We start from the raw sequence: 122,680 nt of genomic DNA, 5'->3' as shown, positions 1-122,680 counted from the left end.
ACAGCGCAAAGGTAGATCAAGACTCATCAGACTGATTGATGATTTGAATACTTCCCCCAGTCAAATGTAAGAAGACAAATACAGAAATAATCAGATGAGAGATACTTTATTTAAAACACAAACACTCGTTTTTGTGTAGCTGAGGCTAATATAGTTCATAGACTAGCAACAACATAAGAGTAACATAATGTAATGAACGTAATTTTAACTGCAGCATTATATGTCGTAAATAATAATGGTCTTATTCGCTGCACATTATTGAACACAATAAAACATTAAGGCTAATTTAGCCTTATATATGCAGCATAGTGCGTGAGCATAATATGTCGTCAATAATCATGGGCTTATATTCGACATGTTTCTATTATGTGGCATTTACTGTACAGTTAAAGGAGGTTTCATACTTTTTAAATAAGGTGATAATGCAAAGTTGTATTTCCTGCATCAACATTTCAAATGTACAAACAGCAGACTGCCCTCCTTGTAGAATAGCTCTCAAATGTGAATTTATTTAGCCTATTTGTAGTCTGTGGGGCTTGTAGAATTTATATGCTTATAGACATACTGACTCAAAGATGTCTCAAAGAAGATCCGGATCTGTTTAGTGAGTGACTCAGAAAGACTCAGGTCCGTAAAAGGGTCAGAGTTTGACATCTCTACTCCAAATTAATGGAGTGGCAGACCAGCAACTGTGTGATGCAAAGTAAAATTGCTGTTTTTGTCAAAGGAGTCTGGCCTCTTTGGAGAGAGCACTAAAACTGTTTCAGTTTCCCATCAGAAAGGGCTGTCTGATAGGGTAAAGGCAAAGAAGCGAAAACATCACCTAAACTGATATGGACTGTATAGAAATAAATGAGACTACTGACTAATCTAACCTATGCCTGTACATAGAACACTAAAAAGTCTAAAAATGCACTGAAAATTAAAATAAAGACCTGCATCTGATACATTTTTCATCATGTGTGTGGTACAGAACAGTCTGTGCTGTCAGCCACAAAGATGTGACACTGTCCAAACTGAGCTCTCTATATTTTCTCTCCTAAAACTGAGCTGTCTTTGCTCTCTAAGCTGTCTCTCTGATACTCGATGCCCTACCACGCTGTTGTAACATTTAAACCGAACATTCTGCAAACATCACTGCAGCAAGTCCCACAGGCTGTATGCAAGAATTAAGGGTACAGTTTACTCTCATTCAAGCTAAAAAGTAGGCATACGACAAAAATCATCCCAATAAGATGACTCTTGATTCTCTAAATAATTTGCAGATGCATTACATTTGGCTTGTGTGCACTAGCAAAGACTTTAAATGGGTGGAGTCCATTGTCTAACCCAAAGTCATCTTCCAGTCTAGAAGACCCATTTAAATATCATACAATTAGTTCAGTCAAACATGACCTTTCATGCTAGCTCAATGCCATGGAACATTTCAGCATGATCACTCTGTAAACACAAAATGAATTTCATAAACATTGGAGCAGCATGTTTTCGGTCTGTTAAATTATTTAGATGTTGGGCCAATGTTTACCATTTTGCATCATTACAGTAATTGCCTAGAAGTCACGAATGTGGTGATCGTCTTGAACCGAATACTTTTGCAAGCTTTTAGACGCAAATGAAATTCACTTGCCATCAAAGAGCGTCTCATCATCAAAGATGTTGTGTATTGAAAGAGAGATGAGTGTCTCGATTAAAAATGTAAGGGTCAGGCGGTAGAATAGAGTAGTGGAGTCGTTTTTTGTGTTACTGCATGTAGCACTCAAGTACAGCCAAACAAGAGGGCTGGTTGAGAAAGAGATGACACACACAATAACCCATGCATGTGTAAATATACTGTTGTGACACTTTTCAGACAGATTTACTTACTGTACACGTGGTTTCTCTTTTTTTCTTGATCCTTGTGATTATTAATGTGGAGAATGCAGACATTAACATTTGGGCCTTGGAGCCTTGAAAATGAATCATTTATGAAAGGATCAACAAAGTACTAGTTGGGTTGAAGACAGAATGAAAGAGTAACAAAACTGAGTTAATATTGCTGGAGTTTCTCTTGACTTCTTGACATTACCTGGTCTGTGGATCTTTTTCACTGGAAGCAAGAGAACTAGTTATATCTATTCAACAAAATGTGGAAAGAAAGTGAGTGGAATAATAAAGAGGACTGGAAGATTTATCTGCAGATTCTTATTAGCTGCTGATAAATGATCATACATCCTCACTTTTCCTCTTTACGGAAACTACTACAAAAAAATTTCCAAGATGGATAATGGCTCGATTGGCACAAATTAACACACAATTCAGACATCAGCAGGTTGTATTTTATGGTCTCAACTTTCCATTTTACAGGGTAAGGCTTTTGTTATGTGCGTGTCATTCTCTCAATTGTTGATTTTGCTCGTACTCAGCCCCAGCCCTTCTGTTCCTGAAGATGAATTGACACAAATATACAGTCTCACTTTTAAAAAAGACTGATTCACTTCCTTAAACAACTGGACATTGTAGTTTTGAGGTCAAACAGAGATTTGTTTACTTGTTTTTAGCTGTTTTGTCACTAATCAGGTGTTAGCTTAATACTAAACAGCATTTTTGCAGATTTATATGGTGGCTGTAGGCTAAGCTCCTGAGCCCTTCCTCAATGGCAGTAACTGAGAGTATTGTAGACGTTGTAACATGTTTAACGGAAGGTAATCATTGTCATCAGTACAGTTTCATAAATAAGTGATGAAACCTGGCAGCACACGATAGTTTAATCCAGAGGTTTGTGTGGAAGAGATAATAATAATAGATTTTATTTATTTATGAGAGTTCCAGAGGGAGGGGGCAGCTACAGAGAAGGGTCTGTCGTTCCAGGTTCGGTGCTTGGTCCTGGGTGGTGGAGTCAGTAGGTTAGCATCAGATGAACAGAGGCTGCGGAATGGATTGTGGTGATGGAGCAAGTCAGTGAGGTAGGAAGGGGCCTGGTTATAGAGGGCTTTGTGTGTGAGGAGGAGGATTTTGAACTGAATGCGCTGTGGAACTGGGAACCAGGGGAGGTTCTGGAGTGATGTGGTCACGGGTGCAGGTGTGGGTGGGCAGACGTGCAGCGGACTTTTGGATGTACTGTAGTTTATTTAGAGTTTTTTGGACGGTGTTCCGTATAGGATACTGTTGCAGTAATCGATTCTGGAGGTGATGAAGATGAATGCAGCAGAGAAGGAGAGTGATGGGCGGAGTCCGGCAATGTATGAATGAAATGAGCATGCTAATGTCAGACATGTCTGTCATGTCATATCATGTCATGTCATGTCATGTCATGACATGTCAGTTAACAGACTGGGACATGGACATGGATTTATTTCACCTTATCAGCACCTTTAAGCCCACAGTTTATTTAGACTTTATCTTCAGCTGCATGCTATGCAATACTGTTTACTTTGACATTACTACTGAATTTATACTGTATACTACTCTTACTAATAGTTCATATTTCTGTGCATTTATATTTATTTACAGTGTTATATGTCGTAATATATATTGGTGTAATGTATATGTCTTAAATTCAGCTTTTTCCCGTCTGTAAATTGTTGTTATGTGTCATAGTACTACTTACTTTCTTTCTATTTTTCTTTGAATTTCTCTTTGTTTAGATATATCTACATTCTAATATGGGGCCAACTTTAATGTAACCCAGGACCGCCCAGGGCGCAAATGTGGCCAGGACCGGCGCTGGTCCATCCAATAGTAGTTGATACATTGTGCACAAAGCCAAATATGGACTTGTATATGCAGTAAATATAGAACATTTCTGGTCTAGTGACAACTCAAAGTGCTTTTACATTCACACATTAACCCACAGTCATACACTGATGGCCGACAGTGCCATGCAAGCTGTGCAAAATTTAGTAATTTAGCAACCATATTGGTTCTGTGTTGAATAATTTTCATCACAGCCTGCAGGAGCAAACTGGGGTTCAATGTCTTGCTCAAGGACAATTGGACAGTATTGTGGAACCTAACCAACGACGACATTACTGGACAATCCGCTCTACCACCTGAGCCACTTCCAGCAGGAGACATCATCTGGTTACGATAAATCTCTGTACAAAATTTCAGCTGAATCTATCAAGTAAGTGTTGAGATATTTTAATCTGGACCAAAATAGTGGACCAGCCAACAGACCTGCATTGCCATCTGTGGAACCATGCAGCTATAATGGTGTGCAAGATCTTCACACAGGTGAATTGCACCTTTGTTTGGATAAAGAGAGCGTATGAAATGTAAATTTCATCTCATTAATGCTTGGTTGTAATGTAAACACTGTATACGGTAAAAGAAAATATGTGATAAAAAAATAAATACATTGTGATCTAACTTTGATGCCAGCATTTATAACAGCTTAGGGATGATATAAAATATAAAAACAATTCTATACATTTAATTTACTCATACTTAGATATAAGTTTTTAAATTACTTAAAAACCATGAGCATATTCCTCTGTTTGCCTTGTTCTCAGTGTTTCAATGTCATTTAAATCTATATTCAGCACACCATTTCTACCATTTCACAATCACAAAATGGTCTACAGAACAGGTATAATGACATAAATTATTAACATTTAGGGATTTATCTGAATCATACTGAGTGCTCAATTATTGTAAGGGTAAATGCTTAAAAAGTGACCCCTTATAACACATTATTATAATACAATACTAATGCTCCTTCAATATTTGCATGAGATGCCAACATCATTCAGAAAGTGCACACATAGCCAAGAGAAAGGGTGTGCATAAAATACTTAAAATGCATTTTTACATATAAGATTATATTCATTATTCCATATGTTTCCGAAATGGCAGAAAACGGATTTAATCTACCACTAAGAGAACATTTTGATAGATGTATACATTGAAGCACTTCATCAACTGTCTGCCCAATTTCAAATGAATTTGTCCTTCACTTTATGCAACACAAAATACCTGGCTCCTTTCTTCCTCTGGCTTCGTTCTGTCTTTTAGAAGTTTTTGAAAAGAGAAAATTCCCTTTTATTACAAGGCAAACAGTTGTTGGTGTCCTTTATCAAACAGCTCTTTGAAGAGAAAAAGAGAGAGAGAGCCATGCAGACATTTAACCTTTTTATATAGTCTTACAATTGGGACTGTCAAGGCCTTTCATTTGTGAAGTTCCTGTGGAAAAATCAGGGAGCTTGGACTCATTACATCTACCGGTACAGTATATTTATATTTCAGCTCCAATCAAAGCTAGCCAATATGCCATCCCTATGTATTTTCTCCTCTGAGCCCTGCCTCCCCACTATAATTTCCACCGACATTTTGTGTGCAAATGCAGTAATAGACACATTTATCACATCAAAAGGGATTCAATTTTCTTTTCAATCATCCACCGGTATGAATAGCACCACATCCTCTGTGGCCAACAATGAGGGGCCATTACCGTGAGCCAAAGGATGGCTTCGCCTTCTCTATGCATTCAAGGGGAAAGTGTGTCAAACTGTTTGCCAACGTTTGTTCTAGGCAAATGGAGACTGCTTTCAGACAGGTTAGTATCCAATTTTATTGTCAGACAAATGTCATTTTTGTTTGGGGCCGCGGTAATCATTGGGCTCAGACACCGGTGTTCCTCGACGGTAAAGCCGGCAGTTAGTCCATTTAATACTCTAACTCTCATGTCAGTAGCAGATTGCCAAGTCCAGACATGACACCCGCTGTCTCTTCATTATGTGAAGAGGGTGACATGAAGGATTCAGGCCTCAGCCCTCGGGGAGGGGTTGGGAGGCTAATTACCAAGGACATTGTTGATCTACATGAGGAAAGAAAATACTTTGCAACTGCAATTAATTGTTCCCTCGCACTGACACATCAATTGACGCGGATGGCAGATTTTATGTGCAGTGACACGTGTCATGTCTTCTCACGGAGAAGCTGCAGGAGTGATGTGTGTGGAAATACTGTACGTCATTTAACTGATTATTACTGCTGCACTTCGGCCCCAAACATAACTGCAGTCTGTGGTAACTAAAAAGTCACTTCAGTTAATACTTATCTCCAGTTTACTAAAATTAAATATTATTTTTCACACAACTGCATAGTTTTCATCTTAAGATTTTTATTCTTTTTTGGCTTTTTTTAATTTTTTTTGAATGACATGCGGGAAAGAGCCACAGGTCGGATTCGAACTCTGGGCCGCCACGGCAGGAACTGAGTCTCTGTACATGGGGCGGCTGCTAACTGAGCTAAACAACACCCCATAGTTTTAATCTTGAGAAATAAGTTTTGGGTTTAGTTTGTGGCCAACATCCTAATATATTTATAAACAGAACATATTACATACAATTCAACAGCCTCAGGATGATGACAGGTATTGAAAATTTATCAGAAATATCCGAAAATAGGAATTCAAGAGATCGGCTAAAGGAAATTTCAGGGTGTATCTATAACTCACTAATTTATAAATCTATGCACACAAGCAATATGTGTTTTTGAATCAACTAACTAATGAGGTTCTAAATATTTTTTGCCTCTACTTGACTTTTTGTGTCCCTTAATTTGTTTTTTACTCTTCTTATTTTTAACTCTTGTATAGACAGTGGAAAAAAAATCCAACTTTAAGTTTGTGCCTGTGTAAGGTTCATCAGGGTAACTGAGATCACGAAGAGTTATCTTTCAAAAGAGGGCTGACTGGGGTGTTAATGTTTCAGAGAATTCAGTGTTTTATTTGGTTTGGGCTGATTATTTGCTTGCTTACGCTTGTGTATTGCTGGAAGGTTACTTTCCGCTTCATTTCATCCCCTCTGCCATGAAGTAAAGATCATGATATTTATAATATTAATATTATTATATTCTGAATTTCAGTCACACTGAACATAAAAGTTCAGGTTGTACATCTTTTTCCAAACTACTGCTTTTAAATAATGTAGCAAACAAGTGAATAAATGATCTCTGATTCTTTGAAGGATTAAGACCCCTGAATGCTTCCAAACCATTACTCTTGTTGACTTAATTCTATCAAATAAAGCATTTAAGGATCAAACCCTTGCCAGTGTCGGCACCAACACGGTCTTATGCAGAAAACGTCTCTGCTGTGTTTTCTGTCATCTCCTGCCACAGCTTATACACGCTCCCTCGCTGCCAAACCACCCGAGCCACAGCTGATGAGGTCATCCGTGTAGCCAGCACTGCACGGGCCCTGAAAGCCCTGCTTAATCTGATATCATTGGCAGGGAGACGCTTAACCAGCTCCATCTCTCACCACACTTTTTTGGGGTATTCACCATCCAACAATGCTGTCTTGTCTTAGCCTGCGTGGATTCTTAGGAGCCACTCGTAAAGCTAAACCGTACTCAGTTTATATGTTTGAAGCCTATGGAGAGCTTGTGCTTGTGATGCTGTTTGCGAGGAGCAGTGCCGACGGTTGGGACACAGTTTATAGACCATGGCGGCACGGCGGTAACACTGAAACGATCTCGAAATGAAGAACGAGCCACGAAACCACGTCAGCACATGAGGCAGAGGTAGCCCATTTACTTTTATGTTAAGCAGAGTGTGTTCTAGTTGTGGTCTGGCTACTGAATTATTTTGGAAGCTGAGGAAATGAACAATCATTCTCTGGATTGAGACTCTCCAAACTGAAGAGAGAGAGAAAAAAAACATGTCTTATTAATGACAGATTGAAAATAATAAATAATGCAGTGTAAAGATGCTGTGCAGTGATTTATTTGATGGCCTCATGTATTTCACAGGCCAAACTGAGCTGACGGCAGCTGTGGATAAGATTTAAAATACAGTACAGCTCAAGTATCCAGTCACATATGTTCACGTTCTTGTCTTTCTCCATTAAATATGTATTGCATAGGCTTGGGTCTCTGACCTTGTCTTTGGAGAGAGCTCGCATCATTTCATCTTGGAATAAAAAGAGAGACTACCAGCAATTATAGCATGTTAATTACATATTCACTTTCATCTGCTAGGAAATCACACAGATCTGCCCTCAATGCTGCTGTTGGGTGTCTTTTGATGGGGGGAAGAAAGCGCTGTACTGTATTTGAAAAACATCTGTCAAGTGCCCTGTCTAGTTAATATCTAGTTCTTACCTGTTTTTGGTTACAAGTGCGCCTCTAGTTTAATCTTTGAGAGACGAGGTAGGGGGAAGAAAGCTTGGAGTTATGATACCTGAAATAAGTGGGGAATACTTAGAGGATTTAGTGCTAACAGACCAAAGATAGTCTGTCGTCATCTTGTTTTAAACATATCGAAGGCTATAACATCTGCGAGGGAAAATGGGTTACTTGGAAAACACACAGAGTAACTCTCTTCCCCTCTTAATGAAAGACCCTTTATTCTGTCTACAAGCGTCTCTAATAGAAAAGGCCAGAGCAGCGCTCAGTTCAGCGGCTGTTGTAATTTCTCCTGTCAGGGTACGTGAGGAGGAGGCTTGACAAACACTCACCCCTCTTTATCCCACGCACACCCCCACCCCCACACCCTTGTCTGTGTGTCTGACAGCGATTTACATAGAGATGGTAATGTCGCTGCCATGTTAGATCGGAGGGCAGCGGCGTGGAAACGGTGCGGTCGAAGGAGGCAGCAGCTTCAGTGCTCTGCCGAGCAGCTGCGGTCAAGAACAGAGACTTTTTTACTGGGATAAATGGAATAAGTCTGTGTGTACCTACAGAGCAAGAGAGGGGAAAACAGACTAGAAAATAAAACAAGCACCAGTTAAGTTATAAGTTTTTAAATGACTTAGTTAAGTGTACCCAATAAAATATGTTGAACTCTCGATGGAACTGTTATTCGGTTTTCTAAAAGGTGTTTTTTTGCAAGAGAAGAAAACAATATTTTTGCATGTATATATATATATTATATATATATATATATATATATAATATATATATATATATATATATATATATATATATATATATATATATACGACAGCTGTGAAGATGGTCAAAACATTCAGACATTTATCTCCTTTGTACCATCTAAGCTCTCAGACTTTCCTCACAGCAGCTGCTGAAGGCCTTTTCGTTTCTGTACTGTATGTAATGTTTAAAAGGCTGTTCAGTCACGTCATGGTGCAACTCTGTGCTATCGCTGAGAATTCATTTAAAAGTTTATATCTCAACTAATTTGTAACAGAACATGTGTTTTTTTTAAATAAACAAAATGCTGGCCTGAGGCATGTTTTTATCAACACAGTGAAATGTTTTAATAAACATATCTGCAAAGTTGCTAAATATTAACTGCCAACATATTTCATTTGTTTTCCTACACTATCTGCACTCCCAATAAAATTTTGGCTCGTAGCAACTAAATCATGATTAACACTTTTAAGGGTCATGTTTAGACACTTGAAGCCCTGGTTTACTTTGGGTAAGATCGAGGTCTTGGTTCAGTATTAATAAAAGTGAAAAGTGACAGTGGTGGTATGTTTCCGTCAAACCATAATCATTCCCTAACCTTAGACAAAACTTTACTCCAGATGTGAATGACAGTCTGGGGTGACAAAGTCCTGCATTTTGGATGTCTACCCTGATCCCACACTATGACCTGCAATACCAGGATGACATCAGAATGAAATATGAAGAATTATGAATCATAAACACAAGTTATTAATGATCCAAAAATTACTTTTTCCGGTTTTCTGGTAAACTTTAAACAAAAGCAATAAAATCCTCTCTAATATACAGACAAACACGTGTTTTATCAGTCACTTATTATGTTAGTAGCTGAGTGGGATTGAGAGTCACACAGCACCTCACAAACACAGCGAGTCTCTCACATCTGACACAGACAGACACACATCCACGTTCAAACATACACTCAAGAGGGCAAACTCAATCAGCCGCACACCTTAATGTTTAACCAGGCATGTCACTTTAGGACACAGGAGGTTACATACATGAGACAATCTCTATATTTACTTTTCTGCTCCGAGAAATGTTGCAGGAATCAATTCAGCTCTATTTGTTTTTATTAGTAACCAAATAAAATTGTAATTTAAAAAAGATGTTTGAAACCAGAAAGCTGCTATAACACTCATATAACATATGGGCATTTTTAGCAGCTGGCATTTCCTCACATCCAGCACAGAGTTGAAGAAAAAAAAAGAAAGAAAACGTCACACAACATGTCACTCAAAAGACCAAAAACTGCAGCTGCCAATCCAAAACAGTGTCAAACATTCTCAGCCATGTTAGACATATAAAACCTAAAGGCTGCAGATACTCAGGCTGTTACATGATATACTCCGTCATAACTGTGGACACAGACAGTTAACGCATGCGGCCCAGCGGTTTGCTACTGTCTGCAGTTACAGGCAGCGCTACAGAAAAAACAAATACAATTCTGCAAGCCTGATCGTCTGCAGGAGAAACGATCTCTCCACAAGTCCTCTGAGACGCTGGATGGAGAAAGGAAAGAGGAGCCTTTGTGTGTGTGTGTGTGTGTGTACAGGAGGTTTTGGGTGGACTGCAGGACCTAAATGGAGAAGGCGTGCTGCGGTGGCCTGATAATGGCAAGGGGCGCTCAGAGGAGCAGAGAGGGGAAAGTGTGTGTGTGTGCGTGTGTGTGTGTGTGTGTGTGTGTGTGTGTGTATGTGTGTGTATGTAGGATTATGGAACAGATGAGTGTGTTAACAGGGGTTAAGTGAGGCTGTTCTGTAGATGCCTGATGGTTTTTAAAAGAGACAATGGAAAAATGTTTCATTTAAATTATCTGAGCAGATTGTGTGTGTGTGTGTGTGTGTGTGTGTGTGTGTGTGTGTGTGTGTGTGTGTGTGTGTGGACACTTACATGTAGCATGTGCAGGAACAACAGAACGTGTGGCTGTCCATGTTTGTCTTTTCTTTTTACACATGTGTATGCATGTGCTGGTGCTCTCATACATGTACTTGTGATAACCAATTTGAGATTTAATGGGACTGAGGACATTTTGGTCTGGCTTCACTTTTTTTAAAGAGATGTTCAAGTGTTTTAAGAGTTTTACATACCAAGAAAGAAGAAGACTGATAGCTAGCAAACAGCCTATTAATGGAAACATTGCAGGGTTCAAAATATATAAATGTTTTTGTTTGTTTGTTTGTTTGTTTGTTTGGTTTTTGAGAAATATTCACTGAGCATGCTGCTTTATGTGGGTAACTCGTGAGCCCAGCTTTATTTGTGCAGAACTTTAAACACGACACAGTACAGTAGATTCATAAAACAAAAGACAGCAATAAATAAATGAATAAAACATACAGGCTGTACACACACACACAACCAACTCCAGTTTATGGGGTTGAAGTCGTGGCACCACACCACCTGTCTTAATCTCTGTAAAGATTTTGGCATCAGAAACAGAACCTGGTGGTATTGACCTTTGGAGCGGGTTTAATTGCACACAGACAAACAGTCTGAGTCAAGAGCAAATGAGGCGGATCACATCGGCTGAAATGTAATCTCAGAGCCCATCAGCTATCGTCTGGTGACGATTTAGCTTTTAAAAAATTGTATCTGTATTTATATTCAGAGATTTGTTCATATAAATCAATCAGAATGTGTCTTTCTCATCATTCTTGCTGAGTTGCTGATCAAACTGCAGAGGACGTCTTGGCCCAGATATCCGTTATCCGCTTTCCAGATTTCCACTGGCTACACCGGAAATCCCAAAGCATTGTGCTGTCGCCCATAGAGAATAAATCATGATCAGATTATATGTTTTGAGTCTGTTGCTATGTAAATGATTTTTTTATTTATGCTAACGTCCGCTTGTGTTAGTTTGTGCTCTTGTTATCACTGATGCATATGTTGTCTGCTCTGACTTGTATGTATTTTGTTTACACTGTGCATGAATGACAGTCATGAGAATAAGAAATGAAATTTCTTTCCCAGTTGGCATTGGTGAGTGAGAGTCTGGGTACACCCTGGAGCTCAAAATACAAATAAAAAAATCTGTCTGCTTTGACAAAATAAATCAAATCAAATTAGTTTAAGAATAATAAGTTTTAGAATAAGTTAGGATTAATCCTGAGTTAAGCTGTACAGATTTTTTTTCTTTTTAAACATACAAACTTCAAACTGGACAAAACTTCCATTGTTCCCACAATTACCAATTCTTGTCAAGTCAAAATAAAACCTTAATTCTCCAAAAGGAAACAATATTGTTTGCCTCAAAGCCAATAGTGTACCGGGCCGCCACAGCTGGATCAACTATTGAAACGAAACACAGAGAAACTTGGATTACTACAAATTCATGGGGAGAGTGGCGACGTACACTGCTCAGGGCTCTGTTACTCCACTATCTCTTCACACAGCACACACAGTATATATATTATATATATAATATGTGTGTTGTGTGTGTGTGTGTGTGTGTGTGTGTGTGTGTGTGTGTGTAATCTTTAAGTAGCTCCAGTGACATCTCTACATCATGTAATTTGAATTACGTTCACTGTATTGAGGTGACAGCAAAAACATAACAAATGGTCAAATAAAATCAAAACTATTTGGAGATAACTAACTATATCACAGATATGTGAGAAATTGTTTATTTGTAATTTAGGTAATAAATCTTGAAAACATCAGCACAAGAGTAGAGAGGAAGAGTTTAGTTTGAAGTTTAAGCTAAATTTAAATTCTAAATTTAGAGACTAGAATCAATTATGTGAGTGAGTGTCCTCATAAGTTTAGAGGTGCAAATGTGTGTTCGTGGGTGTTACACAAGTTGTTTAAGGCAGTTTTTCTCCACTGGAATCGTCCTAGTCCCTAAAGAGCAGCTCTCTCTCTCTCTCTCTCTCTCTCTCTCTCTCTCTCTCTCTCACACACACACACACACACACACACACACACACACACACACACGCACTAAAATGCAAAAATACAGACTTAATAAAAACACCCTTTGAAACTAACAAGACTGTGGTTTTTCAAATTTTAATCACCACATTTCATTAATTCATTCCTTTTTTTTCCCCACAAACACGCTGCTCTCTGTCCATTGAGCTACTGCACACCACGCATCGAGAGCTACTGTGTTTTAGTGAGAGAAAAAGATTCAGAATGGTAATTTCTGTAATGTAATTTTTCTGTCACTGAAAATTAATCACTATTGTATTTTACTTTACAGCATGAAAAATAAATTGCATCCCTGAATATGCTGAACATTTCAAGGCCACGCGTCTTGGGTGGACAAAAAGGAGCTGTTTGAGCATCGACATGGAGCATTTATTTGAGTCAATTCTGACCCATACAGGGCGACCTCCCGCTGTCCTGCCTCATACAAACAAATTAAGGTGCACTCAGGCAGCAATGAACAAATTCCTGGCAGTCCATCAGGAATTCTGTTGAACACAAAGAAAAAGCGTGTTTTGTTTTACCTGGTCTTGAAAGTTTATTGTACACGATATACAGCTTGCCTTGCTTTAATGGTAGGTAGCACAAATCAGCACATGGATGGTCCATTTAAAGTGATATTATGCAAGTTCAAAATATTGAATGGTGTCTCTGTCATTCCTACTCTGTGCCCTTAGCACCTGTTATTGCATTGTGTGCCTTGGGTTGCCGAGTAAAACCGCCCATGAAAAGTGCACAAAGCTTTATAACACTACATTAAACATCAACAACTGTCACTGATTTTCATGAAACTGGTGCTATGTCTTCACACAGCAAACACTTTCGCTCCAGCAGCTTCCTCTGCCACCATTTATGCAATTCCAGTGACCCTCTTCTGCTAAGCAGCCAAAATGGCAACTGTGCCAGCACTCCACACTCAACTTTTCGGCCATCATGAGTGCACCAGTGTGAGTATAGAAGTACACAGCATGGATCATATTTTATGGAGAGAAAATGTTTTTCTGATTCCCTCTGATGTCCTGTCTGTGACTGCTCAGCCTGAACTCTTGGTGATTTACGCACTAGCTAAATAGTGACTGAAATAATAAATAATTGTATGGGGTCTACATATAACGGAAAGTATGTAGATTAACTGGTAGAAAAGGTGTTATATAAGCAATGATACACCTCAATGTATTTTGATAACATTATAAAGAATTTTGCCAGACAGTTGCAGGCAATAGATAAGAAGTCAAAGGTACAAAAAAACAAAAACAAAAAAAACAACTTACAACTCCCAAGATCCATTTTGCAAAAAACATCCACCAAGATCCACCAAGCTTAAACTTGTTGCCCGGTTGCACCACTATCCTCATGTCGAAGCTATATGAAGACTTGGTAAAACACCAGGTCACATCAAACTCACTTCACTCTGGAATTCTGGGTCAGTTTTGCATGAACTCTGCAATAATGTATAGTGTTTTGTTCCCAACAGCAATATAACGTGATCCAAATTTCAACATTGACTGGCTTTCTCTTCATAGCAAAGGCTCCTATGTTTCAGTGTTGAGGAACGTTGAGGAAATCATCACAAATACATAAATAAATAAATGGACAATAGTAAAACACCTGCAAACAGTAGCTTCTCACGGTTTGCACCTCTATGTGCCTTGCTTACTGTCAGGTGTGTAGAGATGAGTAAAATAGGGTAAGATGTACTGCTCTGTGAAGGTTCCATGTGAAGACATAAGTTATGATACATTCAGTGTTACTCAACAAAATACATTGGGTGAATTCTTGAGCTCATGCTAAAAAGTATTTAATTTCCTTCCTCGTAAAACAAAATTGTTCACTGGGTTAAAGTGTTCTTCTTCACTGCCTTTGCTGGTGTAGTCCTGCATATACATAAACTAACCTTGCTAGGCAGCTGAACACCTCATGAAAGATCACAAGATCTTTGCTCCAAATCAGCATCCTATGAAGTAGTAGCGTGTAGCATGAGTTAATGCTAAGTGTGTGCCTGATGATGTGTTTGCAGGAAAACAATAATGGTGGCTGTTTAGGAGTTTAGTGCACCAACAGCACTGAAGGCTTTTCTCGATGGAAAAGATGATTTCGCTCTTCTCCTGAATGGCTTTGGTAAGAGTTTGACCACGTTATATGTTTTGTTGATCTGATTGGTTGACAGATGATTATAAACAGATGTTTCATCCAGTCACTAGGTTTGTTGTTTCTGGCACAATCAGGTTACCAGAGACCCATTAAGAGAAGAAACAGCTCCATAACACCACTAGAGGTTTGAAACTCAGCAAGGAACCTTCAGTCAAAAGTGTTAACTGTCATAAACCCATCTGGTCACTCAATGAACATTAGATAAATGTACAAAATGTCACTAAAGGTTTATATCCTAATCACATGTATTTTTAGTGAGAATGATAGGAAATCTCTAGTTATTCAGCAAATGGTCGCTTTTACTGCATAATGTTTAATTACTATTTAAGCGGCGTTCCGACAGGGACAGACAAACTGGACGCTGGAGGGATTTTTCAATTCATTTCAGTAGGGGTCGTGTGTTTCCACAAAGGCAGCCAAAAACATTGATGCCGTCTGGGAAAGAAGTTGAGCCAGATTCAACTTTTAGGGCCCAACGTCACGGTCGGCCGCCAATCAGACACTCGGTCGAACCTCCACAGACAGCCTGAACTAAACTCTGATCATCTACCTGTGTGTGTTCTCACTTTGTTTATTTCATGTACCAGCTTCTAAATATGAGTCCGACTCAGCAATTTACACCGCAAAATATAATGACACGAAGAAGTTTAATTTGATTTGTGTCCGATGATTAGACAGCGAGAGAGAGAGAGAGACCACCACCACACTCCCACCACCGGTTGCCGGGTTCTCTATCCCTGTCTGAACGTGGCCTTATTGTAATGCAGTATCAAGGCTCCTAGAGTAAAATAAAAGGGAAGTTTCTGCAGTGCAGTGGTTAAGACTTTACGATGTACTAATGCATGGCAGCATAACAGAATAAAGCCATATGACCGCTCTACACAAACCCCTAAAGATTTTTGGCATTAGGCTTTTACCCTCCACTGACTTTGGCCAGAAGTTGTGACCACAAAGTGCTGATATTAATTTACACTCAATGTTGTGGGTTTATTTCAGCAATTAAAAAACCCAACTAGGTCTTCTAATAGGGGGCCAGCTGGGGACTGGACTAGAGACATCAGTAAACAGCAATGTTACTCTCTTAATTGGCTGTCCAACAGGTGATGGCACTAAAGTCATAATTAGTTTTTATACTGTGAGGTCTATATGTCCTGCAGCAGGCTAATGTGGGCTGTTCGTGTGTGTGTCTTTCAGTTTTACAGAATACAGAGTCCAAAGCTGACAGAACGTGAAGCATATCGAGTAAATGAAAAATTGTTGTGAGCTGAAGTGAGGAAAGGATGTATGAGTTGCAAAGCATCATCTTCAGCAAAAGATTAGCACTTATCCTGAGACATCGTGACTCCAATGCATTTTCATTTAAAGACAAGAAGAGAAAGAGAAGCACATGATGGAAACACTGTAACTGGGATTCCTGGTTCACTATACACTCTTTCTTCCTCACCTGCTCCTCTGCTCGGAGTAATCTATATACATACATATATATATATAGATATATATATAAATAGATATATATATATATATATATATATATATATATATATATATATATATATATATATATATATATATATATATATAATATATATATCTGCATATGAATATCCATTCAGATTTTAGATTTTAGCTTTGGAAGTGTTCTGGTTTTCGTTTGTAGTCTGAGTAGGATTGACCAGTCATGTTTTAATGGTCTCTCTGGTGGAGAACAAAAAAGGTGAAATGCAATCTCTAAAAAGTTATTCATATGCAGATAACTGTTTATAGAGATTAGGCCAAATTTGTCTTTCCTGTCATTCTTGTTGCTAATCAGGCTGCAGAGGGAGTCTTGGCCCGGTTATCTGTTATCTGTAATGCGAATATTCTCTGGCTAAACTGGAACCCCAGAAACATCGACAGTTCCCCCCAGAAGCTAAATTGAGATAAATCAACTCTAGCCATCAGCTCCAAGAAAGCAAAATAATTTATTTTCTATTTAATTATTTTAATATATAACAAACTTTATTAACTTAAATGACTTCTCATGTCAAAACTTCAGTCCCACAGTATCCATTTGAAGGCAGTGACAACCAACAAGCACCTTTAATGGTGCTAAAGGTTGTTCTGCTTTCAATTAGTCCAAATTTGCTTCTGACCACAAATTAGCAAGGCATCGCAGCATTCAGGGAGTTTCTCTTGTTTGGAGCTCCTTCCCCTCCTTGTTGATGAGTCCTTGGTTCTGAAGTACTGTTCATCAATACAATAACAGTGGAAACGAGTCCACATTTTTTTGTGTGAAAATATGTGAAAACATACAGCACTCTTAGACTTTTTTATTATTTTATACTAATTGTGAGTTTTTGTAAAGTCTAATGTATTAACTTCTAAAAGCATTTTTAAAGGAAGAAGAAATTTCAAACATTTTTTCTGAAATAAAAAGACAGAGAAAAACTTTTCCAGAAATAGGGTGCAAAAGCAAAAGATGTGACACATAAAATATTAAAGTCTCTCAGGAGACTCACATAGTGTCTTCTTGCATTAGACTTCAAGTCCTCAGAACCTTTTCTTACACAAAATGTCTGTGATTTATGATTTGGGACACTGAAGATGACTCTTTAGTGCAGCTTGCTCCTTTATTATTGAGTATTTGGTTTTATTTGTAATGTGCACTTACCATATTAAAAATGTTTGTTCTCATATTCTTCACAGTTCACAACACACCTTTTTGACACCTTGATTTTTCATAATTTAATCAACACCTTGGATCAAATTGCTAATGGTCATCCATTAGCAATTTGATCCAAGGTGTTGATTAAATTAAACATTAAAGATGCAAGAAACACTTGTGCAATGCAATGTAATTGCATTTACTCAATAGCTATATTTAAGTACAAGTCTGAGGTATTTTACTTAAAATATTTATTAGTAGTTTCTTTCCATGCCAATTGCTACTTTTACTCCACTCCATTTCAAAGGAAAGTGTTGTTATTTTTACTTTGCTACATATATCTATAACAGTTTTAGTTACTAGTTACATTAGCAATTATTAAAAAAAGAAAGAAATGCACCATGCAGTATCTTAGACCAAAATTAATTTCAATTCAATTCAGTTGGGTACTATGGCCCATTCCATTCCTTTACATGATTAATGCATGACTTTTTCCTGTAACACAGTACTTTACAGAGTACAGTATGGTATAAGTATTTTTACTTGAAGGATCAGTGTGTTAGATTTTGTGGCATCTAGGAGTGTAGCTGATGATTGCAACCTCCTTGCATCACCAATTTGCCAATTCTGAACTACTATAGAAACATGCTTCATTCTAAGGTAACAATTCTTTTTTTAATCATACACTAACGAGAGCATAGTAATCCATTTTTATTTCATAAATTTAGCTCCCTAAGTCTCACACTTCTTCCACCACTGCAGTGTACTGTACATACAAAAGACCATGTAAAGAGAGCAAAGTGAAAGTTCAAGAGCTCAGAATTAGAAACTGAGAGAAAGTGAAAAACTCAGAGCTACAATTCTTGGTATCATGGTGATGGTCGAACCAAAACAGTATCAAAGGAACCTGTGTTTTCAGGCCGTCTGTTTAGTTCTCCTCTGTGTCGATACATATTTCATTGGGTCTCAACAAAGCGAGGCAGGAGCATATTCTATCACAAAGGCCTCTGAACACAGTCCCACATGTATGCTGGACAACGCACACACGAAGAAGCTCAATTGTCTCAACACTGGGTTGGAGTGTAACAAGTCCAGGCTCAGCACAAGTGCCCTTAGGTGAAAAAGAAGCTACAGAGAAAGCAAGAAGACCCTCAATTGTCTCTCCAAGGAGAGGAAGGCTTATGGAGAAGAAAAAAACCTGAGAATGTTTTTATGAAAGAGATAATACAAAGCACAAGTTTCGCAGACAAGCCCTCACATACTTCTTTGTAATCACTCACTGCATCATGTCCCAGTCATTTGTGAGCTGAAAGTGCCATATAAAACTCTGCTGCACTTGTGTTTGTGAACTCTTATTAAAGCCATTGTGAATGAATGAAAAGCTGACATTTTGATGACAAGTTTTTCTAATGCACACAGATACACTCTGCACTAGCATTCCTCCCAATGATGTTTTTGGAAAGTCTGAGGCTTAAATAGCAAATGTCCCTCCTGTTTTCTTGAGACGATCTGGGGGTTCACAGAGGACCAACAGGTAGACCTTTGCCTCCTCTTAGTTTCTTAGCCTCTTTCTTTCTTTGTGAGCCTCGTTCAAAGCCTTTTCTCATCTCTGTGTCTGCATTTGTGACAGACACAGAATGTATGAGCATGGTTCCTCTGAGGTAGCTGGAGGTTGGGGCGCCCTTGGAGGACCTTTAGCTGCATGGACCCCGAATTCACTCATTCTGCATTAAGGTGGAGCTATCTGCTGGTTATTCTGGATGTGGCATTTGGCATGTGGCAGTGTCCTCTATAATAATAAATAAACAATAAATAAATAGAAGTTCAAAGATGCTTCAAATGTCTCGAGTTAATAGAGTTAATCTAGAAAGTTAGCCTTAAAATTTCACCCTCAACCTTCAGGATGTGATTTTTTTAGGAGAATCTGGAACAAGTTATGAACATAACACTGGCATCATCATCACCTTTAAAGCTAATACATAAAACTTTGTATGAAACATTACCCTATTAATACATCCCGTTATAGAGTGATCCTGGAGCCTACTATTTAGCATCTCGGTTTAATATTTCTGGGCTGTGTGTTATCTGGATGTTTCAAACATCTGTCTACAACCAGATTGTTTTACCACAATACCAATACCACACAATACACCAATACCACATGTATTTTGCTAATACAGCTATAAAAAAAAAGCTACATTGTCATTAGATAATACCATATTGGTTTCAAGATTGCATTTGAACCAATGTGTTTTTCCATTTTCTTTTACTTGGATGATAATTCTCTTTAGGTTTGTCACTATGAGCAACTCCTTTCACATTGTGACACCAGTTAGTTTCTCTTCTCCTTCTCCTTTATTCAGTTCTGCACGTCTCCTTTGAATTTCTATTTGTTTCATCAGCACAAACATTTTTAACTATGCTTACTGTTTATTTCTGAGTTCAGTACCATTGTACAGATTTACTTTATGTAAAACTGAAACATACAAATGTCCCACACATATACTGTATAACAGTAATTGACTATAATGACATACACTGAACATGAGATAGATGATTGCCTTTATTCCATGCATGGCATACAATAATGGTCATTCTCTTTAAATAAAAAAAGCATTTCTATGTTCAAATTCATAACCATTTTTTATAGATTCATTTTCCAGTGGCAAATATGATATTTGAGAATTATGGCAAATAACAATCAAGCGAATAACTCAACATGCCATACAATGCACTTTAACAAACTATAGATAATGTTGCCATATGCCTCAATCAAAAAATTTAAATACTTATAGTGCCCTCTCAATTAAGGTAGTCAAATAACAATCAAACTAGAAACATGTTCATCCAACTGTAATACTTTAGCTGCAAATGTTTATCCAAATAAAGTGGCTGCTGATTTAAAACTTTAACAGACCAGCCATGAAAGACTTGAGAAGAATTTAGGCAGACAAGCATCCTGATACTCCAATGCTAAATGCTTCACATGATCATTTGTGTCATTTTACTGCCCTATCCACTCATGTGAAGGATCTTTCGCTGTTCTCAGATAGCCAAAATTCTTTGGATACAATGTCTTTAGACAAGATCTAAAAAATTGCACAGTGGTAGCATATAAAGTGTTTCATTTCAGAACAGATTATACTTTCATTTTCAAAAAAAAGTAGCACCATCTCATACAAACAAATTACTGATATTATTACTGATATGAAATTCCCAGTGGAATAAAACAAACTAATGACCTTTTTTCAAGAACACCGTACACATTCATTGCATGTTATGTCATCATAGAGTTGCTCTCTGCAACATATTTATGTACATTTACATCTAGATGTTTTGTGCATCCATTCAAACTGACACAAAGCAGTTTCACTCCCTCCTCCAAAACTCCAGTATGATAATTGGACAAAAAAAATCTCAGCAACACATGAAGTGACAAACCAAAGCTCCAGCCAGGAAATAGATCCAATGTTTTGGAGTGAATCCGCTCATTAGTCCTCTTTGTGTCATGAGACGGTACATGCACATGATCATGTACACAAGTTCAGGTCTCCACTATCAGTGTTCGGTGTGCAGGCTGTCATACAAAGCTCTCCTCCATGTTGGAACACAGCAGGAAAGAGTCGACTAGCCGTGGTTTGATCAGCTGCTGGTGGTCGGCTGCTTCTATGCTGTCTGGACACCCTGCTGCCAGCCTCCTCAAGGCAGCCTGAAGACACACACACACACACACACGCACACACACACACACACACACACACACACACACACCATTATGCACATATATAACACATATGCAGTGTATCATATTAAGATCACACTCTATGAAAACACATTCAATTGTAACTATGCACACTTAATGTGGTTAAATAAATAAATAAAAAAACGTGTCTGCAAGTTTAAAGTGAACAACAAGAAATTGTAGTGGTGCTTCACTAAATTCAGTCGTACGAGACCGCCAGCAGTGTATTTCAATAGCACATCTTATATTCATATCTTTTATGATTCACAAGTGCATCAGCAATGTGTGTGATGTCTCAGCCAGGAGAGCCTTCAACATTTCCATGATTTGTGAAAGCTCAGCGTCCTTTAAATGTAGAAATTCAACACCTACAAATGCTCTACTTAACCCTTGGCTAAAAGGATAAAATAGAATCACATTAATTTGAACAGACAGACGAGTGTGGTTATGGCGAAGGAGGCGGCATTTCAGGGCGCAGTGAGGCAGCCCAATTAGGCTCCTGACCATTATGCGCTTCAAATCCCCTCAGCAGCCCTAAGATCTGGTCTTAATAATTATGATCAGAATGAGTGAATGATAAAGTACGAGCTGGAATATTATTTATGATATGTACATATTTAAACATACAATGTTTGAGATGATGTGCACCGGTCAGCTATCTCAACATGGCTTAAAGATACTGAGGTTGTGATATATTTTCAATTTTCAGATATTGCCCTGTGGAGGTAATTAAATTGGACAGTCATTTGGTGCACTGATGTTACATGTGTAGGCCTGTGATATAATGCCCCAAGTTTGTACTGTATAGTAAGTGCCGCTGAAAATATATAGTATTTTAAGGGCACGACTGAAATAGGCAGTTTGAATGTTTGAATGACATATTTGTATTCATGACATGGAGTCATTTTCACATATGTATAGGTCTGCATGCATGTACACACACATTAATAGATACACGCTTTGTACCTACCAGGCAAGCGACCAGCACTGAGTCGCTGTTATTTCTCTCAGTAGGGGAGCGACACAGTTCAATAAGACGAGGAACAGCTAAAGACGGCAGAGGAAAAATTCAGTTACAAGCTCTTCCCATTCTTACACACTGATATCAACTCTAAACAGTGGTGCAGAGCAGTTTAGTCGCTGACAAATTATTTCTTTTGAATTGATTTTCTGTACACATCCCTCTATGCTTAAAATAAAATAAAACAAAAATGGTATCACTTCTACTTTAATTCAAAAGAAGAAAATAAATAAAAAATACGTTATTCTGTTATGGAGTATAGAATATGTTAATCTCCATTCATCAAACTATGGGGGTTTCATGAAGCATTCATAAAGATTCATAGAGCTGCTTCCCAGGAGACAAAGAGGTCGGGAAGGAACATACAGCAGATTTAATATTGAAGTAAAGGTTCTTTCTGTCCACTGATAGAAGAAGGACCTATGAAATAATGTGAGACATGTTTTTTTCTATACATATTTTTATATACATATTCAAGCTTCCAGAAGATGCAGCCTTAGGACATCATGTCCAGTTCATCGTTTGGTTGGTTGTTTTTTAGTCTGTAATTACGCATGGAGTACCTCAAGGCTCAATTCAAGGTCCAGCTTTGTTTTATTATGTTTTTTCGGCACGTTTGTTTCTGTCAACTTTTCTTTGCAGTGTTCATCAATACTGTTCAATGAAGCATAAATTAAATTCTGCACTACCTTTTAGCTGGATGGCTGTTTGGGCCACATCAGGGTCTCTGCTAAGACGGGCCAGTGTGACAGCAGCTTTCTGCTGAACGCGCTCACAGGCGGCGCCCTCCGATGGACTGGCGGAAGACGGCTTTTCTCCCAGTAGCAGCAGTAGTCGCTCTATTCCTAAAAGACATAATATATAGTACATATTCTTCAGTTAGGAAACTACAGAATCAAAAGTGTCAACAAGGAACAGGAGATTCAACAACAGGAAAGATATCTACACCTTACCTACATGTACTGTAAGACACTACTGTACTGTAATACAATAAAATGAAGACAATAAACAGACAAGCAGGAGACAAATAAAAAACTTAAATTATAGGAAGTCAAACCAGTGCAACAGAGTCAGAAACATAGAAACCAAACAGAACAACAAACAGATGAGTTTGAAACTTCATAGACACAAGAAAAATTACAGACTCAGACAGAACAAAGTGCTCAGGTGAATTAGAAAGGAGCCAGACCTCACACACATCACAACAAAAAGGATTTAGACAAAAAGTGCAGTTAGAGAGCAAAATCAATAGTCCAAAAAACACTCAATACAAAAGTCAATTTTCTTTTATTAAAAAAAAAAACAGCATAATCACTCAGGCCTTCAGGTGGTTGCACATAATACTTTTTTTTTCTCCAACCACTCCACTTCTAAACAATTTAGGGTCAAAAACTGTAACAAGGTGATTTTCAAACATACTGTGCAGATTGCAAAAGAAGAAATAGTTCTGAGTACTCACTCTATGATCTGATTTTGTAAATATGTAACACTAAAGCCAGACAAGAGCAAGACCATACAATTCATCCACAAATATTAAACGACTGAGGGACACAGAGCCATACTGAAAACATATGCATCTAATCTAAACAATGGAATATGTTTCCCAGGATGACCTCACAATTAAGAGCAGAAATACAAATATTTTAAATATTTGCATAAACTCAGTGGTTGATTGGCTACTTCACAGATATTATCTGATGCTGCCACCTTGAGGATTAAATAAAAATTACACATACTTTTTTTTGCTTGTATGTGATCGTCGTAAGTGGTTCAATACAAGGTAGTGTTTTTCATCCAGTGGCAGTTTTGTCAATAAAAACATAACATTTGATAACATTTTTACCTTGTTGTTGCAGGACTTCAGAGGCACACTGCTCCAACACTGACAGGTTTGCCAAGATTGTCACCACCTGAGATTAAAATAAGAAAAAATAAAAAGAATCAAAAAGATTTGACGCACATACATTTGCTTTTGCCAACTGGAGAAAATATACATTTTACACCAAATCAGATAAATTCATGTACCTGGTCTTTGGAGTAGGGTGTGTCGACTCTCTGGCGGTCTCTGCAGGCCTGCAGCAGGATCTGGATGGCGTTGAGCTGTAGGAGAATCTCACAGGCCATGCTGTCAAAGAAAGTGATATTGGCCAAGGCTGCAGACGCCAGAAGGAAAACTTCACCACAGGAGGCACTCTCGCACAACTCTGTGAGCATAGGACAATACTCACTCAATACTCAAGTACAGTGATTCTAACACAACATAATATAAGTATGCAATAACTAATATGCAATCAAGTGAACCATGGAGCATGTACCACATCACTTATTACACTTTTTTGTAGTTTCGTAGTTTTGAGTTTTATAGAGATTTAAAGGAAGTCAGTAAGATACCGAGGTGAGATATATTCAGGCACAAACAGAAAACAACCTGCAGTAGTCATTCTATGGATTGTATGAAAGGTACTATTGAAAAAGTACAAGCTTAAAATGACTTTTTACTAACTGTACTTTCTGTATTATATACTATTTGCAGCTCTGAACTTCTATTTTTATTAACTAAACTAAAATAACCCCAAAGTCAGACCTATACTAATTATAATGTTAAAACTAAAGGGGTCTTATGGAGTTTTCCTGTCAACAAACAAAAGTTATGTTTACATTAAGTCTGTCACATGTTCGTATGTTCAAGGTCTAAGAAAATATGTCGAGTGAATTTTCCTCTTCGTAAAAAATGTGCAGATGTTTTCAGACCAGTATTGTTTATATCAATTTTCACAGGCTTGCAGTCTTCACTGCATTTGTTGCCATATATCTTCGTGTGATACCACCACCTGTAGATCTGTGGAATAGTTTGTCACATTTAGTGGACTATGCACAAAATTAGGGCCTACTCATCTAAAAACAGCCCAATAACTCCACTAGAGGGCTAAAACATTACCTTTAAATTAAACATTAAATAAAAGAAATCCAGTAATTTTAGTTTTCCCAATCATTAAAATTAAATGAACAAGTCCTGTGTCTCCAAACAATGCTTGGTTCGGGCCCACGATAAGTCAAAGATCAGGTTTACATGCTCAGCTTCACGTCCACTCACTGATGAGTGCGGTGACGATGTCATGCATGCTCTCCAGGAAGCTGGCGAGGTGCTGCGTAGACGTGTGGTGAGGGGAGGTGATCTGAGCCACGACTGCCGCTGCCTCGGCCCTGGCTGCTTCCACACTGGTTTCATCAGTCAAGATGTCCGCCAGGCACAGGATCCCATCCACCTTCACATCAGACAACATACAGGACACATTAGGTACCATATAATCATTTATTATAATCTATTATTAATATATGAACAGTCATCTGTTTTAGGATGTTGAATGAAAACACCAGGGATATAACAAGGAACAACCAGAGCACTGCCTATATTACACTATCCTTAGGATTCGGATCCTTAGTTTACACAAGGTCACATGTGGGCCTTGAGGTCCTCGGCAATTTTAGTTGTCTGGCTTTGCTTGAGAACAGTAGGTGCCAGTCTATCTCAACACTGTTGTGACCAGGGTCGAAGGAACTGAATGTTGCCTTTCTAGACATAATAGATAGTCTGCCGTTGATGTTTCATTAACATAAACAGACAACAGTGTCTCCAGACTAGAATGTGCTGGCAGTAACACTAACATGGGTAAAGACATTCTCTTTGACTAATTCTGGGTGTATAGTATTTGTGGTGTTATCTTGGGGTTTAAAGTCTATCCACCAGGATGAGTTCAGCAGAATGTGAGACCGACTCAGGCACTGAGTGTCTCTAATTCTCCTTGGCCCAGCTTCAATAAATATTACAGCATAAGACATCAGAGACATCTGTTGCTACTAACTGCTGTAGGCCTTCAGACAGTAAGTGTTGTTCCCTCCTGGAAGGCTGGTACTTTTCATGCACCCACTTTGGTTTTCATTGTTTAGTTTTGCCTTTGTTCATGTTACACCTAGTTTACACCTAACACCCAACAACAACTTCACTACTGATTGCTTGCATTGAGTTGTATTTAACAAATAAGTTTGTTTCAAACTAAATCATTTGTTAAATGAGGGGAGTTTATGGCTGGGGTCTGTGTGGGTTCCCTCCAGGTATTGGGCTTCATCATGGAGGTTAATTGGTGACTCTAAATTGACTGTAGGTGTAAATGGTTGCTTGTCTATATGTGTCAGCTCTGTGATGAAATGGTTATCTGTCCAGGGTGTACCCAACCTCAGTATCTAGCTCTCTGTGACCCTGATGAGGATAAGCAATTATGAATAAATGGTCGCTGTGTGGATCTCCCTCTTTGTTATTTTCCTGAATGAACTGGGCAGAACACTACATTACCTTGAAAATAAAAAAGGCTAAATTAAGTTCACTACAAAGCTATATTGAATTTAACCCTAACCCTAGCCGACCCTTTAGTTAGTTGAGTTCCATATTGTACAAAATTAAACATGAACCACTGGCTACCAGGAGGTTTTAAAATCAACCTAGAATCCATAGTTTAATTAATTTAAAGTGCAGTTTGGATTAATGTATTTCAAAAAAACACTGTATATTTGGAAGATCTCATGCCCATCAGACTAGAGCCAGTGGTGTTGACTTGTGCTTGTCAGTGTTTAATATGTGTGTGTGTTTCTTCTGTACAAAGTTATCTTTTCACAATAAAATATCAAATAACCCATGTATTTTTCAATAAAACAAGTAAACTTACCACCTGATTTGGAATTTGCCTTAGTGATATTACTGAGATCATGTAGTACTGTATAAGTACTGTGCTGCTTTGTTGGTCAAGGTATCAGTACGCTCCTATACGCAATTACATAAAATGCTTTTCAAGGCCTTTTAAGACTTAGCCTTTTAAGATACTAGTTGTTACCTGGACACCAAGGACCATGCTCTGGTCAAGCATTGGCTTTAACTGTCATCTTTGACATTCTTGTTCTTCTGTCTGATTTAATGTCAAATTAACTAAAATAAAGTTTTTTAAAAAAGTTAAAATATACAAAATCATGAGTGTTTAATAAGGTCATTTAAACGGAGAATAGTAGAGAACATTTCAACACTGCAGGGTGGACAAAACATCTGCAGCATCACTGGCCATCCAGACAAGTTAAGTGTCCATGGTGTCAGCTTGGCTGGAACTTGCAGCTCTGGCTATAAAGCCATCACAATTAAAACACACCACTCCCGATTTAATAGCCACCTCCAGGGTGAATGTGCCGCTGAGAAACTCCTGTATATCTGGCTGGCATTAACCCCGGGGTGTGTGTGGATCAGGTTTGGAGAGGAGCTCAGAGTTATTTTAGTTATAGGAAATGTAATTCTTGTTCAAGCATAAGTTTATTTGTGGGTATGAGGTCATATTTATCTATTTTTGTGTTTTGTTCTTGTACGTGCATGCGATTTAGTGTTATAATATAGAGTCCATAGAAAATGATGGACGTGTAGAGAAGATCTTTATGCACTTGAGGGCAGTATTGCACAGTTTAAACAAACTTTGCTACAGTTGCTGTACGTTACTCTGCATCTGTCGGCAGTCGTTCTTAACAAGTCATGCATATGTGAAAGTGTTGAAAATGAGCACACACTCTGGAAACCATCCATACTATCAATTAAAAGTAGTCATAAACTGCAGGATTGTCTTTTTCAGGCTGGTGATGGGCACCTAAATTATGTCCCGGTGAAAAGATTTTGTTTTCTTTAGTGCATAACTTTTAAACCACACTCATTATTGCACGATAAAAATGAATGTTTTTGATGATTGGCTTCCGTCAGCTCCTGAAAACAAAAGTTTAGAGACAGAGTGAGACAAACCACCAGCTCTCAGCCACACCTGTCAGTCTTATCTGCTGACGAGCATCAGTGCGCCGAGCTTCACAGGGCAATTCCCTATTTTTGTCTCCGTGGACGTCAGCAGCACTGTGCCAGCGCGACCCACTGACGTGGAACAATCCACTCTCCACACCCCCGTTCATCTACCGTCCCTGCCCGCACCTCCTCCTTCTTTCCTCCTCCCTAAAATAGGATATTCCCAAACTCCTCACCGGATGTATTTCATTCAGTTTATTGTCAGGGCCAATGCCAAATAACTTTCTGCATTTTTAAGAGTAATAACAAAGTTAAAGTGACTGCTCATTTGGAAGTTTTGATATATCTTGTCATATCTCAGCCTGTGACCATAGAAAGTGTTGAACTGTTGTTCTCTCCAGGAACAAAAGAGCAGAATCCTAAAGCTACACATTAAAGAAATGTGTTCCTTTTCTTCTTAGTATATACTTCATGAAAACTTAGAGAGGTGGAAATTCTGCATTATTAGGGTTAGTTTGCAAAATTTAAGAACTTTTTACAGTTTAAAGTTTTTTATACCATTAACCTCTTGAATTTCCACATCCAGGCTTCCGTATCTGGACTACGCTCTCTATCTGTATGGCACGTCTGGTGTGTGGTACACTTTATGGCAATCATGGTATATAATTTAATTTTATATTTTAGGACTGAACTAAAGTCCATCTCCTTAAGGGTGTCCTAGTGTAGCTTTCACATAAACTTTAACTTTCAGTCTGACACAATATTGCCATTGATAATCCTCCATACTACTTCAAACATAGTTCTTTATACCTCTTGAGCAGCTGTGTTCATAATCAATACTCTTTCCATTCGCTGTCGTATAATTACATAATGTTGCAGTTGTGGATAAAGCTAAGAACTATGGAGTATATCCACCAATAAGCAGTGCAGATGCATACCGGCCCCCATTTCTCGATCACCCTTCAACAGTGACAGTTGTGTTTCTCAAGCCTGAACGATCACTGGTGAGCGGTTGGTAGCGTAGACTTGCCTGACAGCCTCTCCCCCGGGAACGAGGCTGCTAATCTGGGGCGGACTTTGGTTCCCGTTAAAGAGTTTTCACACTTGGATGATTCATGCTGTCCCAGCTGCTCTATATGTGAACACAGACACCGTTGTGGCATCATTATTCGCCGGAATCAGGTTATATTTGTCTTTCGGTAAACGCTTGCTTGACACAGGTGCGTCTGTTGTTTATTTTGGTTGAATTCTCAATAGAGAACAAACAAATAAGACAAAGAAGGATGTATCATTAGCTTTCCCTCTCCCTGTCTCACCTCCTTTCCTTCACACACACAAAGACAGTGAGAAGCCATTCACGTCTAGATGTTTGACCTGTCAGCTCAGCGGTCAGGAGGTCCTATCTAATGATCTCATCTCTGCAAACTATGAAGGCTCATGGTAAATCATGACTCATCACTTTGTATATGTATAATTCTGTCATCAGGGGGGAAAAAAACACATAACCTATACACCGTATGATGCTTATTCTCTCACCGTTTTCTATTCTAAAATTATACAGCAGAGATTAATGGTTCGGCTGCCCTGACGTAACTGAACTTGGTGAACTCATTCATGAAAATTTAATCAAGTAAATAGAAAGCTGCAGAACTCAACTACTGCAGTCAAACGTTTCCCTAAAAAAGTAACCACAGCTACAGAGGTGCCACATGTAAGATCAATTATTTATTATGAGACACAAACAAAAAGTGCGTTTTTGCACTTGCTGTTAAGAGTTTCTCCACTGCATTTTCCAATCAAATCTGCTAGTATTGAGGGTAAAATCACATAAATGAGTGTATCCTATTCAGGGAATGACTGAAGAAGATCCCCCTGACAGTTTAAGAAAAGTGATCTTAATCTTTCTCACACCAGCTGCACTGGCTCAAGATTTTAATGGTAATTCTACCAAGATGCTATAAAGTGTAGGTATGGATATTTTGTTTAAACGTTGCACAGTAAAGATACAAATGCCTTTTTTCCCTGCTGATCTAACCGTTCCCGAGTCTATGATCACACGCTTTGTTCCTGTGCAGTCAAACCTCCTCCCATCGCCATTGTTGGCTCATATTCACCTGTGAAAATAAACTGTCTGTGAGTAGCCAGTCATAACATAACATAACATGGGAAGTGAGAGCACGGCTGAATGTGTGCAACAGTAGAGAGACTATAGTGTACTGCTGGAAAGAAGAACAGCTGCCTGTCTGGGCTATAACTTCAGCTGATCAGTGTTAACATAATCTGTCTGGACTGCAGGGAGCCAAGGTATTTTACTGGAAGTACTGTACTTACTTGAGATTAATGATGTCTGTTTTTCTCTCTCTCTTTCTCTCTCTGTCTTCTGCACATCCACATACCCATTTTCCATTGCAAGAAAATCTGAATTACTGCTCATGTGTCCTGTTTTAATTATTTTCTTTTATATCTTCTCATGAAATACAGATGGAAATGTCCCTTTAAGGCCAACCATGGCTCATTTACAGTTCATCTATGCATCAGTGGAAATTGTCCCTATAAATAATAAATTGTATTAAATTAAGTTGTCCAATCAGCTCTGATTATCGTGATGTTGACTTTTGTTTTTCTCTTTTCCTTCCTGTTATAATATCATATTAATTTGTGTTTGTCTCTCACATCTGTCATCAACATTTAAGAGTGTGTGTGCAGAGATGGCAGACAAACTCAGGTCTTTTACTCAAGTAAAAGCTTTCATTATGCAGAATGGCCCATTTCAAAATAATACACTCACATAATACACCAAACAAATGTAGTGGAGTAAAAAGCACAATATTTCCCAGTATTGTAGTGCAATAGAAGTACAAAGTTGCAGAAATTGGAAATACTCCAGTAAAGTACATGTACATGTACCATTCACAACTGGTTTATGAGATTTACCTTGTCCAGTTGGTTGATGCCCTCCTCCACGCAGCAGATGGAGGCCACAGTCCTCAGAGCGTGAGCGTAGAGATCTCTGAAGCGGTCCTGCCTGCAGATCTTAAACAGGGCGACCACAGCTCCTTCCTGTGGAGGAAGACGATGTAAATTGATGTTTGTGCCTCAGGAAAGAACTACAGAGATTCATAAATCCGCACTGATCCTAAATTGTGATTAGCATTGTCTGTCCACACAACAGTAAAGTCTTTGTGCCTTGAATACGCTGAAGCTGCTGTTTGCAAAAAGTTTTTCAATTTAAAATGAGTTCATAAAATTAGAGATTGACTTTTTCTTTGGGGATTCAGACATTTATCAAGCTACAAAAGGTGCATTGAATATGGATATGGTTCAGAGGGATGATAATAAGGAGGAAGAATAACCTGTCGTGACTATAACAAACTGTAACGGACTTGAAGTTAACGGACCTTAATTTAACACCCTAAAACTATCGTTACACTGTGTGACCAAGACAGGACTGGAAATTTCATTTAATGACGAACAGGTAAACTTGTTTTCCAAATTAAAACTGAAAAAAACAAATCAGTAACTCTAAACATAAAGTGAACCCACCCACATTATATATGAACATATGTATTGCCCCCGGTGATCTGTTCTGTTATTTTATTCTATACAGTACATGTATTTTGCAGTCTGCAATAAAAAAAACAAGTAAAAAAACATGTGTTCAAAAAATCAAAAGCTGCCGTACACACATGGTTCAAAGTTATGGCGAGATACAGGTGTAGCTAAATTTGTGTTAATCCTGTCCTGCTGTTTAATAGTCACACCATGACTGTAAACAGCATTTAGCTGAGGCTGAGCTCATACTCCACTCATTCATTTTTTTTTTCGTTGCTGTACTGTCCTCTATCTGAATTCTTGTTACATGAGTGTGACTTTACTTTGTGGCTGCTACCTTAACTTCATACAACCAGGCCATCAGCCCCCAAAACAGGAAACAGAACAACTTATTCCAGATACTGTATAAAACAAGAAAGAAATATGACGCCAGCCAGCTGTTTTCAGGTAACACGAGGAGGAAATGTTGTAAATGAAAATACCTGGCAGGTCCCCAAAGATTGATGTATTAGTAAAATGTTAATTGACAACATATTTCTATTGTTTTCTGCTAAGTGCAATGCCCTCCTATAGTGACTACTGCATTATCATCTAAACTTTAAAAGGTCCGGTGTGTAAGATTTAGAGGCAACTAGCAGTGAGGCTCCAGATTGCAAATATAATGATAATAGGCAGAGATGACTCTCTATGAGAGTTGCATATTCATATATTGTTAATGTAATGAAAAATGCTTTAGAGCCAGCAGTTTGGAAGAAATTTTCTATGAGAAATGACCACCAACGCCATATAATGAAGGACCCTAAGTTGCATTCTTGCATGAAGATTTTTGTTTTGTTTATTTGTCTAGTGGACACTGTTTGATGCAATAAGTCCTCCTGTAAGTTTTCCACATCATAAGTTGATGCGGGACAAAAAGGTGGTCGTGGTTTTTCAAACCAACTTTCATTACAAGTCCAGCCCTTTCAAGACTCGCAGGCCTACATTAGCTTTCACCACCAAATTATACCCCGTACGTCATGGTCGGCTCTTGTCTTGAAGCACGCATGATTGTGCAAAATGATAGATCAAATTGCTCCTTGCTGGACTGTGATGTGAGAGCCAACAGGTCCCGCAGATCTAAGCCAATAGCAGCATTCCGGTTTTAAAAAGGCCTGGAGACCTGAAATGACCGATGGATTTGGCCGGCTTTACTCAGTGAGCCTGCCAAACACAGAACCTATCAAATGGCTCACACAATCTATCATGTTGGGTAGAAAAAGCCAAAATATACATATTTCATGAATGAAAAACAGAGCAGTGAAAGGATGGTTTGCTGGCCGTAATAGCTGAACATTTTCTTTTGGATGATGCTTGGTGTAAACAAACAAAAATAGCTCCTGTATTGGCTCCACGTCTACACTACAGCAACCCTCTGACAAAAAAACACTTGCAGGTATTGAATCCTATTCAGTGTGCAGATAGATAGAATTACCTGGAGGGAAACAAAGCCTGTAACTACCACCATTATCCTAATAAGACCATTACACTGGGCTGGCATGTCTAATACGCTGCAACGGACATGCTGCTGGGGCTTGTAGCGAATAATCATGCTGCCCTCCAGCCTGACCGCTCTTCCCTGTTCGCTGCCTACGCAATATTGCTCCACCGCCATACCTGGAAGAACTGCCAACAGACCAAGCGACAGTTTTCAGTAAACCTCTTGAAGCTCCAGAGAGGCTCACAGGCTCATTCAATCTGTGTTCAGGTAGTGATGAAGAGGCTGTTGATCCTGTTGTTTTTTTCTGTGATGCAAATGTTGTGTTAGCTTTCAAAATAAATGCTCAGAGGGAGACTGTGGAGAATCAAAATGGTCTGATGCACTTTTGAGCTTTAGTTCTTTAGTTTTAAATCAACATAGTTTTATAGTATTTAGCTACATTTATAGCTATATTTTCACCTTTCTGTCTATTCCATCTTTACAGACTTTCTCCCGCTTTCCTTTTTACAGATCGTTGGACATGTTGGTCGTTTCTTTCTCTTCCCCATCAAACAACTTGCAGCTCGATTGTTTCCACTGACTTCATCCTCATTCTTTCAATGAAGCCCATCAAACACATTTATTTTCACACTCATGCATTTTTGGCACTTTCTGCACTAACATCATCATGTGAAACTCAACTACTTGTCTAAAAATGCCTCTCTATCCGTGTGGTTACATGTACAGGCCCACACAGCGTGTAATTTCTTTCCATCTCATAGTTTTCTGAATTGAACTCTGTGCTCTGGCCTTGCTCACACAAATTTTTGAGTTGCAAGAAATTGTAGGCAGTTTACAACATTTATTTAATAGAAGTCAAGGACCTCACAGGATTCAACTAAAAGACAAATCTTAATCATAATTCTTGTTAGGCTAAGAAAAACACTTTCATTAGACTGTGTTTCTAAATGTCATCACCCTCTCTACCTATGTCTTTTGACGATACACTGCTGCTCACCAGACCTGTGTTATATTGTTATATCCACATCATGCTCTCACACCCTGCAGTCTAAAACTTTCAGTGTTAGAAGAGCAAGGACACACACATGATGAGTCTGCCAACATGGACATATTCAGATCAGTATCCATCATGACAGTGGGTAAACACTGAGACAGCAAACCTGCTTGTACACCATGACACAATGGCCCTCTCAATACTCCAGCTGCTGTTTGATTTATGAGGCGGCACATGGCTCAGTATTAAATACTGTCAGCTCATAAAGCATTTCTCTTTTCAGAACCCCCAGTCCAGCTTGTTTATGTCTAAAGTTTGCATCTTGTCCCTGGCCTTGTTGGTGCTTCTGTTTCCATCTAAACTCCAAAGACGTGCAGCTTAAAATGAAAATCTAAATTACTTAAAATCATCATGTTTATCTATAATTTATCCCTGCGATACTAAATAAAAGAACATTTTGTTTTGTGTTTTTGTTAAAGCTGCAGTAATCTATACTTTCAACAAATTAATCAAATTATTACTTGTACTGTATGTAAAGAGTCACATAGAGTGACAAGCTTGACTCTGCAGTTCCTTTCAGTTTTAAGATGTTTTTAAGCGTCTTTCAGCTCATTGTTTTGGATTTACCATCTGCAACTTTACAGTTTTAGTTCAGTCTCTCACCTCTTATTAGTGTCATATCTTTAAGCAGCAGGCAGCTGCATTGTACAAAAAACTGTGATAAACCCACATTGCACTATATGTCCACAAACAGAGCCAAATGAATGATAATGTGTTGGCTAACATGTTTGTCGTATAAACTTTATATGGCGATGACATGCCAACGGTGTGCTTACAGCTACGCAATCAAAAACATCAATTAATGTAGCTTTAAGTACTTAAATCTATCATTAAACAAACTCTAGTTTATGTTTGATGATCCTCAAAGTATGAATTTATTAATTACATCTCGGTTCTTCTACAAAACCCAGGGGATGACTTTATGACCTAACAACAAACCTGTCATGGAAGTCGATATATATTAGCAACAAACAATTAGCTAAATGATCTGCTATTTTCATCATGCTAACTAGATGGCTATAAATCACAAGACGGGATAATCACATAACACTGTCATTTTCCCTCAGGGAGCTTCATCCATTATACTGTTCAACTTGAAGCGTTCTCATCTGGTACTTCCAGCAGAATAAAACCGACATGAATAAATCCTAAAATCGACATCTATCATCTATTGAACCATTGTCTGGATATGATTGATCTCTACTTACACATTTACACACATTTAACATACCTCCCTTCTCCTCTCCGTACTTCACCCACTAATCACTGTCTATCAACTGCAACACCGGTGAAGTGATGAAGAAGGAATACCAGGGCCCTGCCCAAATATTTAAACGGCTAATTGCAGTATTGAAAACGAGTGAATGAGTACAGCCAGCAGGCTGCGCAAAATGATAATGAGTGAAGAACTTGAATAAGAGCCAGATGATACACACTACTGTAAAAGGTTGTGTATGTGAGAGTGTGACAGATAGTCTGGTGCTACCTAATTAATTCAGATGGCAGGTGCAGGATGTTTTGTATAGGGTATTCATTAGCAACAATTGGCAGGCACGTTTCCTTCAGACGCCTCTCAGAGGGCTCGGCCAGCATTGCTTACACAAAGAGTTAAGTAAGGTGGTGCCGATTGAAAGGTAAAAATGCATGAGCAACCTGCATTTGTGATCAATGTTTACTCTTAATGGGAGCTGACAGAATTGATCGGACAATCTGGCGGTAAAGGAGGTATGTGCGTGTGTGCGGGCCACCAGGAAGAGTCTTATCAAGAGTATCCTGGAAGCAGCCGGCCAACTAATGTCCAATTGAGACTTGCTGTCTGGTCTGTCCTGTCTTATCTCATAGGGAAATAGCCTTTTAGAGGCATGTATACAAAGATAGCTGCAGGTCTCTTGGTCTGCAACACTGGGAAAAGGTGGAGCTGATCATAACAGGGGTGTGTCTGGAATGAAGAGGTGGGGATATCAAATGCAGCTGCTTGTGCCAAAGACTGAGTGGGAGGCTCATGTGAAAGTCGCAAACCTAAGAACATAATAACACCATGCAGCTGACCCGTTACTGGCGTCAAGATCTCCAGCCTCACAGGTTTAGCACGATCTAATGCATCAGTGGTGACAGGTTCATCTCAGACAGACACATTTCAATGCATATTGGCCAACCCAGCCATGAAATGAATCTCCCCCCAAATAAACAATTCCATTCAGTCAGAACAGAAACCAAAGCAGTAGAGTCCAGTCGTATGTCCACAATACCTTGGCAATGATGCTGCAGAGCTGAGGTCCATCCTGGGTGAGGGACAGCAGGTTGCTAATGGCACTGCCGATGGTGTGAACGTTGTCTGATGAATCAATCTGTTTGATCAGGACCTACAAAGGGTCAGAAGTGGAATACACACAGTCAGAAGCTGTTGCTTTTGAATTCGAGTGTCTCTTAGGTCTGTAACTAACAACTATTTTATTTGTTGATTAATCGGTTCATCATTTTCTCGATTAATCGATTAGTTGTTCGGTCAATAAAATGTGAGAAAATGGTAAAAAAAAATCTTTATCGCTGTTAAGGTGACATCCTCAAACACCTTTTTTTTCACAACTCAAAGATCTTCAGTTTACTGTCACAGAGGACAAAGAAACCAGATTTTGGGAAGCTGAAATCAGAGAATTTTGACATTTTTTATTTAAAAAAGTGACTCTGGTGAGTAATCCGTTATCAAAATAATTAATTATATTGAAGTTATAGTTATAATTAATTGTTTTTGCAGCTCTAGTGTCTTTATAGTGACTATTTTTATGGAGTTTCTGGAATCATACAGTCTTTTAAATAATCCTTACAATGTTTGAAAGTCTGTTGCTTTCCATTGAACATTTGCAGGATGTTTTCTTCAGTTTATGCTAAGTGATATTAGTTGGTCCTTTGCTTCATGTCCACTGGAGAATCATTTTGAAAGCTGATCAGACTGAATCAAAGGTCAAGTGGGTCACGTGCATGCTAATAAGTGTTTAATTTCATAATTATGCTATTAGACCTATAAAAAGTGATAAGTGCTGCATCCATTAGGGCTCACTGAAAGATGACGCAGTCCTGCCCTGCATGTTTACATTTGCATTCAGCATATTATACTGTAAGTGAATGAAGTGGGTAACATTATCTTGATTGTTTCACTGATACACACATGCACACACACACACACACACACACACACACACACACACACTGCCTCTCTTTCTGATATAAATACCAGTTCATTGTGTCTATTTGAGCCAAGTTAAAGTGCACTGTATGTAAGACAATTAAAACCATAGTGTGTCTGTGAAATCCAGTGAATGGTGAAACTATAATTCATGTTGGTGCTCTACAGATGATCATGTGTTATGGCAACATACCCTACAAGGCCTTTGTACCCCATTTTCACTCCTACATAAAAAACAGGGGTGATGTGCATTCATGACTTTGCTTTAAAAATCAGCACTAATGGTTTCAACACTTGCTCAAACAAAAATAAAGAAGGAATATATTGGGTGAATATCTCAGAGCTGGTGGTTATGATTCATGGCATACCCGGATCTCATTGGCTAAAGCCATATCAATCATGTTGCTGAAGGAATCACTGACGTCTGTGAGGATCTCGTGGATGGCCTCCCTCATGGACTTCAGGAAGAACTCATCATCGGTGTGAAGGCACCTACAGGTGAAGGGACACTTAGAATTAAGTTCCACATAAACCCTTTTTAATATTTCCTCATGGTGTCTGTTAGCTTTGTTGAGTGTTACCTCTCTGTAATATTGGTCAGCTCCATACACTTTTCCAGCAGAGATTTCTCATACTGCAACAAAAGGACACATAATGCTATGATAAAACACAGAGAAGCAGCACACAGATAAAAATAAACGGCTTTGTATTGAAGTTAAAATCTTTCTTTAATTGCTTGATTGTTAAGATAGTGGTAATTTATCGTGTACTCTATTCTCAGCATCTTAATCAGCACAACATTACTGCATTTATTTTCAAGAGCTTTGACATTTGTGGCAATTATTATAGTTATTCTTTTGCAATCACCAGACCACCACCATGGAACAATATTAGAATGTCTGTATGTTTTGTACAGAAGCCAGACGCGGCTGTGCTTGCAATTATCTTTTGCATTTATCCAGAGTAGTAAATTATTTCGTTATCTCATGATAACAAAAGTGGTTCTCATGTGTTAACGGATTAATTTATTTAAAAACAAAATGATTTCTGGAGATAAGGAAAGAGCCTAATTTATTACAATGAAATGACTTCATGAGGTTGTGTAGAGTAGAGCATGACATACAGTCACTGCTCTGTGGGGGAGTTTCAAAGCAAACCATCTGATTATTTGTCATAAGAATGTTTTTTCTACTGTTTTGATATGGCTGTATTTACACTATGGCTAATTAAGTGATAGGCTTACATATATACAGTGGTCAACTGTACAGCAGGCAGGCACAGGGGATAGAGGAACTGGAAAAGGTGTGTGATCCTCGATTAGTTGACATTTTCAGCTTAAATCAGTTGCTAAAGTTCTCTGCATGTTGACATATTAATAAAAGAAAACAATGCTTTTGTTTGCTCATGATAAGTTTGAGTATCTCGTTATGTCACGATAACAAAGCTTGGAAATCTGGATAACGGCATTAAAGAATTTCTCCTGAGCTTATGTAGTTCCAGCATTTGCTGTTTAATCGATAATCATAGACACTGTCTATGAGATGAATATGATTACAACTTAACATTCACTAGAAAGTAATGCCATTACTTTGGACCTTCTAATGTTGAACTCATAAGCCAAGCAAAACATAAATCACTGCAGACTTAGACTTGAGCACATATTTTCACACCTCACAACACACCTTCTGCATCTCAGGTGGTGTGCTTCGGGCAGTGCTGTACTCGTGCACCAGTGATCGCACGTGACAGTTGGCCCTCACAGCGGTGCTGTGAACCCTCTGCCAGCGCCCTTTCTCCAATCTTTGGAACATCTTGCCGAGCTCCGTGCTGACCACCAATGCTCGGCGGAGAAGCGTCTGCAGGTTGTTCCTGGCCACGTGATCCCCTGCACCGACTCCGGAGGCCACGATCAACTCTCCCTGCTGGGCGTCCTCCTCCACCCCGATGGGTTTGGCCTGAAGGACACACATACATTCTACCTCTGTCATGTGGCGGAGGTCTTCCATCCAGCGCTGGACTGAGTCAACCTGGAGAGACTGCATGCGGGTACTGTGGGAAAAATGAAAATGTTTTGTATTAATATTTTGCTCACTGCATTTATGCAGCATGTTGCCGTCATGTGTTTACAATGTTGACCTATCTAGTTTGGATTTGTCTGTGTATATACATCCATGGATCCATTGATCAAAATGAAGTCAGAGTTCATTTGACGTCTATTGATTTGGAAATTTGGTGTCTTGCTTTTGAATTGATTTCCTGATGGGAAATCAACATAAACTGGCTTTGCTTTCAGAGCATTTGTTCATTTTTCATTATTGAAAATGAAAAGTACAAACAGAACCACATTTGTCAAGTATCACAGAGATACTGTATGTTGATGACAGCATTGTCTGAGATCTGGGAAGTCATTTGTGCTGACTGGCCTACTGACTAAAGTCTGGCCTGATTTATATGAGAAAAGCTTAATCATCTTTGCCTCCTCCACAATAAACATGCTTAATCAGTAGAAAATGAAGGAAGTGGTTACTCATACATTCAAACTGGTTGTTAAGGCAGTGACAGATCATTTAACTTGGCTGTGCCACCCTTGTACTTGCTTTTCCAGTTCTTTCTTTCCTTTTAATGAGAGAGTATAGGTTAGTGTAGGTTTGGCATGATAAACAAACAGAGGTGTTCGGTATTTGAAGAGTTTTGAGGGTCTTTAGCCTTTAGCCTAGTCTTTTTTTCTGTTTGTAGCAATCAAATGCATTAAAGCTGCAACAACTTTAAGTCAGGTGGAGGTTTCAATCAACACAAAGACTTAATCTTATCTAGCTACTTCAAATTTTGAGGGGTACATTTGTAAACTGCATGCATGTTGTGCTAATTTGGAGCTAAGAATAGTAATTGAGTGTCCAGAGCTTAGAGAGGAGTGAATACATTTAATAATTTGATCTTAATTTAAAGTTAAAATAAAAAAAGAACCACACTGCTTAAACATGCTGTTTTTAAAGAATACAGATATGCACTACATTCTTATTAAAATGATCATTTGAATCCTCGTACATGTAAATAAAACCTCAACCCATTCCATTTATGTCAAACAATCTAACTGCCACCGGAAACTGCAGCACTAAAACACCACAGCGTTCCTAAAAATCAATGATGCGTACTTGAGGTCAATTATCCACAGATAACTGCCGGTTTTCCACACTTATTCATGTAATGTCATTTTCCTTTAAAGACGGCACGGCAAAAACTCCTCCACTTTCAATCTCACCAAGCACTGACCCTAATGAATCCAGGCTTACGGGGGGCAAACCAGGGTCCTTCACCCAGTGAGTCAAAGCTCCCTCAAAGTGGCCGGATCAATCTGCAAAGATCTGCAAACCTGGGAAAGGGTCTCTAATGAAGCTTGATATTTCCCTCTTGGCTCTCTGGGTATTGTCTGCAGTTTGTGGAAAATGACAGCTTGCTGGAGACATTAGGATATTGCATTGATATTGAATATTGGTTGATCTGCTTCTAGAGGGGCATTGTGATTATGTGTACACTGAAAACAAAGATTTGTCATTGACCAACAACAGCCAACAGCATTACATAATACTCTCATGGCAAGTATTGGGTTTCAGGATTTAGTCAAAGCTGGTCGCACGGGACTGAATCATTAGAAAGCCACAGGTCCAATTATATTTAATCCGCTATCAAACCATTCAAAGGGCAGCTTTTTACAGAACAAAATCAATGTGGAGTTTTGTTAAGGTCAGAAATAGGCCTCATTAAAAGCTGAAGCACATTAACACAGCTATCACATAACAACGTGGTCATAAACTGCTCCTCTTAAACCATATGTTTTACTATAATTAAAAAAAAACAAAAGGGAGACAAACAGAGGAAATTACTATTAAAAGCTTATTATTTTGTTCATAGAAAGAGTCACCAGGAAAATACACATTTGTATATTAGAAGTGAAACCTTTCTTCAATGGAGTCTGTAATTTGAGCTAAAACTTGTCTAAGCACATTTTGTCCTGAAACACAGAAGACTCTAAAATACTCTAAAATATAGAGTATAAACATATAATAATAGAATAAAAAATATATATAATATAGAGTAACATATAGACAGACACACTCATACAGTCACACACAAAGTGTGCATACAGTCAATCATGTGTCAGGTGAGGAGGCGGAATAACAAATTAAAAAGTAGTTCAGTCTGAAGGTTTGCAGAGCAAGGAGGTTCACCAGTTCAAAATATTTCTCCAGCAAATAAATCTCCCTCAATTTGGGGAAGAATGAAGATGTAATTAGCTGTAAATGTAGAGTAGAATAAATAACTGCACACTGTTACACAGTGTGGTAATCATTAATATGGAGCTTGTTCTGCTAAGTGGGGTAAATGGCTTCACAGCGATCATCGTGACTCCTGAAAAGGGATGAGATATGAGTTTTAGTTTAAATCCAAGCAATTAAAGAAATTAATTCCCCCTAAATGTTCCTTGCAAATAAAATACTACTGATCCGTGATTCACTGTTTTTTTCTCACATTTCGAAAACCTCTTAAAAACCACTCCGGTTCTCAAAATGTCTCTTGTTAGAGATTAATCATGCAGTGGTGAGTAACACAGTGACTCAAACTAAGTAAGTCAAATTAACCACAAGGAGCTCAGAGAGTGACCGCAATGGCTGAAGGGGAGAATAAAAGAGCTCTCAACTTTTGAGTGACATTATTGTCCGACACATTTCAACCAATTAACCTACACATTTTATTTTGTAAAAGATCAAACAGAAAAAAAAATCCAGATTTGTAATTTTTTTGTAAGTTTTTTCATGTGTGAATTTATGTTTATCAGCTCCAAAGTGACCCGCTGAGTATGAAAATGTGCGAACAAACAACCAAATCAATCTATGATGTGCAACAACCCAAATGCTCCTCATATCTGACCTAATGTGTCCATTCCAAACCATTTTCCACAGTTATATAACAGCATCGTATAAGGATGAACCCCATCTTGATTTACAGCCCATCAAGCCACAAAACCTTCCCCTCACCGCAGGGGTGGGGGTAATAATAGGCTTGTTTTCCAAAGGAGGGGAAGCGGTGCACTTCAGCTTGCAGGGAATGACAAATATTTACATGCAGGGCCAAGAGAGGGTCAGGCGACAGCAGCTCTATTATCCCAGACAGTGATACTGTGGAGATGAAGCATCAGTCTTCATCATCTGCTACTGGCTGCTGGCATCAGCAGAGACAGGAGCTGGTTAATAGGAGGTTTTTGTTTTGAAAAAAAATTTTTTTTGTACCAGGCTTGTGTTTGATATTAAAGTTCTGCCTGTATTATAGCAAAAGGGAGATACTATTATTGTGAGGAGAGTCTAAATTTAATCAAGCCCATTTTATATATGATTAATTCAACAAAAATGACTTGAAATGACCTGTAATGTCCATCTGAACTTCACTGACCTCTCATGTGAAGTTAATCATATGTGTATATACAGTGTATATATATATATATATTTTTTTTTTTTTTGTGAAGTAATGGAAGGAATGTTGTTCTTTCACAGCACAGAGGGAATGCTCCTACACAGCTGTCAATAAAACTTTATATTGTGGAAGAACTTTGAGTGCCAAAGACATGAGAGAGGAGACAGAGAGTGTTGGGAGGCGTTGTTGGTTTTGGTCTTTTCATGGGATTTGTTGACAGTAAGAAAAAAAAAATGTAGAACATATGCAGCTTTATCCTTTAAAAAATGGATCACAGTGTGTGTCCTAAAAAAAGAAAAAAAAGGAAAGTTAATTAAATGAATCTGAAACTGGGATTGTAGTGGGTAAATATAATGAACATAAACTAAAGAGAAAAAACTGGAAGATGAAGAAAGGAAGGAAGAAACATAAAAAGGCAGAATTACATAACTTTTATATGGAAACACGGAGAAATCTGACAGGCTGATCGGCATCAATAAAAATCGAATCCTGTGTGGATTTATGCAGGAAGTCTGAACTGGTGTCATAGTGAGCTTGCTCTTCCTGTAACACGACAGGAGGAAATAATAACTTGAGCTTTTAGATGATTCACTTTTTCAACTTTTCGTTGAAAGGAGACGTGGAGTTGTTCTGCTGGATGAGTCACTGAAAGGCTTCTGCTCTGTTCTGACTGTTCATCCCCATAATCATCTATGTTTGAGCTTAACTCCACATTCATGAAAGAGACTGAGAGGTTTGTGTTTGTTTGTGTGCAGTAAGTTGGTTTTAAGGCTCAGGTTAGACTTTGAATTCAGTTAAGGGTTGTAGTTAGGCACAGTTATAAACACTGCTTGGTTTAAAAACACCAATCCAGAAATATCAAAGTCTTCAGAAAAGTCTGACTTTCCCAGACGTAACATCCCAACTTGGATGTTTGTTTACAAGTCAGAAACTCTGATAATAATTCTGATAACACCAGTATGACATGAACACAGCATAAGGTTAGGGTTAGGGGTTGTTGAATACATCGTGTTCAGTCACAAAACTAGGCAGTCAAGCAAATGTTGGTTCCACAGTATGAATGTGTTTCTTTTTATAACTCAACATCACACAGACAGAGAAATCAAGGGAAGAGGAGCGTGTTTGCTTCATTTCTTTTCTTTTGGCCACATGAAGGATTAAAATGAACAAACTCTCAGGTCCCAACCAACAGGAATACAATGAAATACATTTTGCTGGTGAAGACAGTGGCTCACTGCAGACATATTGATATTCCGACATCTTCCAGACCATGTGAGGCAAACATTTTCTGTTCCTTTCATAAGGTGTAAAATGTCACAGTAACCGGCATTTTCAAAAAACCTTCGCTCTGTGACATCAGGCTGCTTTAAAGATGGAATCATCCGCTGACAGCCTTTCTGCGCTGAGGGAAACCCTTGTCGAGTAAAGAAAACGAAAAGAAAAAAGTAACACTCAGTGTGGCATGAATATGGACCTCTTACAGAATCCCTCATCACAGGGTGTGAGTCAGTTTGTTTAAGGCTAAAAACAGCAACCGCATCCGCATGAAAACACGCTGTAAGCGTGAATGTCGTAGCATGTGCTGTCGGTGGGTCGTTCATTAATCGCATCATGAGGATAAAGAAAATAAATGACCATTCAACTGTGCTTTAAGTAATCACATCTTCGCCAGACATACTGTGCGAGCTCAGTATGGTGCAGCAGCAGACAGCCAGGTTTGAAACCAAGCCGTGGAGCACCTGCTGTCACTCAAGTATGGCAGTTATTGGACAGAAGGAACTAGTCTGTTCTTCGAGGGTGGCTGCCCATTATTAGGAATGTTGTACATATCGCTCGAGACTTCAAGTGATTCAAGTACCATGTACAACACTTCATAGATCATGAGCCCAGGCTGAGTAATGTCTACTTCTCTTTGATGAATGGTTTCCCTACAACCCCATGCCTCCCTGCTGTCGACTGTGAAATGATCCCACTGATGTTTTGAATTAAAGCAAAGACGCACTGTGTGGCTCATTCAGTCTGCTTTAATGAATGTGTGTGAAATTAACAGGGCTTAAAATACAGATCATGTCCTCCTCCATGCACAGTTATAGGCTTTGTGGAGCAAAACATCGAGCATGTAAGGGTGGCAGATATAAAACTGATTAAACTGAATCAATTTGAATGAGAAATATAATCAAGTCACATTTAAAGTGTCTGAGTTCCAGCATCTAAATTGTAAGAATTTTTTTGTTTTCTTTGACGATTTGATCTGAAGTTAAAAAGCTGGATTAGATGGCACCCCCTTTGTGTTTTAGGAAATTAGTATGAAGATGAAAATAACTCTGATGACCTGGCTTCACTAAATTCTCTTTTGCCTGTTCATTTTAATCTAAACTATTGTACTTTTGTATTGTGTAACCAAAACATCAACAATAAAAGTTTAAACAGGCTATTTTTGGAATGAGTCTCTATATTTATGTGACAGCTGACAAATCCCACGATTAAAGACAAGGTAGTACATATATATATAGTTTATAGTTATAAAATATCAATCAAAATCGCATTCATCGGATATACGAAATTCAAAATATGAACAATTTCTTCTTAGAAAAAATCCTCCTCCTTGCTTCACTTTGTGACATACTGTTGTGTGGAGTCTTTAATCTTCACATTGTATGACACATTAATAAACTTTAAAAATAGACTGGCATGCTCTGCATTCTGTACCTATACTAGCAAAGTATAGATATAGTGACTTCTAAGTGGTTAGCAGCATATACAGTATAGAATATAAAGTCTGGCTGTGACATCAGCATTGGGCCAGCATAAGGTTGTATGGAGCTCAGAATCATAAACTCTAATGCTCAGCAGTTATGGTGTCATGTTATCGTGTTATGACAGCAAGACAGAATGTGACGATCACATTGCACTCACTCAAAAGTGGAACATTTTGTTCAAGTATTTAGCTAGCTTAATTGTTCATTTTTCTGCCTGTATGCCTTACATGCCATACCAGGTACATATTTTCATTCATATATACATTTACTATGTGTTACTGCACTATACCAATACCATTCGCACAACACAAGCAGGATGGAGCCCTTCATGATCGTCCGATGTCTAGTTTTCATGAATATCAGCCTGACGCCTGAAGCTCTTTATGAACAAATGGAAATCTTTCTTAAATACCACAACAGAACCGCAGTCCAGCAGGGCAGAGTGAATGGAAATGTGGGCAGAATGAGCTGCGAGGTTTTGAGGACCAGATCATTGTGGCTTTGGCTGAGACTGAAGGAGGAAACAAGGACACTCTTGTCCCAGAAAAAATTAAATATGGAGGCATATATACAAAGAAACCAAATAGGATTCCTCTCTGCATTCCTCTTCTGCTTAAAAACCAGAATATTGCTGAAGAGAACTCTCTGAGCAAACTCTTTAATGCAGATACTACTACTCAGCTGAAACCTGCCTCGCTGTGGAAAGAGGTGACAGATGAGCCAAGGGAATGGTAAAAGCATATGGCTAATGGTGCTTTTGAATGTGTAAGTCACGCCTTGATTTTCTATGGTAGGGTTGAGTCTGCGCTCCTCCCAAGGTAGCAGCGAGGTAAGAGGATATTGTGGCCTCTGACTGGTACAGTTGAATCCTGGCAACAGGCAGACATCTGACTCCCAGATGTTTCAGACAGTCTCTAATGTTCAGCCAAGTCTAGACTCACCTAAAAGAGAACACTGAGTCCATTTCTCTGTTCTTCTCTGTCTCTTTGTCTCAGTCTGAGCAGCTCTAGCTTAATTCTCTCCATTGTTTTTTCTCTTTTCTCTCTGACTCACTCGTGCCTGTTTACATGCACAAAAGTACACCTTCTGCCGGCATATGTGCAAGACATTAGACTGCGGATTCTCTCAAACCATCTGCAGCTGACTCCTCTAACTTTGTTCCATTTGTTTCTCTCAGTCTCACACTCCTTCCCACACTTATGCAACATGCCTACATGGACTGCAAATGCAAATCTGCAACATATAAAGACAAAAAAAAGAGAAAAATGCACAGGCAAATGACGGCATAGGAACTTGCTCGCATAGTAATTGCTAAGCCTCTTTCAGACTGTAACCTGAGGCCTGGATTGTTCAGATAAGTCAATCTGGGCAAAGCGCTGGTTCTGTTGTGATGAGATGTTTGTCAACTGAGTGCATGTGTGCGTTCCATCTGTGTTTGCAATTTATTTTAATACAATTCAGTCATTTGGCTCCTTTCATCAGCTGATTTACTGATGAAAATCAGCTGACTCTCACTGAGCCATTCGCTGCACAAATAGGATTTATGTTTGAGTGTGTATATGAGGGACAGACAAAGAACTCAAGTAAGGGATGATCTGTTTGTTTGTGTGTGTGTGTGTGTGTGTGTGTGTGTGTGTGTGTGTGTGTGTGTGTGTGCGTGTCTGGTTGCCTATCTATGGCGTGACAGCTGTGCTGATTTGATATCCAAGAGCATTCATTACGCGTCTTCAGCGACGCTGCGCAAGCATTTGTAAACACAAAACTGTCAGAAGATATATATTCAAATTTATTACTGATGACTGAAATACACTCAGCCACAGCAGCTGATGAAGAGGCTTTTCCCATTTAAAAAAGTAGCATCAGCATCTGAGACTGAGCATTTCACAACAGAGACATAAATCAGCAGTGATAAGAGTTTGTCTTGTGTCTCCAAAAAGTGACTTTTCTGGAAGTCAGTAGTGGTAGTTTATTTAAAGATTGAGAGTCATGGAGGTTTGAAGATAAGCAATGCATTCTAGATGAGTTTGACGGGAGAGTGTTTAGCTGACGGTTAAACCGTTCAGGGTGTCCAGTTTAGGTCGGCAGGCAGGTTTGTGCTCTCTGTTGGTGAGCGGTCAACAGTGTGGAAGCAGCGCTGCTCTATTTTTACTTCAGTTTCTGATTGTTTGGTATGCACACACTTCTTTTTTTGCATCTCGACCACACATGTCTCAGGTTTTTCTGCATTTTTGGTTTCAATCTCAGTCTCTCTGGGTGCTAATATAGACCTCAAATCTAAAATCCAATTGTGGACAGATGTTTTCAGGTCTTGTGTGTGCGCATGGCAGCCGGAGTGTGTGTTTGTGTGTGTGTGTTTGCATTGTCACTAAGGTTTTGACCTTTTTGCACCTCATGCTATTGACTGCCTCTAGTTTGTTGATCTAGGATCCTGACTGAGACAGATATATTGGTTTGGTGATGGTGAACCAACAAACATCAGCCGGTAAATATTTCCCAAGGTAGATATGAAGGAGGTGAGGATGTGAATTTACTCACGGGTGTCACTCTCCACCTGCCTCACCTCTATTCCATATACACATGAAGCAAAACTAAGGTTCATGTGTTCTGAGATTCAGTTCAGTTCAAAAGTTTAGTCCATTGAGGATTTTTAAAGGAATGAGGAATTTTAAGCAAAGACATGAATATTGTCACATTTACTATTATACTATATTATTATTCTATATATTCTATTTAAGAAATGGATGAAATGACAATATGTAATGTTAAGGGGTTACCCGTGATGACAAATCTACAGAATTATGATTCAACTCTGCAAAGAATTTTAGCATCTTCCATCACACTGCTTTGGTTTTACAGCCATGAGCTTTACTGTTTTGTTCCAGTCACATCACTGTCATCAATTTCTGCCACAAATGCACAAACTCACTATACACTACCTGCCCAGCATCAAATAACAGCAACTAGCTAAGCTAACCAAGAGGAGTATTTGGAAGCTAAAAAGCCAGATAGTGGAGCTAAAAGGAGACATTTGTAGGACAGAAACATGACTCAGAATGAATAATGATGCTCTGTGTCTCCTGAATGTGTAAATAGTTAACTCTTTGCTAACAAGTTCACCATAAAACTTAATATGGTGATATTAAGTTTACAATGTGTTCTCCTGCCCCCTAGTGTCAAAACAAAATGAATAAATGCTGCTTTAGGTCAGAGAAATCTTGGTAGCAGGAGGAACCTTTCGTTGCCATACAGGTTTCAACCAGGTTAGAAAAATACTTTTTTGTACAGGCGTCTCAAAGAGAACCATTTTAAATCGTTATTATGACTGTGTGACTGATCAGTGCTTTCTAAGTGTACCTTAGTGGCACACAGTGCATTGAATTAGTGAATTGAGCTGTGCAAGGTGGGATGTTATATGTCAAATGGAGGAAATGAAGCTGATTCTGCTTTGCACACATTGTAAAAATCTCAGATTAACACCACCTGAAGTCACTTCACACATGCTAATGTGGTAGTATGAGCGTGTAAACACATTTCTGTTTGCGCCTAATAACTCACAGACATATCAGAACCAAATACAACCTGCTCACGGCAGCCTAATCTCAACCAAGCACCTCTGTTATACATTCACCCCACAAAACCACAGAGGATGACAGAGGTCACAACTAGACCTCATCACCAACGTAAACCTCAGTCTCTGCTCCTATGAGAGCTGTCATGATTCCAGCACCTCTCACATCGCTGCCACCATTACAGAGCATTATCAGAAGGAGATTGGGGCAACAGCACCCTGCATTGTTCGGAGGGGGTGGCTCATACACAAATGAAACAGGAGGGTTATCTTGTTATCATGGCTATTATTGTCAGTATGTTGTTTGGGTGTGTGTTCCTACATGTCTGTGTGTCTTGGTATAAAATCTGGCAAAACAAATGATGAATCTGTGCACGTTTCCCATCATCTACTAACTTCACCCAACAGAGATCTGACGAGCGACCTAATTAACCAAGAATCTAAATCATGATTTATTATTGCTGCTACCCACTCACAAAGATATTTATATTGTTTAATTAATTATTTTATCTCTTCTGATAAACCTATACCCAAACCAGCAGCAATGGTGATAGGTACAAAACATGTGTAATGAAATGGTGAGTAGCAGCATGACATGACATGAAGATGTTGTCAAGGGTAGAAAAAGTAGAAAGTGCCTGAGATGTATTCAGAAGATCTGTATTTCTCAGCGGTTAATACATGTTCTCTTTTTCAGTTTGCTGTTTTTTCCATCCTAGCCAAGTGTAAAAAATCATTGTGTGATAGTTTTAAATTTAGGAGAAAACTGAAAACAGCTCAAACCCAGCTGTGCTGGCATGTCAGCGTGTAAGTCTCCAAACCACAGCAAATAAAACCAAATCTAACCTGTCAGGGGAAGTGGGGAAAAAATCAGTTGTTCCAGTGATTTAGGTGAACTGAACCTTTAAATCTGTCTCACTTGTGAGCATTCATATGAACCACTGTGACCATGTAGACCTTTGAGCAAGCCTGTGTCGTGTTCACAGTGGTCAGACGTTGCTACTACTTGCCTCATTGGGGATGAAGAGAGCGAGCTGCTCTGTCTGGAGCTGCTCTGAGGAGTCGTCATTCTGTCTGCGGCCATCTTACTTCAGCTCAGCACCTGAAACGCAAGAACATAAACATCAGGGTTACACGCAAAAGTGTCTTCCTTACTCGACTTATTTTCCCGTCAAATGAAAATAAAGTCAAAAGCGAGTGTTTTACAATCTGCCATACATTACTATATAAAAACATTCAACACACACAGTGGATACAACATGCATGCACACACACACACACACACTGCATCCGTCTGGCTGTGTTGCTTGCCACCGCAGTGTTATCTACTGCAATATCTCCTTATTGATCCGCCTCCAAGCATTCTATTCTTGTCTTGTCTTTTTTTCCTCCAAGTAATTCAATTATCAATAAACCTCACTGTTTTAAATAGCTGCAAGCCGCTGGTGTGCCAGTGGAATAATATTTCTTATCTTCTAATTTATTGGCTGGCTGCCAGCCAGTGACTCTCTTCCCTACTTTGAGCCTGAGCAAAAGAGGCTGACGCTCTTAAGTGCCTGCAACTTTATTCCGCCGTTTTATTGATGTATCCCATTTAGATTAGTCCATTTTCAATCGGGAGAAGCCACAGACGCCCTCCTGCCTGGACCATGCTCTAATCCTTTTAGTTAATGATATCCTGCAGTGGTGTGGTTACAAATTTCATGTTTACAGTGCAGTATAATTAGCAGGTAGTTACAAAGTGAGACTATCTCTCTCCCATGGACACAAACACACACCCTGCCAGTCACAGGAGCAGGTTTCAGCTGTGATGTCCTGTTTTTTTTTTGTTTTTTATTAAATGCTTCCAGAGTTTTATGGGATCGATAGATGTAAACAGGAGAACTCACAATAAAGCGTTTGAGAATAGAGGGATGTGTGATGCACATGCGACGTCAATTGGTTGATCCCGTGATGGCCTGGCCTTTGTCAGTGCCGCAGTGTTCGAGCCTGAATGCCATGACAGTAGAACAACTGATCCATTTTGAGGACTTTAGACATGGAGAAGATCAGGCACAACAGAGCATTAGAGGGAGTCACCGATTCTGTTTTATTGTTTGCTTCGATTGCTCTGAAATTCCCCGGGTTACATAACTATGAGCAACAAGGGGACTATTTGATGATGGAAGGGGGGGGGGGGGACTCAGTCAGTCAGTGACTGTGATTAACAGATAACCAGACAGATGAATAGGTGAAGAGATTCAGATAGGAGCAGAATAAGAAGTGGGAGAGAGCAGGAGGAAGAAGATGCAGAGAAGGGGAGAAAGGGGGAGAGGAGGGGGTCTTTTCGTTTAACCGCAGTCTTGGCATGGCTCCTCCAGGACCATTTTCAGAGAAAGCATCACAGCGAATCAGAAATTATACCAATACTGTGCCAGGTCTATGGAAGTCCAGAAGGAAGAAGTAAGCACCCTGTTTTGGGAGGGGGAAAACACATCTAGTGCAGCTAGAATAAGCCATAGAAGGAGGGCTGATATAATTGCACCGTTATTATTACAATCGAGGTGCAGATTAATTATACTGGCCCTATAATTGAGCACAGGTCACCACCAACGAGACACAGATCCAGCAGATTCCATTACATGTGCCTCCAGCTCGTTCCAGCGCTCTTGTGTGGATTATCATACAAATGGAGATGAGTTGTCCAATCAAGCAATTTTGTCCTGAGCACTTAGAGTGTGCCGCTAAGTGCTGTGTTAAGGACCATTGCGCTGAAAGTGATCTCTGTCATACTGCCGTGAGTGGCCACCGGCTGCAAACGATGCATGAGGGAGGAGAGCGGAAGGTTTTGAGCAAAATGTCAGAGTTTACAGCAGGTTGACAGTGTTTTCAAGACTGCTTCTTTTACAGACAGCGCTCTGTTATGCTGTATTAATCAATGTGATACATTTAAGAGCTAATGCTGCTCCTTCTATTCATTTTAAAGTAACTGTGCTGCTGTTTAAACATGCCCAAGTGCAAGTGCTACAGAAATATGAGTTTCCTAAGCAGATGGTCAGCTTTGACGGGATCCTGGCTAATTTTCTTGCTAGGGTGGACATTTCTTTTCATGTCTGGGCTGAAACCTGAGTGGCCCTGTGGGTTTCCCCACTCGGTTGCCGTGGAGAACGTGTCAGTTGTAGGTAAGCCAAACAAAGGACACCTCTGTCTCGGCCTTATGTCACATGCGGGGTAAAATAACAAGCACTCTAACTTGTGTGTGTAAGGGAAATCACTGCGGTGTGCATTCCAGATTTACTGCAGCACTTGTATTTAGTCTTTGCATGTGTGCAGAGAGGGATTTAAATGTTGCTGTGTGCTCTTATGCATGTTTCTGTCACTTGAAGTTTTGCAGTGATGTTTCATGTAGTGTCTGTCCTCAGTTAGTCACGCCAACCCCTGCATTTAACATGAGTCATCTTGATTCTTTCTTATCTGAGCTCTGTAGTCTATATACATTCTGGCTGGAAATCTCAAATGCCTGGCTACACTTGGAAAGAGCAATTACACAGCAAAGATTGGAATAATGAGCCAGTGTTTAAATATTTCTTACAATGTTTCTCCAAAGTGGCAGGTTCAGAAGTAGGAAAACCTCACTGTCGATATATACAGTATACAGCCACAACAAAAGCACATCTTCTTAGCTTTTCCCAAAAGATAAAGATGAGGTTATGTAGGAAAAATTAGGATGATGTATGATCTGCACACTGCCTCAGTGAAAATACTGACAAAGCATCTGTTTTTTGAATGTTATAACTGTAATGAATATAATGAATTTTTAATGGATCAGTCAAAATAAATATCCTCTCCATGTGCTTGTTTCAGTCATTCTAAACTCTTTTTGTCTTACAAATAAACAGAGCGTTTGTACAGGCTAATTTACCACCAAGTATTCATTGTCCACTGACCTCATTGTCTGTGCTCTCCATAACTGCAGAAATCACTGGTTAAAAATACACTTCCAGTCCTTTTTATAATATTCTGTGGTAAAGCAGAATGCCTCTCACAGATTCAGGGTAAAACCACTAAGTGAATACAAAAACTGGTCCGCAGAAAACAAAATACCACTGTGGTTTTGCTTCAGTCTTGTGCCAAAAGCAATGAATTTCTGTTGAGAAGAAATCAAACTCTGAGGAAATCAGGAAGAAACAAGCAAAGCCACTCACCATTTTGAGAGGCCAAAACCAGCTTGAATCACAGTGATGGAGTTCATGGCGAAGTGAGTCAGGCTGTGTACTCCAAGTTTAATATCCTTGTTGTTTCAGGGGTGCCTCATTGTGTAACTGATTCCTTATGGTTTGGCTTTATTTCAAAACTGCTAGCAATTAAGTACAATGCTTCTTCTCCTGCTGCTGTCCTTCACACAGACCAAAGAAAGCATCCACTAAAGAAGTTGTCTCTGGCCTTTGGCCCTTAAATACAGTGGACACACTGCAATGGCGACTTGGTGGTGCCGTGCTGCTCATGTCCAATCATTGAGCTAGAGAGCTGGGTTCACAGGAGGAGACAGCGGTCGCAGTCTCACCACAGAGCTGTCATGTGGGGAGGGAAGCAGAGCAGGATGGGTACTATATGGGTGGTTGGGTGGGAACAAGCTGGAAGCAGGCTGTGCTGAGCTATGGACCCTACATTCCCATCCCACACACAGTGGGCTGGCTCAAAGTGGGCCCTTGTACTTGGACAGAGAGACCCACACAGGGCAGCTGATAATGCCTGATGTGAACTGCTACTGTCTGAACATTTGATGACTCAGCTTATTTCTCCTGTTGTACATTGATGAAGCTACTTTCACACAATCCTCCCCGGTCAAAGTTATTTCATGGTTAGTACAAAGCAAAAATATACATCTTTTTTCTAATTGGGTTTCTAATCTATAGTATTTCTATAGTAACCTTAGTAATGGAGCCAGTCATCAAGTTTTGCAGATTTTCTGATGTTGCTAATATGAGCTTAATATACTGAATATGTCTGGCACAAACTACCTACTATTTCAACCATGATAATATCTGATGTGACAAATACAGCTCGAATTGGAGCACAATATTGGTACATTTAGTAGTCTAACATAATTTAAAGCAATGAGAAAGGCCCTATAAGCTAAGTCACATAACTAACTTAACATTACACAATCTAACGTCAAGTAAGAAATCATCATGTTGGCTAACTCCCCCTAATTTACTGTCATGTAAACTAACATCACTTAAGCCAGCGTCATACATTTCTAATGTCACGTAAGAAAACGTCATGTAAACTAACATTATGTAAGCTAACGTCACATAAGCATGTGTGCTTAGTTGACAGTCATTTACAACCTAGGAGGATGATGAGCTTGATCATTTTGTCCCTGCATTTGTCTCTTACATAAAGGCATAAGAAAGACACACTTGTTCTCCAGACGTCCACTTGGTCATTATCTCAGTGAGTCTAAATACAGTGCATTCCACTGATAACATTGGCATTAGCAACTTATTTTTGGTTGGGTTATGTTTAGCCAGCCTGACACTCAGCTAAAATATGTGTTTGGAATGCTAATAGTTATAATCGTAATAATTGTAGAGTTTTTTTTTATTTGCAACATGGTCGGTCAGTGTTTTTGTATATTCTAAATAAAGACTATCTTGGATTAGTTTTTACTTTTTAAGCTTTGTCACAGAGGTTCAGCACACTTTTATATTTACACTGACCATGTTTGTGAGTGTGATTTCTATTTCTAAAGATTTGTTCCTTTTCATTTGTTGGGTGTTGGGAGGCGTGAAGATTTGGACCTGCTACTAGGGTTTTCCTGTGTACACACATGTATTTGATTTATTGGGTTGTGTAATTGTTGTTCATGTTAATCAGTACAGGCACTTCTCTACAGCACAGCTAACCTTCCAACCCATCCAGGAATCAGAATAACCTTGTGAGCAAACTTTATGGCCACAAGCCAAACCCCCAAGGCTACCATCAGTGTGTTCAGTGCTGGTGCAAATAAAACATACACTGAGAACCAAGAACAATGTCAAGACAAAGACTGATAACCAGCTGAGGAAAGACCGCAGTACAAGTACAATTACATTCACAGCATATAGTTCAGTTTGACAAGTCAAACACCATTAAAACTCAAAATGTGTTTGACATAGGCTGCCTTCTGTATGAAGAAAGATGTCTTTGGTCAGCTTGAAATCATCAGCTACAATATCACCATGTCCAAAGAAACCTCTCAAACTCTTCCATCTGTATAATTCACTTCTCTGTTGGATATTCTGTAAAATATGGCGCAATAAAACATTGCTTTGTTGTGCTTCTACCATCCTCAGACCTTGAGAGCTCTGCCAGATGTTGCATACTAAGCCATACTTTGGTGAAAATATGAGTGTTTGGAACATACAGTGACTGGTAACCAGAAGTGAATTCTGCTGTAGCTTTGGTTTGAGAAGCTTTATGAATGTTTTGATATTCATTCCACTGAGGAAATATTTTGTATCCAATGATATTCAATATAAATCCTGCGGTAAAAGAGCATTCTCTCTGCCTGCATCCAGCTTTTCCGGTGATCTGTCAAAATAATACATCCTTCAGATTTCACCTCAATCAATCCTGACACTGAAGTCAAACACAGTAGAAATCCCTGAAACACGCTGACAGCTCCCATAGTTAACACCAGATTCTCCTAATACCTAAATTTACTTTCATGTGAAAACAGAACATTATTCCTAAAGTACTGTATCTTAACTCGGTCTACATCATTATACATGGCTTTTGTAGTTCTTTCAGAGACACTGGAGCTCCATTTTGTCTTTGAAGACACACAACAATAGTCTACAGTTGTGCCACTGTGTCGGCCTACCTAATGATAGAAAAACAGTGTCAATGTCTTGACATGTCTCAGGGTGATGGTGACAGGGGCTTCCGGAGTGTCACAGGCTTGACACAGGACACAGGAATAAATGTGTAGGAGGATGGAGAGGAAGCACGTTCCCATTTCTAAATATTTTCACTATAAAAAGTGGCTGTGCTGTGTTTTGGAAGGAGATCGGGGAAATGAGAGAGATGGATTGTGGGTAAAGCAGGTAACGGAATTAAAGAGACTCCAGTGTGATAAAATTAAATATATTGACAAGTGGTCAACATGACTCATCTTTTCAGTGTCGTTTTAGCAATTATCTGGGTAGATTAACATTTGAACAGTGCAGCATAATATGAAAGATGTGAGAAATAGAGGCTATAAAAGTTATAAAAGTTTCTGTAGGGAAAACAGAGGCCTGAATGAGTTCAAATATTGAAAGCTGTGAGCTGAAAGTTAACACCGATCACTGAACACAGATGTTCTGAGAAAGTATTCAAACTTCTCCTTAATGGATCATTTAAGTCTTGCATTCGGGAAAAGGAGAGTGTGGGATGTCATTCAGCATCTGTCACCAGCCTCTACAGAGAAGATGGACATGCTTGACATGTGAAATGCTCTTTGAACAGTGTACCCGACAGCAGTTTTGCTCCATTGTATTTCTGTCAGTCATACTGCACCCACCAGGTGTACAGTACAGACTGTACACTGGGGCTCAAGAGGAAACTTCTCACTTTAACTTCCTGGCTTTTTTTCTCTTTTAGAGTTTACAGAAACAAAAGTTGTTTTCCTTGTTTCAAGCAACAGTCAGCTGAGCAAAATACTTTATTGTAAGACTATTCAAAGAAATGGATCAACTAGAAAAGTACATTTCTAGCATTTGTGTAGTTTTGAATTTTACCAGTTGTCTCAGCACCAACGTGAGAACATAAGCACACAGTACTATGTTTTTTCCAACATAACAGTAGACACATATATAGCTATTCTTAGTGGTGCATACAGTAAAAGCGCTCCATAAAAGGTTTGCTAGAAATTAGGCCTGTTTTGGTTTTGTCCAGCAGGCCATAATTGCCTTCTTGTCCCTGTGTGAACCAGTTTAGGGGGATGAAAACTTCAAGTCCTTCTGCAACACCCCAACTCCTGACTGAACTAAATGGGAAGATTCCCTTGTAAGGCCAAAAAACTGTGCTATTTGGGGTCTGGGAGCATTCTTTCCTTTGGTATAATAATATAGAAGTGTCCTTGTGGGGTTTCTAGGCAACCTGTGCTTATGGAGATGAGATCAGACAGGGTCAAGTTGCACACAAACGCACAGACACACACACACACATACACAGACCTGTAACCCTAACTGTGGTCTGAGATCAGCCACCCTGCTGAAAGTCACAATAATAATAGTGGACAGATCGCTACAACTGATAGAAGTTACACTACGGGGCAGCAGTAATAACATCAGCTACTCATTCTTCAGACACCAAAGGCGTCTGAGACACATACCCCCAAAAAGATGACATTCAGCTGCATAAATAACTATATTGCTTCACCACAAGTCTGCTAAAGTGAACACACTGTCGTCTTGGTACTTTATAGTCAGCTATAAAAGTACCCATAATTCTCATTTTCAAGAAAGAAACAGATGATAGCAGCACCATACCTCCTGAGACCTCAAATAGCCCCAACGTCACGCCAAGAGAAATATCCAAATGCATTTTAAGCTTCCCAGTTCCATCAACAGTTAGCCGAATAAATAACAGGGCAGAATCAGCCGGCAAAGAGGAAACATTCAGCGTTAACAAAAGGGTTTGGAGTGGCGCTCAGTAACTTCAGGAGCCAAGGAGACTGGAACTGGATCCTAGCTCAGTCTAGTTCAGTGAAGGAGATCGTGTGTGTACCTGACACCGGTGCAGTGACGGCCAGTAAAACATCAGGAGCTGCTTAATAATGAATGAGCGAGGCCTGTAGACAGGCACACACACGTACATACACCACATGGCTAATAGGGAGTCACACTGACATAATTGGAGACAGGCTTACAGCCTGGTCAGGTAAAAGTAGGTTATATGACCATAATAAGTTGAAGCAACTTGACATATGTTGCTAACAAAGTACTCTGTCATCACCCAACAGCGCTCCACACTTTACACACAGCAGGCCACAAGTGTGTTTAGTGCTACTTTATCCTCCGTCTAGTCTTGTTAAATGTCCGTTTTTAGTTTTAGTGTAATAGCATTAAAAAGGACAGACAGGACTGAAGTCATCAAGAGGGAGTGAAAATCTTCAAGATCAGTCGGTTACAAGCCAGTGTTGTGTCCAAAATAACAAGATTGATGGGTGTTGTCATGTATGACTTAACCTCCACCACACCCACCTCAGGGACTGAATATGACTGGCTAAGATTCATCCTCGTGGCAAAGGAGAGGGGGAAAACCCAATTGGAGCAGAGCTCGGAGCGACAGTAGAAACCGCTTTCCTCCTGTGAAACATCAGCTGAGTCATCGTGGAGCCGAGAAGATATCAACAAACACAGAGGTTAAAACCAGGAGACGGGAGTGCATCCATTTGAAAAGCTGTGGTTCGACCAACTAGACCAGACTAAGTTGATGCAGAACTCAAAACCAAAACTGAAATCCAAACACAATACAAATGGAGCCACAGTGTCATCAGGTGTGTCCCGTGTCCCTCAGAAAGTACAGAAGGATTTGTGTAAATGATTGTGGGGTTTTTCAAACCAGGAAACACAGTGACCTAACGTTGGTTTCCCATGGAGGACCACATACTTGATCATCAACACAGAAGAGCAAATAAACCAGCTCAGGACAATATGCATGTGGTTGTGATCAGGTTTTTGGAGTATCTGAGTGATGCTCAAGGTTTTGAAACACCTAATGCTAGCTAGAGTAGGTGATGAGAGTTTCTAGTTTATAACTATTTGATGGGAATCGAGACACAGCTGCAACACATCCACGGTCCAGTCAACCATATTTACTGTCACCACATCCATCCATCCATCCATTATCTGTAACTGCTTATCCTCATCAGGGTCACGGTGGGACTGGAGTCTATCCCAGCTGACTTTGTGCAAGAGGCAGGGTACACCCTGGACAAGTCACCAGCTTGTCACAGGGCATATAGAGACAAACAACCATTAACACTCAAATTCACACCTACCACCAATTTAGAATCACCAATTAACCTGTTAAGTGCATGCCTTTGGTCTTTGGGAGGAAGACGGATTACCCACACAGACACGGGGAGAAAAGGCAAACTGCTTTCACCCCAATCTTTTTAAAAACTTAAACATACTTTATTTGCCATAAGAAGATATTGCAGTAAATTAATTGGAAAGTGACATCTTCAACTCAACAATGGTGCCACAACTGGTACCATCTTTAAACGCTCAGCTGCTTTAGTGGAACTACTCGGGTTCACTATGATTTCTCAATAAAACAGCAAGACGTCAGCTTCCCTTAATGTGAAACACTTTGGAATGGGGCAGTTTTACTTTGAAAGGTTACAAGTACGAAAATACTACCTGATGATCAAGCTTTCCAGCAGGTTAAATTATACATCAAGTTACCCTCATAGAACCAAAAAAAGGCTGGACAGAGCAGACATATGGCACTAGTTCCATATTTTTGTTGGATATTGGATGTTTTTTTGTGTAAGCTATTATTCTAATCATTTCATGAATTTTATATATATATATATATATATATATAGATATATATATATAAGATATATATATATATATATATATAATATATATTATATATATATATATATATATATATATATATATATTAGATTATATATATTTAGGATATTTTGTTGGCCTTTTCAAGCTTTATTTGAGACAGCTGAAGAGTGACAGGAATGTGGGGAGAGAGAGAGAGATGGGGAACGACGCGCAGCAAAGGGCCGCAGGCTGCACCCGAACTGGGCCGCCGCAGCAAGGACCGAGCCCCTACACATGGGGCGGACGCTCCACCAACTGAGCAAACCAACACCCCATTTCAGGAAATTTTAATGATTTGTCTTTGTTTTCTTGTTGTCCTAGTTTTATTTTTTTATTTTGACTAAATTAATTTATCCTAACACTGACACAAATGGGATATAACATTGCAATAAAGTACTGTGTCATCATCATCAAGCAAGTCCATTGCTCTTCCAGCTGTGATGGCTTTAGGCCTGACCTACTTTTTGATTGGTTGTCTGGGAAGCTCATCAGGAGAGATGGGTAACACCTGAATTGGTTTGAATGCTCACTTATAAAAAGAGCTTTGAGCACTCTCTCTCTCTCTCCTGTTTGAGTTGGCGGGTTTGTTTGAGCTTTGGTTATTTATATTTTGTTTCATCTTACATTTACACACATTCACACACACCCATACATTACAAACATTACTGATGAACTGATATGCACAGTTAATCTTATGTAGTTTAAATAAATTTATGTTTTATAGTTTAAAAGCATGTGTGGACTCCATCTTTTGTCATACCTCTGAGCCAGGTTGTGACAAAATGGGGGCTCGTCACATTAGATTTTGGTAGGTTTTTTTTTGTGTGTGATAATTTTGGATGTAGTATTGCACATAGCTGTAGTATTTTGTTGGTTGTTTTGAGGTGAACAAACTCTGAAACTGTTTTGATATGGCAATATTTTAACTGGTGTTCTCCTCGGTTAGGCATAGCAGTAGGCTCTATTAGAGGGTCTGTTGCATGGTGTCTTTGTAGTGTGGCGGGGAAGGTGGTTAGAGCATTTGTCTCAGGATCACGTCCAGGGTTTTTGGGGGTCGCTGTTTTTGCAGTTGCACTCCAAAGCCATTGGGTTTCAGTGAATAAATACCTGCCACCGGTACCTGTCCGAAGACTAGGGATGAGTTTTAGTTAGCTAGATGATTTCACTAGTCAGTTAGTAAGGGGAGGCGCCAGTCTTTGTTTGCCATATGTTGCATAGTATGTCTGTTTGAGTTTACCTCGTTTTTGATTATCTTTGGCTATGGATAGCATTGTGGAGGAGTTTGTTCAACATCCCTCTGGGGAAGTGCTGGAACAGTGCACCAAGGAGCAGCTGATTAAGATTGCTCAGCATTTCTCTGTTGAGGTGGATCCCAAACGAACAAAGGGAAATCTGAAGAGTATCATCAAGGCTAATTTGCAGGAATGTGGTGTGCTGATGGATGAAGGTGGTAAGATTGGTGTAAGTATTTCTGGGAATGTTTTGACATTCGAACAGCAGAAAGAATTACTGCTTTTGAAATTGGATCATGAAAAAGAATTGGAAGAAATAAAATACAAAAAGGAACAGATGAAAATGGATTTGGAAATACAAAAATTGGCATTAATTAAGGAAGGGAAAATTTCTCCATCTGCTTTAAATGTGCAAACCACTGGTTCGCATTTTGATGTTGCCAGTAATTTGAGATTGTTGCCAAAGTTTAATGAGAATGATGTTGAAACCTTCTTCTGTTTGTTTGAACGTATTGCCCATTCTAGATCTTGGCCTGATGAGGAACAAACATTAATGTTGCAGTGTATCTTTACAGGTAAAGCTCAAGAAGCCTATTCTGCGCTATCTTCTGAGGACTGTAAGGATTACAATGTGGTGAAATCATCTGTCTTGAAGGCTTATGAGTTAGTTCCTGAGGCCTATCGTCAGCGCTTTAGGAGCTGGCGGAAGACTGGTAAACAAACACATGTGGAGTTTGCACGGGATTTGGTCACACATTTCAATCGCTGGTGTTCTTCTTCTGGGGTAAAAACATTTGATCAATTGTGTGATTTGGTAGCTCTAGAACAATTTAAACAATCTGTGCCTGATTACATTGCCACCTATATTAATGAGCACAAAGTCACCTGTCCTAATGAGGCTGCAGTGTTGGCCGATGAATACGTGTTAACACACAAGCGTATCTTTGGTGAGCGAGGTAGCCAGGATAAATATCAGAAAACAGGTCATTTTTCCCCCAAATTTGATAAGCCATCTATGGGAAAAGGTGATCCGAATATTTGTAATTATTGCCATCAAAAGGGTCACTGGAAAAAGGAGTGTCCTTTGTTAAAAGAGAGAGTGAACGCAGACCATGTGAAGTCAGCTGGTTTGGCTACAACTATTCATACCCCCAATTTTGGAGATAAGGAAAACCTAGTAGCTCCATTTCAAATGGAAGTTAAACACATAGAATCCTCTGAAATTGATGAGGGTTATGCTCCATTCATGTCTGATGGATTTGTCAGGTTAAGTGGAGGTGATAAAAAGGTTCCAGTTAAAATACTGAGAGACTCAGGAGCTTTACGCACATTTGTGAGGCAGGCAATTTTGCCCTTTTCGCCACATTCAGATACAGGGGGTTGTATTCCGGTTAGAGGGATGGGCTTGACAACTCTTTTTGTACCTGTACATAAAATGTTCTTGTCATGTGATCTGGTACAGGGGGAGGTCGAAGTTGGTGTTCGTCCTAAACTGCCAGTGGAAGGAGTTGACATCATTCTAGGAAATGACCTGGCAGGACATCGGATATGGCCAGATAATGTAGAATTTAAGGGCCTACAACTTTCTGAGGTATCAAACCAACAAAGTGAGACAGTTGTGGCTTTCTTGTCATCTCAAGAAATCCCTAAAAATGAGCAAGCAGTTTTAACAGCTTGTACTGTGGAAACAAAGGAGCTTAGTGAATCGGAACCAGTAGTTACAGCCTGTGCTGTGACTCGTTCAATGACTGCTGCGCTGACTGATATGAAACAAAACTCTTGTGATGTAAAGAAATTTGCCTTGTCCCTGCCACCTAATCTTTGTGTTTCTCATTCAGAGCTGGTGAAAGAACAAAAAGCAGACCAGTCTCTGAGGGATGTGTATGATCTGGTTTTGCCTACAATGCAGGTAGGAAAGGTGAAGCAAGGATATTTCCTTTTGAATGACGTCTTGGTTAGGAGGTGGGCTCCTCATGGTGAGACATTCAGCGGTGATCCTATTGTGCAAATTGTATTGCCTGTAAAATTTAGGACAGCCACAATTCAGACAGCTCATGATAATGTTGCAGGACATATGGGTGTCAAGAAAACACATGATCGTTTGCTTCAGCATTTTTTCTGGCCACGTATGAAACGTGATGTTTCTGCATTTGTAAAGACATGTCATACTTGTCAAGTTACAGGAAAACCTAACCAAACAATAAAACCTGCTCCTTTGTGTCCTATTCCTGCAGTGAGTCAGCCTTTTGAGCACCTGATTATTGACTGTGTGGGTCCTCTTCCCAGATCCAAGTCAGGTTGTTCTTATTTGCTAACTGTAATGTGCCAGTCAACCAGATATCCAGCTGCTTATCCTCTTCGTTCCATCACTACAAAGTCTGTTGTTAAGGCCATGAGTCAGTTTATATCTGTGTTTGGTATTCCCAAAATAGTACAGAGTGATCAGGGATCAAATTTTACATCTCGGCTGTTTGCACAAATCCTTAAACAACTTCACATAAAACACAACAAGGCCTCAGCATACCACCCTCAGAGCCAAGGTGCACTTGAGCGCTTTCACCAGCTTTTTAAAATCTTTGTTGCGTGCTTATTGCACAGAGCTAAAAGCAGATTGGGAGGAGGGTTTACCATGGCTCTTGTTGGCAGCGAGGGAGGTTGTTCAAGAGAGTACAGGATTTAGTCCTAATGAGCTTGTTTTTGCTCATACGGTCCGCGGTCCTTTGTCTGTGTTGCATGATCAATGGAGGTCAACTGATCCTCCACAGAATTTGATTACCTATGTTAATGGGTTTCGGCAGAGACTCTATGAGGCTGGGGAACTAGCCAAACAAAAGTTACAAGTTTCTCAGAAAAAAATGAAAAAACTGTTTGACCGTAAGGTAGAGCAACGAAAATTTAGTCCAGGTGACCAGGTTCTGGTTCTCCTACCACTGGTGGAGTCACCTTTTCAGGCTAAATTTTTTGGTCCATGTAATGTAGTCCGTCAGGTTTCAGAGCAAAATTACCTGATTGAAATGCCAAATAAAAGAAAATCATCTAAAATATGCCATATTAATTTGCTTAAGCCTTACCATGTGCGGGAACCATTAGGTGATGATGCCCAAAGTTATCCAGCGCTGATGGTAAATGATTGCATGTCAGTGGTTGAGGAAGAGAACTTAGCGGGTGATGGGGTTTTGCAACCTCGACTAAAAAATTCGGAAACTCTTGCAAAGTTAGATACAATACTTTGTCATTTGGACGAAAGTAAGTGTAAACAGCTGGTTAAGCTTATTCAAAGTTACCCAGGTCTGTTTTCTGATAATCCTACTTGCACTCATGTAATTGAGCATGATGTTGATGTGGGAGATGCTAAGCCTATCACTCAGCGGTTCTATCGGGTTTCTCCAGAGAAACGAAAGATCTTGGACTCAGAAGTGTCATATATGTTGGATAATGCTATTGCTGAACATTCTTCATCTAGCTGGGCCTCACCTTGTCTTTTGGTTAGCAAGCCTGATTGCACCTATAGACCTTGCACGGATTATAGGAAGGTGAATGCTGTAACAAAACCTGACTCTTTCCCTCTTCCCCGGATGGAAGATTGTGTTGATCAGGTTGGCGCGGCCAAATATGTTAGTAAGTTTGATCTTCTTAAGGGTTACTGGCAGGTTCCACTTTCTAAAAGAGCCAGACAGATTTGTGCTTTTGTGACACCATATATATATATAAAAATAACCTGGCTCAGAGGTATGACAAAAGATGGAGTATGTATGTATGTATGACCTCTGAGCCAGGTTGTGACTTGTCTTGAACATCGTGGCCAAAGGTTTAAAATTAGTGATAAATTTTCAGGTTGGACTTCAGGCATGTGGCCAAAGCAGATTCCCGACAGCAGCAGGAGCTCTCACCAGTCAGCATCATTGCCTGATCTTCTCCTGTCAATCACATTGAGAGCGACCTCACTGGCATTTATGTCATGCAGCTCCTTCAGTTAGATGGAGCGCCTTGGAAATGGCATTGGCCCAGTTACGGCTCAACCACCTTTATACATCAGAGAGACCGTGCTCCTACTGTACAAAACACTGGAGTCAAGCGCAATCCATACACACAATTTATAGTCAGCTGTCTGTCTATCCATCTCCGCCCACGGGCACCTACAATGTAAATTCATTACGTTTTATCCAATGCCTGGGTCATAAATAAACCTTGAATGGACACTTGGTTTAGACATCACGTTTCGGCTCATGAATGACCTGATATTAGGGGCCACACACAAAATGGCTGAGAAAAAAGACAGCAGAGAGGGAGGGGAGGAGGACGTAATAGCAGCAATTCCTTACGAGTCAACTCTACAGCTGTTTGACATTAGGAGGTGGGAGTAAATTAGGTGGGCTGGGTTCGTGTGTGTGTGGGTGTAGGGGAGAAGGGAAGAGTAAGAATGAAGGGTGGAGGATAGGTCCACTGCCCAGATCTAAGCAAAAGAACACAGGCACCACTACAGGGCAGGGTGGAATTTTTCAAGGCGTTTTCCTCCAACTGTTATTCCACCACTGAACCAAAGGCACATGCAGGATAAATGGGACACACATGGGTTCAATGTGATAAGTAAATATCGGCTGCAAAAATCGCAAAGTATGCAAGGAGAGCTCCATATGTGCCCACCAAGTACGCACGTGGCACTTCAAAAAGCCAGTTCAGTGCTATTTTTTCCACTTCGCACACAAACAGTAAACACATGCAAGAGTTTTCTGGGTAATTAGGTGTGGAAAACAGTCTGCCATGTATCATTTGGGATATACAGAATATTCTCAGATTTTAAGATGAGATATTCATCGTTAAAGAGGTGAAACACCTATTCCTGACACAATTATTGCTGACATTGAACCACAGTTTTACAGCCCATTTGAATTTTATTGAGTTTCATCTAGTTTCACAAGTTAAATCAAACAATGGACGTAAAGTTAACAAATGAAATTGCAGGAAGAAGGAGAAAACTTAAAAAGAGTGAATTTATATTGTCAAGTTGTAACATACATTAATGACTGGAGCTTAAACAGGTAGTAGGTTAATTGAATCAACTATGTGAGGATTAGCTGCATTTCTCCATTTGATATAACTGTACATTAAATATATTTGGGTTTTGGATGGTTTGGAAAGAAATTTAAGACAATTTAAAGATTTGGCCTTTGAGAACTTCTGATGAGCATTATTTTGACATTTCAAGATGAATTGTTCTGTAGGACTTTAAGGACAATATAATTTTAACCAAAGAAGACGTTCCATGAGTTAGAAGCAATGACATCAAAAATAATGGACAGCATATGTGTTGTTCTGGAGCTCAAAATATGTGAGACTGGCAGCCGCCATGTTGGCAGTCCTGCCTCCTCCGCCTCCTAGCTAATCTAAATATCAGCAAAGACGTGGATCATCGACAGATCTGAGGCAGGCCAAATGACTCCTGGGCGTTCAAACAAGCCATCTGTAACGGCACTTACCTATCAGTCAAGGCAGCCATACTGATAATTATGCATAACTTTAACCCTTAATATAATTTTTATTAAATTTAATTCACCCTCAGTACAGTTGGAAAATTAGCTATAGAGACCAAAACTGTTTTTTGTACCAGGCTGTAAACATGTTTATTTCTGCTGTGAAGTTGGACATTTTAACATGGGGACTTATGGAGGTTGATTTGTTCTGCAGCCAGCCTCAAGTGGCCACTCAAAGAACTGGCATGTCCACATTGGCTTCATTTCCCAGCCACAGAAGTTGCCGCTTGGTTAGAAGTCATATCTGACTGAAAATCACAGTTAACATAAACAGTTTAGAGATCATAACATCAGTTTGTTTAACATTTTCAAACACTTCAGTTGAGTTGCTATAACTGCTGTGAGAAGCTGTATAAGTCATGAGACAGACAGTAGTGGTGAGGAAAAAGGACACCACTAGAGAGAAGGAGTCATAAGTCCTCAAGACTCCCTAAGGTACTTTCAACAGCTTCAAGACGTTTTCACAAGGGAGGGAGCGGTGACCTTTTTATCTTCAGTGAATCACACAGCAAACAAAAGCACACAAGTACTGAAGGCTCCATTTCCTCTCATGATCTCCCCAATGAACCGTAACAAGGGACAAAGAGCAAATACGGTGGATGGCAATCACAGAAAGACAGCTAAACACACGAGGCCCATGACCTCCCTCCAATTAGCAGATGGAGATGTAAAGTAAAGAAGAGAGTGAAGAAAAAGAGGTTAACACAAGAGAAGCTCCATGCTGACGCTCTAATTCAACCAGTCTGATATTGATTTATCTCCCAGCCTTGGGCCCCAGAGTGGCTGCCATATTGGGCCCACCTACGCAAAAATTTATACCTGCACTCTCCTAATTGAGTCCCCACTCTGAAGAGAGAGGCTCCACTGAGTCATGAGCGCTATTGCAGTGATGTGTTAACAGTCACTGTTAGCCACCATAAAGCAGACTCAGAGATGTACACGTGATGCACGTGCAACGTCCACCTTTTGTGGTATAATAAACATTAAAGTGGAGCTTTTACAGGTGCTGCTGTTATGTTGTGGTCCAACATAAAACGTTTATGTCAGTGATGAAGAAGTTTTGGGTCCCGGCCCATTGCAATGTCCATGCTTACCCCAAAAGTTTATTTTGTGTTGAATATTTATTAGTATTCAATCATTGAAAATGTTTATATATACAGCAAGTTTTTCTTTTGTAAACACGCACAAATTTATCATTTTTACACAAGTTTCTTTGATCATAGTTACTTGGAAGTCATAAAAACTGTCTCTTTGATTCATGCTGCCAGACAGGCTGCTGGCTCCATGCAGAGGAAGATGTTGTCTCTACTCCACAGAGGTCAAAAGTCAGTAACTCAGAGGTAGCGGCCAGGGCCACTGTAGAAATGGACTACATTTGTCTGTTCTTAAGAGCTTTGAAGTGCTGCTAAGAGTGCTGGTACCAATCTGCACAACAGGGTTTTAAAGTGGCACTAACAGTTAGTCAGAGGTTCAAAGTTATAAAACAGTCTGTGATCACTTTATAATACAGAGTAGCATAGCAATGACAAAGGATCTGCAGAGAGTTCAGACAGCAATATTCAAAATAATAGAATTAAGAAAATGATCATTGTATGTTTGTATTTATCAACATTTCTTGTATTACCAATTATAATTTAGCAAAAATCACATCAAATTCATACTTTTTACAAATCATCTGAAGAACTGATTGTATTCCATGTAGTGCTTTCATATCAAAGCACCTTTTATTCACACAAATCAGTGGCAGCAAAGGTGCCATGCAGGATGCAACTTTATTTAGTTTATTCATTATGTAGTAGTCTCACCTGTCTCTGGGTCAGCACATATTGCAAAATCTCCACCTCTTTTGTGACTGATCATAATAATCCTTACTGTCTGAAGTCAAGCAGAAGAAGTTAAGTAACAATGTGCAAGTACGACTGGACCATTTTGAGGTGAACTAAGTGTTCAAGAGTAGTCTTACAGGCCTTATAACACAGGGCAATAATCCTTTGCTGGACGAACCACTTTATAAAAAAATGGGGCATAAATTAAGAGTACACCTACTTCTGCAGGAAGCATACAGCTCTAGGAAAGGGGGATATAAAACCACCAACCGTGTGATTTATAGACAACCCGCTCTAGCTCCTGAATCACAGCACACAGTAGTAACACTGAAGGTTTACAGGTGGCAGATTGAAGCAAATGTCTCCAAAATAACAAGGCAACTTTCTCAACTTTTAAGCCACCATCTAAAAAACAAACCAGGCCACACTTGTATAATGGTATATGGTACGCAGGTAACGGTAATCATTATATCTTCCTGTTTGTTATGAATTAGTGCAAGTAAATTTGAACTACAGGCAAAATGGTTTCAACACAAAAGAAATGTAACGCTGTTGTTTTGTCTGAAGCAAACGCAGTTAGTGGGTATCTGGATGGAAACAGTCAGAGGACAGGCTGACTTGTGTGAGAAATAGCTTCTGAAGAACACCAGACTCTTAGGAGGAGAACCAAATGACCCGGCCCTGACTCCAACAAGGCCACACAGACACAAAGAGGAGGGTTGGAAAAATAGCAATAGGCAAAGAAAGAAATTACCTCATTCTGAAGAAAGAAGCTACTAATGGAGAATGACAGACACTTGGCAAGGTCCAGTCCAAGTGTGTGTGTGTGTGTGTGTGATCTTGAACGTGAATCAACTTGTGACCTATTATTATAGGAACAACTCCGCAGGAAGGGTTTGACTGTCTTTGATGAGTGAAAGACATAAAGCCAGCTTAGAATGAGCACGCCAGTTTGTGTACACAATGCTTTGGCCCTGGCTCCTCACGAGAAAAAAACAGACTTGTGTGGAGCAAAGTGCAGCTTCACGTTTCCAACTTTAGCTGTGGTCGCAAAGTTCAGACACACCCTCACTAATCGTCACTGCTCATCAGACTGCAATGGCAAGGCGTTGTCCTAATGTCTCAGACAATGAGTGTGGGTGTGAGGCTGAGAACAGATGAGATTTTTTATTTATTTTTTTACTTTTACAGTGGAAACCCTATGATTCCCCATCCATGTAGAGAAAACCTAATTAAACAGTGTGACAGCAAAGGGAGGGCCACACCTGCATGTGTGGTTCATGCTAACCACACCACGCCCTCCTCGGCTGTTCACTAGGCAGGCGAGAGGAGAATGCATGGCAGAGAGTAACCAGTAACCAGTCATGTATTACTGGATAGACAGATGTTTAAGGGAAGCGGTTGTCATAGCGTGACATCTGCTGATGCTAAAGAGCCATTAAAAGCAGAAGAACAGAGCTATTTTCCTAGTACTTATACAAATAATGCTAAGCTTTGTTTACTTTTAGGAATGATAAAAGACAAAATCACATTGCCTTATACCACAATAGGACCCTGTAACATTATGAAACTTAATCACTCATCAAATACAAGGCCTGCTAGTGTGTAGAAGGTCAAATGCTCAACACAGAGCAAGATATTTGAGATGTTTCAGCTACTTCTTGATGTATTTTTGTGTTTTTCTGCAACTTCAACGTTCCAAAAGCCCTTTAGATGATTGATCACAACAACAATTCCTACTCAGAGACTTAAAAAATACCTCATTCATAAATTTACAAGCTCTCAGGAATGTTGGTGAAAGAATGAGCAGGTCCAAACCAATCCTGCAGCGTTTGATTGAGGTGAAATCAACGATTGGCTTCATAAAGAGCCTGAAACAAAAAGATGACCATATCTGTTAGCTACAAACCTAGATGGTATGTGAGTATATGTACATGTTGTGACGTTTACCATGTTCACCACATTATTTTAGCAATGCTAACATTTGCTAATTAGCATTAAAATGATCTGATGGTAGTGCTCGGTGAAAAGTCAGAGGATGACCAATGTTATTACAATTCACCCTGCGGGAGACTTGGATGTCTGCGCAAAGTTTGATGGCATTTAATACATGCTGAAATACTTTCAGTCTGGAGCAACGTGGTGAACAGGCTGACGTGTGAGCCTGTCTAAAAACATTGAAAACAGGAACAGGAAGGAGCTGGGATGTATTTATAGCTCACTACCCAACTCTGTATGTTGTTGTTTGTCATATAATTATACACTAACAACATGACTTACATGACCACACAAATGCTTCTGGTTGTGCTAACATATTTGATGTCCATTCAGAGCTTGTGGGCCCTTTCCACTCATGCTTTTACACTGAGTATACAGGTGAAATCAGTTAAAGGCAACTGATGGTCATTGAGATTGGGCAAAGAGGTGAAATGCTAAATGAACACATGTATCCAGAAATCAGATACAAAGACATGAGTCATGCATTCACATGTATAGAAACTCAGTAACTGTCAAACACACTCACACATAGAGAACATATGGCAAAGCATGACGACACATCTCTTTAACTGTGTCTCTCACTCACACACTCACACACACACACATTTCTCCACCACCACATCACACACACAGAGGCCTGTAGTAAAGACGTGTGGTAGCTGTGTCCTGATCATTACAGTCAGCCTCACTGTAATCTTTGTTGTTTTCCACAGTCTCAGCTTCCATCACTCCCACACAAACCAGATCGGCCTAGTCCAAACAGTTATAACCACTATGGCGTTCAGCTCCAGCATGACTCAGAAGAAAAACATAAAATATTTTCCGATTGAGAACACTGAGCAGTAGCCCGAAAGAACCATTCATATTTATATTGATAACGTCAATTGGCAAGTGTAAGTTCTAGCTTGAGGGGATGCTAATGCATATGTATGTATCTGCTCTACTTTGTATGAGCTGCATGCTACCTGTTCACCACTAAACAGCAGACGGACAAAGTTAAGCAACTAGCTGGGGAACTTAGTGTAACCTTTAGCACCTAAAGAGTCAGATATTTCCCTCAGGAGGTGGTGGCGACCAAAAAAGGAGGTGAAAGACAGTGAATATTAGACGCACATGAATCAAGTGGTTAGAAACATGACACCAAATGAATGTTAATATCAGCTGGATGTATAAATAGGTAACTGTTTACTATATAAACCTTAAAGGTGATGTCTTTGTTGTGTTTACAGCTTGTTGCACTGTCCCCCAAGTGACCCAATCACATTTACATACCTTGCACAATTAAGATAGTTCAGATATAGAGATATAGAAGATATAGATCAAATATAGTTTGATTTATTTGTACTTGTTGCCTGTAGCTTGAAAACTAAAACTGGAAATCATGTCCAATGACCTGAGGGTTTTTTTTACTTTTAGGGTTATTTGTCAGTTATTTGAATGCATTACCTTTTTAATTGCATTATAAACAACATAAAATCTGTTACTCATTACGTGTTGATACAGGGTTTTGCACTGAATCTGCCCTATTTGCAAAAACAATAAAAGTCTAAAGGTAAAAAGCGTTCATACAGCCTTTAGGTTTATGAGAATCTGGTGCAGTCTGGGTGTGCAGATGATCGATACTGCTGCTATCTTTAAATCAGAAGCTTTTAGGTTAAAATGCTTTTTTCATCTTTAGGAAATCTCCAAGGTTTCTGTGATAAAATTGCAGACATGGACGATGGTCAAAAACACGTTTATGAGAAAAAAGGGCTCTGACATCAGTTAAGTTGCCGCCCATTTAAAGCACTGCAAGCACCTTGCACAACGCAACAACTGCATCACCAGTTGGAAAATACTCTCTTGTGATGTATTCACCCCCTGATTTCAACCAAGTCGACGACAGTTTGAAGGATGTTCTGTGAAGGTTTTCTGTCTAAATCACGTGCTGCATGACTGAGTCATGCTGAAAAAAAATGAAACTTTTCTAAAACTCTATAAAAGGCCCCCAAGTTTCTCACAGCATCGTTTCACCATTCCCAGAAGCTGAGAGACTGAACTGGATGTCAAACTTACCCATTTTCTTGGTCAGCAACTCAAAGGTTAAGTGTTCCCAGGAGGGTTCATAGTTACAGCTCTCGGTTCTTGTCCTCTTCACTGCAAACTGTCTGTCTCTGTCCTCTCTTTCACTCACTCTAACTCTGTCTCTGTCTCTCTGTCTGCTGTCTTGGAGCCCAGCTGGGCCAACCACCACCAAAGCCTGCTGGAGTAAGACTGCTCAGAGTCTAAACGTGATTGGCCTTAAAGGTTTTTCTTGGGGAGAAAAAGCCCACATCCCACTGTCAGTCAAGCAGCGGAGCATAGTTTCAGCTGGGCCGCCATCCAAACAGACATGAAACTATTCTATTTCGGTCTGCCATATGAGCAGTGGTGCTGTTCAGCAGGGGGAGGGGGGATTTTGTGGTGGAGCATGTAATTGCAGAGTGACCAGTTATGGCGAGATGTAATTGCAGACCTCATCAGATGGAGAGAAACTGCCAACAAGACAAGGTAAAGGACATTTAAATAAGACTTTAGAAAAAAGAGAGAAACAACACAGACCACATAAATAAATGAGGAGCTGGGTTCCAGATGTGGCAGCAAAAGGAGGGAGGGGAGAAGAAAGAGAGGGAGGGACCGAGAAGCAGGCCAGATGAAGGAACTGCCATGGCAGCAGAATGAAATCCCATTTCTGACACGGTGAAAGGGTGTTTACCTTCCCAGGAACGGTCGCATGAGAGGGAAAAGGGGATTGGGGAAGGTGAGAGGATGTCGGGCTAGCCTTATGTTGTTTCTGGACCTTTACCATGAATGCTCCTGGGTGTCTTGTTTCACATCAGCCATGGAAATGACTACCTTATGGAAAAATTGGGAGCTTTAAAAATGAGGAAGGAAAATGAAAATATAAACGTCAGTCGGCTGTTTCCCATTACGAGCAAGACTCAGCTGGTCTGCGTTGCTGCAGTTAATATTGCTACGTATTCTTCAGTGAATAATTACCATGTGATTATGTGAAGGGGGCGGCTCCACACATACTCCCATGTGCACCAAATGACCTATTACACTGAATAGAGTCAATAAATATTAGCTTTAGCTTAAATCTGAATGTAAACAGCTAATTTCCTCAAACATTTTACCTCATTTCCTGCAAAGTCGTCATCGGAGTACATTTAGAGGCACATTGCTATGTGTTAAGTTAATTCTCAGTGACTAGCTGCACATTTAAGGGAATGCTTTTCGAGACCATCACTTTCAAGTTTGCGCACTAAATATGAAGACAATATATCTTTGCATATTTTCTTTAATCCATCCATCCATTATCTTTAACCGCTTATCCTCATCATGGTCGTGGTGGGGCTGGAGCCTACCCCAGCTGACTTTGGGCAAGAGGCAGTGACACCCTGCACAAGTCACCAGTTCATCGCAGGGCACATAGAGACAAACAGCCATTCACACTTACATTCTCTTCTTTAATCCATCCAGCAAATTTCAAGCATCTGGAACAGAGCTAGCTCCAGGCTAGTTGTTTCCCCCGGCTTCCAGTCTTTATGCTAAACTAAGCTAACCTGGCAGCATATTTAGAGTTCAGATATGAGAGCAGTCTCAGTCATCTCATCTAACTCTCAACAAGAGAGCAGATAAGTGAGAGCCAAAGTTAAACCACAGCTTCCCGGTTCTGTTCCAAAAGATTTAGAAACTCTTTCAAAATCCTGCTGACTAAGTAAAAATACACATAACATTATGTCATGTTGTTCACTCCACAAAAACTCATTGTTCAATATTCTCTGTTGCCTTTACGAACACCATTTCCCACAACCCCGAGACAATCGTGGGTTAAATGTCATGGTTCAATATGAGAGTGAGTTGAGAGGCTGTGGCTGGTTCAGATGTCTATAATAAGAGCAGGACAGAGAGGACTGACGGAGCTTTTAGGCAGCAGAGATTACAACTAGAACGTTGGGAAGAATGACTTGCAAAGAGAGAGTGTTAGTTACTACTACACCTGTGATGCTGTTCTTGTACCTTTTTTAGGCATTCAGAGTCGTTTTTTCTGTGCTCACAAAGTCATCATTTAACTTTAATTGCTCATAGCAGCTGCTGTAGGAGGAAACTTTGCCTTAGAGTGTGGAAAGTAAAACCCAGAAAGATCGATTAAAGAAATGCTGAATGAGAGAAGCAGCTAGCCCGGACATGACATCAATACATAGGCTCTGTATTCTCCAAAATGTTGTTCTGTTCCTTTAAAACATTAAAAAGCAGCATCTACCAAAACCTCAGGTTTTGAAATTGGTTTGCGGCATAGGTTTCTGGGAACTGGACTAGCGGCACGTCTTCTCTCTGGAGATGGGGGCTTGCTTCTTGGTTTCTCTTATACGAACCATCTAATTTTCAACTGGAAGGGCCCCATTCAAAGCAGCTGTGTGTCATTAGGACTGCTATTCTCATTGGCATAGTAGGATTGTTAGATTACTGCTGAGAAAGAAGCTTAAAACCAAACCGAACCACGAATCAGTCTTCAAGCTCCCGTCCCCCACAATTATCAGAATATAAGAGAGGGGGTTTTATGTTTTTTCCTCCTCAGTCATGCAGGAAAAGTTTCCATGTGGACTCTAGCATGGCTCTGACTTCAGCACTGATTTTCTCCAGACAGACAGACAAGCAGACAGATAGTAAGACAGAGAGAGAGCACGACTGGAAAGACTGTAAAAACAACTGACAGATAAGGTTTCAAAACTTCAGGGGGAATACAGCACAAATCCACTTCTCTTTTTTTATACTCCGATATTCATATTCTCTCATCTGGGAATTAATAAGTCATCCAGTTGAACAGCTAACCAATTATTTATTGCTTGAAGTATCTATAGCATGAACACAGCATGTCTGGTGCTGACGATTGTTGTTTTTCTCACAAATTCTTTGCATTTAATATGAACTAAGTAAGACGTTTCATTAAAAAAAAAACTTTTCTTCTGCCAGCTCGTGTGCCTGGGTGTGTGTGCACACTGTGACAAATATCCTGTATTTGCACCGGTGCACCCTTAGCATTCATCCGTGCAACCAAATAGGATCAACTGTATCCTGTTTTTCAATTTCACCCTTATTGAATGGGCTCATTATCCCCTCAACTTCCAAACTTACATCCCACATTTGTCATCTAAAACTGAAGGGCCTTTATTCATCCTTTCTTCAAGTACTCTTTTTTACCTCTGTGATTTTTATGGAAACACTGCGCCTCAAACCTTAAACCACTGGCAGTACACACATGGAATGTTGTTGATGGCTAAAAACTGTAATTATGTTTTGCATGATATTTATCAGTTCCAGTTTGTGCAATTAACATGATTTATGGGAAATTAATGTTTTATTTTCTTTAGAGACCAATGGAAATTCAACATACATAAGATTCATGTTTTCACTAATGATGTTCACCTTTTCTTTTGTTTTCTGTTTTTGTGGTTTTCTTGTAACCTTTACTCAATGGTCCCTGAGGTAGTTTCATTCAGAAAGTAATCTGCTGAAGAGCAGCCCAGTACAACCAGTCCACTACTGGTGACTGATTGGAGCAGATGTTCCCTACAGACCTCACAGTGCTACTTGTAAAAGAAGAAAGAACTATTGTCGGTCCAGAATTTAACAACTTTTGGTCTCTTTGTTCTGAAAGAAGATGCAGTTTTGCTCCTGTGAGGTTTTATGTGTCTCTGCAGCAGCAGAAAGATCATGTGACCTTCTCAAAGGCAATTGAGCTTTTCTCATTAATCAGAAGCCATCAAAACCACACATCCTTGTTATGAAGCATTGGCCGATAACTTCTATTCATGATACACCTACAGGAGTGTTCAACAGGTCATTGTTTTACACCTCACTGCTGTTCAGACAGCCATAAAAAATGTAAAGAATCAAGTGTAGAAACCTGATGTAAGCACTTGTGTTCTTGTCATTTTCACATTTTAGGTTTTACTTTCCTTTAAGTTCATAAAGAAAACGTAAAGCTCAGCCTCAGACCACCTGCTGAGCTGGTTGATGAGTTAAAGGTTCATATTTATCACCAGTGGAGACTTTTCTGTTTTATTTTATGCTTTTGTGACTTAAGTCAGACATGTGAGACTCTGCAGAGCGCCGCTGGAACTTTTGTCAAGATAATTATGTTGCCACCTATTGGACTGCTGCTGTAAAAACAAGAAACTTTGTAAAAACAAAGTGTTCAGCTTGAAGAATGCAGATCTGTAAGTTACATCTGAAATAAAACAGAATACATGTTGTGTCCTTTCAAAATGTGTCTGCACCAGTCTGCTGTATGATGTTTGGAAAATAAAGATTTGGCTTCTAAAGCATAAGTTATAATTGAACTGATTGAACTGAGTGGTGTGTGTTTACCTCCAGTGGAGCTAAAGAAGAACAAGTCTGACTGCAGGTTTGGCTGCCTTTTATTAAGCAAGCACCCATGCAGGTTTTTTTTTTCTTGTATCATCATGTATCTCAACACATCCATGCTGTGTGGTGTGAGTCACAAAATAGTCCCGATGAAACCCATGTGTTTACACTGCAGACAGTCACTGCATACAAAGTGACCCAGACTGAGCAACATTTGAGCGTATATATGTGGACTTGATTTCCAGTGTTTTGTGTGTGTGTGTGTGTGTGTGTGTGTGTGTGTGTGTGTGTGTGTGTGTGTGTGTGTGCGTGCGTATCCGTAAAAGAATTACAAATCACTCTGTTCACATGAGGTTCACTAATGCCATATGATTTATCATTTATAATTTATGGACATTGTTATTCAGTATTCCAGCAATTAATGTACAAATATAAGCTTCTCATAATATAATCAACCTCTCAATCGTTCAAACTCTTTCTACACCTAAATGCTTAAAAACCTCTGAAGAACAACACAAGTACCCCAAACCCGAGTGTATCTAAAATACATTTTAATCTTGCTGAAATTTGTTTGGTTTTTTTTTTTTCACAATATTGTTTACAATATTAATCGATCTTCATTCTCTTCACCCTTGCTCGGGGTCTTCTTTATCATCTCGAAACAGAACTGTACAATCATGTAAATTGTTCTACATCAAGGCACAAGACAACAGCCGTTGTGGGGGGGCCTTGGGTAGGCTGATCTTTAATGGCGTCCCTCTGGCACACAGGAAAACATGGTACCCTTGGGAAGAAGTGGAACTGTGGAAAATGTAGGAGTATGGATGGTGAATGGGGAGGGGTGGGTGAGGAGGGTGATGGGTGGGGTGGGTTGGATGGAAGAAATGTGCTCTAACGAGGTGAAAGTAGGAAAAAAAAACGGTGATAACCACTGCTGCTTTCATTTTATTTTCCAATTATATTCATGTATAAAAAAGAGGAACCATTAGGATGTTTTTTTTTCTTTCTTCAGGAGTTCATTTGTTCATGTACATAAACTAGTGCTTTTTTTTCTCTTTTTTTTCTGTTATTTGCCAAAAGCAAAAGGTTTCACTAACAGGATGGAAATGGGGACGAGAAGTCCTGTGGCGTCTTTTTTTTTTTTTCTCCATAAGAACGTGAGGTTGTGGATAGAGGGCCAGTTCACTGTTTATTTTCTGCTCGACTTTGTTTTTGTTGATTTTTGTTCTCAGGTTTTTTTCTGATGTTTTCTTGTCTGGTTTCCACCTCTGAAAGAAAGAAAGACAGAAAGAAAGAGAATAAATGTAACTTTAAAGCTTTGTCTTCACAGAACAATATTAACTGCTGTTCATTATTCCATTTGTTTCCATTGTACGATGAGTCCAACATGATTTAAATACATTTGTAATGAAAATAATGATGTCAAGAGTCAAGAGTTTTATCACTCTCATAATTAGCAGATGGAGAAATATTAAATGATCAGCACTGATTCTAAAAAACAGAACAAGAAGAAACTTTATTTACCGTTTCCCTGAAGGTTTTTGGGGGGTGCTCACATCTGGACGTTTCTCCTCCGCCTGCCGAAGGCCTTGGCGCCGACGTTGGTTGGGACGAAGTTGCTGTTGCCCATTCCCCCCGACCTGCTGAGGAAGTCCGCCAGGCGGTGAGTCACGCAAGTTGCCGTGTTGCAGGCTCGCTTCTGTGCTGTAACGCTGCTTCAAGAGAGCAAACAACAGGTTAATGCTAAGATCTGATGTGACATTCAGACATACAGTGCTGACACACAGAATCAGAGTCATTTTTCTTACCTTTGAACTCGAAGAGAGCTTCAGAGATCATATGAAGGGCTCTATCGCTACTATTCATGTTTATATATACAAATAACATCATGACTGTCTTAAGAATGAAAATGAGCTAAGGCTTCCTGGTAGAAAAATACGTTTATTGAACAAGAAACATGGTGTCGCATGAGTGGATCATTTATTAATGGTTTGATTAGGTGATTCTCTCTCAACCCTTAAATTTCAGGGTGTTTTAAAATGCCATCAAATGACTCCACGCACAGTACACAGAGATGTATGTCTGAACCGGCTCCTGAATTACATTTATGAAAACTAAGCCTGATTGTCTGAAATGATAGGAACAAGTTATTCTCTGCCAAAAATAAGGAGAGGGAGGAGATAAAGAACTGAAAGGCTGGTTGCAGTTAAAGGTCATATTGTTCTCATGTCAATCAAGCAGGTAAAATCAACATGCACTTGCCAATCCAAAAACAACAAGGAAGAAACTGGGATAAGGGAGAGGACAGTGGAAGAGAAAAGGAAAGGGTAAAAAGGAAGGGAAGAAGAAGAGGAAGAGATGCAGTAAAGGTAAAAGAGGGACTGAGGGAGGATGAGGAAGAGTTAGATGCTTTCAAACGTCTCGCCGTAGTTTGCATAGCTGTCACTCTCAGGCGCACTGCGCTTCTTGCCGGGCGTTCCTGCTCCCACGTTCGTGCGAGGGAACGTCTGCAACTTGTGCAGCTCCTGAGACAGTTTGCCCAGCACACAGGTGCTGAGGTTGGAGCAGCGCTTGGTTAGGGGCCTGTCCATGCTGTCAGGGAGGGGACACACAAAAAAACACATGCAGAGAACAGGCTCATAGATTTTGCAAAACATGCAGAGAACATCTTTTGTTTTTTTGTTTTCCTTCCATTCACGCATTATTTCTCTCACATGCATTTCTTTCTCATGCCATCGGAAGTATAAAAAAAGTCTCCCCACACAGCATCATGCTCCCGCCCCCTCCCCACCATTCAGAGAACCTGTCATCCATCCCCTCATGCGCCAACCTCCATCTCCACCCCCGCCCAAGTCAATCCCCTCTTGTCACATCTTTTACACCCACAGAACAAACAGAAACCAGTCGCTTCCCACTGTCATGCAACTCCACTTAATTGACATCATGCACACTTATTCGTTCCGTTAGGCATCCACTGTTCACATGCCCGGCAGGCAGGCTGGAAATAGTAGTCCATTCAAACAAAGTCAAAATCAAACTCATCCATGCGGGAGCAGGGTCATGACAGAGAAGAGGGATTCTTTTTTTCTTTGTTTATTAACATCTATTCTTGGAAAAATGAGACTCTCTGTTTTGGTCAGCTTGGAAGTACATACCTCTACGCCTGACTGAACTTAAGTGGGGTGCTAAAAAGACGCATCTTCAGTGGCCTTCAAGTGAAACCAGAGTATGATAAGAAGAAGATGCACAAAGTCCCAAAAAAGAATTTCACCTTTCAATCTAAGGAGTTTAGATTCATTGTTTTTTTCTGTCATTATAGTCAAATCTTCCATTAGCTGTTTCTGTGCAGGGAGGAAATGTTAAAACAGCGTTTAAAAAAATGGTTAGAGTAAAGAGGTCAGGTGTTTCTCATCTGTGTACCTGTTTCCTTCAGTTTCCTGCTGCTCCAGCTCCTCTGCCGTCATCTGCACAAACTCCTTGACGATGGCGTTGAGTAACCTTCGCGCCTCGTAGTCCGTGAGCGTGACTCGGTCTGACATGGACTCTAAACCCGGTCTGTGGTGAAGGGGGGGGGGTTAGGGGTCAGAGGGGTTGAGATTAGCATTAAATCATTAAATCCTTTGCTGGAATTATCACCTTCAGTTAACAGGACGGATGGGGATGTGTGTGTATGTGGGGTGTTAGGGTGGGGTAGGCTAGTGGTGGTGATGGTGGAAGCGGCTGGATGGGTGGATGGATGGATGGATGGATGGATGGATGGATGGATGGATGGATGGGAGAGGGTCAGAGAGGGAGGGGGGGTTGGCTGGGACGTCACCAGCTCTGAGAGGGATGACGTCTGAGTTGGAGGGCCCCCGGCCAACGCGGGGAAACAATCTGCAGAAAGTGCCCCATCTGAGAGAGGGGCTGATGTGCAACCGCCTCTAGATTTATTATAAAATCGATAGCTTCATGGGAACGGTGTGGGGAGCGGCTTGGATGGGGCTTCATATAAATATATAGATCTCATTTATCTCCCCCTGAAGTGAATTACACCTTTTTCCCCTCTTTTTTTACTTCCATTATTCCTTTTTTAATACAACAACTTAGAACAATTTCATCCAATGGGATTAGAGATAGGAATTGAAGGAATTGAACTGAAGTCTATGGGTTATACATTTTGTTTTATATAGAAAAATCATGTGGTTAAAGACATATTTTAAACCTAAATCAATTTCAGTGAAGACTATAATTAATTCTACTTGTGTAAATTGCCAAAATTTCGCATCATAAAGATGACCAAGATTAAAACTGTGTGTTCATGCATATTATTCCACCCTATCTGATTTATCTACTGTGTGTTCGCACATCTTTTTATCAGTCCTCACCCATTCCTTCATATTTTTCTAGCAGCATTGAAAATATTGCGATCAAACAACTCGCTGTGAAAGATGTTCTAAGTAATTTCTGACACTACACTCCTTCCCACTGGTTGCTTGTGACTCTTAACAATCAGAAATTTACTTTAACTTTTCAACATATTTCAAAGTTGCTGATAAAATACATCATGTCAGATGAGAGATGAGTGAAATGTGTTGTCTCACCTGGCAGGGGCCGCTTGTGAGCAGTACATCTGGCAAATGACCAGGGCATAGGCAACGAGGAAAGCAGAAATCTTCAACATAACCATGGTCCCCTACACAGCAAGAAAGACACCTCCATCAGCTCCTTGTGCACAAAACTGCAGCCTATTTACACACACAGATACTACTAAAATCATTCAAAAATAGATCAACAGAACCAAAACCAACATACATTTATAAAATATGTGTCTGATCCTCTGCTGCTGCTGGGAAGAAGTAGCAACAAGAAAGAAAAAACGCTCCCTGTCACTTTCCAAAGAGGTAAGCTCGCTTTTACCCACATCTCAGCATGCCACTATTTAGCTCTGGTTTCCTGCTGAACATCCACACTTTTACTTCCAAACACCCCTTCAAAAGTGAGCCACATAACAATCCCCCCCACCCGCCCACTCACTGCTCTTCTGCAAAAAAAAAAGAAGAAGCCCTGTTCCTCCAAAACATCCAGCCAAGAGCACAGGACAGGTAGTTCTCTCATGTCATACGCTGCAGGTCCCGGAGTGTGACATGCCTGCTGGTTGGAGCATGTGTGTGTGTGTGTGCATGTTTGTGTGTGTGTATGTGTATGAGGATAGGTGGGGGTCCTAGACTGTACAATGCATGTTGCTGTTGCTAACGCTGGAAAAGGAGGGGTGAAAAGGGAAGGGGGGGAGGTGGAGGGGGGACTCCAAGCTTGCCAAGTCCCTAAGGGACCAGTGCATTAGTGTAATGAGCTGCCAGCTCTCTCTCTCCCTCTCTCTCTCTCTCTCTCTCTCTCTCTCTCTCTCTCACACACACACACACACACACACACACACACACACTCAAACCTGGTTCCTCCTGTCCACCTCTTTTTTCCTTTTCCTCTTTCACTTGCTGTTCCTCTTCTGAGTTTTCTCCTCATTTTACTCTCTATCTCTTTATCTCTTTATCTCTCTCTCTCTGTCTCAATCTTTGGCCTTCAAATAGCAAAACTGGACCCTGTCACAAAGAGTGGTGGTGTTACTGGTGACCCCAGTGGCCACACTCCAATCCCATTACCAACACCATCACATCACCGCAGTCTAACGCAGTGACTCTGTGTCCATATCCCCTCTGATCCACGCATGAAGGCAAACAGCTTATCAGGTACATTCATAGTCAAAGAGCCATTCCAACACATCGCCCAGCAATAAAAGTCAACACTTACCTTCAGTGATAATCACCCAGCAAAAAAATAAATAAATATATATCTCTATGTATCTCTATGCAAAACACAATAAGTTGACTTTCCCTCAACTTGCAGGACAACTCTTGATTCTGTTGCATGCAGCGTCAACGCACCAGCCTATATATCCCACCACTTGGATTTGTGCATTGACTGTGTAGGTGTTTAATTATCTGCCAGCAGCCAATCACGTCGCTCTGATGCTATGGCAAGCCAATGGGATGCCTCCTTTTGGTCCTGGCTCACTAATATGGGATATGGCTTTGCGCTGACGTCATTCCTCAGTCACTAAGTGCTCCATTCACAAAATCCACCAGTCATTTGGAACATTTGCTATCCCCAATTTGCATTGATGTCATTAATTAAATAGGAGGCAAAGCAAACTGGTGGCCATGGAAAAGCATCACCAGCAATAAATATTTTAGGAAGCTTCCAAAAATGTTACATTGCATGCTATATCTCAAATGCCAAATCGATAAGGCCCCCCACCCCAACCCCTCCAATACCACCACACCATCCTCCCAGCTAAGCATTTGCAGGCGGGGCCATCTGCTGGGGAGGGATGTATACTACACAGGGACGCACTCCTGGGCTCTTCATTCATACTGCTGTTTGGATAGCACTCCAAACAGCACAACACCCACTGTGCTACAGCGCAGTGTAGACCATCTCACACACTATCAGCATATGTAATCAGCTTGATTTGGGCCAATATGATGAACTCATGGCACACTTGGATATCATGTACCAACTCATATGGCTCAACACTGCTCAGTGTGTCGAGTAAACTACTTTCAAACTACAAAGCATTGTGTTTTTTTTATCTTCTCCAGCTTGAATCAGTGTGATTTGCCTAAAACACATGTCACAGCAGCCACTGTGTGCACTCTGTCTGCAATAAATGTGTGACATTGTCCCTCCCCACCACAGTGAAACATCAAACCATATCGAGTTCATAAAATGATACCACAGTCGGTCCAGTAATGATCATTGCCGCCCGGGCCCTCCTCCCACACACTGAGTAAACGAGTTGTCCACGGCAAAGACCAATCGATGACAGCCTCCGACAAGAGCCGTTTCTCAAAAGCAATTACACAACTGTTTGTCGTGCACCATCATCTCAATTCCCTTCCTTTTCATTAGTGGGCAGGATAGTACATGTGTGTATCTGTGTGCACGCAAAGTCTTTGCAAAATTATTGGATGTACAGTAGGCGTGTGTGTGTGTGTGTGTGTGTGCTTTTCCGTGCGTGTAAATCTGTGTGTATGTTGTATGTCTGGATTATATGTCAGAGTAAAAGAAGTAGAGGGTGGAGGAGTGGGGGTGGGAGGGGGGTTGCCTTCACTTGTCTGCGTCATAGAGGAACCCCATTAGACAGGATGAGCCTTTTAGTGCTATTGAGCCACAAAGCTCACCCATGTCAGACACTAAATCACTGCGGAATAGACAGCTGCCGGGTCTCCAGCCACATCTATGAATCTACTTTCTATCACATTTCTACCTGCACATCTACTCACTAATTTATTACACAGTGCTACCAGTAAACCACCAACTTGTTATAAAACTGAACTTTCTCTGAAGTTCGTCAGCGTTATGACCTTTCATCTGAAACTTTGAGCTGTGTTTTTCACGACACGACCACCAGTGGATCTTTGGCTAGACTATGTTATGGCCATGACTCACCCAACTGCTGTGACTTAGAGACTATCTCTAAGTAAATCTGCTCCCTGGGTTTCCCCCCTGCTGCCCAAATATTAAAGGGTTTGTTTTTAAAAGGTGATACGCCTTAGTTTCTCCATAATTTCAAAAAACTGTCATTGCTGCGTCACACTTTAATAAAAGCTGAGTGGAAAACAAGGCGAGTGTTCTGGAGCTAAACCTTAAAATATTAAGGTTCTCCTCAAACTACATCCTCCAAAATGATCATGAAGTTAAAATTTCAGTATGTGTGATTTAGTGAGATCTGCAGATTGCAACCAATTGAATATCCCTCACCACACCCACCCTTTTCAAGCATGTAGGACAAACTACAGTGGCCCTTTCATAGTCTTGTATAGTTTGTCCATTCTGGGCTATTGTAGAATTATAACAGTGCAACATGACTCCCTGGAAGAGGACCTGCTCTATCTGCAAACCCTTTCTAAGGTAATGAAGATACAACAATTCCTATTTTCAGGTGATTATAGATGTATGAAAACATTTGAATCTAGCTCAACTATATATATATATATATAGATAATCCTGGTCAAATAAACGAAAATAAAAAGCGCCTGATTTGGTCTGAAAACTGGCAATGGAGTTCCATTGAGTTCAATGCTGTAGGTTGTGTAATACCTCTACTCTAAACCTACTATTCTCTCATTTGGAGATTTCCTGAAAACTATGATCATCTATTATATGTGTTGAGAGTGGCCTTTCAAAATGAACTGCACAAACTGTGTGTGCTGCTGCTGTGAGTGAAATAATGAACTTATCTGAATTTTTTTTTTTATTGTCTCTTTCCTCTTCTTAGTTTTCACATGACATGTTACATGTCATGTATTTGACACATCTCTGTGCATCTGCAGGTCTATATATTGAATTCCTGCGTGTGGGTGAGTGTATCTATACTGTACGTGCATGCTTACGTATATGCATTAATATTTTCAGCGTGGGTGTTTCTTTTGGGTCATCTGCATCAGACCTCACCCAAGAGAGCTGCAAAGCCAATCACGACTCCACCAAAGTTTCCCCCTCACTTCCTTAAAAAACTTTTGAGCATCGAGTCAATACGGTAACCTTTGAAGCCAGGCCTCCCTAGATTAGATCAACACACTCACTCTAGTGTAAGTTATTACTGGGGACACATAGACTACTGCTGCTGCTGTTGCTGTGGTGTTATTGGATGAATGTTATACTATATGTCATCTTAATAGCTCAGCTCTTCGGGGACAATCAAGAACCTCAAGTGTAAATGTAGCAAAAAGGAAGTACACCTGCACAAATGCCGCTAACGCACATGGATGGTGAGATCGATTCACTGAACATGTAAGACTGCAGGGCTATATGTCAACATAATGACTCATGAGTTCATCAAAGAGGTGGTGTATAGGTGTGTTTCATGTCATGCACACACACAATGGTATTGTTGATGACTTTAAATCCTATGCCATTAATAGACACATTAATCGATAATGAAAATAACCACCCTAACTTGTGTGTTGTATATTTAATTTTCAGGGTTTTTTCTGTTATTTCCCTCATTGCGTTGTGTTCTTACCGTCACTAAGTTTCACTGCTCTGTCAATTCAATTCAGTTTAATTCAATTTTATTTTATTTATATAGCTCATGACTCTTTTCATGCAGAGTAGGTCTAGACCATACTCTTTATAATTATTAATTATTTACAGAGACCCAACAGTTCCACCATGAGCAAGCACTTGGCGACAGTCAATGTCCTGGTTATCGATCACCTGTCTGACAGGATTTATTTAACTTCATTTGACTGTTATGTATTATTATACATGCAGTACCTGCCTGTTGCCAACTGTGAGCATTAATAACAACCAAGTGAACCTTGTAAATCTTAACGTTTTATTTTCATTTTTGGGGTTTTACTATCAGAAGTCTTCCAAAACATATTTTTAGCAGCTGAATAAAACTTTCCAACCTGAATCTTGGGCCATAAGATTATGACTTACTCAGACCATTGATAAAGTTAATGTAATTTTGACAAAAGAATGTCTGAAAATGTCTGTTGTGATTGTTTTATTTGAATAACTTTTACAGACCTGAGGGGATAAAATCATCTTATGATAAACCCCATGGTTTGGTTACCTAAAATGTACCCTTCTTCCATGACTTCAAAATGACAAGTCAAACATCAAGTGACATCACACTCCCGTAATGGAAAATGATTAACAGTAGCCTCGATACTCCTTTTATGAAACAAAGCCACAATACATGTGATGTTTGCACAAGGTGCAGGCCTCTCAGTTTTCTGACAGCTGTTGTTGCTTCCTCCTCCTACACAAAAACAATTAGAGTGAAGCTAGCTTGACATTGGATCTCAGTGGATATGTGTTGTCTCACTTTCAGTAACTTGTAAAGCAAACCGTTAAAACCAGACTAATGAGATCCTTAGGAAAGGAAAAACGATTTACAACCACTGTTTTCAATACTTGAAGTAACACGCACAGATAAATGGAAACTCTCTGAGGCTTGATGAAGTAGATTCTGGGAAACGCAGGAAATCACTAAGTACCCAACGGACACAGATGACTTGTGATACTGTTGTAGATGTGTTTTGTTGTCACACAGTGACACAACAGCTTGTGATTCACCCTTTCCTTAAAGTGCTACATTGTTAGTAAAGAATGTTTTTTTTTATTACATTTTATTATTAATAAAAATATATAATCTGTTTCTACATTAACCATCTTATTTATCTCATTTTATATTAGGCAGTACTTATTGGTTATTATTTGAATTTCAAGCATTCATGCCATGACAGTCCTGCTCATACACAGACAGCGCTCTGTCAGAAACATTATTGTATGTTGAAAAGCTATATTTACATTCATTACCATTTGTAAAACTGTAATGTGCAATAACTCAATTTCAGAAACCTATCGGCTATCGTCTACCGTATATGTCTGAGGTCAACAACCAATGTTTCTGGGCTTCCAGTGTATTCAGGATAATGGCTATCCAAATCCCCTCATCTCTGCGCTGGTCATTGTTTACAGTCCAAATAGCAACTTGAGATGCAAGTATGACAAGAAAGATGCATTTCAGCTCATTTCTATTAACAGATCTGGATTCAGATACCACATAAACTACAAATGGAAACAAGATATGATATGCAAAATCGAAAAAACTAATAAGAAGCAACATGTTTTTGATTCAACATAACCGAATCTATTCATCTGGATAAAGGCTGCACAGCAACTGCTGACAGTTACTATATTTTTGTATATTTTCATATGTATATTTTTCTTATCTATCTACTGAAACAAATCTGTTAAGCCGTGACATACATTTTATAGTGTAAAGCTTAGTGCATTCAAATTAATCAGAGAAAATAATTTGATTTTTCAGTCATTAGATAAATAAATGAAATAATTACAAATAAATAAAAGCAATAAAATACATTTAAAGGGCTGCAACATTTTTTTTATTGTGGATGAGTCTGACTAGTAATTTTGTAATTAATAGATTAATCATTATTCACAGTTTTTGCTTAAAAACTTTTAATTAAAATATAAAATTAAATAAAATAGTTCCTGGTTATTTTTCTGCAGATTGACTGATCTATGAACTGACAAATGGTTTCAGTTCTAGCCCTGTCACAACTGACATATCAGTAACACTCAAAGTGAAGGCCATAGTGAGTGAAAGCAAAGATCCCATCTCACAAGCTGTGAATATATCCAGTATTATTATAATGTAATACTTTTCCATGTCCAGAGACTGTAAATCACCTTTGGGAGGACAGTGAGTGTTGATGGGGTCAGAGCAGGGTGATATGATCTATGAATGGCACTGCTCACCGTTGGGCACCTCCCAGTCAGTTAAGGCCAAACCCATCCAGATAAATCACTTCCTGAAGAGAAAGGAAGGCGAAACAGCACTTAAGTCATTATCCAACTGCTGCCTCCTGTAATGGCTCTCAATCTCCAAATCTAATCAGTGGCTTGCCACCACAAAGGAGGCTCGCCACCTGATTAAATGCAAGTTCAAGTGGTGGAACTGGTGTCACTTTGTGGTTTTACATCGGGGGAGAAGGGGGGACTGTGTTTAAACACCTGGGATGGAGGGTCAGCAGAAACAGAGTGGAGGATATGTAGCTTCAGGCAGGTGTTATACTTTTGAACACGCTCTATCCGTTAAACCAAGGGGACAAGTGGCTGAGTGGAAGGTCAATTTAACATTTGGGGATAGGTCATCAGTTAAGGAAGCATGTAAAATGTCTAGAAGTGTGCAGGGTGGTCTAATTTTCCAGGCATTTGCTGTTGTTCATCCGCAGACATTAGGGAGATTACACTGAATCGTTGAGGCCTCAAAGCATCAATCAGGGGCCTTCGACATTGCGGCGTAAGAGGGATGTTGGCCCTCTTGCTCTGACATCACTGTCTGAAGGGCTTGGCTTGCTTCTATCTACTCCACATTCATTCAAGAAAAAGGATCAAAGGAGAAAAAGAGACCTCTCAGCAATCTATAGCTAGACATTTACAAATGCTGCGGACGGACAGAGTAACACTGAGGAGAGTGTGCTTCCGAAAAGTGCCTGTTGGGAGGCCTATAAATCATGATTACACAAGAATGAATGAAGTGACTTGACTAGCAGAAATATGGTGGAACTGGATGAGTTGTGCAGCGATTATGCTCGCCAGCTTCACTATACAAAACATTCTGAGAATCATCCAACCATTTATTTCATCCACTCACATTTTCTAATAAAAGGCAAGACCCCTTGCAGCAAATAGATTCAAATTCATATTTGTATTTAACTATCCAGTGCAAGTGCCCCTTTTATATGGTTCCCGATTTAACATCATTAAAAATGACAAGATTACAGCCTTAAAGATTTTTGAGTAAACTCTGGAGCTAACATTAGCTTCATTAGTTGGTTAGCCACAATTACAGAGGACAAAATCAATGGTCACTGGATAGGAATGATGACACAGCTCGACGATCATTTTAAGATACAAGTACTGCTTGATATTTTTTGGACATCGTTTTTTATTTGAATTACTCTGATGCACCTTGAGAAACCATGGAGTGACTCAGGCTGGTGCCCTGTCAAAAGCTGGGCCGGGGCAAGCAGTTCTTCTGAAGTATCTTAAGGAAACTTGGCTCTCGTCTTTGGAGTCATTTCAGATTCAATCACACTTGATCAACTTGGACCACGTCCCGTGGTATTTATAGAAAGTTAAACGTTATGCGGTTATAAAGCCTGGCCGAGACCCAAGAATCTGCCATCATTTCTGCCTCTGCAGCAAAGCTGAGAGTTGGAAATTTCTGGCTCTCAGTGGGGTTCAGAGATGCTCAAGTTGCAAAGAAACTGAGAGGGAAAATCTTCATTAGCAGGAGAAACATGTAATGTGATTGTTTTACCCAAAGCTAAATCTACTCTTTTTTTCAATAGTTGTTTTCAGAAAATGTTAAAAAAATGATCTCTCTTTTGTACCATGTTTCTTTTGTCAGAGTGCACTGAAGTTCTTGCACATGTTTTGTGCTAAGTTTTTTCACTGAGTCTTTTTTTTAATCATCTTCCTTCATTACGGTTTCTTTTTTGTTTGTCATTGTTCTTGTACCTTCCATTGCATAAGTTTCCCATGTGTCTCACCAAAGAGTGAGAGAGCTTGTTCTCCTTTTGAGAGGAAAATATCTCAAACTGTAGACCATCAAATTCCTGATCCATGAACCTCTTCTTTGCCTTGATATGTCACCCTCATTGACGTAATTGAGTCTACAAGCTAATGGTTCGGTCGGCATGGCAATGAAATTAATATGGTGTGTTCAGCCATTGCATTTCTTTTCCCTCCACCACCAGAAATGGGACAGTTTTTCCAATCAGTCAAATGCAGTTAAAAGCGCCCTTCACTCGCAAAAGCCATTATTGTGACATGATGGATCTTGAAGCACAAGAGGCCATTAAGGAGGTTTAATGAATAGATTAGCCTGAGCAGCCAGGTGTCTCCAGAACAACACTTGATCACACGCCCACCTAAACTTTGCCAAAACAATTGTCACCCGGCCATTAGGTGCCAAATCCACGCTAGTGGGCAGGGCTTTTCAGTCAAAGCCTAACATGTTTCTCACTTCTTGCAGAGAAAGAAAACTTTTCTTGCTGTATAAAAAATGGTAAACATTGTTTCCTATTCAGAAATATGATGCTTTGAGGGAGGATTCCCTCAAGACTTCTAAATATGTCTAGACTGTGGTATTTTATTGGGTTTCCAAAAAAGTCCAAAAGTCAAATAGCATCAATATCAAATGGAGCTGACCTTTTGCTACAGAGCAGAATTCCTCTGTTTACTGGACTTACTCATTTCTAGGAGTATTGATTGGCAGGGCTTACTGTCCTCATCTGCTGTCATGCCTGCTCCGCTGTAGCCAAAAATACATAGTTACATAATGTCAGCATAAATCCCCCTGTGGAAGATGATGACATGACCACATAGCAATATCATCCCATAATCGTTTAAATCAGTCACGCATGCCTATACTGAATCATGAGCTTTCACATAAAGTCAACATTAAACACACAAAGGTCACATCACTTGAAATTTAAAGCAGGGGGATATTCTAATTAGTGTTAAACTATTTGCTGTCTGACTGCCCTCAGTTGCACTGCATGTTTCTTAAATGTATTGCCTTGCATAGCTCCGATCCGTTAAAGGCTGACCAATCCATTGGCTGAGCCAGTATTATTTTTATATATATATATATATATATATATATATATATATATTTTGGCTTATCAATATTGGTGTTTATATTAGCCAATAACTAACAAGAAGCCAGAAGAAATTATTTGGACATATACAGAAACTGCAACTTTTTTTATGCTTTTATTTTTAGCATAGGTTCATATTTTCTGTCATGTAAGTCTGTCTTTAATACTATAATACTATTTCACACTGATAAGACAGTATCTTTGGACAATATCCACTTGATTTGGCCAACTCTATCTGCTGAAGCCTCATATTAGTTTTGGCTATGTAGCTAATGGATGTATAAAGTGATTCAACAATTGCAGCAACAATAACTCTGTAACTCTAACTGTGACACCAGTGTTAGATCTGGTTGTACGTGCAACACACTTGAAGTTTTGAAACTGCCTGGTTTTTAATTAAATTTTTATTTAATGTAAAGAAATACCCCACACCAAACTCTTTTTTATTGATTAGTATCATTCATTATAGTTCTGTCAACTGAAAAAGCCTCTTAGATACGAGATCTTCAAGTCCAGTTGCCCCAGATTTACTGTAACTCTTCTCAAAAGAAGATGACCTGCATGACTGAAAACCTTCACAGACCCTACAGGCCTGATTTTACAGTTACATATTGCACTTTTATATATTTGAAGCTGCTGTTGTCAATATTTAACAATATTGAGTTGCGGGCAGTTATAATAAGCGAAAGGCTCTGTTCATCACTACATGCTCAGGACCAAACAGTCATAGATTCCTTCAGCAGTAGGTAGAGACCAAAAACTGAGCCAAAAGAGACTTAACATTTGACTTATATTTGCCAGGTGGCTAGAACATGACTCACTGACTATTCAAATTCTTGTACTGAAATATATTATCAAATATATTTAAACTGTAATTTTGACACATCCTCAAGATAAAGGAAAATGCAGGACTTTATCATTGTGCAAATTTACAATTATATTAAATAAATTGCTATAAAGATAATCTTTGGGTCCACTGAGGGTTCTGTCTGCAATCTGTAAATTGTGTGACGTATGTTCTTTCACAGCTCAATTGATACAATATCAAACTACACCAACAGAATCTCACCATTGCAATGATCCTAACCAAATAGGAAGCAACAGAAATACATCTGTGACGTCGATGTGAAGCTCAGTGAACTGAACTTCACACAGAAAATCAGACTAATGTATCACCCAGCAGACAAACATTCATCTACCGTGAAACACGTACGTGCGTTTTGAAAAAAATCTGCTCTGGAGCGACAACAAATTGAAAAGGGTGACTCATGATAAAGCCGAGCCGTAAACCTCTCCTAACTTCTTCCAGCTCTTGCTATCAAATAATGTGTCACCACGACAGAAGACTGACAGTCTGTGCAACTCAAATCAATCACGAGGTTTGACTGGATCTGGTGGTACCAATTGTTTTTGCTGTTGTCCAAATAATAATTTGTCGTATTAAACAGATCAGTGTAGTGCTATCTGACAGAAGACAATGCTCTCATCTCCAAAAGTGACCACTCACATTAGTTTTATTCCAAAAAAAACTGTAGTGCTCAATGAGCAAATGCAATCAGTGCTTAAATGTTTGCTGGAGAGCCAAAGTAATGATTGGATGTCTCCGTTCTGTAGGCTTGGCATCATCAGATGTTTCTGCATTGACACTGACAAGGATGACAAATGAACAAATGGTTCTGCTGCATTAGTTTTCAAATTAGTTCAGGCTGTGTTACGACAAGTCACATCTCTTTACATTACTGTACTTTCCTGCTGTCCAAAATGATGAAAAGAAACATTTGTGATTTCATCTCACTGATGATGAAAGCAGCCCTTCTCCATCTACTACTTCTATTAGAATTATTGTCTTTATTTAGCTTCAGTTAATTCAAGAGTTACACTGAAGCCCATTAAGAAAATGAAGGCACAAAGACATAGTCTGGCAATGCTAACTGCCTTCTGTGACTGCAATTATCACCATTTACATCAGAAAATTAGCGTGTTTGATGGATGAAAAATGTCGAGACAACTTTGCAATTCTTAGATCCTTTCCATAAGTTGTCTAAAGTTTATTCTCTGCACGGTGACCATTTAGGATCAGACTGAGCTTGTCAAGCTCAGCTTTACTTTAAAGGGAACTCAGACATCATACTAAGGTTGTGCTGCTACATTTGTTAAGTTAAGTTATACAAAAATCTTGGGGTGTAGAGTTAGAAAGAAATGATTTCACCAAATCTAACCACTCTGTATGTCTGTGTGAGGCTAGCAGCTCAATGCTACGTTGACTTGTCAGTTGAGTTGCTTTGTGGATAATGTAAGCATCAATTTTCAACGAGGAGGAAGAATGTGTGGAATAAAAAAGATACATCCGGCTCTGCTTTAAACTCTGATTGTCGTAGGAGCACAACTCACCAGTTCAGATGATATTAATAGCTTTAAAAGTTATGCATAATTAACAGCGTGACCGCTTGATTGACAGGTATGTGCCTTTACAGAAGGCTTATTCGAGCACCAAGGCATCATTCAGCCCGCCTCAGGTCTGCTGATCATCCACATTTTTTCCGATAGTTAGATTAGCCTGGAGGTGGAAGAAGCAGTACAGTCAGCGCTGCATATTTTCTGCTTCAAAACAGCGCTTCGGAAATCTATGGGTGACATCACTCATACTCGGTCCATGCTTTATACTGTTGTTGGTTTGGACTTGTGCCTGATATTAGCAACTTTGCATACAATTGTTATTTGACAAAGTAAAGCTGGTTTAGAATTTGAATGAGGTGATAAAATAAAAGCAATGTCCATTTTTTCAGTGTATTGCTTGCTTTCATTGATCCTTTGATATTTTCTTTACCCACTTATCTTTATTCTTCACCAAAATCAAATGTCAGTGCTTCTTCAGGTTGCACAGATTGATTTAGGCTAATATGCAACTTCCAAAATAACATTCAAGGGACATTACTGAATGTTTACTAATTGATATAAACAAAAGAATACTAGTGCAAATCAACTTATTTGGTCAGCAGGCCACACAGTACACTGTCAAGGGCCAGATTTGGCCCACAGGCCTCAGGATGAGTCTCTCCTCAGCTCTGCTTTGAGCTAAATGCTATCTCAGAATCTCATGAAGTTAAACTGCAGGAAGAGAAAATGTATAGTAATAAACAGTATTGGTACGGGAATATGTTCTTATTTCAGCCTTTTACCTGCCAATGCATTTACTGACAAAAGTCCCATCAGGCTCTGTCACACTGGGATTTATGTGTCTCATGGGAACTTGGCTTTAGAAATTGTTTTATTATGCTATCATTATCAATTTAAACTTTCACCTCTCCAGCACAAGAGTTTTAAAACTTCGACTGTGTGAGCTGTAGTCAGTTACAATCAGAACATTAAAATGATGGATACTGGTACTCTGGTACTGGTGTGGGTGCATTTCCTGGCATTAAAACAATGAAAATGATTGATAGGAAATTTGTCATCACTGTTAACATAATGAGTGAAATCAGTTTCTTCCAGGACTGCCTTTCCTTCTCACAGTGAGTTTTACTTAATCACTTTTCACAGCATCCTGATTACTGTTAGTCCACTTTTGAATGACTCAGAAGACAATGTGTGTGTGTGTGTGTGTGTGTGTGTGTGTGTGTGTGTGTGTGTGTGTGTGTGTGTGTGTGTGTGTGTGTGTGTAATGCTTGCTGGCATCAGGTGGTTTTAAGTGAACTAATTTCTGTTGTATTGTCACCAGATAAGGTATGTGTGTAATTTATTAAAAAGCCTGTGTGGTCTGATACTCATTAGCTCTCTATTCTTAGGTTCACACACTGAGCAAAGAGACTATATATCTAGCTACTGATATTATAAAGTGCCCCAAAATGTACTGCTTTTTTTTCTTTCTTATTTTTTCAGAAAAAGCCTCTTCAGCCATTTGCTACTGAAATGCTGCATAAGCGCTTTCGTCAACACCAGGAAACTGACGGCAGCGAACAGACTCTTCCCTCGCACGTACGCTCTGGTGTTTGCTCTATACGTCAATGGGACTCGTAAGGAATGGAAGATAGGAGGGGGAGCTGAGATGGTTTTCCTCCCTTTGCTGGGCGGCTGATGACCCCTGACCTGCCTTGTTATAGGACAGCTGCCAGTTTAATGCAACCTTGGCAGAGCCGCCACCTTTCCAGCCTATTAGTCCTGTCTTTTCCCCGGCTAAAACACATCGCTCACATATTTTAAGCAACAAGGGGATCAGAGTTGAGGAATATTTTGACATACGTTAAGTAAAGATATGTTTGGGTGTATGCTGCTAATGTGTTGTCGTCACTCTTGGGGCAGTGTAGGCCTGAAGCTCAGATAAAAGTCTCAAGAAAGTAAAAGAAAATCAACTCAAAATAGATATTATTAGAAGAAACATGAAGTCATTCGGTCTCAGTCAGAGATAAAATGTGTTATTCTGTGAACAGCGGAAGTTCGCTCTTTCCCCATGTGATTAAAAGAAGCTGAAAACCATGAATGGTTAGAGGACTGGGCGCATTCACGCTCCCTGCTACTCCTCAAAACACCTCCCTCGCTCTCCCTCCCTCCCGCCACCACGTGCGAGTGCAGAGTCCACAGTGTGGCTTGGACCCATCACACAGTGACTCAGGCTGCTCTCCATTTGAAAAATTAAATGGGGGGCCGTTTGGCAGAGTTAAATGAGGCCCCCAGGAGAAAAAACACGCTGAGCTCAGCACAGCTCCTACAATCTCAATCACAAAGGAGGAGGTTGGCGCGCTGATGTAATGGCCGCCGCCGTGCTGCCGCTGCCTTGGCAGAGGAGGAGAGCTCGTCAGCACAGCCCTACTAATTCATCTCCCCCCTCCTCCTCCTCCTCTACCCCCACCTCCTCTTCCTCCTCCTCCTCCTCCTTCTGGATCAAGGGTACATCAGATATCATTAACAGAGGGGGGAAAAAAGTGAAGCTTAAAACCAGACAGGATCTAAGAGAGGCTAACAGTGGGCATTTCTGTGACTGCAGAGACACACGCCATGAAAGGTGACAGAATCCCTGGAGAAATTAATAAAATACTTCTGCATTCCAATTTAGGAACAGGGAGGAATCAAGGGTCATAGTTTACACGGAAGAGATCATTTTTGACAGGTTCACTGGTAAACCTGTCAATCACCTGTCAGCATCTATCCACCTGTAGAGCTAAAATAAAAAACCAAACAACAACAGTGGTACAGAAGTACAGAAGTATAAGAAAAAGCACCTTCCATGCAAAATGGCTCCTTAAAACTAATGAATAACAATATAAAGATATGAAGTATCAAATGCATTAAACTGTACTGAAATGTAGTACTTGAGTGAATGTATTTTCCTCCAGTAATATAAGCATCATTATTTGATTATCAGTGTATCTAAACCAGAAGATTCTGGACACTAACAAGCTATGATATATGAGCATAAGACAAAGTCCAAAACAAAATCTGACTTTAAAATTCTAAAAGTTTCATTTATTTTGTCAAGAATTTCCTGGCTTTTACCCATATACGCAGACAATTATGCAAGGCATGAAAAATGTTTCTATATTCCTACAGTACAGTAGCCTCTTTATATTTTAATCACTGCAGTATAATAACTTAACTTATTTAGACATTTAGAAAGCACTTCCTTACAGGACTGCAAACAAACGCAGGTAACTGTGCTACTATACTACATCAAGAAATGTGAAGGTGTCAAGATGACTCACTTTTAAGGCATTACAGATTTTGATTGAAGATTCTGATTCTGACTAGAGACACTTTGTCAAAGACAAGAAAAGAAACCATGAAGGAACTTCCTGCATCTGTGCATTCAAGCGGCATCAATATTAAATAATGTGTTGATCTTGCCAAACTGTGACATGTCACACCAAAATTCAATTAATATTTGAACACACTCACTGTCTATAAAGTCCCTTTAAGATGATAACGTTGGTTTAAATCCTCAACGCTCTTCAGTTCATTGTCTGCTGGGGAGAGATAGATCTCACAGTCCAGTTTAAAGGTCATGTGTGACTTCTCTGGAGTGCTCTGTGGCACAGAAATAACATACGTGAATTATTAAAATGGGTGGCATTTCTAAAAAAAGCAGACAGTACATGAACTGCTCCTGCCTTCATATCACAAGTCTAATCTCGCCCACTTGTACTGTTTATTTTTGTTGATCTATCTGTATATTCGACTGAATGATTCTGTTTCTTTGGCATAAAAGGAGGAGGATATTAAATCACACACAACGACAAAGATGTCGGGTGGAATGACACAATAAAGTTCAGTTTATTGTTGCACCAGATTTAACCTTCAGCTGATGCATTAACGTTTACTGGTGTGAGAAATGAAAAGACTGTTTCACTGTGTAGCAGTATAAGTCAAAATTACAACATAAACTTTAGATTTATACTCAACTGTTGCTTTTACAGAAAATGGAGCAGTGCAGTTCAGATTTTCATTGTTTTAAGCTGAGTTCTCTCTCATGAACACTGGCAGACGTGGAAAGACATCTGCAACTAAGATGAGACAGACATCACTGTTGTCCACAGGAAAACTTGACCATCTGTCTGGAGCTGTTCACGTCTTTCTGCAACAGAAATGAGTCTCTCATCAATGTCCACAATCGGAGTCCTCTTCTAATTTATTGCTGCCGCCTAGTGTTCATGCACAAACACTGCGCCTGTGTGGTCAGTGCAAGGAGAGACAAAAGAATGAACAGACGCAGTGAGAGAATGACTTCATGCTGCACTCTGGTCCCTGTAATAATGTAATACTGTGCATAAAGCGTAGAATGAAAGTAATCACTTTAATCATATTTTTACTCATTTTGTTTGCAATTATTTGGAAATTTACACAAACTCCCTGACAGGACATGTTGAAACCATCAAACCATGAAACCATTAACTGCAAAATCCACATTTCTTCATGATTAAAAATTAACTTAAAAATTTCACACACACTGTAAAAACGTAAATTGTGTATAATGAGCAGACATTTTATCTTAAGTGAAAATCAAATTTTTTTGTCTTCTTTATTGATTAGAGAAATAGTTTTGATTGTTCAGTATTTTGTCGTGATAAGTTGTTGTTTTTCCCAAAGTTTATTTAAAGAACAAACAAAAATAATAAATTCAGTCATACTAGTTCACATTGTACAATAGTAACATAGCATCGGCATAGTTACATGATAGTATAATAAGGATCAAAAAGAAAGAGCATGAAAACAAAAAAAGCAGAAATAAAACTTGTAATCTTACATCTAAATAAAGTTCTAGTTAGAACTGTAGTGACAGGTTACTGGTTTAAAAGATCTGCATGAATAGACATTTTTTTATTAGTAATTAACTTAAGAGACTTAAAATAATCATCAACTTCAATCAAAAATAGCTTTAATGATGATGATGAATCTTGAAATTTACATTTATGGATGTGAAATTTCCCTAATAAAATATAAAGGTTGACAATAATACATACTTTCTTTTCTTTGTATTTAAAATAAGTAATAATGTTTTTTTCCCCTAAATGCTGATTTTCTGTTTTGTTTTACACAGTATATAGTTCTCAAGTTCTTTTCAAAATGTGCTACTATATGGGCAACCATGAAATAAATGAGTTACATTTTCGGGTTCGGTTTTACAAAAGGTAAAAAAAAATTTCATAAGTTTGCAGCCAGGGACAACTTCACTCAATCGATCACTGATTTCAAATCGGGGCTCTGTTGTTTTCCCTGACTGACTCTTCCAGGACAATAAATCAAGTGAGGATCGCAGCGCAGGCGGAGGAGCGGAGACACTTGGACACGCAGAGATGGTAACTATGAATGAAATGTAAACTACGTCCAGGAATCCAACGACACATAACACGCCTGTACGATAAATAAACCGTTTTCACGTCGCGTCGTTCATCAGGACACACAGACCGCGCGGTGCGTTCAGGCACAGCGAGCTAACATTAGCCAGCTAGCCTCTGACTGCGCTGTGAGTAAGCAAAACAGCTCCAGCTAACGCTAGCCTCCGCGGACACCGGCTAAATGACGGCGTGTGAAGAAGCGGCTCACTGCTGATGATTGTCGGATGATATCGCAGCCAACGATGTTTCTAAATAAGTCTGTCTGCTTCCACGTACCGCATTAAAATCACCCGATTTAAACCCGGGGTGCTAATGAGATGGTTGGCAGGCTAACGGAAAGCGGCTAGGCGGAGTTAGCATCAAACTGAAGTCTTTTACTTTCGTTTTCTCTGCTCAGCGGCCTCTGGCTTCAGGATAATAACTCGTGTGTGTGAATCCAGCCTGACTAAACCACAGTGACTGAGCAAATCTTCGCACAGTCACTGTTTTGTTTCTTTCACACGGACTGAGTGAAATCATCTGCACTGCTGACAGCTTCGGCTAAGTGTGATGCTCGTGTCCGGTTGCATGTTTCTGTTTGGTGAGTGAGTGGCCGCACACACAGATGGGATGATGAATTATTCAGTTGTTGTAGTAATTTAAAACCCGAGTCTAGAAAAGTCCAGAAAAGAGACAGAGACGGTGTGTAAGTGAAGGAAGCGGCTCATGATGACGGACAGCTACGTAAGCTCAGCTCAGCCTGTGTTTGTGTGTGTGAACTGTGCTGGATCAAAACTCTCACTTTGAAATCATGTCTTGTTTTCATCCGTAGTTTCGCAACCAGTACGACAACGACGTGACAGTATGGAGCCCACAGGTGAGTCTGACTGAACAGTGTGTGTGTGTGTGTGTGTGTGTCATCGACATGTCTCATTGTAACATGTAAACAAAATGTTGCTCCAGGGTCGTATCCATCAGATCGAGTATGCCATGGAGGCGGTGAAGCAAGGCTCTGCAACCGTGGGACTCAAATCCAAAACTCATGCAGTGCTGGTCGCACTAAAGGTACGCTCGTCAATGTCTGCCTCATTAAAACTGACTTTATTACATTTTAAATAACTGTCTGAGCTGCTGTGGACATCCGTTCCCTCCTGTGTTGACCCAACACACACTTTACATATAGTCTAATGCAGTGTTAATTTTGTCACCCATTTTTCAGTTTAGTCTTAGTCTTGTTTCAAAGTTCATTCGTGGTCTTAGTCACTTTTAGTCTTTACAAATCATTTTTGTTCGTCATATTTTAGTCGACTAAAAGTCTCAAAATTTTAGTCTAGTTTTAGTCAAACATGAACACAGGGTGTTTTAGTCAAAACATTTTAGTCTTTTTCTATTTATTTCAGGAATTCTTTTTTGTTTATTAATTCCAGTTCACTTGTGTTCCACAGCTACCACATGAATTAAATGTCTTGATTGAATTGCCTGAATTCATCTTCAAAGCAACTTTGCTACTGTGTCTTGTCTGTTGTTTCAATACACACTTAATAAGCACTTGATTTCATTTTTTTATATTTATTAGAAACACCAACACACAAACACAAAAACAATACGACACTTACAGCTAATTTTATAGCTGAGCAGACAGATTGAAATGAAATAAAAACTTAAAAGATCACAGTATACCAAATACTGTACAGATAACACATGTTCTGAATAATAATACATCACAAAAACTAGAATAGACCAATTCAAAAGAAAAAAAACAAAACCATGTGAAAACATATATACTGTACATAAATGTTCTAATAAATCACCAAAACAAGAATAGACCGATTCAAAAGAAAAATCCATCACTAAATAGAGGTCTACAACGAGACGAGATGAAATATGTTCGTCAGTGAGTCTTTTAGGTAGAACAAGCAAACTACATATCCGCCAAAACAAGGCATTGTGACTTTTTCTCTGCTTCAAGCATGATTGCGCTGTCCGTACGCCGTGTTTCTCCTGCATGCTGTTTGTTTTCAAGCCACAGGTGCGAGAGCAGCAAGAGGATCTCAAACGTGTGGCCGTGACGTTGCTACAGTAAAAGAACTGCTGGCACAAACGCATGACAGCAAGACTGGATGTTGCTTTTTTTCTTATATAGTAGATGAAGCATGCATGACATTTTCGTCACGTTTTTATTCGTCAACAAAAACGCACATATACTGTACACACACATTTTTCGTCAGTGTTTTTAGAACATTGTATCGTCTCGTCATAGTCAAGGAAAAAAGGCTTGTTGACGAACATATTTCGTCTCGTCTGACGAAATGAACACTGGTCTAATGCACGATGCGGATGTAGTGACAGCCAAAGGACAAGTATTAGAACGTGCTGTCATGTCTTTGTAGAGAGCCCAGTCTGAACTGGCTGCCCACCAGAAGAAGATCCTCCACGTCGACAACCACATCGGCATCTCCATCGCTGGACTGACTGCTGATGCCAGACTGCTCTGGTAAGTCACAGCTGCCTCGACCGTCTCAGTGAAGCTCGTCCTTGAATCTGCGAATTATAACAAGTCTCAAATGATTGTCTCCAATAGTAACTTCATGCGTCAGGAGTGCTTGGACTCAAGATTTGTCTTCGACAGGCCCCTCCCCACCTCACGTCTCGTCTCTCTTATCGGCAGCAGTATCCTCACCTGTTAGCTTTGTTTCCTGTGTGTGTTTGTGTTTGTTTATTGACTAGTTTTCAGTGTGAGTAACTTTGAACTAAAATAATTCTAAATGGCAGCAGTGACCCTTGACTGAACCTTCAGAAACCCAAATCCCAACACAGCGGTATGGAAGGAGGCCTTATGGTGTTGGACTTCTCATTGCTGGCTATGATGTAAGTTTGCTCACTCAAACATGTTACCGTCCTTATTTATCTGGAATCATTTAGTCCCCTGTGAGAGAATAAATGTCCTAAGTCTGACCAAAGCTCTTGTTTTGTGTGTTTGCAGGACATGGGGCCTCATATCTTCCAGACCTGCCCGTCAGCTAACTACTTTGACTGCAAAGCCATGTCCATCGGAGCGCGCTCTCAGTCTGCTCGCACCTACCTGGAGAGATGCATGGACAAGTTTGCAGACTGTAAGATGACATTTCTTTTACCAGCCAGGTTCATTCATTTTTAGAAGAAACCTGATTTAACTAAGAGCCTCATATTGAACATACATGTTTTTGCAGGGCAGGTTTCATCACATTGCAGTTTTCTGTCACTTTTCTCAAACATGGTCAAAGTATCAAACAGTGTGTTCACCTTGCTGACTGATGAGCGGGATCACTGTTTTGTTCTCAGGTAACCTGAATGACCTGGTCCAGCATGGCCTCCGTGCTCTCAGAGAAACCCTCCCCACTGAGCAGGACCTCACCACCAAGGTACGCCTACTGTGCCCAGCCTGTGTTTGTGATGATGTCATTTTTTAATAAATTCAGTGTCTGTGCATTGTTATTGAAAACTTAATTGCAAGTGATAGGAAACTCTTCTATGAAATGTGACTGATTCAGTAAAACGTTTTAAAGCATGTTTTAAATGTTTACAGAACTCCCTTTATCTCGTTCTTTCAGAATGTTTCAATCGGCATTGTGGGGAAGGACATGGAGTTCATCATTTATGACGATGATGATGTTGCCCCGTTCCTGGAGGGACTAGAGGAGAGGCCACAGAGAAAGGTACTGCAAAGGGTCCAGTTTGGACTCGTAAACATAGTTTTGAATTATTTCTATGAGTTGTTCTTCAGGCTTTGGGCCACGTTAGACAGTTTGTATCGAGTAAGATGTAATTCCAGCTCTCCCTTTACACCCTTCCCTCTCCTTGTTAAATAACCAGTGGCGTACAGTTTTGCGTGTGGATAAACGAGGGCATTAAGATCATGAAAGTTTAGAGATGGATCTATTTAATACCTCAAATGTTCTGTTAGACTCTAAATATTGAACTCTGTGCGCTAAACCGTGCTTTTGTTTCCGTCAGGTCGCCCAGCCTGCAGATGAACCCGCTGCCGCACCCGATGAGCCCATGGAGCACTGAGGTGGCGCTGTCGGTTTACTTCCTGTTATGAGAGAGGGCGGGCACAAACCCAGACCAACCTGACGCTTAACTGCAACTCAGCAGAGTAACTCTTAGAGGGGGGAGGCTGTTCTTGTGATGTGCCACTCGCTAAACTGTTCATCCAAAAATATTCTGGGCTAACATCGACCAGCGTGATGTTGCTTTTGTATGAGTAAATGTACCATTCTGCTAGTAATAAACTCTTTTTTTGAATTGTGCTGCCACCTGCTATTGTAATTGGCTATGAGTGCTACAGCGAATAGTGAAGTTTTAATATTGGCCTGAGTAAAATGAATCACACACAGCCATGAGGAGAAAGTTGAGGATCCAGAAAATTTTATTCAGGTTATTTAAAGTATTCAAATGGATACGCACACACTGCTGCTTCTCTGAACAGTGAATACATAAATTCAGTTTATAAAAGTAAAAATCTAAAATAACTTAAAGCACAAAACAGGAGGTGAGTTAAAAGCTTCAAATGTTATCAGAACAGAAGACAAGATTTGTGCATCACAAACACTGAGGAGAAGAACAGATTGTCCTCGTTCATTTAGTACAGCGCATTTATTGGATCTCTTCACACCTCAGGGTGTTAAATGGAATTCAGGGTCCTTGTTTAAAGAATTCGTCTCGGACATAAAGACAGGAAGCAGAAAGTTTAAATGAAGTGTAAAAACGTATTAGGACAAAAGGTGAGAAAAGGCACAAACGGCCCAAAAAATGACAATAAAACTTCATTAGTGCATTGTCCACTTAATGAATGGCATTTCATTGGCAGTTCGTGCCAACGTTTTCTTTATTTGTCCTGATATGAGCTACAACTCACTGGAAACAAGTCTAAAGTGGCCTGATTCAGCTGAGTTTACTATTATATGGACATTTTAAAACCACCTTTAATTCAAGCACTTGATGTGAATAAATGAAATCAGAAACTACAGGAAAAGACCTTGACAGATCAAATACGATGAATAACTCAACACTCCTAACAAAATGACTAATACTGGGTTTGTTCACAGATAGTGACGTCTGTGTTTTGAGGATAAGACCTGGAGTCTTGGAAGCACGTCCATAGTTTTAATAAAAATAATGTGATGAGTTTACTCAATAAGCAGAGCACGTTTCAGTAACGATGCCCTGATGGATGAAGCCCATGTTAGCTGTATAAAACTGTGTTATGCACACACGTTTTCTCACTTACTCACTTCATGTAAAGATAAACAAGGCTGGCAACACGTTTTCATGCATTCAGCGACTTTTCATGCGTCTACTCGTCAGATCACATTTAAGAAAGAAGCCGTCACACCACCACAGTCATGATGGAAGTCAGTGTGAGGCTTTCTTGGCTCTCCTCCTCTTGTTCCTCCGTCTGACTGCGCCGCAGGGAGATTCTGTCTCCGTCGACCTGGTGAGGTCCTCCATCTTCTCCTCCTCCATCATGGATGTCATCTTCAGCGAGAGCTCCAGCTCCTTCAGGACTCGGGCGAGGTTCTCCTCTGGGACACCCAGTTCGACCCCCTGCCCTCCCTCCTTGTGTTCATGGACCTTCTCATTTAGGCCTGAATCACTCTCTGGCTCCGCGTCCTCTCCGCTTGCTGCTGTAAAACCCGATTCTCTTACAGCATCATTCAGATCCTCTGCTCCACCTGTAACGTCCTCAGGAATGTTTTCCAGGTTGGCTCCATCAGTTTGTGTCCTCTCAGCCTCCGTCTCTGTCTCCGTCTCTGTCTGTGGACTGTGGTGCTGACAACAGCAGTGGGAATGCTCCCAGTACTGCTGAGGCTTCTCTGGATAATCTGCGGACACTAGAGAAATGTAATGAGTCATTAATTAATCAGCATTTCCTCGATCGATGTCTCTACGCGGGTGGAACGTGAATGTCATCTATCATATAGTTCTGTGTATGAACTTGTAGCTACAGCTGAAATCTGGACATAATCTACAAAAAATCAAACTGGAAACTCAATATTCCAGTATTAGCTGCAGCTGAAATTTGTTTTTGGTCCACTAATCACAGCTTGTGTGCGCTGGTTAATTTAAACTGACTTCCTGCCATCCGGGAAGCCGCTGGTTTCACTTCATACAAAGACAACGTCAAAAGAATTTGTAGAAATCATAACAAAGAGTATCATGATGCTTTTATCCCTTGAAGAAACTTTGAGATCTCTTGAGAGTTTGCTGTAGAAAGCAAACACAGGCGATGTGAAAAGGATCATCTGACTGAATTCCTGCAGCGTGCAGCGTTCACATACCTTCCCAATCCTCCTGGACCTTCTTCTCCGGAGCCATTTGGTCCACCAGCTGGCCCTCCTGCATCACCCGAGTTATCTCCGTCAGCTGCTGCAGGAGACTCTCCTCTTGATCTGCCGTCACCCTCTTCGCCCTGCAACACAGACAGCAAACCAAACAATCTGAACATCTTCCACACTTTGAGTTTTCTTTTGTAATTTTCCAGGAACACAACAGTGTGATATGTGTGAGGATAATGTTAGAAAGAACAAATGAACTTGCATATTTTAAATGTCAAAGACGATTGTGAAGCTCTCAAAGCTCTCGACAGCCTGCCAGAGTCTACTACTGATGAACTTCTGAAACTTTGAACTCATGTAATCTGAGTAATCAGAGATCATTAGGAGGAGAGGAAATGGGAGTGTCGAGTTCTTCTTTGACGTGGAAGAGATTAAATGTGTGATACATGATTCAATTAACAAAATAAACAGATGAGCTCAATGAAACAAGTCGTCCCTGTCAGGAAAAGGAGAGGGAGGAGGCAGACAGATGAAACGTCTCCTCAGTCAAAGGCACACACCCACCTGTCAGGACTGTGGTGAGCGTTGGAAACAATGTTCTCCATCACCAGCTCCGTCTCCCTCAGTTTCTCTTGCAGCTGAGCCAACTCAAAGTCAGCTGGAGAGTGATGGAGGGAAAAGAAGTTTAAACACAAGCTGAGCTCTGACAAACCGACCACCGCCCCAAAACGTAGGCGGTTGCAGTCATCTGGAAAACGTAAAGTTCTCCGTCACAGCACGGGTGGACTGCAGTTCATCTTACTGTATGATGCTTTACAGGAATCAATATGCCAGAAAGTACCCAGCGCTTCTTTGTGTAATAATTGTGAAACTTGAAGCTGACAACACTAAACTGATTTTTTTCATCCTTTTCTCTATTTTTAAAGTTAATTCAGATTCAGAGAAATGTCATTCACAGTTTTCTTTGTCCCTGAGCTCCTAATTATTGTGAGTGCTCAATAATAAGAACTGTTAATAAGTAATATTTCTAGTATTTATCCCACTTAACACTTACATTACATTCATTCGGTTGACACTTTTGTCCAGAACTCAGTGATGATAAGTGTATTCAGACTGAATAAATGAGCTCAAAGCTTGTTCAGAGAGCTTCCTTTTACAGAAATGAGATGGAAGTGTTGAAAGTTCTCGTGTGACTGAGCTCAAATGATACTCACTAATCTTTCTCTTCATGTTCTCAGTGCGAACTGAAGGAAACCTGCCCTCTGATGGCTTGCTGTTCCCCTTAGACGTGATCTGGGACAAAGAGACAATAACAGCATCACAACAAACACACAGCTGAGTTTCTGCTCGTGTTTAAACTGCTTGCACGCTGACAATGATTTTCTTCTTCTAAAGATTATTCTTCGTCAGAGTACCATGCTCAGTAGTATTTTTGTTGCCCCTTTGTGCCAGAGAAACAAAGAAATCTAGAAAGACACTGTGAGTATCTGGACCTCGTGCAGCTCATTCCATTTCTCTTCTCATCCAGGATGTGAGATTCAGAGCTGCACAGTCATTTACTGTCTGTGCTGCTGCTGCTGCATTGAGCACATACTCAAGGTATTTGAGTGCAATTTGTGCCAGTGCTGTAAAAACAGACATGATTATTTCTCCAATATCCAAGCTGAAAATAACCAACAGCCGCTGCAAAACTGATGCAACACATCAGCCGCTGACATCTGTGAATATCATCTGATTTGCCGATATGCCGATGTCAGTCAGGTTGAGACCGGTGCTGATGTTTGGCTGATGAATCAGCGCATTTCTAGTTACATATTCAGGAAAAGAATCTGACCATTCAATGCTAGCGGTCAGTACAAAATTTTCAAAAAGTTTCTTTTGCATTCAAAGGAATATGGTTGCATATGTCTGTGGAATTCAAACTTTGAAGTAAAGCGGTGTTGCGTCTCCAGCATTTCACCTTGAACAGTATGTAGAGGATGTAGAGTAAGATGCCGAAGCCGTACACAGGGATGATCTGTCCCGCCAGGTTGGATTTGCCCCCAGCTCCCGCCCCTGTTCCAGCTCCCTTGGCCCTGGCTACGGCCTCTGAGTTGTGGGCTCTGGAGAAGCCGGACCCCGTAGCCCTCTGGCCTCGACCCTCCGGGGGCATCTGACGGTGCATCATGGGAGGGAGGCGACCTGAACCTGCAGGGAGAGGAAGACGTGTGAGAAGACGGATCAGCTCAGAAAACTGAGCATGACTCATCCGCAACATAAATAACAGCAGAGTACAACACAACTAGACCAAGAAATGTTCAGGAATCTGTCACCTAACTTCTGTGTAGAAAATGTTTTTGTGATTATTTTGGGTGTGCTGAGTTATTTATACTTTAAGACATGATAAAAAAAAGGTGATATAATGATGATACATAATGAGAGGAGAACACACCATTCAACACCGTCATACCTGTGTGTGATATACAGGCTCAGTTCCCCTTTAAACAGAAACCTTTGACACAAATAGACATCATGATCAGGTGATTTCAATAGTTCCTCATTTTGTAAAACTGCAGCTTCTTTTGATCATGTCATATGTTTAGAATGAAGCTAATGATATAAATATCCTGTTACTACAACTATGTGAACAATACTGATGATGTGACATTTCATTTAGAACTTATTGATAAAAAGTAATGGTTCAAAAATATCAAGTGTCACGAGGACATTCAAAACATACAGAACTGAAAAATGAAACTTCTTTCAGTCGGATGTGGTTAAGGAAGAACAGATAACTTGTCACAGCGTAGAACTGGCTAAACAGCTGTTCCTTCACTGTGTACACATGCATGCATTTTGAAAAGATACGCACAAACTGGATGTACTTTGAAAATTGATGTTTCTCCATGCACATATGTTTGTTGTGGAAGCTTCTATCCTTAGTTTACACAAGGTCACATGTGGGCCTTGAGGTCCTCAGCAGTATTAGTTGTTTGGCTTTGGTTGGGAACAGTAGGTGCCAGTCTATCTCAACACTGTGGTGGCCAGGATCGAAGAGACCTATTGCTGCCTTCCCAGACATAATAGATAGTCTGCCATTGACGTTCCAATCTGCATAAACAGACAACAGTGTCTCCAGACTAGAATATGCTGACAATAACACCTGCATGGGTAAAGACATTCTCTTTGACTAATTCTGGGCGTATAGTATTTGTGATGTTATCTTAGAGTTTAAGTCTATCCACCAGGATGAGTTGGGCAGAATGTGAGACCGACTCAGGCACTTCTGATGTACTCTGACACTTACTAACCCATTAATCAAGAAGATAATCAGCAGTTTCATTGATAATTAAAATAATTGTTGAATGCAGCCTGAGGCCATTTAATCTTATTAAAGTGAAGGTTATAAAGTTTCACTGCAGGCTGTAGTTTGGAGTTTGGTAGTTAAGAATATGTAGACATGCAGCAGACGAAATATTTTTTTATCCAGACGGTTAGGGGACTTTGAGGAGTCTGAAAATACCATCAAAACAGAGGCAAGTGTTTCTGAAGGACAGGTTCATTAACATTATCTTAGAGAACCCAAACTGACAGTGAACTCTTGCAACGACACACCTACTTATAACTAATAGTGTAACGGGTCTGCAATCAAACCTTCATGGAGGTTCAAATGTTTCGTTTTTATGTAGACTGTTTAAAGACTATATAGCTCATTCTTTAAGGGCTGCAGTCCGTGGTGCTGGTGACAGGTGTTTCTGTTGTTACATCAGTAAAGATACTTTAGTTACCTAATGAAGTAGTGTTCCAACCAGGTAATGTGATTGCACAAGAGGCAACAGCACAGGGACTCGTGACTGCAGGCACCATTCCACTTAACAGGTGTTGTAATATTAATGTTACATATTTCTACAAGTAGTTTAAAACAAAGGGAAACCATTTACTGCATGCTGGCGTTATAAACTTCGACACAGCCGTGCTTATATTTACGTGCCGTCATTGTTTTACATATGTACAAACTAAAACAGGTGTCACGGTGTATTTTGGCGCCCCCCTCAGGGAGGAAAATGTAACTGCATGGACGATAATAATGCGCAGGGGACACTGCGGCTTGAAATACAAAAACACGCATTATATCACAAGCTTAGAGGCTGAGAAATTAGCAGCTTCAGTCCTCTATATGAAACGCCACCGTCCATCCGGCTACAGACGTTTTAACGGACACAGAGACGCCGTGAACGGTGACGTACCCTCCGGCCGCTCGGCAGCATCCTTCCTCCCCCGGGACAGCAGCATTTTGGGAAGCAGCAGAGCGACGCACAGCACGAGACACGTCGCGAGGGTCACCTTCTGAAATGTTGACATCGCCATACCGATAGGTGCACGGTCAACCTCCGGCGGAGAGACGGTGATGTGTGACAGGTTCACGGTGAGAAAACGGAGGAGGCGGGAGCTGCTCGGTGTCGTTTCTCATCCATCGGTTCAACTTCCTTGTTGACTTCAGGAACGGAAGTGCAGCGCAGCTGTGATGGACGACTTTCACCACTGGGTGGCGCCAGTGGACCGTGTTGATATTTTTAACGCCGCTGTACGGCAGGCTAAGATTTTTAATGAATATATCAATATGTAGTCTGTGATAGTGAATGTTATCCGATCAGTAATTTCATATGAGTTAAGAGTTAAATTATGAAGTTATCATAACATTTCTTATACCTTAGTTCAAAAGCGCCAAACAAATATAAGAACATCTATCAACTTTATATATTTAAAACATCATTCTTAGGGTTATATATTCAGTATATTCAGTTTTAATGCTGGGATTGCTTTCTACCTTCTCTGCATAGCATTTCCTTTGTACTCAGGACGTTTGAAACCATAAATTGTTTCTAGGTATGCAGTACATACTATAAAAAATAAAATTTAAAAAATGATTTAATTTAATCTGACTTTTAAAAAGTCAGTAAAAGTATAAAGGAGAATAAGTAGAATTCATTTCCTAATTGTTTATCAATTTACTGTGTTTAAATACATTTTTCTGTATTTTCTGTAGACATAAATGTATTGTTTTCCATTGATATGTTGAAGTTAACTGTATTAATTTTCTTTGCCATATTACGTAGGCACCTTTTTTGCAGACACTAATTATGTTATATTATACAATTTCCCTCATTCTACATCCTCTTCCTGTACTGCTGCATCCCATTTTCTGCACAGGGATGGTAAAAATGTTGTTTTAGCTATGTTTTAGGCTGTACTTTTTTTTTTTCTTTTTCTTTTTTTTTTTATCTCTGTTGTATTATTTTGAAGATAACTCCAAGAAAATATTTAAAGTCACCACCAAAATGTGGCTTGCTTATTGTTAGTTATTGTGGATGTTTGACCGCCACTGTGCCAAATTATGTTTGTGCACAGTTTGAATTTAAATATTTCAGTGATCTTCCTTTTACTGGTGTCATGCCCACACTGATTTTGGTCACCTCAGTACAAAAAGAATGAGCGCACAAACTGAAATTTAAATTCATTTAATTAGTCAACAAAAACAGCTTGAGATCAAAATCAAAAAATATGGTGGGTTTGAAGTGCCTCTCGGTTCGGTCCAGTCTTCGAGTCAAGAAGCAGAGAGATAAAGGATCCTCCAAACATTTGCAAATATGTTTGTTTGTTTTGGGTGCCAGACGGGTGGGGTTTACCACAATGGGCAGTTCAGTGACTGCCAGAAGAATTTAAAAAAAAGACAACTTAGTATTCTCTGTGATGGATGATGCTTGGTTGATGCTATGTGGTGCTGACTGGCTTCACTTCACTCATCTAGTATTTCAAGTGTGTACAGACCCTTCAAATTATTTGTTGAGTTTAAAAACAAAAAAGGGGGCAAATCCATCACAGTCCACATTAAGTGCTCTGATCCTCCTGATACTTTGATTTGTCCTGTTTTTTTTGTTGTTTTTTTTTTTGTTTTTTTTACTTCTTGGTTCATTTCTGGTCTGTCTGATCAGAGATGTCAGTTTTCAGGGTAGTTACCAAGCAGCTCAATTATAAAGAGTTCAAAGATGGGCTGCTGGAAACTTGTGCTATCACACATGGTTCAGTCTGAAACAGGAAGCTGATGAGCTGACTGTGCTGCTGTGAGTTTTTCGGGGTCCAGCTGTCTCATAGTCGTCCTGTTCTGATCTGCAGAGAGAGAGAAGAAAATGTAAAACAGCTCTAGGTCACTGTGGTATTAGAGGTTCAATAAGAACATATGATCGGCTTTATGTGTCCACTAATTGTGATAAGTTAGACAGAAAAGTTATGTGTTTCATAATAAATTGTGGTACGAGGAGGTGTGATTTCAATAGATAATTAGATTTTTCTCTTTTGGAAAAAAACACAGTTTGTATTATATTTGTATTATATATATATATATATATATATAGAATATAGATATATATATATATATATATATATATATGCATTGTAACTTTAATGGTAACCCAAGCCTGACTTTATGTGAAAATAAGCTGCATTTTGTAGCCTAGAAAATCTCTCTTTAGCCTTTGATATCCCGTTAGTATGCACTAATCTGGGCAGAATTACAGGCACCGACTGCTGTCAAGCTAGATTTATTCATTTCCCCTTAGAAATCTTAAAGATGTTACTGATGGTTTTTTTTATGACTTTTGTGATTTATTTTGTTGCTTCATTGTTGGATGTCTGGTTTTGGATGTGTTGTTCTCATTTGCTGGTTGTATGAATGTTTATTCTTCTCAGGTGTCACTTGAAAGAGAGATCTTAAGTTACTATTTTGAATTAAAAACAACATAGTATATTGAAAGTCTCGACTTGCCCTAGGGAACTTTAAAACATGTGCTCCAGTGCAAACATTATGTATATTATTTATGAAGTATGAATATGATCACAGATTGCTTGTGTTGTTTCAAATGTCACCAAACAAACTTGTCAGAGTTGTATTTTATCAACTCTGATGCTCAGATGGACAGCAAATTACAGCTGCTGTTAGCCGATGTTAGCTCAGTTTGTAAGCCGTGCTACACGGACTGTTAGCTTGGAACACCTGGGGAGTCTCAGTGTTTGTACCACAGGCATTTTGGTCAACCAGTAAGAGGTACTTTTCAGGCATGTGACAGGGAACAACAGCGGAATGGGCACCAAAAACAGAGCCAGGCGAGCGGCTAACATAACCAGGCTCAGCAGAGGTAGAACATGGCAGAGGGGAAGAGACGATGAAGAGGATGATGCAGGAGGCCAAGAAGAGAAAAAGAATGTGACCAAGAGGAGAGGACAAAAGATTTACAAAAGTAAATCTGGTAGAGGCTTTAAATCGTTGGCGAGAGCTTGGTGAAATAAAAGACTGAAAGACAGACACCGAGATGGACTGACTGCTGTTAGACTAGTAATTCATATTAGCTGGCTGCTATGTCTTGTGTTGTTGACCTTGCTTGATGTTTGGCTGTGAGCAAAGTTTTTAATCAGTAACATAAGTAAGATAATCATAAGAAATACACAAATACAGCTTTCCACAGTCGTATTGTTGCTTTAATTGATAAACTGCCTCAGACAAAATACATTTCTGTGACACTTTATTATAATGCCCATTGTTCCCCATAGTCCCAGGTCAGCACAACACTAGACTAAATTCTGTTTCTCACTCATTTACAAATGAGGAAATTAATATATTACAGCTTGACTTACATTTTTAAAGTTGAAGCAGGTGTTATTGTGTATTTTCAGAGTCAACACGTCCCATGAAAAGAGCTTTACCCATTAAATGCATTTCACTGTTTTCACTGTATTAAGAGTTGGAGATTAATAAGCTTGAATGCAGCTAATTCTCACAGATCATATAACTCATTAGCAGTTGAGTCTACTGAATAGAAGTAATTTTCACTGAAGCAAATTGTCACTTATCTAATTATGTTTCACAATTTAATTTCACTGATATTGTATTCAATAAAAAATACAGAATCAGATTTTTACTATCATTATATTAGGTAACTTTTGTCTCACCCAGTGGCATGAAGCTCTTATCAGATATGAATATATAATTCAAGGTCAAGAACCCAAACAAATTACACTTATAAAAAGTAGTGGTCCACTGGTTAGAAGTCTTTGACAAAAGTTAAAATAAATCTACATAACATCCAACATCAACAAATCTATTTGGGTCTTTAGAGAAACGTTAGAAAGAGTTACAACATCTGGAAGCCAAAAAAAACTTCACTGTAGCCATTCTATCAAAATTACAGCATTGGAACCACATTTCTAAAGTAGACTCCTATCTGAACACTCCAAGCAAAATATTCAGCCAATGACAAACATCTGACCGCACATGCATTAAATATTCCTCATTTCTCACCTCACTTAACAATAAAATTGACAAAGAGTTGGTCAAGTCTTCAAACATTTTAAGATTTTAATGTATAAAAAGGAAAGTGGTCTCCCAAAGTCTAAAGTTGTCTCAACATGAACTTCGGAAGACCTAAAAACCAACCAAAAGTCCCAAACTCTCCACTTTGTCAAATGTCCAGTGCGGTGTATTTTATGAACTGTAGTTGTAGAGTTAGTATCATAATCATAGGTTGGGCTGCTGGTGGCTTTAGGGTATATTTGGGAACCAAGGCAGACCCTGAAACTCTCATAATTGTGGACTTTGTGGTATTTGCTGCACTTGCTTTCAAACTTCTCCCATCTCCCTCTCAGCCGAACGCTGCTCACACCCATCAAGAGGCTCAATAAAGGAAGAGCTCTGCCCGCACAGGATTTAATTGTCTGCTGGTTAAAGCTTTAGAGAACGCCTTTAGACGTGTTTAAACTTGCCAGGCAACTTTAGTGGCTTCCAATGATAATAGCATGTGATTTCAGGAAAGGAAAGTGGCACCCCCACAGCTTAATGCTTATTTACCGGACTATGAGGTGAGAGAAAAGAGATGAGAGGACAAATCAATATATATTAGTGATAAATCCTGTTTTCTTTCTTTATAAGACAATTTGTAGTTTGATAATGTGTTTAAAGCTCTATGTGAAGGCTATTTAATGGTAAGATATTTATTTTCAGGAATAAATATTATGCTTAAGACTTGAGATTTGCCTTTGTAGTGACAAGTGACATGCATTTTGTTTATAATGAACACTAATGAACAGTCAACGGGATCTGCAAACTAGCACACATTTGTTTAAGTGTGACAGACTGCAGCTGCCATTGTACCCAGAGTGTCACTTTACATGTCCAGTCCACAGGGAGCTACATCACCACTGTGCTTCCATCCACTTTTAGCTCTGTTATTGGTCTCCACCTCCTGAGTACTCCACTATGTTCACCAGCAGAGCCCCTAACTTGGTCTGGCTTCTGTTCGGAGCTGAGCTGATACCATATGGTGACAGAGTTCGGTCATAATTGTGCATTGGTTTTCCATTTGACATAGTCATTTGATTAATGTTTTAAGTGTGTTAAGTTTAACCAGTTATATCTGCAGACTATCTTACCTCTTCGGTAAGAGTTTGACTATGTTTTATGATTCATTGATCTGATTGGTTGTTGCTTTTGTTTAAGTTCTCTCAGGATAGATGAAATAGACAAATGGTTCATCTAGTCACCTGTCAGGTGTTTTATTTATTAGAAAGAGTTTCCAGTGGCGACTTCTGTGAAACAAACCATCTGGTGCAGTCAGGTTACCAACTACCACTTTGTTTTGCTGATTTAAAATGTGAATAATTGTCCTTTTCACCGAGAGCGACCTTGTAGAGTGGTTTCTTCTTTAACGCAGAGCCATCTGGCTCTCAGCCTGCGTAGTGTGCTTAAGAAATCTGACGTGATGCACGACATGGATTCAGTTATCAGACATCAATCCATTTTGACAAACTGCCCTCAGAACCAAACATATGCATCCATACTAAATGTCACGTAATGCAGATGTTTTCAGAGATAACATGCTGCAACATATCTTTGGATTCTCTTGCTAATGTCAGCAGCCTCTGGTTTGAAGGCTCATGTCTACATATGGTCATATTTGAGATGAGCTAGTGAGCTCACTTGTATACCTTCCAGATATCTCAGCGCATGGTTTAGTTCAAACTGTCAGAGCAGCTGTCCTGGACTGTAATTCATCGTCATCACAATATTACCTCTTATTAAGGCTGCCTCTCTGTGCTGCCATTAAGATGGCCTCCTTCATAGTCCAGCTGGCACAGGATCATGTTGTTCTTGAGGAAAAACTTGTCTCCCACGCAAAATCTGCAGAGAGAAATAAAAATATGGAACTGGGTCTTGGTTTTCTTGCTTGAGCTTAAGTGAATCATGAGGTCCCACAGGAGCATTTCAGGCATATTTTCAGCATACATCCACTGCTATGATAATCAGAAAATTAATCTTGCATGATTGCTGGCTGATTAACTATCCAAGGGACATACAAAGTCTGTAACCCCTTGAGGTTTTAAACAGCAGTGCAGTAAATTTCATCACATTCTGATTACAATGCATTGGTAATATACTCATGACAACCACTAGCTCACTAGTACACCTCCCAGATAAGTCAAGTGAATTTGATCTCCCTGGCTAATTGCTCCCCTAATCTTACCTCTGGCGGCAGAGCTGACAGGCGAAGCAGTCTAAATGGTAGACGTTGTCTCTGGCTCTCATCACCATCTCAAAGGCAGGGATCAGCTTACTGCAGGCTGCACAGTTCCCCGTCACCCCAAAGAGCCTGTAGAGGGAAAAGAGGGCCACAAGCAGACCTGTAGTCTGGATGTACTTAGATACATTTCAGCCAAGAGCTGAAGAGGGGAAGAAAAACATTCAAATAAAGAGATGACAAGCCTGAAAAGTAGTTCAACAGGACCCTGCGTCTGAGCCAGTGTCACAGATGTTCCATGTACACTTTCTGCAAATAATCACTTGATTTAAAGCGTAAGGTAAACTGCATTTCCTGCAGATTATTGCTGCCTTATTGCTGCTGCTACTAATGCAGTGCTTCATAATAACGAGCAGCCAAGTGGGAGCAAACATTCACATCAGCCTCCTCATTGTGATTTTGAGGAATTTCTAACTGAGATATTTCCCACATGGCAGGAGACAACTGCAGGGATGTCAATAGGAGGCCAAATAAGGTTAGTGTGATTAAAAGTTAATATTACAAGTGATACAAAGCTGTTATTGGTTAATTAACATGCTCACATGATTCGTGCATTTAGCCGTTTAGCATGTGCACCATCATAGTTACATAACATTTGCTAACTAGCACTAACCACAAAGTACAAAGTCAATTTTGCATTTCTTTGGTAAAGCAAAGTAGCATATTCTAATTTTGACCTGATGTGGCAATCCACCCAGTAGTTGTAGAGGCGTTTCACTTAAAACTACAAATGTCAACCTCATGATTGTGCTGCTAAGTCAGTAGGACTGACAAACATTGTTATCCAAAGAGCCAAGCTACCTATGTAGCCCAGAAATTGTATTGGCATCAGAAACATGAGGAACTGTGTTAACAAGTTTGTAATGATTAGCTTTGGTATTTAAATCTACATTCTGTCCACTTCCTGATCAACTGTTTCCTGAATTATATGAATCAGCACCTGAGCTGCACATTTGACTTTTTGGTTATGTATTTGCCAATTGTGTGTCTCTAACAAACTGATTAGTATGTAGTTTTTTCAGATATCTAGGAACTAATCCTCCCATACATATCATAACACGGTATCTTAAAGTATGTACTTTAGCAATCAACTGTTTAGCGCTAGATCCAGAGTTTATTTTAATTAATGATTCATTATTAGCACCTGATGTGTTGCTTCTTCACTCCATGGTAACTAATTAAAATGTTGTGTACCGCATTGTAGTGTTAACAATTTATTTATATCTGGTTCAGCTCATTTGAACCCGTCAATTCAGGCTGATTCCATTGGTGTATATGGTGCAATTAAAGGCCTGACAATGCAGTTAGCCATCTGGAATAATGTACGAATGCTCCCATGTCATAACAATGTTATTCCTCTTCTTCACTTGTAAGTGAAGTGAGTGTCAGGTGTAAAAGTTTTCATAAACTGGATATAACATGGAGTGGACTATTGCATTATATCAGATAGAGAGCAGAAAAATGGGGACTGACTGACATGAAAAAGTCACTTTAAGAACCACGCTGATGTTTTCTGCCTCACGACATTACTTTACATAACTTGAGAAGTTGACTAGTCGTGAGTTGATTCTTAACGTTTCTCTGAAACTAACAATTTCTCTGACAGCAGTTGAACTATGTCCTCAAAGTACCTGAGAACAAACCATGTGTTGTTTTGAAATACTCCGTGACTCAGTGCTGACCAGCTGCAGATTGCCTCACCTCTCATTCACCTCTAAAAGAACGAACAAATGGCTCCCTAAGAGCCTGACACACATGAAGATAAGTGGCCGCTGCTGATTTCCATATTCCATTAGAGGCCAAATAGAAAAAGAGGTTTGGGAGGAACCGTTATGAAAAACGACATCCGCAGACGGAGGGAGGAAAGCCCAGAGCATGTGTATCCCAGAGCTTCGGACGACAATGAAAAACGTCATCAAACGAGTGACCAACACTGGAACAAAAGAGGGACCTAATTAACTGAATGTTCTGATCTAACGAGCCTGAGTCCTGAGCAGGCACCTGGTGGGTTTTTTTCATTCTCCTTAACGAGGCTACGAAGCTCAATGCTAATTCTCTACTAATGGTCCAATTAAAAGAAATCACATGGTTTTAATCCTGCTCTTCAAAGGCTTTTGCTCTGCACCCTCGCGATGATGAGGAAAACAGGAGGCAATCTAGCCAATTTAACTGTCAAAAGGGGTTTTGGTCTCTTAAGTGCAGCGCAGCTAATGAGAGACTTAGCTCCAACCAAATCCAGCTGGATTGTACATGAGACTAACACATGAGTTCAGCAATGTGGCTGAGATATCAGGAGTTCTCCTGCTGACCTGACACCAGACGTCGTTATTTCAGGCGGAGAAAATGAAGGCCATATAACTCCCAGAAGAGCCGTTTGAGCCAGGTTTAGGTTTTGTATATAAGTGGTGTCATCGAGATTCATGGTCAAAAGACTATAAAGGTGGGAACCTGTTTAAATCTAAAGTAGAGTTAAATCATTCTTTAAATAAATTGAATTAATTGCGTAGTGACAGAACCTAGAAGATTGTATTTAAAGGATTATACAAAGAATTTTATAAAGGAACTGTTCCTACAATCTAAAAACATTTATCTTTATCTGACAGTTTTATAAAGAGTGTTTGAAGTGCTTCAGATTGTGTTAAGTGTTAGAAACTTCCAGTTGTACTCGATGGAAGACACTGCAGATAAGCATAGCAGACACTTCAGCGTGATGTTCCCTTGGCTCGGAATATTTAATAGTTTGACATTTTGGGAAATTTACTGCTTTCTTGCCAAAAGTTAATAAAGTGATACCATTCAATATGTAGCTGTGGCCAGAAGAAGGTTTATCTTAACCTAACTTAACTGAGCTTGGCTTGGTATGCCAGTTCTCTCCAAAGTTAACAAAATACACCTGTCACTACCTCAGCACAGACTTTACGAGTTGCACACACGTTTGTCCATGAGTTCAGTTTTTGGTGCATGGTAATTTTAGTTGTATAGAGTATTTCTTCATAATTTTATAATATGTCTGAGGAAAATATTTATATTCCCCAAGGTCTTACCTCTTTATGTTACCTTTGCATTTCCTGCATTATGCTAAAATGCTTGCAAGCTTGTTAAATTATTAGCCTGGGTGGTTCGACCACAAACAAACGTTACTATAATCATTGACTTAGCCTTGGTCATGGAGATGTTATCTGTCGAATCAAGTTCCAACTTTTCTTGATAAGAAAAGAGTTATGACACAAGAACATTAAGGAGGCGTACATTTGCCTCATGGCAGTGTTCTTATGACTTACCACTTGAACGCAAAGTACATTGTGTGCATAACTCATGAGTTCCATTTGAAGGCCGCAATTATCTGGCACGTAACCCACTTGTAGACAGAGCCAAGCCAGCTGTAGCTATTTGTTTGCACTCTTTATGCTAAGCTAAGCTAACCGTCTTCTGGCTTCAATGTCATACTTACCATACAGAAATGAGAGTGGTATCAAACTCAGTAAGAAAGCAAATGAATGCATTTCCCAAAATGTTGAACTGTTCCTTAAGAGCCTTGTATTGTTGCATATTGGTCCATTATCAAACCTTCACGTTTGTTTCTTTAGTTTATTTATGCCAACTTCACCTCTCGCTCCCTTTTCACTGTTTGTCTGAAAAAAAAATATACAATTGGCATGAAAGTTCATTGAAAAGGTAACTGAAAAGCCAACAGTCACGAACCACACGCTCATGACAGTGGACTATTCTTTACTTTACTTCTTTACATCCATCTGCTTATTTGGTTACTCTATACTAAAATAAGTTTCTATATCTAATCTATACAAGATTAACACTTCAAATACAGTAGAAGTCAGGGTGCTCAGTCCCATACGATGAGTCAAAACTGACCTGAGAAGCACGTTGAAACATGAGTAAAACATGCTTGGAAATGATTCATTGATGTGTTTTGTAGGAAGAAACATGACTTGACGTGAGTTTGGGGCAGAAAGGATCATCAGCACTTTCTTAGTTGAAACAAGATAGTTTACACAGTCACAGTAATCTACATCTATCTATCAGTCTCATGTCTGTCCTCATGAAAGTTACAGATCTGCACACTTTACTTATTCAGTTTCCACTGAGAGGCTCTCAGATTCAAGTTAATATATCTGTTACTGATCAGATTATTCCCTTTTACTTCCTGAGTGGATCATAGATCGATAGCTCTTTCAATCTCACAGAATCTACTGAATATTATCAATATGTTGCAAACTGGCTACAGCAAAGTTTGCTGGGCATTTTTTGTTTGATGATGGTTTTCTTATTCTCATCCAGTCTGGATACATGTGTGGAACGGTTATATTTACCTCAGATAGTCCCTGCGGCAAAGGATGAGGTTGGCCCGAGTGTATAGTGTGGAGCCCACCCGGCCCAGGCGGCAGTCGCAGCAGGCACACTTGAGGCAATCCTCATGCCAGTACCTGTCCAACGCCTGCAGCATAAAGCGGTCCCGGATCTTCCCGTTGCAGCCTGCACAGCCCCTCGGCTTCTCTCTGGACTGGAGGGACACGAGAGACACACCTGGCAGGAAACAACAGAGAGACAAAGACATGCACAGTCACAGATGGGGTTACATTTCTCTCGGGAACATGTGGAAAGCAAAGAAGTCTGTTGTGATTAACAACTGATTTTATAAGATTATTGAAGTAATAAATAATGAAACAAATATAAATAGGTTTTATAGTGACATCACAAGAGATTTATGCTTCAATACAGTCAATTATAGTGACATCTAATTTAAAAAAACAGGTCACCTTACATGTAAAATTAATAAACGTAATTCCCTAAAGGAAGATTATGATGGGAAGTAAGTCATTTTTAGATACATAATAAGTTCCTAAGAACACAACAGTAGTTTTGTGTCAGGGTGGAGGAGTGAGGAGTCAAACTAATCATTCATCTTGATAAAAGTATTTGAGTTTGACATGAAAATTAGGGGAATGTCTGTTTTCTTATCTTTATTTTCATAAATGTGTTGCTGCACTCATAATTCCTCCAAATCCAAAAAAGCTTTTCTGTTTTATTTCATGGATAACACACACACACACACACATACACATGCATTCATGTCAGTCCAGTACAGAAATGTATCTCAGCCCTCTGTACTCACTCTCCTCCTTGTCCAGCACCATCCCTCTGGAAACAAACAATCCAACAACAGGAGAAATGTCGCTTCTTCTTCTTCTTTTTCTCCTCCTCCTCCTCCTGCTGCTGCTGCTGCTGCTGCGTGCACGATAACAACCCGAGGAGCAACAATAAACACAGAGGGCTCTGACACTCTGGATAAATTACACTATCAACACGGAGTCGCTCAAACTTCAGCTCCGCTCCTCATAACCCCGAAGAGGAACAAACACAGAGTCGCTTTCTGTGTCTCATGCGTAAAAATAATAAAATAGCCCGTGGATGGATGAAAACAGCGTCCCCGGGTATCACCTTGCCGGCAGGAGAGATGTCCTCAAACCAAGTGTGTGTGTGTGTGTGTGTGTGTGTGTGCCTTATCTGAGCTGATGTCAGTGCATAAGCATGTCTGTATCTGCACTGGCTGCGGCTCTTCCCCCTCAGACGAGCTCCTCTGCACAGACTGAACCTCCTCACAGAGCTCCCTCCCTCTCTCTCCCTCTCCCCCTCTCTCTCTCTGCAAAAAAAAAAAAAAAAAAAAAAAAACTCCCACAGTCAAATGGTTTTTTCAACGCTGCGTGCTAATTATATAAAGTCATTATGCTCAGATCTGATAGTAACCGCCCCCTCCCTCTCTGAATCAATTATTCAATAGGCAGTCACACACCAGGACAGCCCGGGCCTGAGGTGTTTTAGAATGAGCTTATTCAACTCCAAGGACACCAATTATCTCCAGGGCGCCCTGTAGTCAAAGCAATGGCTTTTCAGCGCGGCAGATGCAGCGCCTCTGTCGCGCACGCGCTCACGCGCGCGTCGGCATGTGCGTGCGCGCGACATATATTCATCTGTTATTTGTGCGCTTATATTTTTTTTTCCGAGGTAACAAAAGCAGTAATAGCTTAGAGGAGGGAAAGAATACACACTAATGGGTCACTAAACTATCACAGGTCCTTGAAGGACTACTGGATAATTATTAGAATATAAGATACAACATGAAAAATCTATTATGGGTTTATTGAGTCGTCCTTGAATGTTAGAATAGAAATGTCATATATGACACATAATATAATAATAATAAACACCGTGTTAGCTATGAGGGGTGAAAGAAGTATTCACATCTTTCACTCAGTGTAGAAATACTCAATAGTAGTACTCAATGCAGGACTTGTACTCAAGTACAAGTCCTGCATTGAGTACAAAAAAATTAGCATCAAAATGTTATCAAGTGAAAAAGTCTTCATTTCGCTAATAGCCAACTTCAGAATCATTTACATAATTGTTGGAGCATTAAAGGACCAGTATGTAGAAATTATTGGCACCTAGTGGTGTAGTGGTGCAACCTTCTTGAAGGAGAAACATGGCGGTGTAGATTCTAAGGTAAGAAAAACATAGTGATTCTTATTATACACCAGTGATTGGTTATGAATATTATACTGCACTGTTGTCATATTCTGTAAATAGAGCCCTCTAAATCTGACACACTGGATCTTCATCACTTTAATGTTGCAGCCTATGTCAGTTCATTTATACATTGAGCTGCTGGGTAGTTTGGAAAGTTTTCCCAGAGGACCACTATAGACCATCATTTATTTGAGTTTAAGTTATTAAATACATGTGGAGTAGAAGTATATTTGAGGCAGTGGACAATGGAAATGAAGTATAAAATTGTATGTAAGTACTTAAAACTTAAATGGATATATCTTTAATGGACATACTATTGTATACTACAGAATTTTCTTTTTTTAAGTT

At 39.7% G+C, this 122,680-nt stretch overlaps 5 protein-coding genes across 9 annotated transcripts; 1 reads left to right on the top strand and 4 right to left on the bottom strand.

Annotated features, from left to right (window-relative positions):
• Positions 1-20,161: 20,161 nt before the first annotated feature.
• On the bottom strand, positions 20,162-72,766 carry insc (INSC spindle orientation adaptor protein). 2 transcript variants are annotated; one of them, XM_019262379.2, is made up of 13 exons: positions 72,480-72,766; positions 50,268-50,359; positions 39,147-39,513; positions 38,046-38,098; positions 37,833-37,956; positions 36,530-36,643; positions 31,132-31,257; positions 25,474-25,645; positions 24,405-24,583; positions 24,223-24,289; positions 23,069-23,224; positions 22,329-22,405; positions 20,162-21,325 (listed from the first exon to the last, which is right to left on the bottom strand). In XM_019262379.2, the coding sequence occupies exons 2-13, from the start codon at positions 50,339-50,341 to the stop codon at positions 21,197-21,199; spliced, it is 1,638 nt and encodes a 545-aa protein (XP_019117924.1). In that variant the 5' UTR covers positions 50,342-50,359; positions 72,480-72,766; the 3' UTR covers positions 20,162-21,196. The 2 variants fall into 2 exon arrangements, with proteins under 2 accessions (XP_019117924.1, XP_019117925.1); XM_019262380.1 differs by lacking the exon at positions 72,480-72,766 and adding an exon at positions 53,442-53,795.
• Positions 72,767-76,913: 4,147 nt separating this feature from the next.
• Positions 76,914-96,974, bottom strand: LOC104925117 (calcitonin gene-related peptide). Of its 4 annotated transcripts, none has more exons than XM_019262401.2 (5): positions 96,953-96,974; positions 81,398-81,489; positions 80,235-80,369; positions 78,339-78,529; positions 76,914-78,082 (listed from the first exon to the last, which is right to left on the bottom strand). In XM_019262401.2, exons 2-4 carry the CDS (start codon positions 81,481-81,483, stop codon positions 78,367-78,369), a joined length of 384 nt encoding a protein of 127 aa, XP_019117946.1. In that variant the 5' UTR covers positions 81,484-81,489; positions 96,953-96,974; the 3' UTR covers positions 76,914-78,082; positions 78,339-78,366. The 4 variants fall into 4 exon arrangements, with proteins under 4 accessions (XP_019117946.1, XP_019117945.1, XP_019117943.1 ...); XM_019262400.2 differs by lacking the exon at positions 96,953-96,974 and adding an exon at positions 82,602-82,727; XM_019262398.2 differs by lacking the exon at positions 96,953-96,974 and adding an exon at positions 81,609-81,791.
• A 1,753-nt stretch (positions 96,975-98,727) lies between these two features.
• On the top strand, positions 98,728-103,152 carry psma1 (proteasome 20S subunit alpha 1). Its single transcript, XM_010738663.3, has 10 exons — positions 98,728-98,850; positions 99,701-99,745; positions 99,832-99,933; positions 101,259-101,362; positions 101,450-101,538; positions 101,666-101,736; positions 101,852-101,981; positions 102,190-102,269; positions 102,459-102,563; positions 102,862-103,152. The coding sequence occupies exons 1-10, from the start codon at positions 98,848-98,850 to the stop codon at positions 102,916-102,918; spliced, it is 786 nt and encodes a 261-aa protein (XP_010736965.1). The 5' UTR covers positions 98,728-98,847; the 3' UTR covers positions 102,919-103,152.
• Positions 103,153-103,258: 106 nt separating this feature from the next.
• Positions 103,259-109,744, bottom strand: ric3b (RIC3 acetylcholine receptor chaperone b). The gene is made up of 6 exons (XM_010738664.3): positions 109,412-109,744; positions 107,146-107,372; positions 106,400-106,478; positions 105,750-105,843; positions 105,189-105,319; positions 103,259-104,741 (listed from the first exon to the last, which is right to left on the bottom strand). The coding sequence occupies exons 1-6, from the start codon at positions 109,530-109,532 to the stop codon at positions 104,263-104,265; spliced, it is 1,131 nt and encodes a 376-aa protein (XP_010736966.2). The 5' UTR covers positions 109,533-109,744; the 3' UTR covers positions 103,259-104,262.
• Positions 109,745-110,667: 923 nt separating this feature from the next.
• Positions 110,668-121,450, bottom strand: LOC104925114 (rhombotin-1). The gene is made up of 5 exons (XM_010738662.3): positions 120,921-121,450; positions 120,118-120,331; positions 115,736-115,861; positions 115,284-115,392; positions 110,668-111,332 (listed from the first exon to the last, which is right to left on the bottom strand). The coding sequence occupies exons 1-4, from the start codon at positions 120,940-120,942 to the stop codon at positions 115,290-115,292; spliced, it is 465 nt and encodes a 154-aa protein (XP_010736964.1). The 5' UTR covers positions 120,943-121,450; the 3' UTR covers positions 110,668-111,332; positions 115,284-115,289.
• Positions 121,451-122,680: the final 1,230 nt, after the last annotated feature.

The sequence above is a fragment of the Larimichthys crocea genome, chromosome X (assembly GCF_000972845.2).
Source record: "Larimichthys crocea isolate SSNF chromosome X, L_crocea_2.0, whole genome shotgun sequence".
Lineage (NCBI taxonomy): Eukaryota > Metazoa > Chordata > Actinopteri > Sciaenidae > Larimichthys > Larimichthys crocea.
The sequence above is the reverse complement of the archived record's forward strand: the minus strand, read 5'-3'. Positions and strand labels throughout refer to the sequence as shown.

Excerpts from the sequence above, each read along its gene's own strand:
- ric3b (XM_010738664.3), bottom strand. The coding sequence starts at position 109,532 with ATGGCGATGTCAACATTTCAGAAGGTGACCCTCGCGACGTGTCTCGTG. Across the intron at positions 105,844-106,399 it reads GAACATGAAGAGAAAGATTA|CTGACTTTGAGTTGGCTCAG; the intron begins GTGAGTATCATT and ends ATCACTCTCCAG. Across the intron at positions 104,742-105,188 it reads GGTCCAGGAGGATTGGGAAG|TGTCCGCAGATTATCCAGAG; the intron begins GTATGTGAACGC and ends ACATTTCTCTAG.
- insc (XM_019262379.2), bottom strand. The coding sequence starts at position 50,341 with ATGGCCGCAGACAGAATGACGACTCCTCAGAGCAGCTCCAGACAGAGC. Across the intron at positions 23,225-24,222 it reads TGAAGTCCTGCAACAACAAG|GAATAGAGCGACTACTGCTG; the intron begins GTAAAAATGTTA and ends TATGTCTTTTAG. Across the intron at positions 21,326-22,328 it reads CAGTGCTGGTCGCTTGCCTG|GCTGCCTTGAGGAGGCTGGC; the intron begins GTAGGTACAAAG and ends GTGTGTCTTCAG.
- psma1 (XM_010738663.3), top strand. Across the intron at positions 101,737-101,851 it reads TTCTCATTGCTGGCTATGAT|GACATGGGGCCTCATATCTT; the intron begins GTAAGTTTGCTC and ends GTGTGTTTGCAG. Across the intron at positions 101,982-102,189 it reads CATGGACAAGTTTGCAGACT|GTAACCTGAATGACCTGGTC; the intron begins GTAAGATGACAT and ends TTTTGTTCTCAG.
- LOC104925114 (XM_010738662.3), bottom strand. The coding sequence starts at position 120,942 with ATGGTGCTGGACAAGGAGGAGA. Across the intron at positions 120,332-120,920 it reads GGTGCTGGACAAGGAGGAGA|GTGTGTCTCTCGTGTCCCTC; the intron begins GTGAGTACAGAG and ends GTTTCCTGCCAG. Across the intron at positions 115,862-120,117 it reads TGCCGCAGGGACTATCTGAG|GCTCTTTGGGGTGACGGGGA; the intron begins GTAAATATAACC and ends TTCCCTCTACAG.
- LOC104925117 (XM_019262398.2), bottom strand. The coding sequence starts at position 81,719 with ATGTGGGTAAAAGCGAGCTTACCTCTTTGGAAAGTGACAGGGAGCGTT. Across the intron at positions 81,490-81,608 it reads CAGACACATATTTTATAAAT|GGGACCATGGTTATGTTGAA; the intron begins GTATGTTGGTTT and ends CTTGCTGTGTAG. Across the intron at positions 80,370-81,397 it reads TCACAAGCGGCCCCTGCCAG|ACCGGGTTTAGAGTCCATGT; the intron begins GTGAGACAACAC and ends CCTTCACCACAG.